At 43.2% G+C, this 144,179-nt stretch overlaps 3 protein-coding genes across 4 annotated transcripts; 2 read left to right on the forward strand and 1 right to left on the reverse strand.

Annotated features, from left to right (window-relative positions):
- Nucleotides 1–28,448: 28,448 nt before the first annotated feature.
- Nucleotides 28,449–32,764, forward strand: LOC139281527 (G-protein coupled receptor 61-like). The gene is made up of 4 exons (XM_070901696.1): nucleotides 28,449–29,629; nucleotides 31,221–31,267; nucleotides 31,385–31,441; nucleotides 32,604–32,764. The coding sequence occupies exons 1-4, from the start codon at nucleotides 28,449–28,451 to the stop codon at nucleotides 32,762–32,764; spliced, it is 1,446 nt and encodes a 481-aa protein (XP_070757797.1).
- A 1,874-nt stretch (nucleotides 32,765–34,638) lies between these two features.
- Nucleotides 34,639–94,720, reverse strand: rpap3 (RNA polymerase II associated protein 3). 2 transcript variants are annotated; one of them, XM_070900255.1, is made up of 16 exons: nucleotides 94,527–94,720; nucleotides 92,326–92,466; nucleotides 91,289–91,390; nucleotides 87,592–87,719; nucleotides 85,023–85,144; nucleotides 84,719–84,789; nucleotides 80,267–80,362; nucleotides 79,454–79,581; nucleotides 77,998–78,119; nucleotides 77,019–77,089; nucleotides 75,379–75,486; nucleotides 51,051–51,304; nucleotides 43,645–43,846; nucleotides 41,425–41,522; nucleotides 36,832–36,932; nucleotides 34,639–35,337 (listed from the first exon to the last, which is right to left on the reverse strand). In XM_070900255.1, exons 1-16 carry the CDS (start codon nucleotides 94,686–94,688, stop codon nucleotides 35,252–35,254), a joined length of 1,992 nt encoding a protein of 663 aa, XP_070756356.1. In that variant the 5' UTR covers nucleotides 94,689–94,720; the 3' UTR covers nucleotides 34,639–35,251. The 2 variants fall into 2 exon arrangements, with proteins under 2 accessions (XP_070756356.1, XP_070756355.1); XM_070900254.1 differs by having other exon boundaries at nucleotides 80,246–80,362.
- A 4,370-nt stretch (nucleotides 94,721–99,090) lies between these two features.
- atp23 (ATP23 metallopeptidase and ATP synthase assembly factor homolog) lies at nucleotides 99,091–112,237 on the forward strand. The gene is made up of 6 exons (XM_070901599.1): nucleotides 99,091–99,322; nucleotides 103,465–103,510; nucleotides 105,289–105,370; nucleotides 107,899–108,036; nucleotides 110,209–110,292; nucleotides 111,840–112,237. Exons 1-6 carry the CDS (start codon nucleotides 99,172–99,174, stop codon nucleotides 112,041–112,043), a joined length of 705 nt encoding a protein of 234 aa, XP_070757700.1. The 5' UTR covers nucleotides 99,091–99,171; the 3' UTR covers nucleotides 112,044–112,237.
- Nucleotides 112,238–144,179: the final 31,942 nt, after the last annotated feature.

A 144,179-nucleotide genomic window follows, 5' to 3' on the forward strand; every position in this document is an offset into this window, starting at 1 on the left:
AACATGCCATTTGCTTTCTTAACCGCCTGCTGTACCTGCATGCCAACCTTCAATGACTGATGTACCATGACACCCAGGTCTCGTTGCACCTCTCCTTTTCCTAATCTGTCACCATTCAGATAATAGTCTGTCTCTCTGTTTTTACCACCAAAGTGGATAACCTCACATTTATCCACATTATACTTCATCTGCCATGCATTTGCCCACTCACCTAACCTATTCAAGTCGCTCTGCAGCCTCATAGCATTCTCCTCGCAGCTCACACTGCCACCCAACTTAGTGTCATCCGCAAATTTGGAGATACTACATTTAATCCCCTCGTCTAAATCATTAATGTACAGTGTAAACAGCTGGGGCCCCAGCACAGAACCTTGCGGTACCCCACTAGTCACTGCCTGCCATTCTGAAAAGTCCCCATTTACTCCTACTCTTTGCTTCCTGTCTGACAACCAGTTCTCAATCCATGTCAGCACACTACCCCCAATCCCATGTGCTTTAACTTTGCACATTAATCTCTTGTGTGGGACCTTGTCGAAAGCCTTCTGAAAGTCCAAATATACCACATCAACTGGTTCTCCCTTGTCCACTCTACTGGAAACATCCTCAAAAAATTCCAGAAGATTTGTCAAGCATGATTTCCCTTTCACAAATCCATGCTGACTTGGACCTATCATGTCACCTCTTTCCAAATGCACTGCTATGACATCCTTAATAATTGATTCCATCATTTTACCCACGACCGATGTCAGGCTGACCGGTCTATAATTCCCTGTTTTCTCTCTCCCTCCTATTTTAAAAAGTGGGGTTACATTGGCTACCCTCCACTCCATAGGAACTGATCCAGAGTCAATGGAATGTTGGAAAATGACTGTCAATGCATCCGCTATTTCCAAGGCCACCTCCTTAAGTACTCTGGGATGCAGTCCATCAGGCCCTGGGGATGTATCGGCCTTCAATCCCATCAAATTCCCCAACACAATTTCCCGACTAATAAGGATTTCCCTCAGTTCCTCCTCCTTACTAGACCCTCCGACCCCTTAGGATTTTAATCCTAAAAAACGAGTGGATAGGTTCAGTTGGGAAGTTAAAGAGTTAAACATAGAAAAATAGGTGCAGGAGTAGGCCATTCAGCCCTTCGAGCCTGCATCGCCATTCAATAAGATCATGGCTGATCATTCCTTCAATACCCCTTTACTGCTTTCTCTCCATGCCGCTTGCTCCCCTTAACCGTAAGAGCCATATCTAACTCCCTCTTGAATATATCCAATGAACTGGCATCAACAACTCTCTATGGTAGGGAATTTCACAGGTTAACAAATCTCTGAGTGAAGAAGTTTCTCCTCATCTCAGTCCTAAATGGCCTACCCATTATCCTGAGACTATGTCCCCTGGTTCTGGACTTCCCCAACATCGGGACCATTCTTCCCGCATCTAACCTGTCCAGTCCCGTCAGAATCTTATATGTTTCTATGAGATCCCATCTCATCCTTCTAAACTCTAGTGAATACAGGCCCAGTTGATCGAGAGTCTCCTCATATGACAGCCCAGCCATCCCTGGAATCAGTCTGGTGAACCTTCGCTGCACTCCCTCAATAGCAAGAACATCCTTCCTCAGACTAGGAGACCAAAACTGAACACAATATTCCAGGTGAGGCCTCACTAAGGCCCTGTACAACTGCAGTAAGACCTCCCTGCTTCTATAGTCAAATCCCCTAGCTATGAAGGCCAACATACCATTTGCCTTCTTCACCGCCTTCTGTACCTGCGTGCCCACTTTCAGTGACTGATGAACCATGACACCCAGGTCTCATTGCACCTCCCCTTTTCCTAGTCTGCCACCATTCAGATAATATTCTGCCTTCGTGTTTTTGCCCCCAAAATGGATAACCTCACATTTATCCACATTATACTGCATCTGCCATACATTTGCCCACTCACCTAACCTGTCCAAGTCACCCTGCAGCCTCTTAGCGTCCTCCTCACAGCTCACACCACCACCCAGTTTAGTGTCATCTGCAAATTTGGAGATATTACACTCTATTCCTTCATCCAAATCGTTAATGTATATTGTAAAGAGCTGGGGTCCCAGCACTGAGCCCTGCGGCACACCACTAGTCACTGCCTGCCATTTTGAAAAGGACCCGTTTATCCCGACCCTCTGCTTCCTGTCTGCCAATCAGTTCCCTATCCACGTCAGTATATTACCCCAAATACCATGTGCTTTGACTTTGCACAACAATCTTTTGTGCGGACCTTGTCAAAAGCCTTCTGAAAGTCCAAATACACCACATCCACTGGTTCTCCCTTGTCCACTCTGCTAGTTACATCCTCAAAAAATTCCAGAAGATTCGTCAAGCATGATTTCCTTTTCATAAATCCATGCTGACTTGATCCGATCCTGTCACCGCTTTCCAAATGCGCTGCTATTTCGTCCTTCATGATCGATTCCAACATTTTCCCCACTACTGATGTCAAGCTAACCGGTCGATAATTACCCGTTTTCTCTCTCCCTCCTTTTTTAAAAATTGGTGTTACATTAGCTACCCTCCAGTCCATGGGAACTGATTCAGAGTCGATAGACTGTTGGAAAATGATCACCAATGCATCCACTATTTCTAGCGCCACTTCCTTGAGCACTTGGGATGCAGACTATCAGGCCCCAGGGTTTATCGGCCTTCAATCCCATCAATTTCCCTAACACGATTTCCCGCCTAATAAGGATATCCTTCAGTTCCTCCTTCTCATTAGACCCACTGTCCCCTAGTACCTTCAGAAGATTATTTGTATCTTCCTTTGTGAAAACAGAACCAAAGTATTTAGGTGAAATTATAATGGGGAACAAAGAAATGGCAGAACAATTGGGAACCATTTCTTTGTTCCCCATTATAATTTCACCTAAATCCGACTGCAAGGGCCTACGTTTGTCTTTACTAATCTTTTACTCTTCACATATTTATAGAAGCTTTTGCAGTCAGTTTTTATATTCCCTGCAAGCTTCCTCTCGTACTCTATTTTCCCCCTCTTAATTAAACCCTTAGTCCTCCTCTGTTAAATTCTAAATTTCTCCCAGACCTCAGGTTTTTTGTTTTTTCTAGCCAATTTATATGCCTCTTCCTTGGCTTTAACACTTTCCTTAATTTCCTTTGTTAGCCATGGTTGAGCCACCTTCCCAGTTTTATTTTTACTCCAGACAGGGATGTACATTTGCTGAAGTTCATCCATGTGATCTTTAAATGTTTGCCATTGCTTATCCACCATCAACCCTTTTAGTATCGTTTGCCAGCCTATTCTAGCCAATTCACACCTCATACCGTCGAAGTTATCTTTCCTTAAGTTCAGGACCCTAGTTTCGAATTAACTTTGTCACTCTCCATCTTAATAAGGAATTCTACCATATTATGGTCACTTTTCCCCAAGGGGCCTCGCACAACAAGATTGCTAATTAGTCCCTTCTCATTACACATCACCCAGTCTAGGATGGCCAGCCCTCTGGTTGGTTCCTCAACATATTGGTCTAGAAAACCATCCCTAATACACTCCAGGAAATCCTCCTCCACCGCATTGCTACCAGTTAGGTTCGCCCAATCAATGTGTAGATTAAAGTCGCCCATGATTACTGCTGTACCTTTATTGCACACATCCCTTATTTCTTGCTTGATGCTGTCTCCAACCTCACTACTATTATTTAGTGGTCTATACACAACAACCACTAGCGTTTTCAGCCCTTTGGTATTCCGCAGCTCCACCCATACCAATTCCACATCATCCAGGCTAATGTCCTTCCTTACAATTGCATTGATTTCATCTTTAAACAGCAACGCCACCCCGCCTCCTTTTCCTTTCTGACTATCCTTCCTAAATGCTGAATACCCTTGGATGTTGAGTTCCCAGCCTTGGTCCCCCTGGAGCCATGTCTCCGTGATGCCAATCATCCACCTTATTCCGAATACTCCTCGCATTGAGGCACAGAGCCTTCAGGCTTGTTTTTTTAACACACTTTGCCCCTTTAGAATTTTGCTGTAATGTGGTCCTTTTTGTTTTTTGCCTTAGGTTTCTCTGCCCTCCACTTTTACTATTCTCCTTTCTATATTTTGCTTCTGCCTCCTTTTTATTTCCCTCTGTCTCCCTGCATAGGTTCCCATCCCCCTGCCATATTAGTTTAACTCCTCCCCAACAGCACTAGCAAACACTCCCCCTTGGATATTGGTTCCGGTCCTGCCCAGGTGCAGACCGTCCGGCTTCTACTGGTCCCACCTCCCCCAGAACCAGTTCCAATATCCCAGGAATTTGAATCGCTCCCTTCTGCACCACTCCTCAAGCCACGTATTCATCTGAGCTATCCTGCGGTTCTTGCTCTGACTAGCACGTGGCACTGGTAGCAATCCTGAGATTGCTAGTTTGAGGTCCTACTTTTTAATTTAGCTCCTAGCTCCCTAAATTCGCCTTGTAGGACCTCATCCCATTTTTTACCTATGTCATTGGTACCTATATGCACCACGACGACTGGCTTTTCACCCTCCCTTTTGAGAATGTCCTGCACCCGCTCCGAGACATCCTTGACCCTTACACCAGGGAGGCAACATACCATCCTGGAGTCTCGGTTTCGGCCATAGAAACGCCTATCTATTCCCCTTACAATTGAATCCCCTGTCACTATCGCTCTCCCACTCTTTTTCCTGCCCTCCTGTGTAGCAGAACCAGCCACGGTGCCATGAACTTGGCTGCTGCTGCTCCCCCCTGATGAGTTATCCCCCTCAACAGTACTCAAAGTGGTATATCTGTTTTGCAGGGGGATGACCGCAGGGGATCCCTGCACTACCTTCCTTGCACTGCTCTTCCTGTTGGTCTTCCATTCCCTATCTGGCTGTGTACCCTTTACCTGCGGTAAGACCAACTCACTAAACGTGCTATTCACGTCATTCTCAGCATCGTGCATGCTCCAGAGTGAATCCACCCGCAGCTCCAGTTCCGCAACGCGGTCCGTCAGGAGCTGGAGGCGGATACACTTTCCGCACACGTAGTCGTCAGGGACACCGGAGGCGTCCCTGATTTCCCACATGGTACAGGAGGAGCATAACACGTGTCCGAGCTCTCCTGCCATGACTTAACCCTTAGATACACTTAAATTGGCAACAATAGTGCTAAAAGTTACTCACTGATATAGAAGAGAAAAAAGAAAAACTACTCACCAATCACCAGCCAATCACTTACCCCCTTGGCTGTGACGTCACCTTTCTATTTCTTTCTACTTCTTTTTTGCCCTCTCCCTATAGCTGCACAGGCACACCTTTATAGGCCTCTCGCCGACCCCGGACTCACGTCTCTCCGATACACCTCCCGACTGCTGCCGCGTTGGGCCTTTATAGGCCTCTCGCCGACCCCGGACTCACGTCTCTCCGACACACCTCCCGACTGCTGCCACGTTGGGCCTTTATAGGCCTCTCGCCGACCCCGGACTCACGCCTCTCCGATACACCTCCCGACTGCTGCCGCGTTGGGCCTTTATAGGCCTCTCACCGACCCCGGACTCACGTCTCTCCGACACACCTCCCGACTGCCGCCGCGTTGGGCCTTTATAGGCCTCTCGCCGGCCCCGGACTCACGCCTCTCCGATACACCTCCAGACTGCCGCCACGTTGGGCCTTTATAGGCCTCTCACCGACCCCGGACTCACGTCTCTCCGACACACCTCCCGACTGCCGCCGCGTTGGGCCTTTATAGGCCTCTCGCCGGCCCCGGACTCACGCCTCTCCGATACACCTCCAGACTGCCGCCACGTTGGGCCTTTATAGGCCTCTCACCGACCCCGGACTCACGTCTCTCCGACACACCTCCCGACTGCCGCCACGTTGGGCCTTTATAGGCCTCTCGCCGACCCCGGACTCACATCTCTCCGACACACCTCCCGACTGCCGCCACGTTGGGCCTTTATAGGCCTCTCGCCGACCCCGGACTCACGCCTCTCCGATACACCTCCAGACTGCCGCCACGTTGGGCCTTTATAGGCCTCTCACCGACCCCGGACTCACGTCTCTCCGACACACCTCCCGACTGCCGCCACGTTGGGCCTTTATAGGCCTCTCACCGACCCTAGACTCACGCCTCTCCATGCACCTCCCGACTGCTGCTGCGTTGGGCCTTTATAGGCCTCTCACCGACCCTAGACTCACGCCTCTCGCCGACGCTGAATCACAACCCAAACCCGGCCAGTTCCGGTTTTAACGGAGGCAGGACGGAGGGCGGGCAGCCAAGCCACTCATAGGAGGTGGGTCGCCAATATAAATATTATAATGAGGCTGGCGTACCTCATGGTGATTGACCAGTTCAAATGTAACTCTGGCTGGTCAGGTTTCCCGGGACTCGAGCAACCCGCCGGCTAAAGTAAGGTGAGGGCTGCTGAAATCAGGACTTTCATGTCTTTCCACTTACTTGCTAGACCCAGCGTCCCTGCCTCACCCACTCACCCCCCACCACCGCCCCCCCCCCCCCCCAGACAATCGGATAATCCCTCGACGCTTCCGATCTCCCACCGACCTCCCCCGCCATCCCCGGGACCTCTGATCCACTCCCCAGCCCCGATCACCTTCCCGACCCTGAACCTCCAGCCACGATCCTCCTCCGGTCTCCAACTACCCAGCCCCCGATCCTCACTCCTCTCCGAGGCCAAGTGCCGCAGGCCTACCTGCCCGACAGCCCACCAGCCTCTCCAACCAGCCAGCGGGAAACAGTGCTTTGAAATGCTAATCAGACCCTGCCGTTAAATTCCATACCCCTGGCCCCCACTCCCTACCTGCCTCCAAATTAAAATTCTGGCCATGGTCTCTCCATTTGAAATAGAAGTTGAAATCAATAATGATTCTGAGCAGCTATCATCGCAACAGATCCCCTTTAGTCATTTTTCATTTAAGTAAATTGGTCAATTCCTTGAGGCTAAGTGTAATACTGTAATGTTCTAACTTTTTAATTTAAATTGTAAATTAAAGGTAAATTTAAAATAATTATCCTACACAGTGATTGCTTTATATCATTTAGGCCCATCTGGTGCATAGAGGCTTCTACACTGTGTCGTCCCAGTGACTCTGAGGATAACTGCACTCACCTGTGGTACTGGACCACATAACTCAGGAAAGCTTAATTCCTAGTCTGCGTTGCTGAGCTCAGCAGAGGTGGTTCTGAGGACACTACGGCTGACTTCAATGCCCCTGGCCACAGGAGTGGAAAACATCAACAAGTGGTCCTGAGCTGACCATTATCCAGTAACTCTTGCTGTTTTTTGATTATGCCTCCCTGAAACACTTCTACTTTGAAACATGTTGTTATTGTGTGAAGACGGTAGACAAACCGTTTTTTACGTATTTTGATAAACATTTACTTGTGCTTTTTATTTTTACAATGTACCTATCCCTTACATACGAACATAAGAAATAGGAGTAAGAGTAGGCCATTTGGCCCTTTGTTCCTGCTCCACCATTCAATAAGATCGTGGCTGATCCAATCTTGGCCTCAACTACACTTTCCTGCCTATTCCCCATAAGCTTTGACTGCCCCTGGAGTTCAAAAATCTTTCTATCTGCACCTTAAATATATTCAATGACCCCGCCTCCACAGCTCTCTGGGGCAAAGAATTCCACAGATTTATGACCCTCTGAGAGAAGAAATTCCTCCTCATCTCCATTTTAAATGGGTGACCCCTTATTTTGAAACTATGCCCCCTAGTTCTCGGTTCCCCCATGAGGGAAAACATCCTCTCTGCATCTACCCTGTCAATCCCCCTTAGACTCTTATATGTTTCAATAAGATCACTTCTCATTCTTCTAAACTTCAATGAGTATAGATAGGCCCAACCTGCTCAACCTTTCTTCATAAGACAGCCCCTTCATCTCAAGAATCAACCTCGTGAACTTTCTCTGAACTGCCTCCAATGCCGGTATATCCCTACATCCCTATATCCAGGCCAGGTCCAAGACCACCCCAACCTCTGTCGTCGAGCTACAGTACGCGGACGACGCCTGCGTCTACGCACATAGAGGCTGAACTCCAGGAAATAGTCGACGTATTTACTGAGGCGTATGAAAGCATGGGCCTTACGCTAAACATCCGTAAAACAAAGGTCCTCCACCAGCCTGTCCTCGCCGCACAGCACTGACCCCAGTCATCAAGATCCATGGCGCGGTCCTGGACAACGTAGACCATTTTCCATATCTCGGGAGCCTCTTATCAACAAGGGCAGGCATTGACGACGAGATCCAACACTGCCTCCAGTGCACCAGTGCAGCCTTCAGCTGCCTGAGGAAAAGGGTGTTTGAAGACGAGGACCTCAAAACCGCCACCAAGCTCATGGTCTACAGGGCTGTAGTAATAGCCACCCTTCTATATAGCTCAGAGACATGGACCATGTACAGCAGACACATCAAGTCACTGGAGAGATATCACCAACAATGTCTCTGCAAGATCCCCTGGGAGGACAGGCGCACCAACATCAGCGTCCTCGTCCAGGCCAACATCCCCAGCATTGAAGCACTGACCACACTTGATCAGCTCTGCTGGGCAGGCCACATTGTTCACATGCCTGACACAAGGCTCCCAAAGCAAACGCTCTACTCGGAACTCCTTCACGGCAAATGAGCCAAAGGTGGGCAGAGGAAACATTACAAGGACACCCTCAAAGCCTCCCTGATAAAGTGCGACATCCCCACTGACACCTGGGAGTCCCTGGCCAAAGACCACCCTAAGTGGAGGAATTGCATCCGAGAAGGCGCTGAGAACCTCAAGTCTCATCACCGAGGGCATGCAGAAAACAAGCGCAGGCAGCGGAAAGAGCACGCGGCAAACTAGTCCCACCCACCCCTTCCCTCAATGACTATCTGCCCAACCTGTGACAGAGTCTGTGATTCTCGTATTGGTCTGTTCAACCACCTAAGAACTCATTTTAAGAGCAGAAGCAAGTCCTCCACGATTCTGAGGGACTGCCTATGATGATCCCTACATGAATTCGGAACTGCTGGATAGTCAAACTTTCCTTAATTTGCAACTGCTGAGTTATATTGTGATTGTTTACATCTCAATACTTTTGGAATAAGTATTTGTCATAAAGACTTCCTTATGGAACTTACGTTGCAAAATCAGTTTTGACCTGTAGGTGGCTTTATTTTCAGTCTGACTCCAGCTACAGGTTCAGTGCAGCAGTTGATGCTGAGCTGTTATTGAATCCTATGTACACTTGCACCTCATCATTCTGAAGTTCAGTCCGCTATCATCTGTTTTTCGCCTGGCGACAAAGGTTAAAATTACATCCATGGTCTTTCAGGCAGGCTTTGAGAGTAATTATGTTATGTTTTTCCTGTAGACTTCAAAGATAAAGAATGAAGTTTGGATCATTTTTTGAGGTAAGTTTTGACAGCAAAAGTATTTTAAGAGATTTTTTTTACAGAAAGAGATGTAAAAACAGCGAAAAGGCAGACAGACAGAGGAAAACAGTGAGGCAAAGAGATAGAGGTAGAGAGAGAGAGGTAGGCAAAAAGAAAGTCAAAGAAAGACAGCAATAGACAGACAGTAGGTGAGTGAGGCAGGCAAAGAGGAAGAGAGACAGAGATAGTATTTGGGTAAATGAGGGAAAGAGAGACAAAGAGAAATGGATAGAGACTGCAAGCGAAATACATCATTTGCAGAGTACAGGCACAAAAGAGAGAAAGAAATACAGAGGAGAAAGAAATGGTGCGAGATGTACTGAAGAGAAGAGATATAATCAGGAGATTTACATAAAGGGAAAGTAAGGGAGTGTCTACGACATTCCCGATTTTAATCAGCAGCATATTTTTTAAATCTTCATGTTCTGCCTCTTTTAGCCTCAATCCAGCATTGAAGCAGGACTCTAGCTGGTTCCTCTAACAGCTGGTCATACAGTTGACAAGTGCTCATCTCACTGTCACTCTTTACAATTAGGTTTTGAACTAAATTACCAGTAATCTTCCCACTGCTTGAGCAGCTAGAACCAGCTTACAGTTAGGGCATTGGCTAGTAAGGTTATCTGGAGCTGAGACAGAAACACACATAGCTCTCATTAACAGTCTACCCCTCCACGTCCTATTAGCAAGTCAGGCTGGCCACAGAACTATCAACAACAGCCTGTAGTTCCATGGATATACCTGGCACATGAATCACATCACTGAATATGCCACAGAGGATCAAATTGGTTCCGATTTCTTATCACCAAAATGCCATCTTGGAACTAAAGAGTCTTCATGTACCTTCCCCTAAAAGGATAGTTATCAGATGGTCCTTAGACAGTTGTTAAATGCAGGTTAGAGCTTCCCTTAGGGTAGACAGAAGGTGCCGCGGTAGATCTCCTTGACCAGCATGACGAGAAAGAAAGACTTGCATTTATACAGCGCCTTTCAAGACCATCGGATGTCTGAAAGTGCTTTACAGCCAATGAAGTACTTTTGGCGTGTAGCCACTGTTGTAATGTAGGAAATGCTACAGCCAATTTGATAATGGCCAGAATATTTGTTTGTTTTAGTTATGGTGAGGGATAAATATTGGCCAGGGCACCGGGAGAACTCTTCTTCAAAATAGTGCCATGGGATCTTTTACGTGCACCTGAGAGAGCAGACAGGGCCTCGGTTTAATGTCTCATCCAAAGGACGGCACCTCTGACAGTGCTGCACTCCTTCAGCACTGCACTGGAGTGTCAGCCTAGATTTATGTTTTCAAGTGTCTAGAGTGGGACTTGAACCTTCTGACTCAGAGGCGAGTATGCTACCCACTGAGCCACAGCTGATCAGCAGCACAATATATCCTAAAGTGTGTCAGGGCATTGGCATCGTCCTTCTGAACATAGCATGGATGGGCACAAACCATACGCCATCAAATGGTGGCCCCACCAGTTAATGGTGCCGAGCTTCTGCAGCACTTGCTTGTCCCTTTACAAACAAATAAGATTAGGCACTGAACCCTGGATATGTGTGTATGTAAAGCTTTCCAGGAGCTATTGACCAAAGCCTCAGTGTTTCCTCATCAGTTATATCACAAATATCTTCAATATGGTGCGAAGACCTTGTGTTCCTCGCCATCTGGAAATCTATGAATATCCTTCCAGCTTAATAATTATCAATTTATTTTGCTACCTAAATCTTTTTATAGCTTTTTTTAAAAGCTAAGGTATGTCATTGCTACCATAGAAACCAAACGCGATCTCTCCCTGTATGGAATAAAATAGCTGCGCAATTTTACAATATTTATCATAATCACTCAAAATTGCTCATATTAAGCTCAGTATATTGGAGGTTTATGCTTGATATTATTTTGGAAAAACTTGCAACCAGGTATGGTATATTTATGTTCCTTTATAAAGTCTTTGGCAGGGATTTGTGGACAAATTGGGACTAGCTTATTGAAGCTATCTGAAGCATCGCTGTTCTATTATACATTTATAATCTCCATATTTTCTATTCATCTGCTGCTACTTTCAGCGGAACTATAGAAAGACTTAGTTTGACGACAGAGGATGGGACGGTCTTGGATCTAGCCTGGAGGCGCCGAAGGTTGAACAGGTTCCCACTGGTTCTATAGTTTAGTTCCACTCCAGCAGGGAGCTTGTTGAGCGTGAGGTGGAGCATTGCAGTGAGGTAAATCGAGAAGCGCATTGGTGCGATGAGGCAGCCCTGCTTGATCCCGGTCGTGGATTGGGTCTGTGGTGGTTCCGTTGGCCAGGATCACAGTTTGCATGTCGTCGTGGAGCAGGCAGAGGATGGTGACAAACTTTTAGTTTGACACCTGGGAATCCCTGGCTAAAGAGCGCCCTAAGTGGAGGAAGAGCATCTGGGAGGGCGCTGAGCACCTCAAGTCTCGTCGCCGAGAGCATGCAGAAAACAAGCGCAGGCAGCGGAAGGAGTGTGCAGCAAACCAGACTCCCCACCCACCCTTTCCTTCAACCACTGTCTGTCCCACCTGTGACAGAGACTGTAATTCCCGTATTGGACTGTACAGTCACCTGAGAACTCACTTTTATCGTGGAACCAAGTCTTCCTTGATTTCGAGGGACTGCCTATGATGATGATGAGAAAGACTTGCATTTATAAAGCACCTTTCAAATCCACTGGATGTCCCAAAATGCTGTACAGCCAATGAAGTATTTTTGAAGAGTAGTCACTGTTGTAATGTAGGAAATAGTAAGCCAACTTACACACACCAGGCTCCTACAAACAGCAATATCATGACCAAATAATCTGTTTTAGATGTTGATTGAGGGATAAATATTGGCTTAAACCCCAGGGATAACTCCCCTGCTCTTCTTCAAAGTAGTGCCGTGGGATCTTTTACATCCACCTGAGAGGGCAGATGGGACTTCGATTTAATGTCTCATCCTTAGAATGGCACCTCTGACAGTACAGCACTCCCTCACTGGAGTGTCAGCCTAGATTTTTGTGCTCAAGTGTCTAGAGTGCTCTGAAGTTTGATGATAAATCAATGCTGGCAAAGGAGAATTGAGTTGAGTAGAAACAGCATGGTATAGTGCATCTGCAACAGAAAGGACTTGCCTTTATATAGCGCCTTTCATGACCTGGGACATCCCAAAGTGCATGAAACACAAAAAGTTAGTATGCAAGTACAGCAAATAATCAGGAAGGCAAATGGAATATTGGCCTTTATTGCAAGGGAGATGGAGTATAAAAGCAGATAAGTCTTGCTATAACTGTACAGGTTACTGCTGGTGCCATGTGCTAATGAGTATAAGAATAGAAGGATAGAGAGGATGAACACGTGGCTGGAAAGTTGGTGTAGGAGGGAGGGCTTTAAATTCTTGAGGCATTGGGACCACTTCTGGGGGAGATGGGACCTGTACAAACTGGACTGGTTGCACCTCAACAGCGCCGGGACCAATATCCTCGTGGGGAGTTTTGCTAGTGCTGTTGGGGAGAGTTTAAACTAGCTTGGCAGGGGGATGGGAACCTGAGAACAAATTCAAAAGGGAAGGAAGTAAAGCAGAAATTGGATAGCAAGAATCCAGAAAGCGAATCTGTAAGACAGAGGAAACAAGGAGGTCTTCCTGTGCTGAATGGTATATACTTTAATGTAAGGAGTATAATGAATAAGACAGATGAGCTAAGAGCACAGGAAGGCACTTGGGAGTATGAAATTATAGTCATTACAGAAACATGGCTGAAAGAAGGGCAGGTTTGGCAGATCAATATTCCTAGCTACAGGCTTTTTAGACAAGATAGAGGGGGGGTGGAGTAAAAAAGGGGGGAGGGGTTGCAGTACTGATTAAAGAAACTATTACAGCGGTGAGGGATGAGATGTTAGAGGGATCATCAAATGAGGCCATATGGGTCGAATTGAAAAATAAAAAAGGGGTGATCACACTGCTGGGCGTGTATTATAGACCCCCAAACAGTGGGAGGAAGATAGAGGAGCAAATATGTAGGCAAATTGCTGTGAAGTCCAAAAACCATAGGGTAGTAATAGTAGGGGATTTTAACTATCCAAATATTGATTGGGATAAATTTAGTGTGAAACATAGAAACATAGAAAATAGGTGCAGGAGTAGGCCATTCGGCCCTTCTAGCCTGCACCGCCATTCAATGAGTTCATGGCTGAACATTCAACTTCAGTACCCCATTCCTGCTTTCTCGCCATACCCCTTGATCCCCCTAGTAGTAAGGACCTCATCTAACTCCTTTTTGAATATATTTAGTGAATTGGCCTCAACAACTTTCTGTGGTAGAGAATTCCACAGGTTCACCACTCTCTGGGTGAAGAAGTTCCTCCGCATCTCGGTCCTAAATGGCTTACCCCTTATCCTTAGACTGTGACCTCTGGTTCTGGACTTCCCCAACATTGGGAACATTCTTCCTGCATCTAACCTGTCTAACCCCGTCAGAATTTTAAATGTTTCTATGCGGTCCCCTCTCATTCTTCTGAACTCCAGTGAATACAAGCCCAGTTGATCCAGTCTTTCTTGATAGGTCAGTCCCGCCATCTCGGGAATCAGTCTGGTGAACCTTCGCTGCACTCCCTCAATAGCAAGAATGTCCTTCCTCAGGTTAGGAGACCAAAACTGTACACAATACTCCAGGTGTGGCCTCACCAATGCCCTGTACAACTGTAGCAACAGCTCCCTGCCCCTGTACTCAAATCCCCTTGCTATGAAGGCCAACATGCCATTTGCTTTCTTAACCGCCTGCTGTACCTGCATGCCAACCTTCAATGACTGATGTACCATGACACCCAGGTCTCTTTGCACCTCCCCTTTTCCTAATCTGTCACCATTCAGATAATAGTCTGTCTCTCTGTTTTTACCACCAAAGTGGATAACCTCACATTTATCCACATTATACTTCATCTGCCATGCATTTGCCCACTCACCTAACCTATCCAAGTCGCTCTGCAGCCTCACAGCATCCTCCTCGCAGCTCACACTGCCACCCAACTTAGTGTCATCCGCAAATTTGGAGATACTACATTTAATCCCCTCATCTAAATCATTAATGTACAGTGTAAACAGCTGGGGCCCCAGCACAGAACCTTGCGGTACCCCACTAGTCACTGCCTGCCATTCTGAAAAGTACCCATTTACTCCTACTCTTTGCTTCTCAATCCATGTCAGTACACTACCCCCAATCCCATGTGCTCTAACTTTGCACATCAATCTCTTGTGTGGGACCTTGTCGAACGCCTTCTGAAAGTCCAAATATACCACATCAACTGGTTCTCCCTTATCCACTCTACTGGAAACATCCTCAAAAAATTCCAGAAGATTTGTCAAGCATGATTTCCCTTTCACAAATCCATGCTGACTTGGACCTATCATGTCACCTCTTTCCAAATGCACTGCTATGACATCCTTAATAATTGATTCCATCATTTTACCCACTACCGATGTCAGTCAGGCTGACCGGTCTATAATTCCCTGTTTTCTCTCTCCCTTTTTTAAAAAGTGGGGTTACATTGGCTACCCTCCACTCCATAGGAACTGATCCAGAGTCAATGGAATGTTGGAAAATGACTGTCAACGCATCCACTATTTCCAAGGCCACCTCCTTAAGTACTCTGGGATGCAGTCCATCAGGCCCTGGGGATTTATCGGCCTTCAATCCCATCAATTTCCCCAACACAATTTCCCGACTAATAAGGATTTCCCTCAGTTCCTCCTCCTTACTAGACCCCCCGACCCCTTTTATAACCGGAAGGTTGTTCGTGTCCTCCTTCGTGAATACCGAACCAAATTACTTGTTCAATTGGTCCGCCATTTCTTTGTTCTCCGTTATGACTTCCCCTGATTCTGACTGCAGCGGACCTATGTTTGTCTTTACTAATCTTTTTCTCTTTACATATCTATAGAAACTTTTGCAATCCGTCTTAATGTTCCCTGCAAGCTTCTTCTCATACTCCATTTTCCCTGCCCTAATCAAACCCTTTGTCCTCCTCTGCTGAGTTCTAAATTTCTCCCAGTCCCCAGGTTCGCTGCTATTTCTGGCCAATTTGTATGCCACTTCCTTGGCTTTAATACTATCCCTGATTTCCCTTGATAGCCACGTTTGAGCCACCTTACCTTTTTTATTTTTATGCCAGACAGGAATGTACAATTGTTGTAGTTCATCCATGCGGTCTCTAAATGTCTGCCATTGCCCATCCACAGTCAACCCCTTCAGTATCATTCGCCAATCCATCCCAGCCAATTCACGCCTCATACCTTCAAAGTTACCCTTCTTTAAGTTCTGGACCATGGTCTCTGAATTAACTGTTTCATTCTCCATCCCAATGCAGAATTCCACCATATTATGGTCACTCTTCCGCAAGGGGCCTCGCACAACGAGATTGCTAATTAATCCTCTCTCATTACATAACACCCAGTCTAAGATGGCCTCCCCCCTAGTTGGTTCCTCGACATATTGGTCTAAAAAACCATCCCTTATGCACTCCAGAAAATCCTCCTCCACCGTATTGCTTCCAGTTTGGTTAGCCCAATCTATGTGCATATTAAAGTCACCCATTATAACTGCTGCACCTTTATTGCACGCACCCCTAATTTCATGTTTGATGCCCTCCCCAACATCACTACTACTGTTTGGAGGTCTGTACACAACTCCCACTAACGTTTTTTGCCCTTTGGTGTTCTGCAGCTCTACCCATATAGATTCCACATCATCCAAGCTAATGTCCTTCCTAACTATTGCCTTAATCTCCTCCTTAACCAGCAATGCTACCGCACCTCCTTTTCCTTTTATTCTATCCTTCCTGAATGTTGAATACCCCTGGATGTTGAGTTCCCAGCCCTGATCATCCTGGAGCCACGTCTCCGTAATCCCAATCACATCATATTTGTTAACATCTATTTGCACAGTTAATTCATCCATCTTATTGTGGATACTCCTTGCATTAAGACACAAAGCCTTTAGGCTTGTTTTTTTAACACCCTCTGTCCTTTTAGAATTTTGCTGTACAATGGCCCTTTTTGTTCTTTGCCTTGGGTTTCTCTGCCCTCCACTTTTCCTCATCTCCTTTCTGTCTTTTGTTTTTGCCTCCTTTTTGTTTCCCTCTATTTCCCTGCATTGGTTCCCATCCCCCTGCCATATTAGTTTAACTCCTCCCCAACAGCACTAGCAAACACTCCCCCGAGGACATTGGTTCCGATTCTGCCCAGGTGCAGACCGTCCGGATTGTACTGGTCCCACCTCCCCCAGAACCGGTTCCAATGCCCCAGGAATTTGAATCCCTCCCTGCTGCACCATTGCTCAAGCCACGTATTCATCTGAGCTATCCTGCGATTCCTACTCTGACTAGCACGTGGCACTGGTAGCAATCCCGAGATTACTACTTTTGAGGTCCTACTTTTTAATTTAGCTCCTAGCTCCTTAAATTCATTTCATAGGAACTCATCCCTTTTTTTACCTATGTCATTGGTACCAACGTGCACCACGACAACTGGCTGTTCTCCCTCCCTTTTTAGAATGTCCTGCACCCGCTCCGAGACATCCTTGACCCTTGCACCAGGGAGGCAACATACCATCCTGGAGTGTCGGTTGCGGCCGCAGAAACGCCTATCTATTCCCCTTACAATTGAATCCCCTATCACTATCGCTCGCCCACTCTTTTTCCTGCCCTCCTGTGCAACAGAGCCAGCCACGGTGCCATGAACTTGGCTGCTGCTGCCCGCTCCTGATGAGTCATCCCCCTCAACAGCACTCAAAGCAGTGTATCTGTTTTGCAGTGGGATGACCACAGGGGACCCCTGCACTACCTTCCTTGCACTACTCTTCCTGCTGGTCTTCCATTCCCTCGCTGGCTGTGGACCCTTCTCCTGCGGTAAGACCAACTCGCTACACGTGATACTCACGTCATTCTCAGCATCGTGGATGCTCCAGAGTGAATCCACCTTCAGCTCCAACTCCGCAACGCGGACCGTCAGTAGCCGGAGGTGGACACACTTCCCGCACATGTAGTCGTCAGAGACACTGGTGTTGTCCCCGTGTTCCCACATGGTACAGGAGGTGAAGGGTACAGAGGGTGCGGAATTCTGGAAATGCATTCAAGAGAACTTTTTTAGTCAGTATGTAGCAAACCCAACACGAGAGGGGGCGGTATTGGATTTCGTTTTGGGGAATAAAGCTGGGCAGGTTGAAGGGGTATTAGTGGGAGAGCACTTGGGTGCCAGTGACCATATTTCAGTCAGATTCAAGTTGGTTATGGATAAGGACAAGGATAGGCCTGGAATAAAAGTGCCGAATTGGGGAAAAGCTAATTTTGCTAAGTTAAGGAGTGATTTAGCCATAGTGGACTGGAAACAGCTACTTGTGGGTAAATCCATGTCAGAACAGTGGGAGGCATTTAAGGAGGAGATCCGGAAGGCTCAGGCCAAATATGTGCCCTTAAAGAAAAAGGCTGGGAAAAATAATTCTAGAGCTCCCTGAATGTCTAGGGACTTACAGGAGAGGATTAAGAAAAAAAGGGATGCTTATATACCATATACCAACAGCTAAATACTACAGAATCTTTAGAGGAATATAGAAAGTTAAGAGGCAAAATTAAGAAGGATATTCGGAATGTTAAGAGACAGCACGAGAAATTATTGACCAGTAAAATTGAGGAAAACCCTAAGATGTTCTATAAATATATTAAGAGTAAGAGTGTAACTAAAGAAAGGGTAGGGCCTATTAGAGTCCATGAGGGTAATCTTTGTGTGCAGGCGGGAGATGTTGGTAAGATTCTTAATAAATACTTTGCATCTGTTTTCACAAAAAAAAGAGGCAATGCAGATACTGCTATCGAGGAGGAGTGTGATATTCTGGATGAAATAAATATAGTGAGAGAGGAAGTATTAAGGGGTTTCGCAGCTTTGAAAGTAGATAAGTCCCCAGGCCCGGATGAAATGCATTCCAGGCTGTTGAGCAAAGTAAAAGAGGAAATGGCAGAGGTCATGACCATCATTTTCCAGTCCTCTTTGGGTCTGGGCATGGTGCCAGAGGATTGGAGGACTGCTAATGTTGTACCCTTGTTTAAGAAGGGAGAAAGGGATAGGCCGAGTAATTACAGGTCTGTCAGCCTAACCTCAGTGGTGGGAAAATTATTGGAAAAAGTCCTGAAAGTCAGGATAAAACTACATTTAGAAAGGCAAGTATTAATTAGGGACAGTCAGCACAGGTTTGTTAAGGGAAGATCATGTTTGACTAACCTGATTGAATTTTTTGAGGAGGTAACCAAGAGGGTTGATGAGGGTAGTGCATACAATGTAGTATATGAACTTTAGCAAAGCTTTTGATAAGGTCCCGCATGGTAAACTGGTCATGAAGGTTAAAGCCCATGGGATCCAGGGCAAAGTGGCAAGTTGGATCCAAAATTGGCTTGGAGGTAGGAAGCAAAGGCTAATGATTGATGGATGTTTTTGTGACTGGAAGGATGTTTCGAGTGGGGTTCCGCAGGGCTCACTACTGGGTCCCTTGCTTTTAGTGGTAAATATCAATGATTTAGATTTGAATATAGGGAGTATGATTAAGAAGTTTGCAGACGAAACTAAAATTGACATGTCGGTTAATAATGAAGAGGAAAGTCATGGGCTGCAGGAGGATATCAATCTACTAGTCAGGTGGGCAGAGCAGTGGCAAATGGAATTTAAATCAGAGACGTGTGAGATGATGCACTTTGGGAGGGCTAATAAGGAAAGGGTATACACATTAAGCGGTCATACTCTTAATAGTGTAGATGAACAAAGGGACCTTGGAGTGCTTGTCCACATATCCCTGAAAGTAGCAGGCCAGGTGGATAAGGTGGTTAAGAAGGCATACGAAATGCTTGCCTTTATTGGCCGAGGCATAGAATATCAGAGCAGGGAGGTTATGCTTAAATTGTATAATACTTTGGTTAGGTCACAGCTGGAGTACTGCGTGCAGTTCTGGTCACCGTATTATAGGAAGGATGTGATTGCACTAGAGAGGGTGCAGAGATTTACTAGGATGCTGCCTGGAATGGAGAATCTTAGTTATGAGGACAGATTGGATAGGCTGGATTTGTTCTCATTGGAACAGAGGAGTTTGAGAGGAGACCTCACTGAGGTGTACAAAATATTGAGGGGCCTGGACATAGTGGATAGTCAGGGCTTATTTCCATTGGTGGAAGGGTCTATTACGAGGGGCATAGAAACATAGAAACATAGAAACATAGAAAATAGGTGCAGCAGCAGGCCATTCAGCCCTTCTAGCCTGCACCGCCATTCAATGAGTTCATGGCTGAACATGAAACTTCAGTACCCCCTTCCTGCTTTCTCGCCATAACCCTTGATCCCCCGAGTAGTAAGGACTTCATCTAACTCCCTTTTGAATATATTTAGTGAATTGGCCTCAACTACTTTCTGTGGTAGAGAATTCCACAGGTTCACCACTCTCTGGGTGAAGAAGTTTCTCCTCATCTCGGTCCTAAATGGCTTATCCCTTATCCTCAGACTGTGACCCCTGGTTCTGGACTTCCCCAACATTGGGAACATTCTTCCTGCATCTAACCTGTCTAAACCCGTCAGAATTTTAAATGTTTCCATGAGGTCCCCTCTCATTCTTCTGAACTCCAGTGAATACAAGCCCAGTTGATCCAGTCTTTCTTGATAGGTCAGTCCCGCCATCCCGGGAATCAGGCTGGTGAATCTTCGCTGCACTCCCTCAATAGCAAGAATGTCCTTCCTCAAGTTAGGAGACCAAAACTGTACACAATACTCCAGGTGTGGCCTCACCAAGGCCCTGTACAACTGTAGCAACACCTCCCTGCCCCTGTATTCAAATCCCCTCGCTATGAAGGCCAACATGCCATTTGCTTTCTTAACCGCCTGCTGTACCTGCATGCTAATCTTCAATGACTGATGTACCATGACACATAGGTCTCGTTGCACCTTCCCTTTTCCTAATCTGTCACCATTCAGATAATAGTCTGTCTCTCTGTTTTTACCACCAAAGTGGATAACCTCACATTTATCGACATTATACTTCATCTGCCATGCATTTGCCCACTCACCTAACCTATCCAAGTCACTCTGCAGCCTAATAGCATCCTCCTCGCAGCTCACACTGCCACCCAACTTAGTGTCACCCGCAAATTTGGAGATACTGCATTTAATCCCCTCGTCTAAATCATTAATGTACAATGTAAACAGCTGGGGCCCCAGCACAGAACCTTGCGGCACCCCACTAGTCACTGCCTGCCATTCTGAAAAGTACCCGTTTACTCCTACTCTTTGCTTCCTGTCTGACAACCAGTTCTCAATCCATGTCAGCACACTACCCCCAATCCCATGTGCTTTAACTTTGCACATTAATCTCTTGTGTGGGACCTTGTCGAAAGCCTTCTGAAAGTCCAAATATACCACATCAACTGGTTCTCCTTTGTCCACTTTACTGGAAACATCCTCAAAAAATTCCAGAAGATTTGTCAAGCATGATTTCCCTTTCACAAATCCATGCTGACTTGGACCTATCATGTCACCATTTTCCAGATGCACTGCTATGACATCCTTAATAATTGATTCCATCATTTTACCCACTACTGAGGTCAGGCTGACCGGTCTATAATTTCCTGTTTTCTCTCTCCCTCCTTTTTTAAAAAGTGGGGTTACATTGGCTACCCTCCACTCCATAGGAACTGATCCAAGGCCACCTCCTTAAGTACTCTGGGATGCAGTCCATCAGGCCCTGGGGATTTATCGGCCTTCAATCCCATCAATTTCCCCAACACAATTTCCCGACTAATAAAGATTTCCCTCAGTTCACCCTCTGACCCCTTTTATATCCGGAAGGTTGTTTGTATCCTCCTTAGTACTTGTTCAATTTACTGCCATTTCTTTGTTCCCCGTTATGACTTCCCCTGATTCTGACTGCAGAGGACCTACGTTTGTCTTTACTAACCTTTTACTCTTTACATACCTATAGAAACTTTTGCAATCCGCCTTAATGTTCCCTGCAAGCTTCTTCTCGTACTCCATTTTCCCTGCCCTAATCAAACCCTTTGTCCTCCTCTGCTGAGTTCTAAATTTCTCCCAGTCCCCAGGTTCGCTGCTATTTCTGGCCAATTTGTATGCCACTTCCTTGGCTTTAATACTATCCCTGATTTCCCTAGATAGCCACGGTTGAGCCACCTTCCCTTTTTTATTTTTACGCCAGACAGGAATGTACAATTGTTGTAATTCATCCATGCGGTCTCTAAATGTCTGCCATTGCCCATCCACAGTCAACCCCCTAAGTATCATTCGCCAATCTATCCTAGCCAATTCACGCCTCATACCTTCAAAGTTACCCTTCTTTAAGTTCTGGACCATGGTCTCTGAATTTATTGTTTCATTCTCCATCCTAATGCAGAATTCCACCATATTATGGTCACTCTTCCCCAAGGGGCCTCGCACAATGAGATTGCTAATTAATCCTCTCTCATTACACAACACCCAGTCTAAGATGGCCTCCCCCCTAGTTGGTTCCTCAACATATTGGTCTAGAAAACCATCCCTTATGCACTCCAGGAAATCCTCCTCCACCGTATTGCTTCCAGTTTGGCAAGCCCAATCTATGTGCATATTAAAGTCACCCATTATAACTGCTACACCTTTATTGCATGCACCCCTAATTTCCTGTTTGATGCCCTCCCCAACATCCCTTTTACTGTTTGGAGGTCTGTACACAACTCCTACTAACGTTTTTTGCCCTTTGGTGTTCTGCAGCTCTACCCATATAGATTCCACATCATCCAAGCTAATGTCTTTCCTAACTATTGCATTAATCTCCTCTTTAACCAGCAATGCTACCGCACCTCCTTTTCCTTTTATTCTATCCTTCCTGAATGTTGAATACCCCTGGATGTTGAGTTCCCAGCCCTGATCATCCTGGAGCCACGTCTCCGTAATCCCAATCACATCATATTTGTTAACATCTATTTGCACAATTAATTCATCCACCTTATTGCGGATACTCCTTGCATTAAGACACAAAGCCTTCAGGCTTGTTTTTTTAACACCCTTTGTCCTTTTAGAATTTTGCTGTACAGTGGCCCTTTTTGTTCTTTGCCTTGGGTTTCTCTGCCCTCCACTTTTCCTCATCTCCTTTCTGTCTTTTGCTTTTGCCTCCTTTTTGTTTCCCTCTGTCTCCCTGCATTGGTTCCCATCCCCCTGCCATATTAGTTTAAATCCTCCCCAACAGCACTAGCAAACACTCCCCCTAGGACATTGGTTCCGGTCCTGCCCAGGTGCAGACCATCCGGTTTGTACTGGTCCCACCTCCCCCAGAACCGGTCCCAATGCCTCAGGAATTTGAATCCCTCCCTGCTGCACCACTGCTCAAGCCACGTATTCATCTGCGCTATCCTGCAATTCCTACTCTGACTATCACGTGGCACTGGTAGCAATCCCGAGATTACTACTTTTGAGGTCCTACTTTTTAATTTAGCTCCTAGCTCCTTAAATTCTTTTCGTAGGACCTCATCCCTTTTTTTACCTATGTCGTTGGTACCAATGTGCACCACGACAACTGGCTGTTCTCCCTCCCATTTCAGAATGTCCTGCACCCGCTCCGAGACATCCTTGACCCTTGCACCAGGGAGGCAACATACCATCCTGGAGTCTCGGTTGCGGCCGCAGAAATGCCTATCTATTCCCCTCACCATTGAATCCCCTATCACTATTGCTGTCCCACTCTTTTTCCTGCCCTCCTGATCACCTGGATAGTTTTAAGGTGGTTGCTGGAAGGTTTTAGAGGGGATTTGAGAGGGGTCTTCTTCATGCAGAGGGTGGTAGGGATCTGGGACTTGCTGCCTGGAAGAGTGGTGGATGCAGAAACCTTCACCACTTTTAAGAGATGGTTGGATGGGCACTTAAAGAGCTGGTAATTGGGATTAGACTGGATGACCTTTTGTTGGACGGCGCAGATATAATAGTAAGTACTGCAGGGAATAGAATACAGCCAGGGTGATCTCCTGGACCAATTTTGATCACCTGGATGGTTCGGAGAAGAATTTTCCAAGATTTTTTCTCCCAAAATTGGCCTGGGTTTTTATCTGGTTTTTGCCTCTCCCAGGAGATCACATGGCTCCGGTTGGGGTGGAGTGTAGAATGCTTCAGTATAAGGGGTGTCGCAGTTGTGTGAGGTGGACTGGCTGGGCTGGGTGCTCTTTGCCTTTCCGTCATTGTTCATAGGTTTATATGTAACCTTTAGGGCTGCTGACCAAGGATTGTGCGGCTCTTTGTCAGCCGGCGTGGGCACAATGGGCCGAAATGGCCTCCTTCTGCGCTGTAAATTTCTATGTTTCCATGTTTCTATGTATTGGTGAGGCTACACCTAGAGTACTGCATACAGTTTTGGTCTCCATACTTGAGAAAGGATATACTTGCATTGGAAGCAGTTCAGAGAAGGTTCAGTAGGTTGATTCCGGAGATGAGGGGTTTGACTTAGGTTGAATAGATTGGGCCTATACGCATTAGAGTTCAGAAGAATGAGTGGTGATCTTATCGAAACGAAAAAGATAATGAGAATACTCGACAAGGTGGATGCAGTGAGGATATTTCCACTCATAGGGGAATCTAGAACTAGGGGACATAGTATCAGAATAAGGGGCTGCACATTTAAAACTGAGTTGAGGAGGAATTTCTTCGCTCAGAGGGTTGTAAATCTGTGGAATTTTCTGCCCCAGAGAGCTGTGGAGGCTGGATCATTGAATATATTTAAGGCGGAGATAGACAGATTTTTAAGCGATAAGCGAATAAAGAGTTACGGAGAGCGGGCAGTGAGGTGGAGCTAAATCCATGATTAGATCAGCCATGATATAATTAAATGGCGGAGCAGGCTCGAGGGGCCAAATGGCCTATTCCTGTTCCTATTTCTTATGATCTTATGTTCAAAGATCATTTAAAGTCAATTAAGTACTTTTGAAGTGTCGTTACTGTTGTAATACAAGCAAATGTGGCAGCCAATTTGCAAACAGCAAGGTCCCACAAACAGCAATGAGATAATGACCAGATTAAGGGCCCAAGTTTCCACATCATTTGCGCCTGATTTTTAGGAGCAACTGGTGGAGAACGGACTATCTTAGAAATCGCAATTCTCCACATTTTTTTTTGTGCAGTTCTAGTCAGGTAGAACAGTTCTACTTTGGAACAGAATTTTTTCTTCAAAAGGGGGCATGTCCGGCCACTGACGCCTGATTTGAAAGTTTCCACAGTGAAAACGTACTCCAAACTAAAGTAGAATGGAGCAAGTGAAGATTTTTGTAGAACTGAAAAAACCTGTTCTACACATTAAAAAATCAGGCGCAGGTTACAAATTAGGCGTCCAGAACGAGGTGGTGGGGGGGAAGGGAAGTCATTAAATTCTATAATAAATCCTTATTTATACTTATACAAATATTATACAAATAAATCCAACCTGAATAAACATTTATAAGCAAAGAAAAGATTAAATAAACCATCTTCCTACCTGTGTGAAAGTGCTTCAGGCAGGCCTTTCGGGACCGAAGGCTGAACGAGCCGGCCCGAGAAGGCCCGTCCCCAGCACCAGATTTACAGGTAGGTGGCATTGGGTTGGGTCGGGTCAGGGAGGTTCGGTTCGGGTCGGGGGGGAGGGAGAGGGGGAGAGGGAGGGGGGGGAGAGGGAGAGAGGGAGGGGGGGAGAGGGAGAGAGGGAGGGGGGGAGAGAGGGGGGGAGGGAGGGGTAGAGAGAGAGAGGGGGAGGGAGTGGGAGGGGGGAGGGGGAGAGAGTGAGAGGGGGGGAGGGGGGGAGAGAGAGAGAGGGGGGGAGGGGGGAGAGAGAGAGAGGGAGGGAGGGAGAGAGGGGGGGAGGGAGGGGTGGGGAGGGAGTGGGAGGGGGGGAGGGGGAGAGAGAGAGAGGGGGGGAGGGGGGGGGAGAGAGAGAGAGGAGGGGAGGGGGGAGAGAGAGAGAGGGGGGGAGGGAGGGAGGAGGTCAGGTCGGATCCAGTCCGGGAGCGGGAGTCGGGTCGGGTCAGGTCCAGTGTGGGGGGGGGGGTCGGGTCGGGTCGGGTCGGGGGGCAGGAGCGCGGGTCGGGTTGGGTCCAGTCGGGGGGGCGGGGAGCGGGAACAGGAGCGCAGGTCGGGTCGGGTCCAGTCGGAGGGGCGGGGGGCGGGGAGCGGGAACAGGAGCGCGGGTCGGGTCGGGTCGGGTCAGTCGGGGGGGGGAGGCGGGGACGCAGGTGTCGGGTCTGGTCCGGAGGCAGGGGGGGCGGGGAGCGGGTGTCGGGTCTGGTCCGGAGGCAGGGGGAGGGGGCGGGTGTCGGGTCTGGTCCGGAGGCAGAGGGGGGGGGAGCAGGTGTCGGGTCTGGTCCGGAGGCAGGGGGGTGCAGGGAGCGAGTGTCTGGTCTGGTCGGGGGGGGGGAGCAGGAGCTGGCCGTGGGAGGAGCCTTATTCACGCAGCCCCAGTGAGGCCATTCGGCCAGGGCTAGGGGCTGCGTGCTTCGGGCCCCTCCCACACAGTTCAGCGCCTGGAGCTACTGCACTTGCGTGCCGACTGTAGCGCGCATGTGCAGAGGTCCCGGCACTGTCTTCAGCGCAGGGACCTGGCTCCGCCCCCCCACAGCTCGTGCTGGCTGCGCCGAGGGCCAGAGGACCTGCAGGTAGGTGGAGAATACCGAGGATTTTTTTAGGCGCACTTTGTGGCACGAAAAACGGGCGTCCAGGTCGGGCCTGCGCCGTTCTAGGCGTGTGTGGAAACTTGGGCCCAATGTTTTTTTTAGTAATGTTGGTTGAGGGATAAATACTGGCCAGGACACCAGCAAAACTCACGTGCTCTTCTTGGAAATAGTGTCATGGGATCTTTTGCATTCACCTGAGGGGGCAGACTGGTACCCAATTTAACATCTCCTCCAAAAGACTGTGTAGCACTCCCTCAGTACTGCACTAAAGTGTTTGCCTGGATTATGTGCTCACACCTATATAGCTTGAACCCATAACCTCTGACTCAGAGGCGTGTGCTACCACTAAGCCAAGGTTGACAGAAGACTAACATGTTTTATGTCAGTTGCGGCTTAGTTAATAGCATTCTTGTCTCTTAGTCAGAATGTTGTGGGTTCATGTTCTGGAGACTTGCTAACACTCTAGGGTAGTATTGAGGGAGTGCTGTACTGTTGGAGATGTTAAACCAAGGCTCTGTCTGCTCTCTCAGGTGGCCGTTAAAGATCCCATGGCACTATTTTGAAGAAGAGCAGGGGAGTTATCACTGGTTTCCTGACCAATATTTATCCCTCAATCAACATCAACTTAAAAACAGATTATCTGGTCATTATCATATTGTTGTTTGTGGGAGCTTGTTGTGTGCAAATTGGCTGCCGTGTTTCCTACATTACATCAGTGACTGTGCTTCATTGGCTGTAAAGCACTTTGGGACATCCTGAGGTTTGAAAGGTGCTATATAAATGCAAGTCCTTTTTAAACCACTGACTCAAGAGGCGAGAGTCACAAGACTGATAGAAAGGAAAATTGTTCTGGCCTGCAAAATAGAGCAAAAATACTGAAAGATGTTGGAAATCTGAAACAAGCAGAGAAAATGCAGGAAACACTCAATAGGTCCGGCCGCTTCTGTGGAGGGAGCAGAGGGATTACGTTTTGGGTACAGACAATAGGTATTTGCTTTCCATTTAGATCACAAATCAGATACATCAATAATATATTTGATAGGTATTCCTCAATTTATCCTTATTTTATGAGTTAGAACATAATTATTTTTAAAGTGACAAACATTTGGAGATGACGTTAACCGTGACCACTTTGTTTTTGGTTAGCAAGGCAAGTAATGCGGCAATGCGAAAGTTTACAGTTTCAGAAGCTGAACAAAAGTTCAGACATAAGCAATGGGGAGGCTGAATTTTAGCATTGTGTGAAATCAAAAGTTGCGTTCAAAAGACCATTAAAAAGGCGCTGGCCCGGAATTTACGCTCAGCGGCGAAGCGAAGACGTTCGGCCACGGGCCCCGGTATGCTTCGCACAAAGGTCTCGCAATCCCTGTGGCGAGAAGTTCGAGTTTTCCGCCGCGCAATTGAAATCGGCCACGTATAGTAGGGATCCCATAGTGCGAGCTGCTGTGATGCCAGTGCGCCGTCATCAGGACCGTGAATTCCCGACCTTTGTGTCAGAGCTCTGTATCCCCTTTGGCAGCTGACTCAAAATCACTCCTGCAAGTTTAAGTGTCAGTGGACAGGCACTCGGCACTGACACAAAGGGCTGCAGTGTAAATGCTGACTAACCAAATCACAACCCAAAAATACAATTGTACACATGAAACATCTTTACGTCATTTTTGCTAACAAAGTACAATACCCTAAATTAAATCCTCTTATATAGCTAGTTCACAGTTGAATATAATTATTGCTAACTCAAGGAGGCGACTGAATCAGTGTACCTTATCCGGAATTCGCCTCGCTCCGGTTTAACCTGCTCGCCCCGCACTGTTAGAAGTTCAGGGGAAGTGTGTCGGTTATCTGCAGTGGGACCTTTCGGATGCATTGATCGCAAGGAAGTTTCACATATTTTTATTTCAGATATACTGTCGCACGGTGCCGCTGTGAAGGCGGCGCTTGCAATTGACATTTAGAAATTGAACGCTCGCAATGAACATGTTTGCCCGAGAACTCGAGTCAGTGAGGATTGCAGAGAATTGGGGAATAATAGAAAGTGCGCCTTCATTCTTTTTTTAAAAGATATATTATGGAAGTACATCTTGTCTCGGGGTAAAGCCAGGGTCTGCTGGGGGGCGGTGTGATCTCCCCGCTCCCATTCATGTTGGACTTGGGTTAAGGTGAATCTGGGAGGTGGATTCCCCTCCCTTACCTCTCGAGCATGCATGACGTGGGCCAATGGGTAAAGAGCTCGATTGCTGTTTGGGAGGCAGGGACATTCATTCAATGCCGGTTTGAGGCAGCAGGGGAGTGGCTCCAGAGATGATCGCAGCTGCCTCGTGGATCTCCTCGGGAACCTCGCTGGGGAGATGGACGGTCAAGGCTGGGGCAGTGAGCGCCCGCTGAACCTGAGCCAGGGCGGTGCAGCCCTCTCTCAGCGGCTGGGCGTGTGGAGCCTTGGCCAGTCGCTGGCTCTGGTGCTGATGGTGCTCCTCACCGGGCTGGGCATCGCCGGCAACCTGGGGGTGATCGCCGTGATCCTGAAGACCCCGCCGCTCAAGAAGTTCCTTTTCGTCCTGCACCTGTGCTTGGTGGACCTGCTGTCCGCCCTCATCCTCATGCCCCTGGGCATGGTGTCCAGCGCTGGTCTGCTGGCCGGCGGCACCGCCCTGTGCCGGACCTACAGGTCCCTGGCCATCTGCCTGAGCGGCGTCTCCGTCCTCACCACGGCGGCCATCAATGTCGAGCGCTACTACTACATCGTGCACCCGCTGAGATACGAGGTGAAGATGACCATGGGGCTGGCCGCCTCCGCCCTGTTGCTGATCTGGAGCCAGGGCACCCTCGCCTCCCTGATGCCGCTGCTGGCCGGCACTTCCCAGCCCAGGAACTCCAGCCGCCGCTGCTCCCTGCACTGGGGCACCGGAGCCCAGGGCAAAGCCTTCGCCCTTCTCTTCAGCCTCTTCTGCTTCTTGGTGCCGGCGCTGCTGATCTTCTCGGTCTACTGCAGCGTCTTCAGGGTGGCCAGGGTCGCCGCCCTCCAGCCCTCCTGGGCAGCAGCGCCCGGGCAGCGACATGGGACCACCAGGGCGAGAAGGTCCAGGACCCCAAGGCACTCCCCGGCCAGGAGGCTGGGAGGAGGGAAGGCTGCGGCCACCCTGTTGGTCATAGGAGGCCAGTTCCTCGCTTGCTGGCTCCCCTACTTTGCGTATCACCTTCACGCCGCGATGAACAGCAAGGCAGTGTCCGCCACCTGGGAGACGGTGGTCACCTGGCTCGCCTATTCCTCGTTCACCCTCAACCCGTTCTTCTACGGCTGCCTCAATCGCCAGATCAGGGCCGAGCTCCTCCTCGGGTGGCCCAGATGCTTCCTGAGACAACCTGAGGACGACCGGCTGGGGCTCTCCAGCCACGAGGGCTCGGCGGAGGAGAACTTCCTGCAGTTCCTGCAGAGAACCACTTGCTCGGCGGACAGGAGCAGCCCCCAGGCGACCAGCCCCGGCCACCAAAGCGCGCAGAGCCTCCGCATCCCCGGCCAGATCCCCGAGGACAACCCCGGGCCCTCCCTGCCAGAGAAAGCCGCCAGCCTCTACACCAGTCACCAAAGTCACCGGGGCCAGGGGGACGCGAAGGACCACAGCGGGAGACGGGGCCAGCCCTCGCTCACCCTCCCATCGACCGAAGGCAGATGATGAGGGTCCACCACAACCTGCAGGAGGTCCACCACATCCTCGATTTGGTCCTGCTCCCATTGATGTGCAGCCACCTGGATGACACTGAAAGCTGACCGCACTAGGAAGGACTTGCAATGTTGAAAGAGCCAAATCTGCGGGAAATCTGAAATACAATCAGAAAATGCTGGAGATGCTCTTCAGGTCAGGCAGCATCTGTGGAGAGAGAAACAAGATTAACGTTTCAGTTTGATGACCCTTCGCGACCTCAGGATGCTCCAAAGCTCTTTACAGTCAATGAAGTACTTTTTAATGAGCAGTCGCTATTGTAATGTACCGAGACACAGGAAAATAGATTTTTTTTTTAATTATTTAACAAGTATTGACATGAATACTGTACTGGCGGAGCAGGCTCGAGGGACCAAATGGTCTACTTCTCCTATTTCTTATGTAAACAACCAGATTGGAATATCATTTGATTAAAAGTAGTTTCGGACCCTGGTTTCCTGCTCCTGCCCAGCAAATGCATATTTGCTTTGGAGGCAGCTCAGAGAAGGTTCACGAGGTTGATTCCAGAGATAAGAGGGTTGACTTAAGAGTAAAGGTTGAGTAGGTTGGGTCTCTACTCAATGGAATTCAGAAGAATGAGAGGTGATCTTATCGAAACATATAAGATTATGAGGAGGCTTGACAAGGTGGATGCAGAGAGAATATTGCCACTGATGGGGGAGACTAAAACTTGAGGGCATGATCTTAGAATAAGGGGCCGCCCATTTAAAAGAGAGATGAGGAGAAATTTCTTCTCTGAGGGTTGTAAATCTGTGGAATCCGCTGCCTCAGAGAGCTGTGGAAGCTGGGACATTGAATAAATTTAAGACAGAAATAGAGTTTCTTAAACGATAAAGGGTTATGGGGAGCGGGTGGGGAAGTGGAGCTGAGTCCATAATCAGATCAGCCATGATCTTATTGAATGGCGGAGCAGGCTTGAGGGGCCATATGGCCTACTCCTGTTCCTATTTCTTATGTTCTTATATCAATGGAGCACTGGCCGCTCATTTAAAAAAGTCATTTTCGAGATAGCAACTGCTTTAAATATGATTGATATTGAGATTAACTATCTGAGTTAAAAACACACTGTACTACAGCGATTAAGTAACCCGGGAGGGGTCAGAGGGGACCTCATTATTTTTACCCAGCCCTCGGGATGACTTTGGAACAAACTTTGATTTTGGAAGTAGGTGGTGTGGAAGTGCTTTACTAATCCCTCTGTTCCGGGTAATGAAGTGTCTATCTCACCAGGTTGTAACAGTAGTCGCTTAGTTGTAACATGAGCTATGTACGGAGCAGTTTGTGATTCAATATCAGAATGAAAATCACAAGTGATTACACCGTGTCCTTATTCCTTTCATTGTCGGCTCGTATTTTGATTCATGGTTCGTTGTAAATTTATGCTTTCAGCACTGACAACTGTACACCTCAGTTCCAACAACACCAACTTAGGAACGTTGCACTTTTCTGTAAATGTCAAATTAAAATTTTAATTAATCGAATTTGCATTCTCGGTTTGATTTGGTCCTTTCAAGACTGAAATATGGGTTCCTTAACCGCATTGGGCTCATTTTCTGTTGTCACAGGTTACCATTATGAAAAGTGTAACTGTGGTAAAACAATTATCGTTGTGGTTTTCCAGTGTAAGAACACTGAACTCAGTTTTAATAGGGAGGGGGAGTCGACAGCGCACTGTGTATACACTTGACTTGCATTCATATAGCGCCTTTCATGACCAACAGAAATCCAAAACCACTTTACAACCAACAATGTATTTTTGAAGTGTAGTCACTGTTGTAATGTAGGAAACCCAGCAGCCAATTTTCACACAGCAAGCTCCCACAGACAGCAATGTGATAATGACAAGTTAATTTTTTTTAGTAATGTTGATTGAGGGATCACTATTGGCCAGGACATCAGGGGTAACTTCCGTCCTCTTCAAAATAATGCCATGGGATCTTTTATGTCCACCTGCGAGCGTGGACAGGACCTCGGTTTAACGGCTCACCCGAAAGACAGCACCTCCGACAGTACAGCACTCCATCAGCACTGCACTGGAGTGTCAGCCTAGATTTTTGTGCTCTAGTCCCTGAAGTGGGACTTGAACTCACAACCTTCTGACTCAGAGGGGAGTTTGCTACCCATTGAGCTGCAGCTGACACTAATCCAAGGAAATGATCAGTTGCTTACATTGGCCACTTTAAAGGCTTCAAGTCTACAAAAATATGAAATGAACCAGAAATTCTTCAATACAAGTAGATACACAATAAAGAAACTGGTATGCACTTAAAATCGATTTTTAATTTTCTATTCAGTCACAGGATGTAGACGTTGCCAGAAAAGTCAGCATTTAATGCTTATCCCCAAATTGTCCTCGAGAAGGTATCGGTGAGTTGTGTTCTTGAATACAAATGAGTGGCTTGCTAGGTCATTTCAGAGGGCAGTTAAGAGTCAACCACATTGCTGAGGGTCTGGAGTCACATATAGGCCAGACCAGGTAAGGACAGATTTCCTTCCCTAAAGGACATTAGTGAAGCAGATGGGTTTTTACAACAATTTTCATGGTCACCATTACTGACACTAGCTTTTTATTCTAGATTTATTTAAATAACTGGAGTTAATTTCCAACATGCCGTGGTGGGATTTGAACTAATTTCTCCAATTAGTCCAGGCTTCTGGATTACTCGTCTAGTAACAGCCACTACGCTGACAAAGAGTCATCGACCCGAAACATTAACTCAGCTTTCTCTCAGCAGATGCTGCCTGACCTGCTGAGATTTCCGGTATTTTTTGTTTTTATTCCAGATTCCAGCATCCTCAGTATTTTGTTTTTGTACTATGCTACCCTACCTCTATTAATCAATGTCACAGTCACTCAATGTATTATCTATCGATCAGATATTGAGCTGAATATTTCTTGGTGCTTGCAACATCAATGTCCAGCACAGAGTGTATTTGGCACATGAATTAGAATCAGTTAGCTGCTTACTTACTTATGAACCTTAATATTGTGGTATCACACATTATAATCAATTAAGTGGATACTCAGAAGAAAACTTCTAGCTTCAGGCAGCTCATAGTTTAAATGGACTCAAACTGAGTACATAGCCCTTACAGACATCTGCCCAGACTACTGAAATCAGGTATGGAGATAGGATTTACAACTTGACTCCAAAAATCGCATTCTGAAGTCAAGACCAGCAGCTCAATACTATCTACAGGGGTATGACTGACCTTCACCCTTGGATTATGGTCACTACTGAGCAGAAAGAATAGACTTCAATAGCCAAATAATAATGCATGAAAATGGCAGCTGCCATCAATCACCTCAGCAGTTCCTGCTGGCATCTGTCTTTCCACAAGAGAAATTGTGTTTTAGTGCAGGGTCTGAAAACTGCTTGATAAAAGGAAGGTTGCTGCCTGGGACCATTTGCTTGCAATGTCATGCCTTCTGTCCATTTACATCTGTCCATTTACATTCATATATGGTATGAAATTCAAATTCTGATCAACACTACTCTGGAGAACGTTGCCTCTTCTGATTTACATAATTTCATGAAGAATACTCGAGGATCTCCTTTGCATAAAGTAAATCTCAATTGTAAAGAAAACTGTGCTTCTGCTGCAAGGGTAAACAAGTTTAACACTTAGCTTGTTGGTGTTGGCAGTTACTAATCGATCAGAATGGTTTAGTTTCTCCAACTTAGTGAACATCATTGCATTTGACTCCTGCAGCTCCCATAAAACTCAAAGAATTACGTAAACTAATAAAGAGCATGCAGAAATCAAGTGCAGACAGCAAAAGGAGCGTGCGGCAAGCCAGACTCCCTGCCCACCCTTTCCTTCAATCACTGTCTGTCCCACCTGTGACAGACTGTGGTTCTTCATGCTAAGTGTGGAAGCAAGTCTTCCTCGATTCCGAGGGACTGTCAATGATGATGATGATGGGTAAAATGTTTGGATGACTGGAGTTAGGGAGTTATTCCTTCTAGTTGCTTAGAAATACCCATACTTCAGTATGTGGTTATTTTTAAAGGAAATTGTTAAGTTTAAAATACTAATATTGAAGCTTCTGTTTTAGAAATACTTTAGTTTGTTCACAGGATTCTGGAACAGATTCGGTCCTACTAGCAACTGTGGCAAGATTTTAGCTATTGTAGTGATTCGGACATTCATGAGTATTTTACTTTAATACCGCCAAATGATTTCCCATTAATAGTGCATGATTATTTAAAATCCTCTTGAAGTGGAATATTTGGTAAGGCTGCCATCGTGTTTTATCCTGGAGCATTCTTTCAGTCTCCACAATTGTCTCTGGGAATTGTTAGGTCATTGTAGCAGTTAATACAGTACACTGGTACTGTACATACATTATTACTGCATGGAATTGTTAAAAAGTAATTATTTTCAACTAGTTCAAAAGCCTTTTACAGCTGATCTAATGGAGCAAAAGCTATTACAAAGGAATGGAAAATAGAATATGCATCAAGTACATTAAACAGTTATTCTGCTTAGTGCTTGTACATTTCAAATTCACATTTAGCATATAATTCATAGGCAGTCCCTTGGGATCGAGGAAGACTTGCTTTCACTCTTAGCATGAGTTCTTAGGTGGCTGTACAGTCCAATACGAGAACCATAGTTTCACCCACAGGTGGGACAGGTAGTCTTTGAGGGAAAGAGTGGGCAGGGAGTCTGGTTTGCCGCACGCTCCTTCCGCTGCCATATAATGCAGCCTAACTGGTCAACAATGCTCGGTAACAAATCTCTCACATTGGCATACTTCCTGCACATTTGTTTTTTTTCTTTACTTGCTTCAAATAATTGACAGGAGACCTGATATTAGACAAAAGTTCTTGAAGAATAGTTTATTAGCAACTGTTTTAAATAAGTCTCAAATACTTTGAAATGCCCAAGATGAGATCACACATAAATCTGTACATGGAAACCTAACAAATGAAACAGAAAAAAAAAATCGAAATTGGATTGAATTTGCCATGGAAAAACAAAATCAAGAAAAAAAAAATCAAGAATGATAATTCCTTTCAACAGAAAAAAAAAAGTGGCTCAGTGGCTCAAGTAGTCAATAATCCTATCTTCAATCAGTTCCCTCAAGTCCCTTGGACAGTCTCAACTGGGCTGGAGATTGAAGATAAATGTGGCTAACACGCCAAAAAACCTATCTCCTGATGGCTGCTCAATGTAGCGATAAAATAAAACTGTAAAGCCCAAATGATCCATCCTTGGTCTGCTGAGAAAGGAGATTGACCAGGGAAGTACAGATCAGGAGAAATATTGCGTACACACATCGGACAACTTTATACGAAAATAGTTGCTATTGAGGGAAATAAATTACAAAAAGACAGTTTAGGCAATTTGGGTAAATCAAAAGGACTTGTACAAGATACAAATTTTGCCCTTTATGGTACTTATTTCTAGGCTAAAGGGATGTTTCAAACACTGTATCTGCTCTTCAATGCTTTAAGTGATCCTTCTTCAACACCAGATTTCTGCAGATGATCAAATAAGTCTTTTACAACTGGAAAAAGGAATCAGAAGTGGAAGTAAAAAATTAATCTTTTCTTTTATATTGACAATTATTAAGCACTGGCTCAGCTTATGCTCAATCAGAAATAACACAAGGGACAAAATCTATTACAGCATATGAACTAGTGTAATTGATTAAAACATGTGGTTATAACATTTTGATCACTTAGAATACACTGCCTTCAATTACAGAAAATGTCCCACGGCACTTAAAAAAAAAACACATTCTCGGGATGTGGGCATCGCTAGCGAGACCGGCATTTATTGCCCATCTCTAGTTGCCCTCGAGAACAAACATTACTAAAGGACATTAGTGAACCAGTTGCGTTTTACGACAATTCGACAGTTCCACAGTCACTTTTACTGATGCCAGCTTTATGCATCTAGATTTTTAAAACTGAATTCAAATTCTAAAACGACCAGTGGGATTTGAACTCATGTTTTCTGGATTACTAGCCCAGTAACATAACCACTACACCGCTGTACCCGTCACAAAGGCGGAAAAGGTAAAATAGATAATTAAACAAAAAAGAAAAAATGAGGAGGGGTGACCAAAGCTTGGCCAGAGATCACACTTGATCCTGACTGCAACGATGCTTCGATTCGAGGGAATTTCTACCAATGCCTTTGACTTGTCTACCAATTAATGGGATAATGCCGTTATGGGGAATTTAAATGGCTTCATGATGAACACTTTGTGTAAAAACAGAACACAGGAAATAATCATGGCAAGACAAGGCATAATACAGGATCCAGAGAGCTAAAGTCATTTTCCAGTTAAGCGATTAGAATTATTTCTAATGTATGGAGAACAAATGAAGAAGTTAAATTATTGCTTTAAGGCTTCACTTACACAGTACTACCAATCTCAAATCAGCTGGGTAGAGCACAGGTTAAACTCTATAGACTGTACCTTGTTGCTACTCATACTGTCACAAGTAGAGAGCATTGTACATGGGCACAGATATAGCACAGGTGAGAGCATCTGCTTTTTCATGACTTTACAAAGTTTACAAGGTGGCCAGTGGGCACGAGTATTTCTTAAAGCTAATGTCACACCATTCTGGAGCCATGTTCCACACTGCTTGATTTTAGCACATTCCAGTTAAAATCTAAAAGAACTGCCATTTTCAGTTCAAGTGAGTGGTCTAAATAAAAGGATAGGTGGACAAAACCAAAGTAATTTTCCTGTTTTAATGAGCCTCCCCATTTTTACCTTTTTTTTAATAAAAAGGTGAGCAGTTGATCTCTGTCCCCTCCCAAGCTCTGACGAGACTCTTCTGTAATGATAAGCTTGGAGATGTTAAAGACCAGGGTGGCTGTGGGGAAACGCCTCACCTCCGTGTGGCCATACTTCAAGGGAGATGCCAAGATAAGCAGCGCATTGTGCAGAGAGCTGTAATTGTAGTCAGTTCATCATATACTAGTACATCAACTGAATCACAATAATTGCTTCTTAAACTGTAGTTGGTTAACTATAGCTTACCTTTTCTTTCAAATTCCGACATAAACATCACAGCCATATCAAATCGTTTTACATTTGATAAGTTCCTTAGGACATCTAGAATTAGGGAAGGTTCTTCAAACCTATAAGATGCAATGTAAGAGGAAAAAGGTTTTCCCAATTTGATTCAGCGCTGTGATTACTTTGAACCTCAGAAGGCCGTGGTAACATTTCTACATTGAATTAAAATTATTCAGTGAATTTAAAAAAGCATTCCATGATGTCACCAGAATGGTGCTAGAAATCAAGTGCAGTTCCTGTATTATTTATTATTTTCAACAGTTGTAAAATTGATTCAGTCCATCACAATTTCTGGCAGTTGCACTTAATTTACATTGTGATGCATTAAGTCACTAAAACTTGTCTTTCCTTTGGCTAAGGAATAGGGCCCTTAGAAACCAACAAAGTGTCTTGTGTGGCTACGGCCAATATTCTGATTTAATAGCCACAATATATATATATTTTTAATTTAAAATTGTAATTGGCATTCCAAATGTTTGATGAAAGGCCTTAGGATCATTATTTTGGTCATGGGTATTAAGGATATGAAGATTCTATTGTGAGCAAAACTTGGAAAAATAAATGAAAAATTGTAGATCAATATGGAATCTATACATATTTAATGGGATACACTGCAAAAGAATAAAGGCCCAAGTTTCGGGCCGCGCCGAGAACGGCGCACCCCCGACCTGGGCGCCCGTTTTTCGCGCCACAAAGTGCGCCTGAAAAAAACTTCCAGATTCTCCGGCTCCCTGCAGGTCCTCTGGCCCTCGGCGCGGTGCAACACAAGCTGTAGGGGACGGAGCCAGGTCCCTGCGCTGAAAACAGTGCCGGGACCTCTGCACATGCGCGCTACAGTGGGCGCGCAAGTGCAGTAGCTCCAGGCGCCCAAAACTGTGTGGGAGGGGCCTGAAGCACGCAGCCCCTAGCCCTGGCCGAATGGCCTCACTGGGGCTGCGTGCATAAGGCTGCCTCCCACGCCCAGCTCCTGCTTCCTCCGGACCCGACCCAACTTGACTCCCGCTCCCCCCCCGACCGACCTCCCCCCCCCCGCCACCTACCTGTCAGTCCGGCAGGTCTAAACTCGAAGTCTTGGGCCCAGCGGGCCCGTTCACTCTCTCTCTCTCTCTCTCTTCCTCTCTCTTCCCTTCTCTCACCCCCCCCTCCTCCCAACCCCCCTCCTCACCCCCCTCCTCCCTTCCTCCTCCCTCCCTTCTCTCACCCCCCCCCTCCTCCCTCCCTCTCTTCTCACCCCCCCTCCTCCCTCTCTCCCTTCTCTCACCCCCCCTCCTCCCTCTCTCCCTTCTCTCACCCCCCCCTCCTCACTCCCTTCCTCCCTCCCTCCCCTCACTCCCTTCCTCCCTTCTATTCCCCCCCTCCTTTCTTACCCCCCCCGCCTCCTTTCTCTTCCCCCCTCTCCTTCCTCCCTTCTAACCCCTCCTCCCTCCCTTCTAACCCCCCCTCCCTGCCTTCTCAACCCCCCCTCCCTTCCTTCTCAACCCCCTCCCCCACTTGTCACCCCCCTCCCCACCCACCCCCTCTTCCCCACTCCACCACCCCTCCTCCCCCCCTCGCTGTCAGAAACACAGACACTGACAGACAGAGAGTGAGAAACACACACAGACAGACAGAGAGATGGAGACACTGACAGAGACACACTGGGGGGGGGGGGGGGGGGGCATCTCAGCACGCTGTTGGAGGACTCCCGGTGCTGCAGTCGGTAAGTAGAAAATGTTTTATTTATTGATTTAAAAAAATATATATTTATTAATTTTTTTTTATTGGTTTATTGGTTGATTTATTGATGTTTTTATCATTTATTATTGATGATGGCTCTTTATTTGTAAAACTGAAGTGTTTAATGTTTGTAAACTTCCCTTTAAACCCCCCTCCCCCCATTCCCTACGCCTGATTTGTAACCTATGCCTGATTTTCTAAAGTGTAGACAAGGTTTTTTTGAGCGTACAAAAATCTTCACTTACTCCATTCTAAGTTAGTTTGGAGTAAGTTTTCACTGCCGAAACTTTGAAAACTGGCCAGACACGCCCCCTTTTGAAAAAAAAATTCTGTTCCAAAGTGAAACTGTTCTAACTGACTAGAACTGGAGCAAACTAAATGCCGAGAATTTGAATTTCTAAGATACTCCGTTCTACACCAGTTGCTCCAAAAAATCAGGAGCAACTGAGGCTGAAACTTGGGCCCTAAAAGTGGGCTTTTCAAAATATGATGTTGCACCAGAACCTCTGATTACCTGCCATCTCTATTATTCACCAGAATTTGGGCAAGATAAAGCCAAATTTGAACAAGATTTCTGTAAAATACCATATCTCAGGAATATCTCGATACCAACTTCAGGAAAAATTTCTATTGCAAAAGTGTGGCATTTCCATTTTTCACACCAACTATTCTTGTGGTCTCTCTCTCTCTCTGGAATGATACTGCCAATGTCATTCTATATTAGCAATTGTGTTATGCAAGCTTTTGTCCTTTGCAGGATGGCTAAATAGCAGATCACAAGAACAAAGCAACAATTATTACCTGGAAATGATCATTCCTAAAACTATAAGCAGTTTTTTAAAGTTACTTTTTATGGTCTTAACGGCCCTCATTGCCCAAGGACTAGAATAGTCCCATAAACTGAATTTTCCACTCATTAGATTGAGGCTTATTAAGCATAAAAATAAAATGTGCGCCGACTTGGACATTCTGAATCATGGAATAACTTGGCACCAAATAGAATAAAAAAGCCATGATTATTACCAACTGATAGGTGGAACAAGTGCGGTGAGAAATGTACATATAACTTATGTTTAATTAGAAGAGTTATACCACGATCATAATTAAGGTTTTTAAAATCACATTTTGATTTCAGACCTTTATGGCCTGGCTGAAATGTCGTCCATCATTTTCAGTCACTGTGGCTCAACTTTATTAAAGAAAAATTCCATAAAAAGACCATAAAAAGTAATCTTTAAAAATGACAATTCCTAAAACTATAAGCAATTTTTTAAAATCAAATCTATTTGTTTTCAAATAAATCTTCCAGAAAACCACAGCTCTTTTCTGTCCTGCATTACAACTTTCCTCTCGTCATTGAAAGTGCTCTGCCTCAACTCCTTTAAAAATCTTTGCAAATGTATATTAAAGTTTTGCATTTAGTAGGTACTTTCTGTAACTATTTCCCCATCGTAGTTTGCTGATAAATGCCTATTGTTATAAAACTGCTGTCTCCCAACTTAGCCAGACTAATGCCACGGACGATCTGGTCAAAAACATCACGTACACAGTTAATGACCAACTGACAAGACTGTGGTGTTAAAAATATAGGAATGCCTATATAGAGTTGGGTTGCATATGCTTACTGATTATTCAGTGACAAGAATTCCAATAGCTGGAATGCACACTTCAGGAACTAACCAAGCGTCTACAGTGAAGTTCAAGAAAGCACCCGCTAACTCAAAATAAATGGCTAAGTGGGCTCTTGAAAATGCCTTCTTTGATTTAACTGCTGCATTTAACAAAGCAGTTATTAACCAAAACTCACATCAAAATTATCCATCCAGTTTGTGACAGAAAAGTTTGACGTCATCATTGAAGTGTTTATATTTTCAGCTTCAGTAGCACAAAAAATTTGCGTATGAAAGGATACTGAAGCACCCAGTTTTGCTTCTGCTACAAGATCTTTGCAACCCTAATGCTGTCCCAATTAACATTTCCACCCAGTAAATGTATTTTTAAACTGTGCATTTTAAGTCTGTTGAATATTACTTTACCAAACAAAGGCAAGATATATTGTGACCATTAAACTGGATTATACCATCACATTTTGAACCAGCTGGACCAGCACCAGTTCACAGTAAAGTCAGTGCCTACTGGTAACATGTCACGGAGCTCTAATCAGTATGCGACTAATTTTAAAACGTTGTGCGCGCTGGTTGGATACTGCCGAGGAACTGCTTGGGCACTCGTAAAACCAGGTGTGAACCCCAAGTGCTGCAAGACCAGCTCCTAGAGTGGCATTATACCAGCATACTGGGAAGTCAGTTGCAACCCAAGTTACGATGCTGCTTTTGTATCAATATCCATAGGAAGCTGCTTTGTAACCCAATGTTGTTTCATGTTTTGGGCAATAAAATACCAATTCATGATAAATATAGGCCCTTAAAGAACCAATTCTGGTTAGTGCAGAGTAAGTGGATCGATTTATATTATCTTGCAGCAGGAAAGATTTGAAAAGCTGCAAATATTTAGTGAGCCATAAGAATGAACTACAAGAAATTGCATTTATATAGCACCTTTAACTTAGAAAATTGCCCCAAGGAGTGTTATTAAAAGGCATAAATAAAAATGGATGGTGACCAAAAGCTTGGTCAAAGTGGTGGATTTTAACAAGGAGAGGGAGGCAATATTCTATTCAGTGGAAAAGCTAAATATTCAGATGAATCGTGCAAATTCAGTGCATTTCCTGACAATACTTGTGCCTTCGGTAGCATGCGGTTTATGAGTCACCGTCATTCAATCTAACTACACTAAACTATTCTGACTGGGTAAACTGTAACCTTAAATGTGTCTTACCTGATGTATGCACTATGAAGGATTCTTAATATGTGATTCAAAATGTCAGGTTCCAAAGACTTTTGAAATAGTTGTGGATAAAAAGAGGGCTCAATTTGCTATAAAAAAAAAGAAAATACATCAAAATATTGCACTGGACAGAAAGTGAACATTTATATCAGCTCTAAAACTAATTCTTCTGCTGGAATCTGTTGAAGTTCAGGTTTAACTTTTAAAAAGGAACTTCGCAACTTCCCTGATAGTTCCAAAAGTTTATCTCGTGAGCAGCTCAGTTATACAGACCAAGGTGGTCCAAGATTCAATCTGAGATCCCTTGTTAGGGAGGAGGAAGCCACGGCTCCTGCTTCGGATTGCTATTCAACAACCACTCCTGGAAGTGCACATGGTGGATGTGAAGTGAGTGCTGTGATGGGGCCTACACTTTCCCCACCCGCTTCTCCGCCCCCTCGCCCCCGGCTGTTCGTGGCCAATGTTCACCAGCAAGGCTCACATACAAATTTTACTTTGTGTACCTAGATATCTGAAATGCCATGCACGGAAATCTATCACACACAGATAGTAGCCATAGTAATAAATAGCAACTATCGTCCATGGAACTATATCCTGCAAGGACTCAATGGATTAAAAACAGTATGAAGGGGCAAAAATAAATAGAACTTGCTGATTAGTCATTCAGGAAACAAAATCTTTACATCTAAATACATGGTCTAGTTCCTTCAACCCATTCAGGCAAAGCAAAGTTCTTATTCATAACAGAACAGGTTATAAAGTTCATTTTCAACATGAACTAATTAAAAGTTACATTGAATAATTAAGCACACAATTATCGAATACACGATTATTAAGTTTGATCCTTAAAACCAAAATAAAAAACACGCAGAGAAAAAATACAAAAGAAAAAACTGGGATTGGGAGGGGGTTAAGGAGCAGTTGGAGAGAAGTTTTTGAGAGGCTTCTAAAAGCAGAATGGTAGGCGACAACATGGAGATGTTGGAAGAAAGATTTCCAGATGGCTGAGTTATTGCAGATAAAGGTGTAGCCACTGATTACAAAGCACGGAAACAGAAAGACTGCTGTGAGGAGCACAGGGCGTGTGCAGCTGTAGGAAATTGATGAGGCCGGCTAGGGCAAGACTATGGAGGAATTTGATGGCAAGGATGAGGACTTTACAAGTCTGGGGCACAGGGAGCTAGGCGAGGATGACCTTGGCGTGGTTAAGGACACACGTTAAGTGTTTTTGTTTTTGAAATGAACTCTTCTAGGAAATGATTAAGGGAAACTTTCAAGCTCTGAACAAAACTACAGACTCGCTGTATTTGTCAACCAGAACGGATTCTGGACGATCCACAAATTTCCATGAAGGTTTTAATCCCACTAACCCAAAAACAGCAAACTGCCAATACTGGAATGAGTTTAAATGATATATGAGCACATGCATATTATGTTAGTCCTCACTGCCAGTAGCAGTTCCATATGGCAGCCTGAAATTTATACAAATTTAACATGGGACACACCACCGAACATACATATCAGGAAGCAGCATACCTAATCTACATGTTTCCTATGTAGTCAAACACTAAAATCTTTAATGGTCACTATTACAATAAAAATTACACAAAAACACAATAAAAAATAAAAAAATAAAAATTGGTGAAAGGTTGTGGAACAGTCAATTAGTACATTATGCTGGTCAGCAACTGAAGTTTTACACATAAAATATAAACAATTAACTACAAGCTGAAAAATTAGAAATTTTCACAGGGATGGCAGCTATTTCAGTTCCACTGCCAGCTCTGCACTACAGCCACCTAGTCCACTTTTTCCACACCTCTTAATTTATTTTTCTTCAAGTGTTTATATCTAACTCCCTCATAAACTTGATGGATGAATTAGCTTCAACCGCCATTTGTGGTAATGCATTCCAAAAACCTCGGTTTAAAAAATAACTGTCACTGTATGCTTTCAGTACTAATCCTAAATTTGTGTCCTATTGTTGCTGACTGATTACATTCATTAGTCAATCTTTCACTGTTTACCTTTGCAAATCCTTTTGTAATTTTTTTTTGTACTTCTGAAAGGGCGCCCTTAGTCTCCTCTGCCACAGATCATCTTTACAAATCCAGACAAATTTCTTACTACTGAAAGACATTTTACATTTGAAATGGGCATACAAAAATAATGTTTCTCAAACAGATGTGGATTAAATGCTGCTAGATTTACCTTTAAATATTTATGCACCAGCTCTGGATAATTTTTCAGTTTGCGGAGGTCTGCTTCAAGCTGAAAGGAGTTGGCAGGAGCAAGAGGGACAATCACAGAGTGGGAAAACAAAGTGGCTTCAGCTTTCCTTGTTTCTGCCGAGCTCTCTACAGCAGTAACTTCAGCTGTAACTGGTTGCTTATCTGGCACATCAGCATGTCCGCTGAAAAAGGAATGACAGTTTTATTAATTAAAACTGCTTGGAAATCAATACAATCTATTATACATACATAAGCTATCAATTAAAACCATACTACTAGGTTTTCATACCACTCAACTTAGTTTATCATACTAAATATTTCAAAATAATTAAAAGACGATATTCACTATTAGATCTCCTCTACAAAGAAAAGCCAGATGTGTTCAGTGCCCTATGTAGGTGAGCGTCAAAGATACAAGGACAGAATAGACAATGATAGGTTAGCACACTATCTGTTCTAAGGAAAGAGGGGAGGAAAATATTAGCCGATCTGATGCTAGTCTACACAATTCTTTTGTTTTTGTTCTGGAAGAGAGGTTGGTAGCCACCGCTTGATGAGTCATTTTAAGTCACAGTATAAATAGATTTTTAACATTTCTTTCCAACCAACTCAACATGCAGCATCAGAGTGGCAGCAGAGATTCAGGTCATGACCCCCTGCTCAGTAAGTTCCTAACCGCAATGTGATGAAGAGGGGGAAAGAAAAGAGCATGTAAAAATAGGAGCCACCCTCCTTTACATTCAAAGCCTTCTAATGCTGGTCAGAAAGGTGCATTGGTAGATTGCAGCGATAGGCTCCTGGCTACCCTCTCAACAGACAACGGTACAGTTGTAATTCAAAAAGAGATGAGGAAAAGATAACCGAGAAAAAAATTAAATTGAAACAACAGAACTACAAGATTCTGATGCTTAGATAAATTTTTCAAATATATTTTTCTTTATACCTTCACATTCCTGTGTATCTGCTATTGGTATACTAAAAGTGCAAAAATTCGACAAGTGCGACAGACAAGGGTTTATGTTCCGAATGCATGCTTGCAGGAGCAGTCCTTATTGCAGAGCACGAGAGAAATATCTGCATAAAGCCTAAAAATTAACAAGCACAAATGCAACAAGAAGATGCCATTCGAAAGTATGCACAGCAGCCCATTCACCAAGATGTGATTCAGACATCATTGGCTTGCTTTTGACAGGCACGATGACAAAGTCTCCTGATTTCTGCTCAGGCAAAGATAGCTGCTCTGCCCCAACAACTTGGCATGGAAAGCTTCAAGGCCACCAATGGGTGGATGTGGAAAACTATCTGACATCTGCAGTAAAGCAGATGCCATGGGCCTAGAAGGTGTCTGATAGAAGGGAATACCCCTTCTTTCACTTGCCGACAGGCCTTTTCTGGAATGTGCTGCCAAACAGGGTTTTGACTTCTCTGGAGAGATACAAGAGAGTGTGACAAGGTAAGCAAGGGGAGAATAATGCTAATATGTGCAAAGACGGACAGCAATGAGAAGGTCAACCCTTCATCATAATCAGCAAGTCAAGATTTCAGTTCAAGAAACAGCTTCCTGTGCATTACAATGGAAATGGCAGCCTGGATGACTTCAGTCCCTTTCGAAGTCTTGGTGAAGCATGGTGCAACGACATGTACGCAAAAGTGAACGGAATTCTTTCTGCTGTATTGTACATTGTGAAGATAGATTATTTCTGAACACTTTTTAATTAAAGAATAAATGTTCAACTAATGGTTACTGCAATACCACATGAAAACATACAACAATCAATCAGATAGAACCAAATCCCTTTTAAAGCTACACTTGTGGTAAGTATGGTTGATGGTGTATCTGGAAAGAAGTAAGTGTCATTGGAGTCGTTTTGTTAAAAATCAACTTTCATGATATTAATTTCCTAGTAGCAGGCAAGCCTCGTGTAGTTGGAAGACTGCGTTCATGTTAAGTAATGGATACTCAAAGCAATATTCAAAAGATATAGCTTAGGGTTCACATCCATTTAAAATAGAACTATAGTTTCTGAAGTAATTAGCATCAACAAAAACTTCAAAAGGAAACTATTTCAGTAATGGATCTGCTAAAATTAATTTAATTAGATAGCTGAGCTAATTTATGTAAATAACTCCTTCAAACACCGTTTCCAAGGGAACTTAACAATGATATACTGACCCTTCCATTGCAAATGCACAAATAACTCCATTTAAGACTGCATGATTTTTGGTTCAAAATCCATTAATACGGGAAAGAGAGAGTTGGTAAGAGATCCGTTGTACGGTATTCAAAAGTAAACAAAAAAATATCAATTTACCAAGGCCTTTAACAAGAAAGCTAAAAATAGAACTTGATATTAGCTTATATAGTGCTGTGCCAAAAGAAAGTGTCTTATAATAAAAAAATATATCTGCTGCTAAACATACAAGCAGCTCCCACTACTTCTGATTGCAAACACTAGTAAGGATATAGACAAAATTAAGATATTTAGTTCTTGTGTGCGAGTAGATTCTACAGTAAAAGTTGCAGAGATTGAACTGGCTGAAAAGGAAGAAAAAAAGAAAGAAAAGGTGGATGAAATTCTGATATATGCAATTACAGGTGCAACGTCGAGAATCTGCAGTTCCGGAATCCGGACCAATTGGTGGCAGGGTCATCCGGAATCCGTAAAATGTTCCGGAATGCAGACCCGACAACCCTGCTGACCTCGGGGGCCCCGCCACTGCCCGACCTTGGGCCTCGCCTCACCGCCGTTCCCTTCCCTCGGGGCGACCCCCTCCTCCTCGACGGGGCCCACCCGATGACCTCCTCCTCCTCCTCTTCCTCCATGGCGGGGCCCATCCAACAAACACTTCCACCTCCTTGGCGGCAGGGCCCGCCCGGCGACCTCCTCCTCGGCGGGGCTTGACGGCCCGAACAGCTCCTAGACGTGAATCTCCCCCCACCACCCCGCCCTGCCCTTTGATGTTCCAAAATCCAGAAATACCCAAACCTGGGCTCGTGTAGTTTCCGGATTAGTGACGTCAGAAAGCAAATCAAAAGTCTGGAAAAGCCCGGAATCTGGAATTTTTCAGATAAAATTCTGACGGGATTGGACAGGTTAGATGCAGGAAGAATATTCCCGATGTTGGGGAAGTCCAGAACCAGGGGTCACAGTCTAAGGATAAGGGGTAAGCCATTTAGGACCGAAATGAGGAGAAACTTCTTCACTCAGAGTTGTGACCAGATGGAATTCTCTACCACAGAAAGTTGTTCAGGCCAGTTCGTTAGATATATTCAAAAGGTAGTTAGATGTGGCCCTTATGGCTAAAGGGATCAAGGGGTATGGAGAGAAAGCAGGAATGGGGTACTGAAGTTGTATGATCAGCCATGATATTGAATGGTGGTGCAGGCTCAAAGGGCTGAATGGCCTACTCCTGCACCTATTTTCTATGTTTCTATGTTTGAGGTACCTGTTGTGTATTTCTAGCATTTTCTGTTTTTATTCATAATGCACAAATGATCTTGGTTGGTTCGTATTTCATTTCTGTCGAGATATCTTGTGACCCCTAGAGAATGGTGCAATAATCAAGCTTTTGGAACCAGTGTGGTTCAAAAGCAAAGTGACATAAGTATTTGTATATGTCGTTGGAAAGAAGGGTTTTGTACATAGGTTTTCTCCAAGAAACTCTTCTCCTGTCTTTTAATTTCACACATCCCTTCTTCCCCGAGAGGATGCATAGGCAGGCGACTTTCTCCTGGGCTGATGGGTGTTCTGTAGCCAACCATTAGGAACTGTGTACTCATTTTCCTAATGATTCCCTGACCCCATCCCAGGCTCAATCCTCCTTGTGGAAATTTTCAGAATCTCACTAGGTTGCACAGTGGACACAGGCAATTGTGGCTTTACAGATGTATAGGAACAGGAGTAGGTCATTTAACCCCTCGAGCCAGTTCTGCCATTCAATGGGATCATGGTTGATCTGTGCCCTAACTCCATATATTTATTTAAATGAACCAGAATCCTGAGTGTGCAGCAACACACTACACTACCAGATTAATATCAGGCTGGTTCAGCAGGGTAGCATACTCGCCTCTGTCTGTGTTCAAAAGTTGAGAGTTGAAACTCCACCAGGTCTTGTGCCCATAATTGAGGCTGAGACTCGAGTCCCATCCTGAGGGAATGGCACATTGGTAGAGGTACCGTGTTTCAGATGAGACAAAGTCCCATCTGCCTGTTCCAGTGGTTGAGGTGGATGTTAAAATATCCATGACCATATTTAGAGAAGAGCAGTGTGTTCTCCCAGTCACCTGGTCAACACTTCTCCCTCAACCAACATCTCCAAAACACATCAACTGGTTATTCAGCTTGTTTGCGAGACCTTCTATGTAAATTGGCTGCTGTATTTGCTTGTAAAAACAAAAAAAAAAAAGGTCAGTGGATATGAAGCAGTTTGGAATGTCTTGATGTGGTACGGTGGAACATGAACAAGTGTTTTCTTCTTAAATGAGTCATTTAAAAAAGGAAGCGGAAAAGATAAAACAATTACAGGTGCAGCGCCTAAAATCCAGTTTGGGTATTTCTGGGTTTTAGAACGTCAAAGGGCGGGGCGGGGGTGGGGGTGGGGGGAGGTGGCTGTTCAGGCCATCCGGCCCCACCGAGGTGGTCGTCGGGCGGGCCCCGCCGTAGAGGAAGAGGAGGAGGAGGTCGTCGGGCGGACCCCGCCGCTGAGGAGGAGGAGGAGGAGATCGGGTGGACCCCGACGAGGAGGAGGGGGTCACCCCGAGGTAAGGGAACGGCGGTGAGGCGAGGCCCGAGGTCAGGCAGTGGCGGGGGCCCCCCCGAGGTCAGCAGGGTTGTCGGGTCTGCATTCCGGCACATTTTACGGATTCCGGGTGACCATGCCACCGATCAGTCCGGATTCCGGAACATTCCAGATTACAGAACTGCAGATTCTCGACGCTGCACCTGTAATCGCATGTTTCAGGATTTCATCTGCCTTTTCTTTCATTTTTCTTCCTTTTCAGCCAGTTCAATCTCTGCAACTTTTACTGTAGACTTTGTCTCATCTGAAACACGGTACCTCTACCAATGTGCCATTCCCTCAGGATGGGACACAACTCTCAGCCTCAATTATGGGCACAAGACCTGGTGGAGTTTCAACTCTCAACTTTTGAACACAGACAGAGGCGAGTATGCTACCCTGCTGAACCAGCCTGATATTAATCTGGTAGTGTAGTGTGTTGCTGCACACTCAGGATTCTGGTTCATTTAAATAAATATATGGAGTTAGGGCACAGATCAACCATGATCCCATTGAATGGCAGAACTGGCTCGAAGGGTTAAATGACCTACTCCTGTTCTTATACATCTGTTAAAGTCACAATTGCCTGTGTCTACTGTGCTACCTAGCGAGATTCTGAAAATTTCCACAAGGAGGATTGAGCCTGGGATGGGGTCAGGGGATCATTAGGAATATGGGTACACAGTTCCTAATGGTTGGCTACAGAACACCCATCAGCCCAGGAGAAAGTCGTCTGCCTATGCACCCTCTTGGAGAAGAAAGGATATGTGAGATTAAAAGACAGGAGAAGAGTTTCTTGGAGAAAAGCTATGTACAAAACCCTTCTTTCTAACGACATAGTACAAATACTTATGTCACTTTGCTTTTGAACCACACTGGTTCCAAAAGCTTGGTTATTGCACCATTTTCTAGGGGTCACAAGATATCCTGACAGAAATGAAATACGAACCAACCAAGGTAATTTATACATTATGAATAAAAACAGAAAATGCTGGAAATACACAACAGGTACCTCAAACATAGAAAATAGGTGCAGGAGTAGGCCATTCGGCCCTTTGAGCCTGCACCACCATTCAATATCATGGCTGATCATGCAACTTCAGTACCCCATTCCTGCTTTCTCTCCATATCCCTTGATCCCTTTAGCCGTAAGGGCCACATCTAACTCCCTTTTTAATATATCTAACGAACTGGTCTGAACAACTTTCTGTGGTAGAGAATTCCACATGGTCACAACTCTGAATGAAGAAGTTTCTCCTCATTTTGGTCCTAAATGGCTTACCCCTTATCCTTAGACTGTGACCCCTGGTTCTGGACTTCCCCAACATCGGGAACATTCTTCCTGCATCTAACCTGTCCAATCCCGTCAGAATTTTAACTGAAAAATTATACATTTTTATTTTGCAAATGAGATCCTGCATCAGAACTTAAAAGGCAGGCAGGTAAAGCAGTTTCTTTTTTATCAGTTTATGTCTGAGATGGGTAGCAGTTTTGAGAGGTACTGGAAACCAAGACATCGAGACTACACAATTCAGTATCCAAAAAAATTGTATAAATGATTGATGAATTAAAAGCAAACTCACTGAAAAATCATTTACCGGCAGCATTATTTTTAACAATATGCAACTACGCACAATAATATTTTCATTCACGGTCCAAACAACTCTTGTTGTCATTTGCTTAAATCAACTTACAACATTGTACAAAAATTTAACAATGCACATTTGGTAATTAAAAAAAATACATTTCATTCAATCTGTTGACATTAAAATGACAGCAAGACCTAAAACCATGTAGGAAGTTGAGCTAGAAATTCTATCAGTGTGTCTTTACAGAAAAACTGAATTCCCTACAAGGAACGCTTTTGATTTGGTTTACTCACTCTAGGGACAGCCATCCTTTCAAAGTTCAAGAACCAAAAAAGAAATTGCGCCCTGACAAAGAGGCACAGGGTTTAAATACAAGGTTTATATGTTTGCGTGAAGTGTCAACCTAGATTATGCATTCAAGTATCTCCAGTGGGACCTGAATCCACTCAGGGGTTTTTGACTGAGGCGAGAGTGCTACCACTGAGCCACTTGCTTTATAGATTATCAGAACCACACTATTAGATGAAACCTCAGGTTTGCTTTTTAAAAAATAGCTTGCATCATTTCTCAGAAAGCACAGTGAGTTGGTGTAGTGTGTACTGAACCACACATACCAATATTATGGGCCAGAGTCTACAGTGAGTTCGCTGATTTCAGCCAGGATTATCATGTAGTTGCAGTGGGTGCTTTAATATGTGAGCTCAGCATCTCCAAATTGGAAAGGGAGTGGGGAGGGAAAAAAAGACTACTCATGATCCTGTCATTTTTGCTGGGGAAGCACACATGGGCATCTAAGTACAAAGTCTGGTTCAGCTATGATAGTTATCACAGCCAAATACCCTCTCAACACTCACTATCTAGGGCTCATGACACACGAAGAATGGCCACTTGAATGAGGAACTGGGGAAAGAGTGAGTCCAGTACCTAGTGAACTTAACCCTAGCAGAAGTTGCGGTCTTTAAATAAAGACTTTAAAAATAACGTATTGAAGTTTTGTTTGTAGTAAAGGCCAACATACCTTTTGCTGGAAATTAATGGAAAGCCCCCACTTTCTTCAATTTTAAGTATTTTGGCACTGGGCGCTTCAGCAACTGCCACAGAGGAGTCACCATAGGCCGTTATTTCCTGAATCTTATTGGACTCTTCTGCAGGTGGCAATACAGATGATCGCTTCGCTGCAAGATCTGAGGGGAAAGAGACTGCAGCTACCTTCGTCTGAATTGTGGTCATTTTATCTCCAACTTCTTCAATGGCAACTCTTATTAGGGGTTTCTTGAAAAGAACATATATAAAAAAAACATTAAGACCAATTAAATGTATGGTATTATGACAAAATTTGGTTAATCAAGAATTTAACCCAAACATAGAATGAAAATTATTTCCCCCACAATTACAAAGGGAAAGATTTTTTCCTCACACTGTATTGATACAAGATGCTTAGGTTATCAGCAAAAAAGTCCAACCCCTCGTTATCTTAGAAACATAGAAAATAGGTGCAGGAGTAGGCCATTCGACCCTTCACCACCATTCAATCAGATCATGGCTGATCATTCCCTCAGTATCCCTTTCCTACTTTCTCTCCATACCCCTTGATCCCCTTAGCCGTAAGGGCCATATCTAACTCCCTCTTGAATATATCCAATGAACTGGCATCAACAACTCTCTGCGGCAGGGAATTCCACAGGTTAACAACTCTCTGAGTGAAGAAGTTTCTCCTCATCTCAGTCCTAAATGGCCTACCCCTTATACTAAGACTGTGTCCCCTGGTTCTGGACTTCCCCAACATCGTGAACATGGTACCCGCATCTAACCTGTCCCATCCCGTCAGAATGTTATATGTTTCTATGAGATCCCCTCTCATCCTTCTAAACTCCAGTGTATAAAGGCCCAGTTGATCCAGTCTCTCCTCATATGTCAGTCCTGCCAGCTCGGGAATCAGTCTGGTGAACCTTCGCTGCATTCCCTCAATAGCAAGAACGTCCTTCCTCAGATTAGGAGACCAAAACTGAACACAATATTCCAGGTGAGGCCTCACCAAGGCCCTGTACAACTGCAGTAAGACCTCCCTGCTCCTATACTCAAATCCCCTAGCTATGAAGGCCAACATACCATTTGCCTTCTTCACCGCCTGCTCTTAATTATACAGTCCAATATTTCGGAAGAACAAACTTTTCAGAAAGTTAAAATAGACAGCAATCAGAATTAACTTCAACCACCAACTAAATTACATCAAGAAATTCTAATTTATACATTTCTGGTTTAAATTGGTGGTTTAAGTCTCCAACAAGCCACTGGTTACATCCTCCTTTAAACTCTCAGGACAATAAATTTTAGTGTTTCAGAAACCACCTACTCCAGATATGTTCTAAAGTAGTGAAAATAAATTTTAATTAAAATAACAATCCACATGTTACAAACTACAAACTTCTCATCAATCTCCTTACTCAGCAACACTTTAATTATATTTGAATGAAACAAATATATTTTACCATCAGATGACAGTAATTTTTATTGATGGCTCTATAAAAAATCTCTACGCAAAACAGTCTCTGGGCAGCATAATAAGGTGCCCTGGTTTGCACTCGTACAATATCGAGTGTTCAGGTAGACTTTCCAGCAGGTTTAGCGAAAGGCCTTAGTGATTTCACAAACCAGAATGAATTACACAATGTTCTGAAGCACAATAAAATCAAAAGCATTTGAATAGACATTTTCTGTGATTAATATAATGCCACTGACTTCCAAATCGAATATAAATGAATTGTCTGTGCCGATGTAAAAAAAATATATCTTCTGCAACAGCAAACTGTAAATCAAAAACATTAGAAAATCTGCAGAAAGTACCACTTTATATCAGGTTTATCCCTTTCATGTTGTTTAGCTAGCGGACTGTGATAGTCCTGGTGTTAACTTCAAGGTCCTTGCTCTGATCCCAATTATCCTACAAGACAACTTGGAATGTTGTGATTCATGTCTTGACATTCTCTTATGGCTTTCATTTGTTACCATACCTCTGCATCCATATCGCTCTCGCTTTCTCTTCCCCCCCCCCCCCCCTCCCACCCTCAGACCGTCTGTCCTCATTAACTACCACTGCATCCCCATTTCCAACCTCTCTTTCCAAAGTTCTTACACATCTTGTCACCTTCCAGGTCTGTGCCCATCTCTCCTGAAACTCAGTTTCAATCCCTCCAATCTACCCCTCCCACACCACCAAAGTGGTTATCACCAAAATTACAAATGACATTCTCTGTTACTGTGACCGTGGTGTATTATCTCTTCTCAATCTCTCTGCAACCGTTGACGTGGTCGCTCATATCATTCTCTTTCAATGACTTGTCTCCATTGTCCAGCTCAGTGGGACTGCTCTTGCCTGATCCCACTCTTATCTTTCTGATGGCAGACATAGTATCATTGTCAAGCACTTGTCACTCCAGCAACGTCATCCTATATACCTTTAAGGATGCATCTTTGCTCCCTCCTCTTCATGCTGCCTGTAGCAACATGGGGTCAGCTTCCACATGTACTCTGATGACACTCAGATCTACTTTTCAATAACCCTCTACTGTCTCTCTGTGCTGTCAGAGTACTCATCAGATATTGAGTCTTTGGTCATCCCAATGTCCTCCAGCTCAAACACTGGGATGACCAAAGGCACAAACTCTGTCTTCACGCACCAACTCCATCACCCCCCCCACTGGCTCAGGCTAAACCAGACTGTTAACAACCGTGGCATCCTATTCAACCCTATATCCTCTCCATCCCAAAGACCACCTCCCAATGTTCCCACTAAACTGTATGTTCGTGAAGTGGTCTGGAGGTCCCGTGCAGCCCACTCACCAGCTTTTACATGGGAGAAAATCTGATTGAGCCCTCAGCCAATTAAATGGACTGCACACAAAAAAAGAGGGAACATTGCTACCTCCATAACATTGCTTGCCTTTTATTGCCTACGAACATCACCTCTGGACTTGATTTCTCCAGTGTCCTACTCGGTAGCATCCATCCTTCACCTTGCATAAATTTGAACACCTAGCCAATGCCTTACACATCACTCCTGTACAATGTCCCACTTGTCCATCACTTTCATTATTGCTAACCTATGCTAGCTCCCTGTCCCCCAACACATTAAATCATCATTATCGTCTTCAAAATTCTCCACAGCTTTGCATCAGCCTACCTCTGCAACCTCCACTTGCCTTACATCTCTTCCTTTTGGACTTCTGGTTCTAGCCTTTTATGCATCATATCAATCACCCTTTCCCTTTGCTCAACCACTGATGGCAAAGCTTGCAGCCAAACTGCTTACTCTTGAACTCCATCGTTAAACTTCTCCACTTCGCTACTTCTTTCGCCAATTTCCGAAAATCTATCTTTTTAACAAAGCTTTCAGTCACATCTCCTAATTTCTCTTCCCTCGCCAACTAAATTTAGGCTTCCGATGAACCAGCTCTCAACATCCTTTTGTAAGTCCTTTGCTGCATCCTCTGCTCTCCTGATTTTAGTTAACACCCTTGAACAAGCTGCTAGGAGAGCAAGAGTGAAATGGGAAAGAGACATTCTCAAACTGTCCTTATTTCCCAGTGGGAGATTGCAGGACACAAAGACCGATACCTCAACAGTGTGGGGGAAATCTAACTTCCACCCATTACTCCGAACCACAGAATTTCTGGTTCCATGGAAGGAAAAACAACACGCAACTTGGGCCTTCCCTCAATACATGGACCTTTGATTTATCTAAATGTAAAGAGACGTACAACACACTAAAAATGTGCTTACTGACAGAAACAGGGTTAAAGTATATCCATCTAGTACAGAAAATTGGATGGAAAGTAAATCACTGGTGTACCACATGTAGCTTTTGGCACTCAAAAGGACGACTTACTGAAAATGAAAGACTTCCTTGACATTTAGCAAATACACAAAAATAATTAAATATGAAGGGCTAATTATGAGCCTATATTTAGATGTCCAATTAATTTGTGCTTTCTACTAGAATTGTCAAGCGATTTAAAAAAATGAAACAATTAATTTCACAATTAAAAATGTTACTCACTGAAGGAAGGAAGGGAAGAAAGGATGAAACAACAATTTGAATTTATAGAACGTCTTTCATGACCCCAGGACGTCCCAAAGCGTTTTACAACCAATTAAATACTTTTGAAGTGCAGTGACTTGCAGGAAATGTGGGAGCCAATTAGTGCACAGCAAGCTCCCACGAACAGCAATGGAATAAATGACCAGATTATCTGTTTTGGGTATTGGTTGAAGGATAGATGTTGGCCAGGACACCAGGGAGAACAAATAAGTGTTGTGGGATCTTTTACGCCACTCAAAATGGCAGGTGAGGCCTCAGTTTAATGCCTCATCTGAAAGACGGCGCCTCCAACAGTGCAGTGCTCCCTCAGTACTGCACAAAAGTGTCAGACTAGATTATGTGCTCAAAGTCTCTGGAGTGGGACTTACAGAATCATAGAATAGTACAGCACAGAAGGAGATCTTTCAGCCCATCAAGTCCGCGCCGGTTCTTCGAAAAGAGCAATCCGGTCAGTCCCATTCTTCTGCTCTTCCCCCAGATCCCTACAATTTTTTCTCCTTGAAGTATTTATCCAATTCCCTTTTGAAGGTGATTACTGAATCTGTATCCACCACCCTATCAGGCAATGCAATCCAAATCCTAACCACTCGTCGCGTAAAAATGTTTTTCCTCCCGTCGACTTTGGTTCTTTTGCCAATCACCTTGAATCAGTGCCGCCTTGTTATATATGCTTCAGCCACTGGAAACTGTTTCTCTTTATTTACTCTATCTATACCCTTCATGATTTTAAACACCTCTATGAACTCTTCTCTTAGCCATCTCTGCTCCAAGGAGAACAGCCCCAGCCTCGCTAGTCTATCCACACAAATGTATTCCCTCATCCCCGGAACCATTCTCGTAAATCTCTTCTGGACCCTCTCCCAACCCTTTATGTGCTTCCTAAGGTGTGGTGCCCAGAATTAGACAAAATACTCCAGCTGGGACCGAACTAGTTGAACCTACAACCTCTGACTCAAGGAGAGAGTGTTACCACTGAGCCAAGGCTGACATCTTAGTTTTGGTTTCAATCACATATTTAATTGATAGATCTGCTAATGGGGTTAAACATCTAGAGCAGAAAAAGAAAACAAGGAAGAGGCTGATTGTATCTTGGGATACTCAAAGCAGGCACCAAGACCTTTGCCTCTATTTCACTATGATATACTCTAAACGACGTTAGAGATCTCTCCACCTCCATCTTTTGCTAAAAGCTGCACAATAAAATAGCTTTAGACTGTTGCCAGCAAGGAATGTGGATGTTCTGTACCATGACCAGTACAAACCGGACGGTCTGAACCTGGGCAGGACCGGAACCAATGTCCTAGTGTTTGCTAGTGCTGTTGGGGAGGGGTTAAACTAATATGGCAGGGGGATGGGAAACTATGCAGGGAGACAGAGGGAAGTAGAATGGGGACAGAAACAAAAGATAGAAAGAAAAGTAAAAGTGGAGGGCAGAGAAACCCAAGGCAAAAAGTAAAAAGGGCCAAATTAAAGCAAAATTCTAAAGGGGCAAAGTGTGTTAAAAAGACAAGCCTGAAGGTTCTGTGCCTCAATGCGAGGGGTATTCGGAATAAGATGGAGGAATTAACTACGCAGATAGCAGTTAATGGGTATGATGTAATTGGCATCATGGAGACATGGCTCCAGGGTGACCAAGGCTTGGAACTCAACATCCAGGGGTATTCAACATTTAGGAAGGATAGACAGAATGGAAAAGGAGGTGGGGTGGCGTTGCTGGTTAAAGAGGAAATTAATGCAATAGTAAGGAAGGGCATTAGCTTGGATGATGTGGAATCAGTATGGGTGGAGCTACGGAATACCAAAGGGCAGAAAACGCTAGTGGGAGTTGTGTACAGACCACCAAACAGTAGTAGAGAGGTTGGGGACAGCAAACAAGAAATTAGGGTTGCGTGCAAGGTACAGCAGTTATCATGGGCGACTTTAATCTACATATTGATTGGGCTAACCAAACAGGTAGCAATGTGGTGGAGGAGGATTTCCTGGGGTATATTTGCTATGGTTTTCTAAACCAATATGTCGAGGAACCAACTAGAGGGCTGGCCATCCTAGACTGGGTGATGCGTAATGAGAAAGGACTAATTAGCAATTTTGTTGTGCGAGGCCCCTTGGGGAAGAGTGACCATAATATGGTAGAGTCCTTTATTAAGATGGAGAGTGACACAGTTAATTCAGAGACTAGGGTCCTGAACTTAAGGAAAGGTAACTTCGATGACATGAGATGTGAATTAGCTAGTATAGATTGGCGAGTGATACTTAAAGGGTTGACGGTGGATAGGCAATGGCAAACATTTAAAGATCACATCGATGAACTTCAACAATTGTACATCCCTGACTGGAGTAAAAATAAAACGGGGAAGGCGACTCAACCGTGGCTAACAAGGGAAATTAAGGATAGTGTTAAATCCAAGAAAATCCATCCTAAAAATCATGGTTTAAAAACTAGTATTAAAACACTCTACCTAAACGCATGCAGCATTCGAAATAAAAGTAAATGAGTTGACGGCACAAATCATTACAAATGGGTATGATTTGGTGGCCATTACAGAAACGTGGTTGCAGGGTGGCCAAGACTGAGAATTAAACATACAGGGGTATCTGACAATTTGGAAGGATAGACAAGAAGGGAAAGGAGGTGGGGTAGCTCTGTTAATAAAGGATGATATCAGGGCAGTTGTGAGAGATGATATTGGCTCGAATGAACAAAATGTTGAATCATTGTGGGTGGAGATTAGAGATAGTAAGGGGAAAAAGTCACCGGTGGGCGTAGTTTATAGGCCCCCAAATAATAACTTCACGGTGGGGCGGGCAATAATCAAGGGAATAATAGAGGCATGTGAAAAGGGAACGGCAGTAATCATGGGGGATTTTAACCTACATATCGATTGGTCAAATCAAATCGCACGGGTTAGCCTCGAGGAGGAATTCATAGAATGCATGCGGGATTGTTTCTTAGAACAGTACGTTACAGAACCTACAGGGGAGCAAGCTATCTTAGATCTGGTCCTGTGTAATGAGACAGGAATAATAAACGATCTCCTAATAAAAGATCCTCTCGGAATGAGTGATCACAGTATGGTTGAATTTGTAATACAGATTGAGGGTGAGGAAGTAGTGTCTCAAACGAGCGTACTATGCTTAAACAAAGGGGACTACAGTAGGATGAGGGCAGAGTTAGCTAAAGTAGACTGGAAACACAGACTAAACGGTGGCACAATTGAGGAACAGTGGAGGACTTTAAAGGAGCTCTTTCATAGTGCTCAACAAAAATATATTCCAGTGAAAAAGTAGGGCGGTAAGAGAAGGGATAACCAGCCGTGGATAACCAAGGAAATAAAGGAGAGTATCAAATTAAAAACCAATGCGTATCAGATGGCCAAGGTTAGTGGGAAACTAGAAGATTGGGAAAATTTTAAACGACAGCAAAGAATGACTAAGAAAGCAATAAAGAAAGGAAAGATAGATTACGAAAGTAAACTTGTGCGAAACATAAAAACAGATAGTAAAAGCTTTTACCGATATATAAAACGGAAGAGATTGACAAAAGTAAATGTTGGTCCCTTAGAAGATGAGAAGGGGGATTTAATAATGGGAAATGTGGAAATGGCTGAGACCTTAAACAATTATTTTGCTTCGGTATTCACAGTGGAAGACACAAAAACCATGCCAAAAATTGCTGGTCACGGGAATGGAGGACCTTGAGACAATCACCATCACTAGGGAGGTAGTGCTGGACAGGCTAATGGGATTCAAGGTAGACAAGTCCCCTGGTCCTGATGAAATGCATCCCACGGTATTAAAAGAGATGGCGGAAGTTATAGCAGATGCATTTGTTATAATCTACCAAAATTCTCTGGACTCTGGGGAAGTACCAGCGGATTGGAAAGCAGCTAATGTAACGCCTCTGTTTAAAAAAGTGGGCAGACAAAAGGCAGGTAACTACAGGCCGGTTAGTTTAACATCTGTAGTGGGGAAAATGCTTGAAGCTATCATTAAGGAAGGAATAGCAGGACATCTAGATAGGAATAGTGCAATCAAGCAGACGCAACATGGATTCGTGAAGGGGAAATCATGTTTAACTAATTTACTGGAATTCTTTGAGGATATAACGAGCATGGTGGATAGAGATGTACCAATGGATGTGGTGTATTTAGATTTCCAAAAGGCATTCGATAAGGTGCCACACAAAAGGTTACTGCAGAAGATAAAGGTACGCGGAGTCAAAGGAAATGTATTAGCATGGATCGAGAAATGGCTGGTTAACAGAAAGCAGAGTCAGGATAAATGGGTCCTTTTCGGGTTGGAAATCGGTGGTTAGTGGTGTGCCACAGGGATCGGTGCTGGGACCACAACTGTTTACAATATACATAGATGACCTGGAAGAGGGGACAGAGTATAGTGTAACAAAATTTGGAGATGACACAAAGATTAGTGGGAAAGCGGGTTGTGTAGAGAGGCTGCAAAGAGATTTAGATAGGTTAAGCGAATGGGCTAAGGTTTGGCAGATGGAATAGACAAGATAGAGGCAGAGAGGTTGTTTCCACTGGTCGGGGGGACTAGAACTAGGGGGCACAGCCTCAAAATACGGGGCAGCCAATTTAAAACCGAGTTGAGAAGGAATTTCTTCTCCCAGAGGGTTGTGAATCTGTGGAATTCTCTGCCCAAGGAAGCAGTTGCGGCTAGCTCATTGAATGTATTCAAGTCACAGATAGATAGATTTTTAACCAAGGGTATTAAGGGTTACGGGGAGCGGGCGGGTAAGTGGAGCTGAGTCCACGGCCAGATCAGCCATGATCTTGTTGAATGGCGGGGCAGGATCGAGGGGCTAGATGGCCTACTCCTGTTCCTAATTCTTATGTTCTTATGTTCTTATGTATGAATGCAATGTTGGAAAATGTGAGGTCATCCAACTTGGGAAAAAAAAACAGTAAAAGGGAACATTATTTGAATGGGGAGAAATTACAACATGCTGCGGTGCAGAGGGACCTGGGGGTCCTTGTGCACGAATCCCAAAAAGTTAGTTTGCAGGTGCAGCAGGTAATCAGGAACGCGAATGGAATGTTGGCCTTCATTGCGAGAGGGATGGAGTACAAAAGCAGAGAGGTCCTGCTGCAACTGTACAGGGTATTGGTGAGGCCGCACCTGGAGTACTGCGTGCAGTTTTGGTCACCTTACTTAAGGAAGGATATACTAGCCTTGGAGGGGGTACAGAGACGATTCACTAGGCTGATTCCGGAGATGAGGGGGTTACCTTATGATGATAGATTGCGTAGACTGGGTCTTTATTCGTTGGAGTTCAGAAGGATGAGGGGTGATCTTATAGAAACATTTAAAATAATGAAAGGGATAGACAAGATAGAGGCAGAGAGGTTGTTTCCACTGGTCGGGGAGATTAGAACTAGGGGGCATAGCCTCAAAATACAGGGGAGACAATTTAAAACCGAGTTGAAAAGGAATTTCTTCTCCCAGAGGGTTGTGAATCTGTGGAATTCTCTGCCCAAGGAAGCAGTTGAGGCTAGCTCATTGAATGTATTCAAATCACAGATAGATAGATTTTTAACCAATAAGGGAATTAAGGGTTATGGGGAGCGGACGAGTAAGTGGAGCTGAGTCCACGGCCAGATCAGCCATGATCTTTTTGAATGGCGGAGCAGGCTCGAGGGGCTAGATGGCCTACTCCTGTTCCTAATTCTTATGTTCTTATGAAGAGGCATATAAATTGGCCAGAAAAAGCAGCAAACCTAAGGACTGGGAGAATTTTGTAATACAGCAGAAGAGGACAAAGGGTTTAATTGGGAGGGGGAAAAGAAGAGTACGAGAGGAAGCTTGCTGGCAACATAAAAACTGACTGCAAAAGCTTCTATAGATATGTGAAGAGAAAAAGATTAGTGAAAACAAACGTAGGTCCCTTGCAGTCAGATTCAGGTGAATTTATAATGGGGAACAAAGAAATGGCGGACCAGTTAAACAAATACTTTGGTTCTGTTTTCACGAAGCAAGACACAAATAACCTTCCGGAAATACTAGGGGACCGAGGGTCTAATGAGAAGGAGGAACTGAAGGTAATCCTCATTCGGCGGGACATTGTGTTCGGGAAATTGATGGGATTGAAGGCCGATAAATCCCCAGGACCTGATAGTCTGCATCCCAGAGTGCTTAAAGAAATAACCCTTGAAATACTGGATGCATTGGTGATTATTTGCCAACAGTCTATCGACTCTGGATCTGTTCCTATGGACTGGAGGGTAACTAATGTAACACACTTTTTAAGAAAGGAGGGAGAGAGAAAACGGATAATTATAGACCGATTAGCGTGACATCAGTAGTGGGGAAAATGTTGGAATCAATTATTAAAGATGAAATAGCAGCACATTTGGAAAGCAGTGACAGGATCGATCCAAGTCAGCATGGATTTATGAAAGGGAAATCTTGCTTGACAAATCTTCTAGAATTTTTTGAGGATGTAACTGGTAGAGGGGACAAGGGAGAACCAGTGGATGTGGTGTATTTCGACTTTCAAAAGGCTTTTGACAAGGTCCTACACAAGAGATCGGTGTGTAAAATTAAAGCACATGGTATTGGGGTAATATACTGACGTGGATAGAGAACTGGTTGGCAGACAGGAAACGGAGAGTCGGGATAAATGGGTCCTTTTCAGAATGGCAGGCAGTGACTAGTGGGGTACTGCAGGACTCAGTGCTAGGACCCCAGCTATCTACAATATACATTAATGATTTGGATGAGGGAATTGAGTGTAATATCTCCAAGTTTTCAGATGACACTAAACTGGCTGGCGGTGTGAGCTGTGAGGAGGACGCTAAAAGGCTGCAGGGTGACTTGGACAGGTTAAGTGAGTGGGCAAATGCATGGCAGATGCAGTATAATGTGGATAAATGTGTGGTTATCCACTTTGGTGGCAAAAACATGAAGGCAGAATATTATCTGAATGACGGCAGATTAGGAAAAGGAGGTGCAGCGAGACCTGGGTGTCATGGTACATCAGTCATTGAAAGTTGGCATGCAGGTACAGTAGGCGGTGAAGGCAGCAAATGGTATGTTGGCCTTCATAGCTAGGGGATTTGAGTAGAGGAGCAGAGAGGTCTTACTGCAGTTGTACAGGGCATTAGTGACGCTTCACCTGGAATATTGTGTTCAGTTTTGGTCTCCTAATCTGAGGAAGGACATTCTTGCTATTGAGGGAGTGCAGCGAAGGTTCACCAGACTGATTCCCGGGTTGGCAGGACTGACATATGAGGAGAGACTGGATCGACTGGGCCTGTATTCACTGGAGTTTAGAAGGATGAGGGGGGATCTCACAGAAACATATAAAATTCTGACGGGACTGGACAGGTTCGATGCAGGAAGAATGTTCTCGATGTTGGGGAAGTCCAGAGCCAGAGGACATAGTCTAAGGATAAGGGCTAAGCCATTTAGGACTGAGATGAGGAGAAACTTCTTCACTCAGAGTTGTTAACCTGTGGAATTCCCTACTGCAGAGAGTTGTTGATGCCAGTTCATTGGATATATTCAAGAGGGAGTTAGATGTGGCCCTTACGGCTAAGGGGATCAAAGGGTATGGAGAGAAAGCTGGAAAGTGGTAGAGGTGAATGATCAGCCATGATCTTATTGAATGGTGGTGCAGGCTCGAAGGGCCTACTCCTGCACCTATTTTCTATGTTTCTATGACTGTGCCAGTCAAATATAAATTAAAATGCAAGTTTTCTTCCAGTTCATTAACATTTAATTATATATAAATCAAGGCAGTCAACTGATCACACAGTTAATTTCAACGATTAACGCGCCTTAACAAAAATGAATCTCCAAAAAAGTAAACGCATGAATGGCAGAAGTTAACTGCGATTAATTGGCAGTCCGATCAATGGGCTTAATTTTCCGCAAAGCATTTTTTTGGGCGTTACGCCCGATTTTTTGGGGCCTATGTACGCCAAAAAAAAATATTCTAAGTTTTCCCCGTTGGTTTTCTTTATTTTGGCGTAGCATCAGGCACAGCATTGGAAGGTAGGTAGCGCAGGGGTCCCCTACGGTCATCTCCCTCCAAAACAGATAACACTGTGTTGGGTACTGTTGGGGGAGATGACTCATCAGGGGAAGGCAGCAGCAGCAGCCAAGTTTATGGCACCATGGGTGGCTCTGCTGCACAGGAGGGCAGGAAAAAGAGTGGGAGAGCGATAGTGATAGGGGATTCTATTGTAAGTGAACAGATAGGCGATTCTGCGGCTGCAAACAAGACTCCAGGATGGTACGTTGTCTCCCTGGTACAAGGGTCAAGGATGTCTCGGAGCGGCTGCAGCGGATTCTGGAGGGGGAGGGGGAACAGCCAGCTGTCATGGTGCATATAGCTACCAATGATATAGGTAAAAAAACAGGATGAGATGCTACAAGCTGAATTTAGAGAGCTGGGAGTTAAATTAAAAAGTAGGACCTCAATGGTAGTAATCTCAGGATTGCTACCAGTGCCATGTGCTAGTCAGAGTAGGAATTGCAAGATAGTTCAGATGAATATGTGGCTTGAGGAATGGTGCAAGGAGGAGGGATTCAGATTCCTGGAACCGGTTCTGGGGGAGCTGGGACCAGTACAAACTGGATGGTCTGCACCTGGGCAGGATCGGAACCAATGTCCTAGGCGGAGTGTTTGCTAGTGCTGTTGGGGAGGGGTTAAACGAATATGGCAGGGGCATGGGAATCTATGTAGGGAGGCAAAGGGAAGTAAAAAGGGGGCAGAAGCAAAAGGTAGGGAGGAGAAAAGCAAGAGTGGAGGGCAGAGAAATCAAGAGCAAAAATCAAAAAGGGCCACATTACAACACAATTCTAAAAGAATAAAGAGTGTTAAAAAAAGTAAGCCTGAAGGCTCTGAGTCTCAATGCGAGGAGCATTCGTAATAAGGTGGACAAATTAACTGTGCAGATAGCTGTTAACGGGTATGATGTAATTGGGATTACGGAGACATGGCTCCAGGATAACCAAGGCTGGGAACTCAACATCCGGGGGTATTCAATATTCAGGAAGGAAAAGGAGGTGGAATAGCGTTAATGGTTAGAGGTGGTTATCGCAATAGTAAGGAAGGACATTAGCTTGGATGATGTGGAATCTATACGGGTAGAGCTGTGAAACACCAAAGGGCAGAAAACATTAGTGGGAGTTGTGTAGAGACCACCAAACAGTAGTAGGGAGGTTGGGGATGGCATCAAACAGAAAATTAGGGACACGTGCAATAAGGGTAGAGCAGTTATCATGGGTGACTTTAACCTACATATTGATTGGGCTAACCAAACTGGTAGCAATACTGTGGAGGAGGATTTCTTGGCGTGTATAAGGGATGGTTTTCTAGACCAATATATCGAGGAACCAACTAGAGAGCAGGCCATCCTAGACTAGGTCTTGTGTAACGAGAGGGGATTAATTAGTAATCTGGTCGTGTGTGATCATAATATGGTAGAATTCTTCATTAAGATGGAGCAACACAGTTAAGTCAGAGACTAGGGTCCTGAACTTAAAGAAAGGAACCTTCGATGGTGTGAGACGTGATTTGGCTAGGACAGACTGGCGAATGATACTTAAAGGGTTGCCGGTGGATAAGCAATGGCAGACATTTAAAGATCACATGGATGAATTACAACAATTGTACATCCCTGTCTGGAGTAAAAATAAAACAGGAAAGGTGACTCAACTGTGGCTAACAAAGGAAATTAGGGATAGTGTTAAATCCAAGGAAGAGGCATATAAATTGGCCAGAAAAAGCAGCAGACCTGAGGACTGGGAGAAATTTAGAATTCAGCAGAGGAGGACTAAAGGTTTAATTTGGAGGGGAGGAAATAGAGTATGAGAGTAAGCTTACAGGGAACCATAAAAACTGACTGCAAAAGCTTCTATAGATATGTGAAGAGAAAAAGATTAGAGAAGACTAATGTAGGTCCCTTGCAGTCAGAATCAGGTAAATTCATAATGGAGAACAAGGAAATGGCAGACCAATTGAACAAATACTTTGGTTCTGTCTTCACTAACGAAGACACGAATAACCTCCCGAAAATACTAGGGGACCGACGGTCTAGCGAGAAGGAGAAACTGAGGGAAATCCTTATTAGTCAGGAAATGGTGTTGGGGAAACTGATGGGACTGAAGGCCGATAAATCCCCAGGGCCTGATAGTCTGCATCACAGAGTACTTAAGGAAGTGGCCCTAGAAATCGTAGATGCATTGGTGGTCATTTTCCAAAATTCCATGGACTCTGGATCAGTACCTATGTATTGGAGGGAGCTAATGTAACCCCACTTTTAAAAAAAGGAAGGAGAGAGAAAACAGGGAAGTATAGATGGTTAGCCTGACATCGGTGGTGGGGAAAATGCTGGAATCAATTATTAAAGATGTAATAGCAGCGCATTTGGAAAGCAGTGACAGGATCGGTCCAAGTCAGCATGGATTTATGAAAGGGGAATCAAGCTTGACAAATCTTCGCGTTTTGTGAGGATGTAACTAGTAGAGTGGATAAAGGAAAACCAGTGGATGTGGTGTATTTGGACTTTCAAAAGGCTTTTGACAAGGTCCCACACAAGAGATTAGTATGCGAAATTAAGGCGCATGGTATTGGGGTAATGTATTGACATGGATAGAGAACTGGTTGGCAGACAGGAAGCAAAGAGTGGGAATAAACAGGTACTTTTCAGAATGGCAGGCAGTGACTAGTGGGGTACTGTAAGGTTCAGTGCTGAGACCCCAGCTATTTACAATATAATGATTTGGACAAAGGAATTGAATGTAATTTCTCCAAGTTTGCAGATGACACTAAGCTGGGTGGCAGTGTGAGCTGTGAGGAGGATGCTAAGAGGCTGCAGGGTGACGGACAGGTTAGGTGAATGGGCAAATGCATGGATAATGTGGATAAATGTGAGGTTATCCATTTTATTGGCAAAAGCAGGAAGGCAGATTATCTGAATGGTGTCAGATTAGTAAAAGGGGAGGTGCAACGAGACCTGGGTGGCATCGTACATCAGTCACTGAAGGTAGGCATGCAGGTACAGCAGGCAGTAAAGATAGCAAATGGCATGCTGGCCTTAATAGTGAGAGGATTTGAGTTTCAGAGGAGGGAGGTCTTACTACAGTTGTACAGGGCCTTGGTGAGACCACACCTTGAGTATTGTGTGCAGTTTTGACCTCCTAATCTGAGGAAGGACGTGCTTGCTATTGAGGGAGTGCAGCGAAGGTTCACCAGACTAATTGCCAGGATGGCAGGACTGACATATGAAGAAAGACTGAATCGGCTAGGCTTATACTCACTGGAATTTAGAAGAATGAGAGGGGACCTCATAGAAACGTTTAAAATTCTGACGGGTTTGGACAGGTTGGATGCAGGAAGAATGTTCCCAATGTTGGGGAAGTCCAGAACCAGGGGTCACAGTCTAAGGATAAGGGGTAAGCCATTTTGGACTGAGATGAGTAGAAGCGTTTTCATCCAGAGAGTGGTGAACCTGTGGAATTCTCTACCACAGAAAGTAGTTGAGGCCAATTCACTAAATATATTCAAAAGGGAGTTAGATGAAGTCCTTACTACTCGGGGGATCAAGGGGTATGGCGTGAAAGCAGGAAGTGGGTACTGAAGTTTCATGTTCAGCCATGAACTCATTGAATGGCGGTGCAGGCTAGAAGGGCTGAATGGCCTGCTCCTGCACCTATTTTCTATGTTTCTATGAATGGCAGTACAGGTTCGAACTGCCGAATGGCCTGCTCCTCCACCTATTTTCTATGTTTCTATGTGACCCAACCTTTATTTTTGGGGGTGGAGCCTTGATCTGCGCCAAAAAGATCGGGCTGCCATGGTAACCAGGGACACAATGTGAGCTGAGGCTGCAAAGTGAAGCATACAGCCAACTCCCAACACATTAAAAGAATTGAACACATAGCAGCAACTTACCTCCAACCCCGCCTGAAGGGCTTGGCGGTTTCTCTCTCTTGACCTAAAAAACTCGTAACTAACCAAGTTACACTAGTGTAAATTGATTAGGAAACAGTGATTTTTCAACTGAGGCCAAAAAGAGCAGCTTGCTCCAAAAAAAAACAGCGCAAATCACGGGAAAATGGAGCCCAAAAATCCAAAAACCAGTGCCTAATGTAAGCATTTCCAATTCACATATTAGAATAGTGCATACACAAGAAAATTATAGGACAAGAAATGAGTACTGCCATCATAACGCATCCATCTAGCATCAACTCTCCCATTTTAAACATCTCTAATCTTTGTCTCCACTGCTTGGCAGGCTTACCAAAAATCCGAGTAGAGTCATTGGGGACGAAATGGCCCCTTTTTATAGACCCGTTAGGTGCTAATGATTTATCACCCGGGTGCGGCCAGCGGAAGTGACCCACCCGGAACTGCCCCGGGATGCTGCGGGCGAAAACGGGTTTGCGCTGCGCCTCTTACTTTTCGCCCCGGGTGGGGGCGCACACGGCGATGCCATTGCCATGCGCGCTGACCCCTTATCGCCTCGACCCCTTTGCGCCTAGTGAGGGAAACTGCTCTGCAGGACGAGAGATTGGCGTGGGGTGATGCCAATGACGGCTTTGCGGGTTGCGAAGGTGTCGTGGCTGGGGCACCCTGGCTTCCTTTAAAGGTGAGGGCCTTTCGCCGCGGCCGTCATCTTTTTTAGTTCAGCCACCAACATGCAGCAGCCCAGTCAAAACCCTCCCTGATGGCCTAGTGGGTGTCAGGAAAGCGGCTGCAGCGACCCTCCCCGCTAACTGCCCCGTGGAGGCAAATCACGCCTCCGATATTGCCCTTCATTCATTTTTTTTTTTTAAACAAAGATCCCAATTCCACAACATTTAGTGACCCATCTCGCCGGGTGCTAAATATTCATTTAATTCAAATTGTGCGCCCCGAACGGGACGCAGGGCAATTTCACCCCCATCGTTTATAAATTTACTGTTACCAATTTAAATGTCATCTTATCCTATCTCCTTCGCTTAGTTTAAAATATTCTAGGTTTACATTAATCTATACCGTTCAGTATTCTGTGCATCCGTGTGGCCTGCCTCAACCACCGTCTTTCTAGATTGCAAAGCTAGAGCTTCTTTAAATTTTCCTCATAGCCCAGTTTTTTTTTTACAATTGCGATTAATCTTGACCCTTTTCTCTGCACTCGCTCCAATGCATGCATGGTTTATCTTTTCAGCTTGCTAAAAAGAACAGGGTGGCACGTTCAATCTATGTTAGCTGAAGAAAATCAGGACTTGATATAAAATTAAAATACTGCAGAAGCTGGAAATCTGAAATAAAAACAAATAAAAATCTGAAAGAAAATGCTGTGAATATTCAACAGGTGAGGCAGCACCTTTGGAGAGAGAGAAACAGAGTTAACGTCTCAGTTCGAGGATCTTTTGTCAGAATTAGAAAAAGTTAGAGATGTCTAACTTTTTCCAGTTCTGACAAAAAGTCATTGACTCTGTTTCTCACTCTACAGATGCTGCGTGACCTGCTGAGCATTTCCAGCATATTGTTTTTTTCCGGGACTTATTGATGCTGTCTACACAAGGTATTGAGTTTGAGAAACACTCAAGCCATTCAGACCTGTTGTACTTTTAACACCGATTCTTTTTTCCACCAATTTATTGAAAAGTAAAAACGCTGAACAGATCTGCCTCAGTTTGAATCACTGTTGATTCACGGTAAAATGCAATGCATGTTGTTTTAAATTTCTCTAATGACATTTTTTTAATCCTTTAATTCTTCAGTTTCTTCATCCCTCATGATAGATTTTTGATTCCAGAAATGCCAATTGCCCTTCAGTATGTCACTCAAGTTACTATTCTTCCTGGAGGGTATGAGTAGCAAGTATTGGTTTGGTTATTTAATGAGTCACCAGCACAGCATAGCCAAGCACAACCCTGTCCTTACCAGGTGCCTGCTTACATATTTTTCAGCAGAGAGCAGTATTCTGGAGTGGGAATCCCAGCTCAGAGATGTACCCTACACCTCAGCAGCAAAGCGCTTTAAGTTTGCATGGTTCAAATCAATTACTGCCGCTTGCCCTTTATAAATGTCAGCTGAATTTCTACAAATCACACAGTAGAGCTTAAAAGAAAAAAAAACATTTCTCAACTCTTCCCTATCATTGCCAAAGTGCTGTAACAGCAGTATTACAACAAAGGTATTTAAGAAAACTGCAAGGTCTGGAACAATCTGTTCATCTGCAAGGACATCTACAGTAAAATTGCAGCAACCAGCAGCAATGCAAATGTTCCACATTAGTCAATTTTAACAAGTGTTCTTTCAGTCAGTTCTATGAAGATTAGTTCTATGGCTTTTAACAATCAATATGATTAAGGGCCATGCAGCTTGGTTTGTAGCAACTTGGATACAAGATAGTTCAACTATAAGATGCCAGAATGGGAAGTAGATTTTCATCGCTGTGTGAAGGCTCCTAGAATGCAGCTGTGGAACAATGCCAGTGCTGTCACGTGAACTTTAGCTTTTAGTGATGCCACAGCGGAAAACAAGATTACGAAGGAACTTTAAAATTTAAGCAATAGCAGACAATAATCATCAAGACTAAAGATGCACAATATTGATTTCACTGAATCCATTTTTATTTGCTGGAGTAATGAAGATCAAAGGCTTTTGGCTTTCACATTGAAAGAGACCACATAGCAAGATGAAAGACACTCTTCTGGCATTTCACCACCACAAAAGAACAGCGCGATTCCAATTACTTCAGTCAAAGAGATGCTCTGCAAAAACCTCTAACCTAGAAGCGCAAACGCAATGTACACAAATAAATTGAATTTTTTATCTATGGATTGGCAAATCAACTGTTGCAGCTCAATTTCTTACTGCAGCAATGGATCTGTTAGTCCCAGGGGAGAAATCCCTGGGTTCCATTCACTGATGGTCCATCTGTTGTCCCCAGCTGCATCTCATGTTGGACATGTTTTGCTTCGTGTTGGAACTAAATTCTGTGCTCCAGGTGGGAATTTCTGGTCTTGTGATGAATCAGGAATTCTCACCTGCAGCAGAGAGTCCAACCTGGAAAGATGCAGCATCAGACAAAGCTGCACCCATAAACAGACCACCAGGAAGTAGAGTTGATGTTTCTGTTCAGCTGTGCGGCTGCGCAGTGAACTGCAGGTCCCGTGCAGGCCGCTCAACGGCATTGTAATGGAAAAACCGTGCATGCCCAGTAATTTGAATGGCTGTGCACCTACAAAAAAAGTGGGAACATTGGTAAAGTATCTATGAACTTTGTGGTGGAAGTGGGCAAGTTGCAGAGTGCACCTCTGAAGTCAGGAGGGGAAGGAGAAAAAAAGAGAAATGGGAGAAAAAGAGAGCGAGAGAGAGAGAGAGAGGTGTTGGCAAAGTGTGCATTTTTGGGAACTGCAAGGTGAGGATTGGAAGGAGAGCATATTTGTGAACTGGAGGGAGGGCGGGGTGGGGGAAGAGAATGCCTTTGAAGAACAATGGCCACTAAGGTAGCTTTTGGGGATGTGGGAGGGGGTCGGAACTAGACAGGAAAAATGCCTCCATGAAAGTTGGAGGCAAACATCTCGGTGAAAGGAAAAATTGTTGAGGTGGTTTTTGGGCAAGTGATGGATGGTCTGTTGAATACAGAAAAATCCAAATGTTTTAGATTTTTAATTTTTTTTTTAAAAGTAGTAGGAAAGTATAAATTATGGGGCCCAAGTTTCTACATGATTTGCGCCTGATTTTTAGGAGCAACTGGTGGAGAACGGACTATCTTAGAAATCGCAATTCTCCACATTTTTTTTTCTGCAGTTCTAGTGAGGTAGAACAGTTCTACTATGGAACAGAATTTTTTCTTCAAAAGGGGGCGTGTCCGGCCACTGACGCCTGATTTCAAAGTTTCCACAGTGAAAACGTACTCCAAACTAAAGTAGAATGGAGCAAGTGAAGATTTTTGTAGAACTGAAAAAACCTGTTCTACACATTAAAAAAATCAGACGCAGGTTACAAATTAGGCGTCCAGAACGAGGTGGGGGGGGAAGGGAAGTCATTAAATTCTACAATCAATCCTTATTTATACTTCTACAAATATTATACAAATAAATCCAACCTGAATAAACATTTATAAGCAAAGAAAAGATTAAATAAACCATCTTCCTACCTGTGTGAAAGTGCTTTAGCCATCGTTCGTTGCCGCGGGGGTTGGGGAAGGAAACCGCCGTTTGTTGCCGCAGAGGGGAGGGAGGGGAAGGAGACAGCGGTTTGTTGCCACGGAGGGGAGGGAGGGGAAGGAGACAGCGGTTTGTTGCCGCGGAGGGGAAGGAGACAGCGGTTTGTTGCTGCCGCGGAGGGGGGGGAGGGAGGGGAAGGAGACAGCGGTTTGTTGCCGCAGAGGGGAGGGAGGGGAAGGAGACAGCGGTTTGTTGCCGCCGCAGAGGGGAGGGAGGGGAAGGAGACAGCGGTTTGTTGCCGCCGCGGAGGGGAGGGAGGGGAAGGAGACAGCGGTTTGTTGCCGTGGAGGGTGGGGAGGGGAAGGAGACAGTGATAAGGGTAGCCTCAGTGCTGATGGCAAAGTGCTTTTATTAAAAAATGTTCAAAAATTAAACAGCTACAAAGAACTACAAAAATGGCCGAGTGCCAATGTTTCCTTCACACTGCGCGTGCGCGAACGCCCCAACACGCATGCGCAGCGTTGCCGGCAGGAAAAAAATTAATTTAAATAGTACCCGCCCCTTCCCACTTACAAAATCGGCGCGAGTGTAGGCTCCGCCCCCCCTGGGCACCGCGCCAAACAGACAAGGAGCTGCAAAGCGCTCGAGAATAGCGCGTTTTTTTTCTGGCGCCGTTTTAGGCGCGAAAAACGGGTGCCCAGCTCGGAGGGGCGCCTGTTTTTTATCCTGTGGAAACTTGGGCCGATGAAGTTTAAAAAAAACATTTGAAATGTAAAAATGATCCATACCCTACAAATGCACAGTTAATGTAGAATCGACAATTTCAACAAGTGTGCACAATTCTAACTCCACTGCTCAGGCTCAAGTGATCAGCCGATTAGAAGAACAATGGAATCCACCCAAGATATCTTTCACACACAAGCAACACAAATAATTGCAATGGTAGATCTTGGGATAAAGCATGGAATTCAAGTGTGCCAAAGTTAGTTACTGCTTGTTTTGAAGTAGCAGTGGGAGGAGGGAAAAAATATTTTAATTAGTGATCAAAAGGCTGCTGGAAACTAATTAAACACAACGATTATGTATTCTTTTCTATTTCTAACTGGCATTGCAACACACTCAAAAATAATTTATATATCTCAACTTTTGTCTGCTTGCAGCAAATAAAACCCTAGTTTTGTACTTCAAGAACATTACAAAAAAACTGCTAAGATAAAAGGTACATCATGAAGGACAATTAAAAAACAAATCTTTTGATGTACTGCAGGAACACATTTTTTTTTGTCTTTGAAGAGAAATAATTGCACTGTGAACCAAAACCCATTGTGTATTGAGGAATTACTGAAAGCAAATCCCCACTCTAAACCTTTCTACTGATTTGTAAGTGACCTACAAATGTCAGGGTGTAACTTAGGCACTGCTGCAACACGGACTGTGCTAGCTGGCTGCTCTGTGTAATCACATTTTCACAGCAGTAGCAGACCATAAAAGGTAGGAATTAAGAGAATATTTGGCAGACTTTTACATCTCTGTTCAATCATGGTCAATTTCATCTCTCTTCTGAGTCAGTGCCAACTCGATTTTGTTCCCCATCTTACTCAAATAGCCACCCATTTTACATTATTTTAAATTGCTTTAAACAAATCAGTGATTGTGCTGCACAACATTCCATTCTCAAAGTTTAGATTAAAAAGTCAGATCCCTTTGTTCTGGTCAAATAACTTAAATCATCTCTATCCAACTAATTTATTCATTAGGTTATTAAATATTTTAAATACATCTTTCTTCTTAAATATTTGAATCATGCCTGCAACCAAATAGTTCTGAGGGTTAGCACATTACCTTTTTATTTCAAGCATCTGCCTACAAATGCGGTGCACACTGATGGTGGGGGGGGGGGGGGGGCGGAGGGGGTGAATACTTCCTCTCTGCCAAGTGCAAGAGTTGTAGGTGAAAAGAATTGAGGCAGGGTCAATCTTATGGATGTAAATGCACAGCACAGAACAGGGTAGAATCCTGCACTTATGAAGTGCTTATATCCTGGTCTTAGTTTAGTTTAGATCACGGGAAGTAGCATTCTAGCGTTTACATTGCTAAATCTGGTTTCTTATTCTAGTGGCAGAATCATAGGCACCAAAATTTTAATGGACTTCATATGCTGTTGATCATTACAAGTCAGATGATATGCTGTTTTAGGGCAGAAATGTTATATTATGCAATGCACAATATTATATTATACTAGTAAGATGAAGATGTGTCCTTGAATAGCAAAAATGTATTCAAGGGGAAGCTAAAGAAAAATAAGACTTGGTTTTATATAGTGCCTTTCACGACCACTGGACGTCTCAAAGCGCCTTACAATGTAGTACTTTTGGAGTGTAGTCACTATTGTAAGGTAGGAAAGGAATAGAAGAATATGTTGACAAGCTTAGATGAAGAGTGGTGGGAGGAGGCTCATGTGGAGCATAAACACCGCCATGGCCTGTTTGTGTTGTAAATACTTTGTAATACTTCAACGCCACAAAATCTAATTAGCTTCTGATAGTTTAATTGTTGTGTCGCCAGGGAACGGTGTCGGCTGGAAGGTGCTAGTCAGTTTCAGTCGTAGTGGAGAAGTGATGCCATTTAAAAACGGTTACAGATGCAAAACAAAGTGACATTTGGAGCTTTACAACTGAGGTTTCAGATTTTAAGTATTTTATACTAGTTCTGGTTTATAAAGTCCACATTATACCGTGAAATACGGAGTGCATTATTCTGCTGCCAAGATGTCCCTTTTAAGGCCATAAAGTCCCAATCCTGCCAAAGTGAGGTAAAAGTTTAAGTGCTCTTCAGGCTCCAGGTTATGAAATTTCTTTTAAATTATGATTGGTAATGGCATTCAGAAGTTAAGACATATTCTGGCTCCCGAGTCAAGTGACTGTCTGTTTTCTCCTGAGTCAAGTGACGGCCTGTGTTTGAAATGTGACAGATATATCATGGCGAGATACCAGGTCCTATTGATGTCTAACATGAAACTGTGATGGGATGGGAAATGCGAGTCAGACATACCGTGTTTATAATATTACTGGCAAATTTCCGATTGGGTTACTCACAGCAAGTAAGAGGAAGTGTTCTATTTGTTCCTGGACAATACACCATGTAAAGTGTAGGTATGTGTCCAATTAAAACTTCAATTAAGTAAACATGGGGTTCAAATAGAGATAAACTAAAAGGCTGTAAACATCCTGACTATGGTATTTTGTTTTCTTGACAGATTCATTATATCTTGGCTGTAAAGCGTTTTGAGACGTCCGGTGGTTGTGAAAGGCGCTATATAAATCCAAGTCTTTCTTTCTTTTACTTTCTATGAAGTATGATACCAAAAGTTTGATGAGAGACTTGATGTGTCAGAACTGTAACAGACCAAAAATGCACACTAGGCTACATAAAATAAATTGGAGTATTTCTTGCATCCCATCAAGTGCAATAAAACCAACACGCTTATGATCTCAAATGACTATGAAGAGTTGAAAAGAGATTACTTCATTACTTAGACATCAATAGGAGCTGGTATCTCGCCATGGTATAATTTAAAGAAGAATATTGAACAAAATCTAAGTGTGAGATTGGGCAAGATTCCAGGAAGGGTTGCTGACATTTTCCAATATAGCATCTCTAAACCAAATGTCAATTTTTTTTTTAAAAAGACAAAACATGCTAAAGAAAACCCTAAGTGGAACCCTGTTTTATTGTCTTTACTTACTGAATATATTCCAATAATTCTATCAGAAAGGGTAATGCTAAGCTTTTTGGTTATATAGGCAAGGGAACTTTCTGACTACAGCACTTGATAATGTTACTTGAGATTCCATCCAATAATGATCAATGCTAGTTCTTGATCTATAATTTTCAGTAATTTTACTTCGACTTGCTCTACATGTTGTTTGTGGATGTTTTGTACTTATTTCTAAAATTGGAAATAAAAAATGTTAGTCAATTTAAAAAGGGGTCAAGTTGAGGAGACATCGAAGTTGGTCCATGTACACTCATAATTCCTGCATATACAAACCACAATCAACTAGTAAGCATGAACACCTTTGATACTAAACTTTGATGGTTCAAAACTTACAGTAGATCTTAGATGGGGTGGTTTATCAATTGGTTTGATTAGTCTCCGACCTTCCTCTTTGTTTTCTGAAGATTTCTGATGTGTTGTGGCCACTTGCAAAGCCAATTCCTTAAACACGAGGTGACAAACATTTGAAATTCACCATACAAAATCAGTTAGGTTTTTATAACAATCCGACAATTTTCATGGACCTTTTCTAGTGCTGGCTCACAATTTATCAGATTCATTGAATTCATTTTCACAACTTGCCACGCTGGGATTCTCAACCCTCTAGGTCGCTATTCCAGCACGATTACCGCTAGGCTATTGCACAATTATTGTGTCATTTATAGAACTCCAGTCTTTATTTGTAATTTTGCCTCTCCCACCCTACCTCACATGTTCCTGTACAATTTCAAAAACAAAAAGTTAAACCAAATAAAGCATTTAATGAAAGGCTTAATCAATGTGCAGCAACCTCTCAACCTACCAACCTGAAATTCAAGGACAATTACCCTTGCTATGCTCAAACAATCTCGTCTTTTAATTTATGTGTTTCTGATGAGTTTGATGCATGGTTATAATTTTCACAAATGAAGAGAATTTCCATCTGCTTATTATGCTTAATTTTTCTCCTCCCACCACTCCCCAACCCTTAAATTCTAATTGAGCATCTTATGCTATTTTGGTGAAATAGTTTAAACCTTGTATTGCTGCTTATGGCTCAGCCGCATGCACTCCCCAGGCAGCTAATAATGACCCGTAATTTGCGGTCAGCGGCAAAGCGACGGCGATTGCTGTGGACCTTGAAGAAAGCTGCCCACAGTGATCTTGCGATCTCTGTAAAGAGAACTTTGGCTTCTTCGACGCGCAATTGATTGTAGCGCTGTGAAAAGGGGATTCCTAGTATAGTGCAGCAGTGACATCATCAAGTTGTCTAAGCAGCCAATCACACTGAAGAATTCTCAGGCGGAAAATAAAATGTTACTTGCACTGATTATCTGCACTTTTAAAAAAAAAGTTAGAGAGCGAAATAAAGATTGGGACACACACATGGGGTTAAGGTAGAAACTGATATGAAGTAACTTTTATCTTAATGGAGAAATTTGACATTCCACGAATATAAAATTAGTTTTTCAGGACCAGAATGGTTGTTTAACAGTCAATACACTGATAAAACCCCAGTTACACCTATTTAAAACAAGGCTCAACAATATTTAACAGCAATATTAGCACAGAAAAGCTTAAGTTTATTAGTTCCTCTGATTTCCTGCTATGGGGGGGGGGGGGGGGTCCATAGCACAGCCTGTGTTAGAGCAGTGAATGACGCAGCAAATTCAGGATTTCCATGATTAGTTGTGCACGCGCTAATTCCTGAAGTTGTGCTCAGTTTCAGAGGGGCAATGACAGCGAACGCTGACAGCTCGCCATCATTATCCACTGGAAAATCCAGGCCGTGAAAACATGGACAGGAGCGATAGATTTCTTGTAAATAAAACTCAAGTTATATAGTGCCCGATATGTCCAATAGATTCTTAAACGTCTTATTATTCTTTGCCCCTGATTTTACTTTAGCAGGTGCAGATTTCTAAAATGCTCTTAAGTGGTTTCATTCTCCCATTTAATCTCAACACAAGATAACTGAATAATTCCATATTTACCTTGTTTATTTTTCCAAGTTCAGTTAAAGCTTGTTTGTTTCCTGGTTCCAACATCAGCAGCATTTCAAAATCTAACAGAATAATTAAAAAGGCAAAACAAAAAACTGTCAAAATGACCAATGTTTAACAAAGTCGAGGGTGTAATTTTCTTTGTTCGCTTAGGTCAGTGAAGAAGCCAGCACAAGTATAAACCACTTGGTTCACGCACAAACATTTGCTCCAATATTCGTGAACAGAATAAAATAGACCCCATTAAGCAAAACGTTACTCAAAATGGCTACCAAATTTGCATGAAACACTGCTTCAGACTAGAATATCAAACAAAAAAAAATAAAAAAATAGATTTATGGATTTAACAAGAGATCACCACTGAAGATTATGCTTGCATTGGGCTGAATAGAATAAACAATGGTCATAAAACATGGCCCACAGAAAAGATTATATTTCAGTTCTATTATGAATGAGCTATCATCATGGATTTACAATCATATGTTGATTGTCTTAAGATTATTTCATGAAGTGCCCAGGCAGTTTAGAAGGAACACATTTACAAAGTATTAACATTAGTGGAGAGCCAAAGGGACATTGAGCTCTTAAAAATGTAATCAGCATTTAGACATTTGTAAGATGAGCTCTGTGCATGTATTGTTCCGCATATGCGGCAGTCTTCTTAGACTATATTTGACAGCTGAGAGCAGGGAAGTGTAAAAAGCCACCGTCAGCCTCCATTACTCTCAAAATCATACCAGTGAGGGACAGGTGCAGTATGACAACGTTAATTTCAAAGTGCTTCTCCTCTCCCCCCCCCCCCCATGAGTATTATCCCACCCCTCCACCCAAAATATAAAATACAACACTACCTGTTAGGTTTCTGTTCAAGATAATAATCAAATAAAGTTACAAATGCCACATGATTTTCTCCAACAACAATTTTTTAATTTTTTTTAATTCTGTTCGGCTAGCTTTGTACCAAACTCACCTTCTTTCGCTTCCTTCATCTTCCCAAGGCACATCTGGGCAGTTGCCCTTCGTGCGAATGCTTTGGAGTAAGTATCATCCAGTGAGATTGCTTGGCTACAGTCAGCTTCTGCCTCTGCAAATCTAAAATATTTAGAACTGGCTCAGAACAATCAACAATTGGTTCTGAGAACACATTACATATGCCAAGATATTCAATTTCAGTATTTAGCATATTCCATTCCAACATTTTGTATGTTTATAGATTTAAAGTCTCCTTCACTTTCCAAGTCGCAATTTATTGCCACGTTTTAAGAAGCAGGGAAGTTAATTATAATAGAATTGAACAAAACTACCATTTTAAACTACCATCTCGTGGCCCCTAAAACATAGGACAAGCTAGATTTCAAACTATGGCTTGTTACAATGGATAACTACAAAGGTGCATATTTTGTGACTAATGTCAGCTGTGCCTCAGTGGGTAGCACCCTCGCCTCTGAGTCAGAAGGTTGTGGGTTCAAGTCCCACTCCAGGGACTTGAGCACATAAACCTAGGCTGAAGGAGTGCTGCACTGTCAGAGGTGCCGTCTTTCGGATGAAACGTTAAACCGAGGTCCTGTCTACTCTCTCAAATGGATGTAAAAAATCCCATGGAACTATTTCAAAGAGCAGGGGAGTTATCCCCGGTGTCCTGGGCCAATATTTATCCCTCAATCAACATAACAAAAAAAACTCATATCATCACTGCTGTTTGTGGGAGCTTGCTGTGCACAAATTACATTGGCTGCCACGTTCCCTACACTTCAAAAAAAGTACTTCATTGGCTGTAAAGCGCTTTGAGACATCCGGTGCACTATATAAATCCAAGTCTTTCTTTTAAAATCTGTCTTGCTTGGAACAAAGATTGTCCAAATTTTGGAATTCCAAATCAGAACTAGAGTAAATCAGGCCCAGTTGAGGGGGCAGAACTCGTGTCAGTGCTGACTGAGCATGACACTAAACACGGTTTCCCTTCCACATCCTTCCCCAAACCACCGATTCCAATTGCAACTTATACAAAGAAAAACAAATAGTCTCAAGCTATGTACATGTATTACCCGGTTAAAGAACTACCTACTAATAAATAACCATTCAGAATTTGACTAGGTTACAGTACCCAGGCATCAATAAACTATAATATTGCAATTTAGAAAGCCATGGCCTGAATTGTTGCCAACACCGGTCATATAATGCTATTGTACTTAAAGATCAGCAGCTAATACAGATTCATTTGAAAATACTTTATGTTCAATTAAAACATTGTTATTAAATTCACCAGTTATCAAATGGTTTCAACTATGTGATTATAAAGCTTCACATGGAATATTAAATATTGAACACTTATACTGAAATATTGAATGATTTAATTTAATTAAATTTAATTTGATACATACATTATTAATTTCAGTAAGATCTTACACCTCCAAAACAAAACTTACTTTTCAAGCTTAAGATAAGCCATGGCCCGGTTAGCTGGTAAAAGTGCGTTGGTGCCATCTGCTGCCATCCCTCTGGTATAGCATTCAATTGCTTCTAAATACTTTCCTTGCTTAAAGTACTCGTTACCCTGTAATGAAATTATTACGTTTCTAAAAACTGAAAGCTATAATATTTATAAGACCAATTTCTAAGAGTGGCAATGGACAGAATATACATCAGATCAAAAATTGTAGGATTGTTATCACTACCTACAGATGCTGTTAAATGCTATAATTCTGCCAGGGCTTTCCTAGAACATGACTCATGCCACTGGTGGACAAAGACCCCATGCTATAATTTGGACAGAGTCTATGGACACATTGAGGGTAGATTAGTAGACCTGGATTACAAAGGCATTTGTGATCAATGTTCCCTTTAAGCTGCGCAATTGCGCAGTGCTCTGCAGCTCACTGGCTATTAAATAGGAAAATCCGTGCATGCGCAGTATTTTGAATGGGCCACGCATTCACAAACAAATTAAAGGAAAAAAACATTGCTTGTGATGTGTTTTAAATTGTTGTCAGCCTGAAGCCAGCACAATTATTTGATTTCTTCACCAGTACAGATTCAGCACTCATGAGTCAATGTTTTTCACTGGACATCAGAGGTCTAACTGCAGCCAGCTAACTAAACGACAACAAAATGAAGCATAACCCAGGCCTTATAGTTGCCTGACCCGTTAGTCCCAGCCATATTTGCATCTTATTCTGACCGGCATTTTAAACCCTTTTAGTCATTGGGCACAAACGTACTAAGTCTTTCTCAAAAATTGCCTGCTGTTTTGCTTGTGTTTCAGTCAGTTTCTTTTCTTCATTGGCATCCATTTCTTCACTTTTATCTGATTGATTATGTTGTTCCAAAGCTAGAGCCTGGCAAGAAAGACAAGTACATTTATCAAATTGCATAAGGCCGCCATAGGGTAAATCCACTCATCCCATGCTCTCTGCATGCTTGTGCTTGCTCCAAACTACTTACAATCTATATTAATGACTTGGATGATGGGACCGAGTGTAATGTAGCCAAATTTACTGATGATACAAAGATAGTTGGAAAAGCAAGTTGTGTGGAAGACGCAAAGAGTCTGCAAAGGGATATAGATAGACCAAGTGAGTGGGCAAAACATTGGCAGATGGAGTATATGGTGGGAAAATGTGAGATTATCCACTTTGGTAGGAAAAATAAAAAAGCTATTATTTAAATGGGGAGAGATTACAAAATGCTGCAGTACAGAGGGATCTTGGGGTCCTTGTACATGAAACACAAAGTTAGCATGCAGGTACAGCATGTAATTTAGAAGGCAAATGGAATGTTGGCCTTTATTGCAAGAGGGATGGAGTATAAAAGTAGGGAAGTCCTGCTCCAACTGTATAGGGCATTGGTGAGACCACACCTGGAGTACTGCGTACAGTTTTGATCTCCTTATTTAAGGGGGGGATGTACTTGCATTAGAGGCAGTTCAGAGGTTTACCTGGTTGATCGCCGAGATGAAGAGGTTGTCATATGAAGAACGGTTAAACAGGTTGGGCCTATACTCATTGGAGTTTAGAAGATAGAGGTGATCTTATTGAAACATATAAGATTCTGAGGGGGATTGACAGGGTAGATGCAGAGAGGATGTTTCCCCTTCTGGGGGAATCTAGAACTAGGGGGCATAGTTTCAGAATAAGGGGTCGCCCATTTAAAACAGAAATGAGGAAGAATTTCTTCTCTCAAAGAGTCGTGAATCTTTGGAATTCTCTACCCCAGAGAAGTGTGGAGGCTGGGTCATTGAATATATTTAAAAGGTGGAGATAGACAGTTTTTTGAACAATAAGGGAGTCAAGGGTTATGGGGAGAGGGCAGGGAAGTGTTAAGGCCAAGATCAGATATGATCTTATTGAATGGTGGAGCAGGCTCGAGGGACCAGATAGCCTACTCCTGCTCCTATTTCTTATGTCCTTAAACTGGTATCAGTGAATTTACCCTTGTACTTATTTTCTAATTTAAATCTAGGCTGTATTTTTCCACAAAAAAACAAAATCACATTCTTCTGCACCCTTTGGTAACCTGTGCAGCACACACCCATTCTCTGACTGGAAGCAGGCAGGAGGTCTGGGAGGCCTCAGAGAAGTGTGCACGGTGGTGTGTTGAATGCTTCCTAGGGGAAGCATCACAACTCAAAGACAATCTAGCTAATGCCACTGGATCAAGAACCTAGCTCTGTCAAGTCCGTGTGGTGACTGGTCTGCAACGGCCACCCCACATTAAAAGAATCCATGCACAGGCATCTTCCACCCTTCAATATGTAGCTCGGGACCTGGAATGTCGGGTCTCATTGAAACACCTGTGAACTCATCCCTTTTTGGTGTGGAAGCGGATCATCCTCGATACGAGGGACTGTCTAATACTAGCTAAGCAGAACTACCCTTCTTGATCTACCCCAACTTTAAAAGAATCTGCACACACTTTTTAATATTAGCAAATGTACACGTTGTAAATCCGCACAATGGGAGGAAAAGAGGAAGATTCAAACTGGGACAGCCAACTCTATTAAAACTGTCAAGAGGGAAGGAGGACAGTTGAGAAAGCCGAGCTGGTGCTGGTCACAATGGTCATCAGCCTCTTCCCCCGTCATATTTATGAAAGCACTTTACAATATAAGAAATTGTACTTATCCCACAGGCGTTAAGTGACCCTAAATACTCTGACAAACTTTTCTTTTTAATTTCGTTCTTGGGATGTGGGCAAAACTGACAAGATTCCAATGTCGGAGAGAAAGTGATGGTGTGCCGCCTTCTTCAAAGACTGAGTGGCTTGCCAGGCCCCTTCAGGTGGCATTAAAGGCCAACCATGTAGTATCGAACTGAACTCCTATATATGCCAGACCAAATCAGAGTTCCTTGCTCCCTTCCCTGAAGGACAATAGTGAGCTCATTTGGTTTTTACAAAATTCTCACATCAGCCCATAAATGACCAGATTTATTGAATTCAATTTCACAGTTTGCCTTGGTGGAATTGAACTCATGACCCTTGGGTTGCTAGTCCAATCTCAACCATTATATTAGCATAACCTTACCAACACACTTGGGTAAACAGCAAGGTATGCACTTGGGACAATATAAAAGGTGATTACCCATGATCTCTACTACCTAGAAGGGCAAGGGCAGCAGATGCATGGGAACACCACCACCTGCAAATTCCCCTCCAAGTCACACACCATAATGACTTAGAAATATAAGACATTCCTTCATCATCGCTGGGTGAAAATCCAGCAAGTCACTCAGTTGTACCAAACCGCTACAAAGTAGTATCACCACATGGACTGCAGTGGTTCAAGGCCACCATCCTTTCAAGGGCAATTAGGGATGGGCAATAAATGAAGGCCTTGCCAGCGACACCCACATCCCAGCAACAAATTTTTTAATAAGTACTACAGGTACACACCTTTACAACACCATCTCATCATTGCAGCTTGAGGGTTAGTAGCTTACCAGTGTAACCCGATAATGTTATTCAGTATATATAAATCTAGGTCCTCAAGGTCACTTGAGGCAACCTTTAAAATGCTTTCTTAAGTTCCTCAAGTGGGGAACTTTCAGTGGGTAAAAGCAGCATGCAGTGTAGCACCAAACTATGGAGACCAGATAAAAAGTTCAATTTTCAGCCTTTGCCAGATTATCTAATCTCAGCCAGGAAAACAGCAGGAGTGCTGTGAAATGGCTTCAGTATCCGAGGTTAGGGAGGAAATAAAATGGACTCCCTTAATATTCCCTGCAAGCTATGCTTTGTTCTGCGCGGCCTATTTCTTTTAGTGCACGGTTCCTTTAAATTTCTCGCATGCACGGCAATGTTCCCTGTAATTTTTGGGGGGCTGCGTGGCCCATTCAAAAATCCATGCGCGTGCAGTTTTTGCATTTAAAAGCCAGTGAGCCAGCTGCACAGGTCTTCTAGAGTGCTGCACAGCCACATGGCTTAAAGTGAACAGTGATGTGAGGCATTTAGAATGGAAAAGCCGGTGAGTGGCCAGCACGGGACCTTTCCCATTATGATCTCCATCCAAATCACCATTCAGCTACCTCTCTTTAACAACTGTGCACGTAGATGTCAGGTAATTGTTTTGGATTGGGCTCAGCTGACAGTCTTCATGCTCAGGTTATGTAAGAAAATGCTTCAGTGCAAAAGGAAAGTAATGTGCCCAATAAATAAAGGGAAAAAAACTTTCAAGTATAAATTTATCAGAATATCCATATAGACACTGTTGTATTCAGAGAGCTGCTGTCCATCAGTGTGACATGCAAAGTGGCACCAATGCATTTGTTTAGTCTCTTCAGAGAATGTTCAGGTATACAACAAAACCTAGGGAATGCAGCAACTCAAGCCCCTCCGGCATTGTCATTCTGAATCTAAATCATTAATGCAAATTTAAAATCACAACTTGGGTTCCTGGAGTATTGCATTCAGTCCATTCCCCACCCCACCATAACTCCTTTAAGCACCTACTTGAACAGGCTGGGTCTCTTTTCTCTTGAAAAAAAGGCTGACGGGTGGCCAAATAGGCATCTTAGAAAAATTCTGAAAGGTTTTGACAGAGTGGATACAGAGAGAATGGTTCCATGTGGGGAACAGCATAACTAGAGGCCATCAATATAGGACAGTCACCAAGAAATCAAAGAAACTTCTTTACCCAAAGAGTGGTGAGAATGTGGAACTCTTTACCACGGAGCGGTTGAAGCAAATAGTATAGATGCATTTAAGGGAAGGCTAGACAAGCATATGAGGGAAAAGGGCATAGAGGTTTATGCTGAGAGTTAGATGAGGAAGGATGGGAGGAGGCTCGAGTGGAGCATAAACACCGGCAAGGACTGGTTGGGCCGAATGGTGTTTCTGTGCCGTATATCCTATGTAACCCTACTGGTTTATCTATCCTTCGGGCAATTGCTTATCCATTCCTAGGTGCTGTTTCGAATCCCCACAACTTTTAAGCTTAACTAGCAGAACTTCACCATATGCTTTAAAACCGCATGTGAAAGCCCCTCTCGACAGGACGACAGATGCACTTTTACAAATATATCAACTATCATTTTCCACAACTGTAATGTTCTTCTGTTTAGTGATGCTCACAAAAATAAATTGTGATTTTGTTAAAGGTTTTACTGAAATGCTATAAATCTGAATTGGGGAAAAAAAATTTACACAATGCCTTTCAAACGTGGGCAGAATATTTGAACTAATGAATTAAATTTTACCTCATTTACTTTTCTGAGTTCATTGCACGCTTCAAAGTTTTCCGCATCCAAGTTTAACGCCATTTCAAAATCTGAAGTTAGAGGAAAATAAATGAAGTCAATAGAAACCGAAAAATACAATATTGAAGGCTGGACATCTTTTTAAAAAGTATGACAAATTGAAAATTCAAATCGATTTATTTTTTTAATTTTTTTTTAAAGACAGGAAGCAAGGGGTACTCCAATCCTCAAAGGATTAAATTATCAATAGAATCAGGAAGAGCTTTATTAGATTTGTTCATCGAATTTGTTTAAAATGACTAACCTTCTTTGGCACCCTGAAAGTTTTTCAGTTTAAAACGAGCAGCGCCTCTTCGAAGGTAAGCTTTCAAGAATGAATTGTCCAGTGCAATGGCCAAATTGCAATCTGATTCTGCAACAGCGTATCTACATCAGAAACAGACTAGTTACGCCACAGGTCATTCCACAATTTATGTTTCTATGCAATTGGCCAAGTCTGAACCAGACTGTTCGCAACCTTGGTGTCATATCTGACCCGAGATGAGTGTCTGACCATATATCCACGCCATCACTAAGACAGCCTATTTCCACCTCCGTAACATCACCAGTCTCCGCCCCTGCCTCCGCTCATCTGCTGCTGAAACCCTCATCCCTGCCTTTATCACCGCTAGACTTGAATATTCCAATGCACTCCTGACCAGCCTCCCACATTCTACCCTGCATAAACGTGAGATCATCCAAAACTCTGCTGCCCGAGCCTACTCATACCCAATCCCATTCACCAATCACCCGTGTTCGGTGACCAACATTGGCTCCCAGTTAAGCACGCCTCAATTTTTAAATTCTCATCCTGGTTTTCAAATCCCTCCATGGCCTCACCCCACCTATCTCTAATCTCCTCCAGCCCTAAAAACTATCTCTAATCTCCTCTGGCCCGGCAACCCTTAGAGATGTCTGCGCTCCTCCAATTCTGGCCTCTTAGCATCCCCGATTTTATTTGCTCCATCACTGGCAGCCACGCCTTCAGCTGTCTGGGTCCCAAGCTCTGGAATTCCCTCCCTAAACCTCTCTGCCTCGCTACCTCTCTTTCCTCCTTTAAGACACTCCTTAAAACCTCTCTTTGACCAAGCTTCTGGTCATCTGCACTAATATCACCTTCTGCGACTCGGTGTCAAATTTGGGACGTTTTACGATGTTGATGGCACTATATAAATACAAGCTGTTGTTGTTGTTGTTGATTAAAAAGGTCAAAAAACAAATGGGGCATGTGGTGCTACTGCTCCCAAGTGTCACCACACTGCAGCATGCTCAATTCCCTATACAGCAAGTTACTAATCTCAGTCACAAAATTAATAAGAGCAGAGCATGGAGCAGAAGTACCTCAACAGGAAGGTAAAGGGAAGGACACGTCATGCTATGTGCCATAGCAGCCTGTAAATCAACAACATTTGCAGAGTCCTTGAAGCAGGTTAATGGAGTGGTGTGACGTGGGGAGATATAGGAAATTGGGGGGGGGGAGAGAAACAAATACCAAGCAAAACACATGAACTTAAATTCACAAATCGAGGGAAGGGAAAGCACATTTAGCTCAAAAAGAAAAAAGCATCCTTGATATTATCTGGACCAACAACTGACAAAGTAACTACATGCATCTATGCAGCGCTTTAATATTTCAGAGGTGAAAATAAACATTAAGCAGTAGCAGAAGTCTACATTAATTGAAAAGAATGCTTTACAAATGTGGGCAGAATTTTTGAATGACTAATTCCTGCCTTATTTACTTTTCTGAGTTAATTAATTGCTTCAAAAGGAGATAAGTGAAAGCATGCTTGAAAAGATCATTTTTCAACATGTATTAAAAAGGTTGGGAGAGAGGTGGCCAGGCAGAGGGATTCTAGTCTGTTTGGTGCCAAGACAATTGAAGGCTTTGACAGCAAATATGAAAATGAAGGAGGGAGAAATGCCAAAAGCTGAGACTAAACACTACATAGGCCTGGAGGAGGCTTGGTGGGAGGAGGTTGTGGAGGGATTTGTTAACAAACACAAGAATTTTAAATGGAGTGTGTTGGGAAATGTGGATCAAATAGAGCTCAACAAGGGCAAAGGTGATGGAAGCTGGAATTACTCCAGGGAAGAGTTTTGGACAAGTTAAAATTGATGTAGCTTGCAGCTGGACAGTCAGGCATGGCGAACATTGAAGTCAAGTCTGGAGGCAACAAAGGCTTGGATGTGGGTTTCACTAAAGTAAGCCAGAGATGCAGGCAGACAAGATTGCAAGACCTCTATGCTTTAATATTCAAGTAAGCACTCTTGGAAGAGAAGGATTTCAATATTAGGGTTCCATGCATACTTTCTATAGTTCCATATATTACTTCTTCGGCAGTACCCCAGAGCCGAGGATGACTTGCTTTCACAGTAAAATGAGTTCTAAGGTGACTGATAAGACCAATGCGGGATGTACAGTCTCTGGCACAGGAGGAGCAGGCAGTGGTTGGAGGGACAGGTGGATGGGGTGCTTGATTTATCGTGCACTCCTTCCGCTTTTTATGCTTGGGAATACTGTCCCGGACACAGAATCTTAATCAACACTAAGGACTTATATATAACTACATTGGAAAATGTAATTGTATGGTTTGTAGAGGTTTGTATGAACTATAAAGTACCAAGATCGGTTTTGGAATGAGAATGTATTTCCAAGTGTACATTATAGCCAAACTAATTATGAACTGAGCTGCAAAAAACAAATAGCATATTCTACTTGTACTTTAAGAATAGAACTGTTTCATGGGATCACCACATGGAATACAAAACAATTCTTTATAAAATAAATTAAATCCCTTCTTAGAGGTTCATACTTTCATTGCTATACTTACTTTTTCTTTTTTAAGAAAGTTGATGCACGATTTGTAGGAAAGACCGGATTATATGGATCCAGTGTCATGGCTCTAGTGTAACATTCTATTGCTTCATCATATTTCCCTTCTTTGAAGTAATTATTACCCTGTTGTGAACAAAGACAAGTAGATTCATCAGGTCCCATTTCTTCTGCTCTGGCAAGCAAGTGTTTGATCCAGATGCGAACCGATAGGAGGACAACAAAGGGACACCATCTCCACATGCGAGGTTGTGGCCAGCCTGATTGAAGTATTTATTCACATCAAGGTGCTAACTACAACATAGAACTGATGCTTTTTTTGTTGTTAACTTCTAACACCAAAGGAATCAGTTGAGACTGTTTTGCAGTGTCAGAAAATACAAGATGGATGTGATAGGAAAAGTTCTGGGCGATTTAGGGGTATCACAGTTTGAAACACAATTCAGTCCCTGATGGCGTACTTATGTTTCCCCAACATATTTCTAATGACACAATATTACATACTGTGTCAGTATAAATGCATTGGGACTGAAATTTTATGTTAAACGATGCTAGATATAGGCAATAATAATCTACAATATATTAAAAATGGTGAGTGGTCTCAAGATTCTGCTCCTGTAAGTGGTGCTGTGAATGTAATACATGATTCATTTAGTGTAATGGGCAGAATGTCCTGACCAATATTTATCCCTCAATCAACATCACTAAAAAACAGTTTGTCTGGTTATCACATTGCTGTTTGTAGGACCTTGCAAATTGGCTACCGTGTTTCCTACATTACAACAGCGACTACGCTTTAAAAAAAAATACTTAATTGGCTGTAACTGCCGTAGGAGGTCCTGCGATCATGAAAGGCACTATTGCAAGTATTTATTTTCTTTGGCATAGACTGCAACTTAATGAACACTGAGTTATCCCAATTAAAAGCATTTTGCAAAATGTTTTGGGAAGTTCTCCCCTCCCCGATGACCAAGAACTGGAGAGAGCCCTAGCAAAAATCACAGGCAATGCAACACCCATTACAAGTAATGCTGGTAGGAACAATACTAGTCTCGCCCCACCCTCACTCCAACTGAAAATCTTAAGTGTTAAAGATTATCCACTGTCAGATTACTCTAGCTGTGGCAAATCACCTGACTGGAAAAATCCTGGTCAGGTGACCAGGCTGTTAAGAGAAGCAAAAGAGGAAGCAGAGGCTCTGACCATCATTTTCCAATCCTCTCTGGCTACAGGTGTGGTGCCAGAGGACTGCTAATGTTGTACCTTTGTTTAAAAAGGGAAAAAGGGATAGACTGAGCAATTCCAGTAGGCCTAACCCCTGTGGTGGGAAAATTATTGGAAAAATATTCTGAGGATAAATTTTCATTTGGAAAGATAAGAATTAATCAAAGAAAGTTAGCATGGATTTGTTAAGGGAAGGTTGTGTCTGACTAAATTGATTGAATTTTTTGAAGAGGTAACGAGGAGGGTTGATGAGGGTAGTGCGCTTGATGTAGTGTGTATGGATTTTAGCAAAGCTTTTGATAAGGTCCTACATGGCAGATTGGTCACGAAAGTAATAGCCCATGGGATACAAAGCAAAGTGGCAAATTGGATTCAAAATTGGCTCAAAGGCAGGAAGCAAAGGGTAATGGTTGATGGGTGTTTTTGTGACTGGAAGGCTGTATCCAGTGAGGTTCCGCAGGGCTCAATGCTAGGTCCCCAGCTTTTTGTGGTATATATCAATGACTTGGACTTAAATGTTGGGGTAGGATTAAGAAGTTTGCAGATGACACTAAAATAGGCTGTGTGGTTGATAATGAAAAAGAAAGCCGCGGAAGATATCAATGTACTGCAGGTGGACAGAATAGTGGCAAATTGAATTCAATCCAGTTAAGTGCGAGGTAATGCATCTGGGGAAGTCTAACAAGGCAAGGGAATACACATTAAATAGTTATATACTAAAAAGTGTAGATGCCTGAAGGTAGCAGGCCAGGTAGATAAGGCATATGGAATACTTGCCTTTATTAGTCGAGGTATGGAATACAAGAGCAAGGAGATTATGCTTGAACTGTATAAAACACTAATTAGGCCGCAGCTGCAGTATTGCGTGCAGTTCTGATCACCACATTACATGAAAGATGTGATTGCACTGGAAAGAATGCAGAGGAGATTTACAAGAATGTTGCCTGGACTGGAGAATTTGGGTTATGAGGAAAGATTGCAGATGCTGGGTCTGTTTTCTTTGGAACAGAGGAGGCTGAGGAGAGACCTGATTGAGGTGTATAAAATTATCAGGAGGTGGAACTCACTGAAAGGGTGGTAAAGGCAGAAACTCTCATTGCATTTAAAAAGTACTTGGATATCTACTACAGGGCTATGGACCAAGAGCTGGAAAGTGGGATTAGGCTGGATAGCTCTTGGTCGGCCGGCATGACACAATGGGCCAAAATGGCCTCTTTCCGTGCTGTAAATTTCTATGATTCAGTGGATCCAGCTCCAGTCTTGGCTCAGAGATAGCACTTCGCCTCTCAAAAGGTTGTGGGTTCAAGTCCCAATCAGCAACTTAAGCACATAATCTAGACTGGCACTTCAGTGCAATACTGAGAGATTGCTGCACTGTCGGTGGTGCCATCTTTCAGATGAGTTGTTAAACTGACGTATTGTCTGCCCTCTCGGGTAGATTTAAAAGATCTCATGGACCTATTTTGAAGAGCAGGACTGTTTTCTCTGGTGTCCTGGCAGACATCACTAACAGAAACTGATTCCCGTTGCTGTTTGTGGGACTTTGCTGTGTGCGGGACTTTGCTGTGTGCAAATTGGCTGCTGCATTTCCCTACATTACAACAGTGACGACACTTCTAAAGTACTTCGTTGGGTGTAAAGCGCATTGGGACTTCTCGAGGTCGTGAAAGCCGCTATATAAATGCAAGTTCTTTGTTTCTTCCTTCTTTCTAGCTGACTACAGTTATTTTCAGGAATAAGCAGATTTTCAATACTAGGATCACACAGCCCGTGTGTGTAGATCAAAAGTTGAGTACTAGTTTGTCTTGTAAGGTTGAGTATCATATTAGCATCTGAGATTGCAAAGAACGACTAGCAACTGACTGGCGACAGATCTGCCCAGCAAATCTTTCCTGACATATTAGGGATAAATCGGCAATCAGATACTTCCACAGAGGAACAGGACTTGCAATGAGCACAGGTTGGGACAGTGCAAGCGTGCAAGTCTGCAATTTCTCTCTATTTCCTAACCGGTGCTCCCTGTGTGCCCCACTTCGTATTGTGTTTCTGTAGGCATATTTACTTCTTATTTTTAAATTATGATGTTGGCCAGGACACCAGAGAAAACAGTCCTGCTCTTCAAAATTGCTCCATGAGATCTTTTAAATCTACCCGAGAAGGCAGACAATACAACGATCTTTTTTGTAGGAGGTCTTGTTGATATTCCACCCACGAGACACATTGTTTTAAAAGTGACAAAGTACCTGCAGCAAATGTAAATTGCATTCACTGTTTTTAAAACCAATGGACTAAACATCACTGATTCGTAATCCTGATCACAATAAGCTTGAAACTGTCCCTACCAATTGAAACATTTTGAAGCAATGAAAAGCAAACATGCTTGATATCACAGATGACATTCATCCAGCAGAACTTCCATGTCTCCCCACCAGGTGCTCACATGTGGTTGTCTAGAGATCTTTGTAACATACCTTTCCTTTCTCAGCAAGAGATTTCTCTACATCTAGTTCCTCGTCTTCTGTGTCAGGCTCTGGAGTGCTGTCATTTTTATCTAGTTCTTCCAGTATTTTGTCCTAATTCAAAAGAAGAAATGCAAGATTAATGTAATTCCCAAGTGCGATTAATAGTTGACCCTTCACCTTATTCTGACAGTTTTTCAAATTAAAACTGAAGTTGACAAATATCAAATATTAATCGCTTTATAGCAAGGTAATTGACAACTACAATATAGTTTAAAAACAAAACTCAGTACAAATATATCACCAGTCTGTGGGTATCTGGTATTTTATCATCCAAGAAATCGATGCATAAAAGGCATCATATATGGTGCGGCGCTGACTTATTGGGTCAGGATAATCTCAAAGTTGATCCTTGGCACAGGTTAAGCTAGCTTCTGCCAAGGAAGCTGCAGGGGCACATCTGAGCTCAACAGTCCAGGATTGAGGGACATGGAGAATGAGGAAGAAAATAAAAGAATCACATCAAAGTTCCCATTCTGTCAATGGAGAGGTACTTTAGGAATGGTACCATCTCAGTGACAGATACTGCTTTCGTCTAATGTAGTTGTCTGTCATTCACTCTCTGGACTCGGAAATCTAAAGGGATGGGCAGGGTTAAAATCCCAAAGACCCTGCTCACTAATGTACAGCAGTGCATGTGGAGCTGCTCCCGTGCAGCTCCACGGACCATCTCATGCAGAAGAGTTACAGCTAGACTAGACCAGCTTTAGTATTAGAAACGCATCATATTTTGTTATTTTTGTATCCAGGGCAGAAGTTAAAGGTTCTGTAAAAAAATTAGTCCTAGCTACTGTTTATTTATTCAATAACATTTGTTTTACAGCCTAAACCAGTCTCAAAAGTGGACTGCTACGTAACATATTGCATTCGGACAGTAAATGGACCATCTCCATGAACGGGTTTGCAAAACAGTGGAAGCATTTGGCAAACACAGTAAATGTAAATTATACTGAAGTTACATCACTGTCGAAAATAAACTGAAAACTTACCACATCAAATTTTTCCCAAGATTTATAGTCACAAGATTTTATTCTGGTTGCTTGCTTTTCTTCGTTCTTTCTATTGTTCCTAGATACAGTCTTTTTATTTATCTTTTTCTTATAATCTCGATTTCTTATCGGGGGTAAAGTCTGTAAATGTTAAAAAGTACAAAGTCACATTTAATCAAATACACATTCTCTACTAATGCTACATGTTTTATGCTGATACAAACACATTTTGATTTCACATTGATATAAATGACAATGTAACTCAGGTGTGAAACAATTCTTAAAGCTTTTTGAGAGCAAACAATTTCATCTGCTATTTATCAAAATGTTAAATGTAACCAGTCTTTGGATACCAGTGAACAAACCCCACTTCACCTGACCTAACACAGAAGCACAACATGGCTCAACTCTCCCAGATCTGGATGTCTCCAAGGAGGCACCTTCAATAATGGCATCTGATCACAGAAAGTTAGTACAAAGTGAATTTCCCATAGAAGGTATCAACGAGGCTGTAAGTAGGGCGATTTGCAGCTTCTAAAGGTAGAAGTGTACAGCCAAACAGGGTGGGGTTGTTTTCTCTGGAACAGAAGAGGCTGAGGGGAGGCTTAATTGAGGTGTATACAATTTTGAGGGGCCTAGATAGCGTGGAGAGGAAGCACCTATTTCTCTCAGCAGAAAGCTCAATGGCCAGCGGCTAAATATTTAAAGTAATTGGCAAAAGGGTTAGAGGAGAGTGGAGGAGAAATTTTTCATCCAGAGGGTGGTGTGCATCTGGAACTCACTGCCTGAAACTCTCATTGAATTTAAAAAGTATTTGGATATGCACTAGAAGTGTCGTAGCCTGCAGGGCTACAGACCAAGAGCAGAAAAGTGGGATTAGGCTGGAAAGCTCTTTTGCGGCCGGCAGATACAATGAACCGAATGGCCTCCTTCTGTACTGTAAATTTCTATGATTTAAAAGCAGGGGAGATTTCCCCAGTGTCCTGGCCAATCCTTCAACCAACATTACTTAAGAAACAGTTGCGTGTTGTTCCATTTGAACAACAATGATGTCGGGAAAAGCAGCTTATCCATGAACGCACCGAAAATACCTGGGTGTCAGCCTGGACAAGACTCTCACCTATTGGCCACATCTCACCAACGTCAGCCCATCAGTAAAGACCAGAACAACCTGGTCCAGAAACTGACTGGAACATCATGGGGGAGCATAGGGACTGAAGCACAAAAATCAATGCTGACACTCTAGTGTAGTACTAAGGGAGTGCTGCACTGTCGCAGGTGCCGTCTTTCAAATGAGACTTTAAACTGAGGTCCCATCTGCTCTCAAGTGGACGTAAAAGATCCCATGGCACTATTTCGAAGAGCAGGGGAGTTATCTTGGTGCGATGGAGCAGGAAGCCCAGACTCAGGGGAATGGTTCACTGGTGTGATGGAGCAGGAAGCCCAGACCCAGGGGACCTGTTCACTGGTGTGATGGAGCAGACCAGGCCCCCATGGACCTGTTCACTGGTGCGATGGAGCAGGGAGCCCAGGCTCCCAGGGATATAGCCTATACAGCACAGAAACAGGCCAGTTGGCCCAACCATGCGCATTGCACCCCAAAAAACAGCTTTTGTGAGGCCTCGCGGGGTCCGTGTGCACTTTGTACGGACCCGGCAAGGTCGGAATTTTCAGCCCAATTGGTTTTTAGTGGCATTGATGGAGGGATAAATATTGGCCAGGACACCAGGAATAACTGCCCATACTCGTCTTCAAAATAGTGGCATGGGATCTTTGGAGAGAGCAGACGGGGCCTCGGTTTAACATCTCATCCGAAAGACGGCACCTCCAACAGTGCAGCACTCCCTCAGCACGACACTGGAGTGTCAGGCTGGATCTGTGTGCCCATCTTCTGACTGAGAGGCGAGAGCGCTGCCCACTGAGCCACAGCTCCTTAATGAACAGTTCAAAACTTGTAATAAAAACAGTCAGCGGGTCAGCAGAGAAATAGTCAACGTTTCAGGTCGGTGGCCCTTCTTCAGAACAAGTTGAAAACTTGCGCCAAGTCGCTGTGAATATTCAGACTGTGAAGCAGGCGTTGCTTCACATGCACATCGCCGCGTTATTAAACAGAGTGACACAATTTCGGAGTGCCGCCTGCGCTGTGCCGCCGCTTGGCCCAGGCCAGGACGCGGCGGTAGAATTCCGCACTCACTACGCACCGAGGCTGCGGCCGGCGCCTGGCCGCCCTGCCGCCGAAGGTCGTCGTCCTTCTTCTTGATGTCCTTCTCCCAGCCGTCCAGCTCCCTCATGAAATCCCGCAACTCCTCGGTGTGGTGCCGCACCTGCAGCTGCAGCTCCAGCGACTTGTTCACTCCCGACATGGCGGCGACTAACCGGAACCTCCAGCGCCCCTCTCCCCCGGCCCCCGGCCTGCCCAGCGCCTCGCCGGAAACACGTCACGCCGTCCGGCCTCCCCTGCCATCTTAGTGCAGGAAAGGGCTTGGGCTTCAGCAGCTTGGATATCACCTGGAGCACCGGTCGGCCCCGCCATCTTGGTGCAGGAAAGGGCTTCGCTCTCAGCAGGTTGGCTATCACCTGGAGCACTGCTTGTGCCATCCACACTTAATCATTCCAAAGCTGGTCTCTGGCGTATTGAATCAAGAGTAAGATTCATACCACGAGCTGAAGATTTATAGCATGGCAGATCTGTATCTTAACTCCATCCACCCCCCTTTAGTCCATAACCCTTACCTAACATCATCATTATAGGCAGTCCCTCCAAGCGAGGATGACTTGCTTCCATGCCAAAAAGGGATGAGTTCACAGGTGTTTCAATGAAGGACCTAATATTCCAGATCCCGAACTACATCGTGAAGGATGGAAGATGCCTGTGCTTGGATTTTTTTAACGTGTGGTGACCGTTACACACCTGCCACCACAAGTGCTTGACAGAGCTAGGTCGTGGTCCAGTGGCAAGGATTGCCTAGCACAAATCTATCAATCTCACTTTTGACATTTTCAATTGATCTAGCCTGGAGCAAGGTTTTCGAGGGAACAGAGTTCCAAATTGCCAGACTAGCTCAAGTGCTCTTGCTGGCTGGACCAGCCGAATGCCTTTCTACTGTGCTGTAACTATATAATTCTATAAAATGAGCCAAAGAGAGAGTCGAGATCAAGAATCATTGTGGTTAAAAACAAAAAATGCTAGAAATACTCAGTAGATCAGGCAGCATCTGTTCAGAGATAAATCTTTCTCTCTCCACAGATGCTGCCTGACCTACTGAGTATTTCTAGCATTTTCTGATTTTATTTCAGATTTCCAGCCTCTGCAATATTTTGCTTTTGTAATAGGATAGTGGTTATGTTACTGGACTAGTAATGCAGAGGGCTGGACTAATAATCCAGGCATGTGAGTTCAAATCAAGATCAGGTTAAGATCATCGTTCATACCTTGAGCATATGCTCAACTTCAAAGTCATGATCTTCCCCAATCCCACACAACATAAAAAAAGATTCATTTTTGCCCCCACCCCCGCCCCCCTACATGAGTACCAGTCGTTGCTCACTTGTTGAAGCTTCACAAGATTATGAAGTAAAACCTTTGTCACCAAGGGGTACGGTAGCATAGTGGTTATATTACTGGACTAGTAATCCAGAGGTCGAGAGACATGAATTCAAATCTCACCATAGCAGCTGTGGAATATGAATTCATTTAATTGAATAAAAAGCTTGTAATGGGGAAACTACTCAATTGTCATAAAAAACCCTTCTAGTTCACTAATATACATTCGAGAAGGAATGTTGCCATTGTTACCTGACTTGGCCTATATGTGACTCCATACCACAGCAATGTGGTTGACTCTTAAGTGGCCTAGCAAGCCACTCAGTTGTATCAAACTGCTACAAGAAACAGTAAAAAGAATAAAGCAAAACACATCCCAGGAACAATTTTTTAAAAAATTAGAGCTAGGCTTTTCAAGGGTGATGCGAGGAAACAGTCCTTCGCACAAAGAGTAGTGGAAATCTGGAACTCTCCTTGAAAATCTTGGATCAGGTTAGGTCAATAGAAAATGTCAAAACTGTGATATATAGATTTCTGTTAGGCAAGAGTATTAAGGGTTATGCAACCAAGGTGGGTAGATGGAGTTAAGATGCAGATCAGCCATGATCTAATTGAATGACGGAACATGCTTGAGGGGCTGAATGGCCTACTCCTGTTCCTATAAGAGATTGCAGATTCCTTAAAAACATGTTATTAAGGTGTTAGTCGATTTATCCTAGATGTCAATTTCTAACATTTTATACATGGTTACATCTATATATAATTTAAAAGTACTTATATCAGGAGTGTTCATGCTTTTTGCTTTTTTTGTGGGGCCTACAGTTGCTACCACTGAGCCTCTGGAACTGTCTATAAAGTGAAATGTTTGCATTACTTTGCATATCATAGAATGATACAGCACAGAAGGAGGCCATTTGGCTCATCCTGTCTGTGTCTGTTCCATGTTGCTGATACTAACAGATGTTTGTTTAGCTGTAAACCAGCAGTGGTGCAGTAGCAATTTAAAAAGTGGACATACTGTACACCTTGCAAAAGTTCTTTCCCTAGGGAGTATCTCGGTGTCTAGGGCATGCATCCCTTCCCCCTTGTGATTTTGGAGTATTACATCTCTGCAGGGCAAAATTTAGCAATTGGTTGAAATAAGGTCTTGTATGTTACAGCACCAATCAAATATGCAATTCACTAAACATGAACAATTTTGGGCATCTCATTAGAAGAAGAATCATCATCATCATAGGCAGTCCCTCGAAATCGAGGAAGACTTACTTCCACTCTAAAGGTGAGTTCTCAGGTGACTGAACAATCCAATACGGGAATTACAGTCTCTGTCACAGGTGGGACAGAGAGTCATTGGAGGAAAGGGTGGATTTGGAGTCTGGTTTGCCACACGCTCCTTCCGCTGCCTGCACTTGTTTTCTGCATGCTCTCGGCGATGAGACTCGAGGTGCTCAGCGCCCTCTCGGATACTCTTCCTCCACTTAGGGCATTACTTTGCATACCATAAAATGATGCAGCACAATTAGTTATATAAGGATATATAACTAATGAATAAAGTACATTGTATTTCCCCCCCCACACACACAAGGTTGAGAGATGATCTAATCAAGATGTTTAAAATTATAAATTAATTCCATAGCATAGATTCAGATAAACTATTTCCTCTGGTGCAGAACAAGGGGGCATGCTCTTATTAAAACCTATTAACAAAACAGATAATCTGGTCATTATCACTTTGCTGTTTGTGGGAGTTTGCTGTGTGCAAATTGGCTGCCACATTTCCCACATTACAACTGTTACTACACTCCAAAGTATTTCATTGGCTGTAAAGCGCTTTGAAATATCCAGTGGTCATGAAAGGCATGATATAAGTGCTTGTCTTTCTTTCTTTTCTTATTTTCAAGAATGAAGTTGATAGATTTTTGTTAGCTAAAGGTATCAAGGCATATGTGTAAAAAGAGCAGTTGAAAAGTGGCTGGAGTGTTCCCCAGATTAGGGGGCACTTGATTTAATGTTTATTTGTCTCCCCCCAAAAGAGTTGAGGTACATATGGTTTGTTGGCTGCAGGCTGGTTTGCTGGCTGTAGTTTGGTTGGCTCCACCGGTACGCTCGCGGCCTTCCGCGAGAGGTGGACGCCGGAGGGACTGGAGTGCATCATCACCCCCGGCAACCAAATTTTAATTTGATTTTATGTTTTAAAGTTTAATTTGTTTTAATTGCCGGGTTTTAGTGTCCCCCTCCCCTTTTATAGGGGGCACTTGTAAATTATGTTTTTAGAGCCCAAAAAAAAACAACAAAATATATTTTAAAAAAAACAAAAAAAAGGGCCTTGCGAAATGTTTGGAGTGTCCCCCAGATCGGGGGTCACTTGACCTAATGTTTATTTGTCTCCTCTGAAAGAGTTGTAGTTTGGTTGGCTGGCTGGTGCCTGATTATGGATGGTGTCTGGTTCCTATTGATTGATAGCTGGCTGAACTTCCTGATCTGTAAGGTTCAGCTGCTCACTAGGTAAATTCACTTAGCCACCAAGAGAGTGTATACATATAATTGTTCAATATTTTATTATGTTTTTGTACATCATTGCGTAATAAGGCAACTCCAAAACGCAGGAAAATGCACAATGTCAAAAATCACAACTTTCAGCGGAGGGAGGGATGCATTTCAAAGACACCGAGACACTCCGTAGGGAAAGTGAGTCATGGCCAATATTTATCCCTCAATCAACATCACTAAAACAGATTATCTGGTCATTATCACATTGCTGTTCGTGGGAGCTTGCTGTGCGCGAATTGGCTGCCGCGTTTCCTACATTACAACAGTGATTACACTCCAAAAGTACTTCATTGGCTGTAAAGCGCTTTGGGACATTGGTGTTGGAATGCGCTATATAAATCCAAGTCTTTCTAGAAAAGGGGCGTCAGAGTCATGTCTGATAAATGGTTTTGAAAAAACGATCTTCCTGGAAGTCTCCTGCTATCCCAGCATGCCCCGCTGAGCACGTCATCCTGAAACCGGTCTATCTCACCTCAAGGGTGACGTCTCGGACACGCATGCGCATTGGGTAAACGTCCAATTTGAAAATACCGTTTTTTTTGGTAAAGAAAACTTCTTTTCAAAAATATATCATTTTGAGCCGCCGGGCCGGGTATAATAAATGAAATATATCGATGTAGTTTTTGTTTCAATTTTGGAGCAGTTTGACCTTTCACCCTTCAATGGCAGCGCACTGCTCAACCTCCGCGGAGCGTTTGTCGGTGAATCCCATTCAATAATATAAAATATATATATAAAAGCCGCCGCTCTCGATGGATAAAGGCCGGGACCAGGAGGAGGATTACGGCTACGATTTGTTTCCTCAGCACCAGACGGGGCAGCCGAGGAAAGGACTGCTGATGAAAAGCCTCTTAACGTTCAACCACAAGTGCCAGGTGATGCTGAAGATGGCCTTGGATACCAGTGAGTGGCTCAGGATCACACAGGACATACAGCCACTCGGCCCAACCAGCCCATGCCACCCATTTAAAACTGAGAGGAGGAGGAATTTCTTCTCTCAGATCTGTGGAATTCTCTGCCCCAGAGAACTGGCAGCTGGGTCATTGAATATATTTAAGGTGGAGATAGACAGATTTTTTTGAGCGATTAAGGGTTATGGGGAGCAGGTAGGGAAGTGGAGTTACGTCCAGTATCAGATCAGCCATGATCTTATTGAATGGTGGAGCAGGCTCGAGGGGCCAAATGGCCTACCCCTGCTCCTATTTCTTATGTTCTTATGCTCCACTCCAGCCTCCTCCCGTCTTTCCTCATTTAAATCTATCAGCATAACTGGGGGCATTGATTTAACATAGGAGGTTTACAGGGGATTTGAGGGGAAATTTCTTCATCCAGAGGGTGGTGGGGGTCTGGAACTCACTGCCTGAAAGGGTGGTAGAGGCAGAAACCCTCACCGCATTCAAAAAGTGGATGTGCACTTGAAGTGCAGTAACCACGGGGCTACGGACCAAGAGCTGGAAAGTGGGATTCGGCTGGATGACTCTTGGTCGGCCGGCACGGACACGATGGGCCGAAATAGCCTCCTTCCATGCTGTAAATTTCTATGATTTCTAACCATCTATTCCCTTCTCCCTCAAATGCTTGTCTAGCCTCCCCTTAAATGCATCTATACTATTTGCTTCAACCACTCCCTGTGGTAACGAATTCCATATTCTCACCACTCTCAGTAGCTTCCTGGACCAACAATTAAAACAAATCTTACATAGAATATACAGCACAGAAACAGGCCATTAGGCCCAACCAGTCCATGCTGGCGTTTATGCTTCACTTGAGCCTCCTTCCTCATCTAACTATCAGCATAACCATCTATTCCCTTCTCCCTCAAATGCTTGTCTAGCCTCCCCTTAAATGCATCTATACTATTTGCTTCAACCACTACCTGTGGTAAGAGTTCCACATTCTCACCACTATCTGAGTAAAGAAGTTTCTTCTGAATTGCCTATTGGATTTCTTGGTGACTATCATATTAATGGCCTCTATTTTTGCTCTTCCTCACATGGAAACCCTCTCTCTGTGTTTACTCTATCAAAATCTTGCATAATTTTAAAGACCTCTATTGGGTCACCCCTCAGCCTTCTCTTTTCAAGAGAAAAAGAGACCCAGCTCTGTGTGTGCCAGCTCATTCCACCCTGGAGACACTTGACAGCCTTTCTGTTTATACCAACAACACATCAGTAAACTTGCTCCTTTAAAGGTCCACTGTCACTATACTTTGTCCTTAAAAGGAGGTGGAAGCCAATTCAATCGTGACTTTTAAAAGGGAATTGGATAAGTACCTGAAGGGAGAAAAAATGTAGGGCTACGGGGAGAGGGTGGGGGGGGAGTGGGACTGGCTGAAGTGCTCTTGCAGAGAGCCGCCATGAGCTCGACGGACCGAATGGCCTCCTGTGCTGTAATCATTTTGTGATTCTAAGTCTCCTCCCATTCCATCTACTTCATCTCAGCCTTTCAGCATATCTTTCTATTCCTTTTTCTCTTATGTACTCGACTAGTTAGTGACAACGGCGGGTTCTAAACTTGCAAAGAATATGCAGTACAGAAACAGGCCATTCGGCCCAACTTGTCCGTGATGGTGTTTATACTCCGCACGAGTCTCATCCAATGTTCTCCCTAAATTTTTAATTTGGATGCATGGTCCCTTTGACGGGCTGTGTGGCCCATTCAAAGTTCCGCGCGAGCCGGTCCTGGGCTGCATGGGACAGGACGGTAGCTGTGCAGCCACACAACCTAGATGGAACGTTGGTCTTATCCCATTCTATCTACCTCATCAAAGCCTTTCAGCATGTCTTTATTCCCCTTTCTCTCATGTACTGATCTAGTCTCATTTTGAAAGCATCTGTGTTATTTGTCTCAACCACTTCCTGTGGAAGTGAGTTCCACATTCTAACCACTCTGAGTAAATAAATCTCCCTATGGCATTTATTATAAACTGTCTTGTATTTATGGTCCCGCTAAGCACTAATTCTAACCCGAATCCCAACCCCTACTCTGGAATCACTGACCCTTACTAGCAATGTTCCCTGTAATTTTGTTTGGTGCCGCGTGGCCCCTTTAATGCAGGCCATTCGAAATACCGCACATTCACGGTTTTTCACATTGAAAAGCCAGCTACGTGGGGTCCCTGAAGTGCTACGCAGCTTCCAGGGAACATTGCTTACTAGTAACCTTAACACCACATCACAGGTTGACTGTAGCGGTTTATGACCTTGGCACCAACCCGTAGTCCTAATGTTAACCCTAATCTTGGCCACTGACCCCAAATCACAGACCCTAACCCCAAATCCTAAACCTTAACATCAAATCACGCATTGTCAATAGTTAATGGCGATGTTGGCGATTAAGCAGATCGACTGCGGTGTCAATAGTCACTCTGTTTAAAAAAAAATTAGAGTGTTTCAAAGAAATTGTGATTGTCCTGAATCAGGTTGTTTAGTCCTGTTTTATCAACGATGGTTTAAATTCAGATCGCTGGAGAAATAGACTTGTAGGAGTCACTGAGCACATAACTAGAAGTGGAATGAATGCATACGATTGAGTTGCTTGATCATTAACTCTCCATGGATTCATGATTATTTGCATATGGCAGTAAGACTTTGTGATGAATACTTGCCAACTCGTTTGCAATTTTATTATGTTAAATTGCTCTAAAAATGCTTTATATGATGAATTATTTTGAAGTGCAGTTAAATTGCTGCAACTGCTTTGAGATGAATGACCAGTTAATCTGTTTTGGGGGCTGTTGCCTGAGGGAGATTTATTGCAAGGACACCAGATGACTCCCTGTGTTTAAATAGTTGCACAGGATCTTTAATGTTCCACTTCAACTACTGGCACAGGCAGAATGGGACCTCGGCTTAACATTGTATTCAAAGGGCCTCCAATAGTGCACTTAGCACCTCCACAAGTACCTGCAGTTGAGCCAGCCACATTCTAGGAAAATTATGGGATGGGCCAAGCCTGCTTTGAGATGCTTGTGATATTACGACGGCAAACAATGTCAAGGTATGGCCATCTACATGATCCTACCCATTCCTGAGACTTGTTTTCCCTGCAAAATAAATCTTACATAGAATATACGGCACAGAAACAGGCCATTCGGCCCAACCAGTCCATGCCGGCATTTATGCCCCACTCGAGCCTCCTTCCTCATCTAACTATCAGCATAACCCTCTATTCCCTTCTCCCTCATATGCGTATCTAGCTTTGCCTTAAATGTATCTATACTATTCGCCACAATAACTCCCTGTGGTAGCAAGTTCCATATTCTCACCACTCTCTGGTTAAGCAGTTTCTTCTGAATTCCTTATTGGATTTCTTGGTGACAATCTTCTATTGCTGGCCTCTAGTTTTGCTCTTCCCACAATTGGAAACACACTCTGTCCACTCGATCAAAATCTTTCATAATTTTAAAGGCCTTTATTACGTCACCCCTCAACCTTCCCTTTTCAAGTCTGTTAATCCTTTCCTGATACAACCTATGCCTCTGAGTCAGATGGTTGTGGGTTCAAGCCCCACTCCAGAGACCTGAGCACATAATCCAAACAGATGCTGTCTTTCGGAAGAGACGTTAAACCGACGGCCCATCTGCCCTCTCGGGTGGATGTAAATGATCCCACTGCACTACTTTGAAGAAGAGCCGTGGAGTTAATCCCGGTGTCCTGCCCAATATTTATCCCTCAATCAACATAACATAAAAAACAGATTATCTGGTCATTATCACATTGCTGTTTGTGGGAGCTTGCTGTGCTCAAATTGGCTGTAAAGCACTTTGAGACATCGGTGGTCGTGAAAGGCGCTAGATAAATCCAAGTCTTTTTTAATCCTTGGCTATCTCAACGTCATCCAAAGAATACTTATGTTGCCGATTTTCTCTTAGGTAGTATAAAATTTGCATGCATTAAATGCCATAATTTGTTCAACTCATTTTGTAGTTCCCAAGTTGTCTTTTTAGAATCAACTACAAGTTTGATCAATTTGTGTCAAGTTTCTGAATCCAAATGAATGGTCAGTTTGTATACACGTTCATCATTGCAATCTGATTTCTGCAGATCCGTTTGCCAAACTTCTCATCGATGCCATGAAAAGTTCAGGATGGTAAGTTTAAACTTCTAATTGAAGCTGCTTTTTAGCATTTCTCAAACTCTTGTTTGTCTACATTATTCTAAACTCGTACTGAAATTTGCATTTTAACTATCGGTTATGACTATTAAGTTGATTCCATTGCACGGAATTGCAAAGGGACGGGAGTGCAGATTAACTGTAAGATGCATACCATCAAATATGACTCGTATGGCAAAAGTACTTGTTGGGGTAAAAGGAAGACTTCTCGTCCTCGAGGTGGACTCCCTGATATAAGGAGTCGAGACCTGCCCTCTGTATAGCGACCATGGATTCACTCAGACGAAAACTTCGGTTCACCGATTTATTATTCGAACATGCTCGTGAAATGGCAGTTGTCAGCTCCTGATTACTCTGGAGGATCCCTTAACCATTCTCCCGTCTGAGCAGAAACTGCTTTGTTTTAATTACTGTGAATCTGGAAAGCAGCTGGTAGCGGCATTTTAGAGGATCAGTGGCTGGCCATCTGCATGGCCCATGTGTGCTTCATACTACCTTATTCAACCCTGTCATTCTGTGTATATGTTACAGGGGGCCATCATCTGCACAAACAGTTGGTACTGTCTTTCTTATTCAGACTATACATGTTTATACTTTCCCTTGTTCCTTTTTAATGATAAAAATCCTCTTTTTAAAAAAAGAACATAGACTGTTGATACAATATGTATAATATTCACCCAGAAAATCCATTTAGGTTGTAGCCCTGAACAGGAATTCCTTGCTCTGAAGAAAGCCTACACCGTATATTAATCCAGATCCCCAGAATGTTGTCACTATTCCTCCACAGACATAGTAAATCTTTAGATGGCTGTAATAAAAACAGAACATGCTGGAAACACTCAGCAGGTCAGGCAGCATCTGCGGAGAGAAAGAGAGTTTCAGGTCAATGACCTTTCGTCAGAACTGAAAGAAGTTGAAAATAAACAACTTTTAAGCAAATACAGAGCCAGAGAAAAGGGGGGTGGGGACATGAAAAGAACAAAGAGGAACATCTGTGAGGGTGGAGGGCAGAAGTGATTAAATGACAAAAGAAAAGAAAGACTTGCATTTATATAGCACCTTTCATGACTACCGAACGTCTCAAAGCGTTTTACAGCCAACGAAGTCGTTTTGGAGTGTAGTCACTGTTATAATGTGGGAAACGCGCAACAGCAAAGTGATAATGACCAGATAATCTGTTTTTGTTATGTTGATTGAGGGATAAATATTGGCCAGGACACCGGGGATAACTCCCCTGCTCTTCTTCGAAATAGTGCTGTGGGATCTTTTACGTCCACCTGAGAGGGCAAACAGGGCCTCGGTTTAATATCTCATCTGAAAGATGGCACCTCCAACAGTGCAGCACTCCCTCAACACTACACTGGAGTGTCAGTCTAGATTTATGTGTTCAAGTCTCTGGAGTGGGACTTGAACCCATAACCTTCTGACTCAGAGGCAAATGGATGATGGTGAAGGCGAAAGGGAGTGTTAATGCGACAATTAAAGAAACATAAGATTGATCTGGAGGAGCTGCAAATGGTTACGTAGAATAGCTGCCCCCCCGTCCCTTACCCCATCTATACATGCTTAAAAAGCTGTCCCAGTTCTGACGAAAAGTCATCGACCTGAAACGTTAACTCTCTCTCTGACCTGCTGAGTATTTCCAGCATTTCTGTTTTTGTTTCAGATTTCCAGCATCTGCAGTATTTTGCTTTTGCTTTAGATGACTACAGCAAGAGCAGCCAAATGATATTTACAATATTTTGTGTCTTCAGCACTGTTTATAAGGATCGTCACTTTGCCTGCGAAGACTGTGATGCATCGGTCAGTGGAGGCTTTGATGCTGAAATATCACAGGTGAGTAATGTACCTAATATCATAGTATGATACAGCACAGAAGAAGGCCATTCGGCTCATCGTGCCTGTGCCGGCTCTTTACAAGAGCTCGCCAGTTAGTCCCACTCCCCTGCTCTTTCCCCATAGCCCTGTAATTTTTTTCCCTTCAGGTATTTATCCAATTTTCTTTTAAATGTTACTATTGAATCTGCTTCTATGACCCTTTCAGGCATTGCATTCCAGATCACAACTCGCTGCATAAAATAACTGTTTCTTCACATCGCCTCTACTTTTGCTAATCACCTTAAATCTGTGTCCTCTGGTTACCGACCCTTCTGCTGCTGGAAGCAGTTTCTTCTTATTTACTCTATCAAAACCGTTCATGATTTTGAAAACCTCTACCAAACTTTCTCTTAACCATTTCCAGACCAGTACACGTTCAAGTTAAAATAAATGTCGCGTCTAAATAAAACGAAGAAAAAAAATAACACTAGAAAAAAGGATTTCACTAGTGTGAGAAAAAAGTCTTGAAATTGCAATGTTTGGTGTAAGAACATAAATACGAGCAGGAGTAGGCCATTCGGCCCCTCGAGCCTGCTCCGCCATTCAATAAGGTCATGGTTGATCTCTGCAGCAGAGCTTGGTCTCCAGTCGTCTTGGTTAACCCTTGCCACTGGATCAAGACCTAGCTCTGTCAAGCCTGTGTGGTGGCTGGTGTGCAACGGCCACCCCACATTAAAAGAATCCATGCACAGGCATCTTCCATCCTTCAGTATGTAGTTCGGGACCTAGAATGTCAGGTCCCTCATTGAAACACCTGTGAACTCATCCCATTTTGGTGTAGAAGCAAGTCATCCTCGATACGAGGGACTTCCTAATACTAATAGGCTGTTCTTCTACCTCAACTCCACTTTCCTGCACCATCCCCATATCCCTTGTTTACCTTAATATCCAAACATCTATCAATCTCTGTCTTGAATATACTCAACGCCTGAGCATCCACAGCTCTCTAGGGTTGAGAATTCCAAAGATTCACCACCTGAGTGAAGAAATTTCTCCTCATCTCAGTTCTATATGGCCGACCCCTTATTCTGAAACTGACCCCTGGTTCCATACTCCCTAGCCAGGGGAAACATCCTCCCTGCATCTACCCTGTCTAGCCCTGTAAGAATTTTGTATGTTTTGTATTGGTGTAAGCTGGTTAATGCCATATTTTATAATAGCAAAGGAATTTCATACAAATGCATGAAGATACTGTAATTTCAAATCAAAGTAAATAAGTGCTAAATCTTTATTTGCGTTATTTGCAACATTGAATTCCTCCACCTCCTTGCTGATTTACATGTAAAAGATTGCAAATACTCCCACCTCCTTGCTGATTTTCTACATAAAAACTAAAAAAAATTATAGGAAAATAAAAAAAAATACACCTAGCTTTATATTCCTCCCGTGATTTTTGTTTCTTTAATTAAACACAGAATCATAGAATTTACAGCACAGAAACAGGCCATCAAGCAATGTTCCCTGTAAGCTGTGCTTTGTTCTGCGGGGATGTTACTTTTAATCCATGGTCCCTTTAAGTTTCTGCGTATATGCAATTTTTACAATGAGGAAGCCAGTAAATGGCCTGCACGGGTCCTTTCCCAGTGCTGAGCACAACATTGCCATCAACCCAACTATTCTATGCTCCACACGAGCCTCCTCCCACCCTACTTCACCTAACCCTCTCAGCATGTCCTTCTATTCCTTTCTCTCTCATGTACTTACCTAGCTTTCCCTTAAATGCATCATGTTAACAACCGTGAAGTTAATGATAATAATTGACAATAAATGTGTGACATGAGCATGGAAGGAAAACATCAAAAATGTACAGCTTTAACAAATCAGTTTGTTTCTCGTGTTAATTATTTTAAAACTTAAGAAGTGGCTGTCCTGATTTGCATACAGTACCTGAACTTGTAGCATCATCTGATGTTCTTCTCCTTCCTTTGCCCTCAATTCTGTCACGGTGGTTCTAGAATGCACCAGCATGTTTCATGGTGATGTCGGCAATGCAGAGAATCAACTGCTTCAGCCCTCATGAGGTGGAATAATCAGTGTCATTATTGGTAGATGAGTCACTTTTGCTCTTGTCCATACTGTGCCAATTTAAGCGCTTTCACAGACTTTTCTCCTGACTTGATGAACTCACTTAAAGAATGCAGGCTTTTAATGCATGCTGCTAGCTAGTCTGCCTAATTGATTATTAAAATATGCCTGCAGATCTTCTTATGTAATAACTTCATTTCATATAAACTGAAAACATTGTAACTTACATTGGTTTTGTACCCAAGTAACCTTGAAGCTTCTGCCTCATTATGTTACACTTTTTTCACATTTTTGAAGCACAGTAATGCATTGTCATGAATAACGTTTTAAAAGTACTGGATGTTGTACACCCTGTACCAGAGAGAAACTTTTTAGCTATAATAATTGACCACGTTATCACGCCATTTCGCAGTACAGTTGAAGACTTTCTATCATGTCTTTCATGTGTTTTTGAATTCAAGATTGTTCTATGCCAGAATAATATCCACCAGCAACGGCACATGAACCGGGTCGTGACCCATGAGTTAGTACATATGTTTGATCACTGCCGTGCACATGTGGATTGGTTTCACAATATAAAGCACCTGGCCTGCTCGGAGGTAAGATTACCCTGTGGGAGGGGAGGGTAAAAATCTCGGTATGGTAGCTATTCTGAATGGTATCTAATTACATCTGGATTTATCTCGAAGTTTATTTTTCTTTTGTTTTTGAAATCCACAATTTGTAACACTCCCATTTTCTCAGAAGAACAGTGAAGCGGGTGTGCTCTAATGTTATTCGCTAAGGACATATCTGCTGCCTGGCATTGGTTTCGGTATTTTTAATTTATTCATTCATGGGATGTGGGCATTGCTGGCAAGGTCAGCATTTATTGCTCATTCCTAATTGCCCTTGAGGAGGTGCTGGTGAGCTGCCTTCGTGAACCGCTGCAATCCGTGTGATGAAGATACTCCCACAGTGCTATTAGAGAGGGAGTTCCAGAATTTTGACCCAGCGACGATGAAGGAATGGTGATATACTTCCAAGTCAGGATGGTGCGTGACTTGGAGGGGAACTTGCAGGTGATGTTGTTCCCATGCGCCTGCTGCCCTTGTCCTTCCAGGTGGTAGAGGTCATGGGTTTGGGAGGTGCTGCCGAAGAAGCCTTGGTGAGTTGCTGCAGTGCATCTTGTAGATGGTACACACTGCAGCCAGGAGGCGCCGGTGGTGGAGGGAGTGAATGGTTTTTAAAGTGGTGCAAGCTTTCTTTCTGTATTATTTACGATACGTAGGGGCTGGTTGTCATCTGCTGTCATAAATCAGTCCTCAGTGGTTAAGAATTTGTTGCTAATCTGGCCAGAATTTTCTCCATCATGGCCTCCATTGGGGATCGGAGCCTCTGCATCCTCTTCCAAAACAAGGGATGTAAACCTCTATTCATAGATGTTGGTGTGAGTGTGGTGTAGCCAGACTTGCCTGGCATCTATTCAATAGGCCTGTTCCTAATTCTTCCAAAATCTCAGATATTTAGGGATTCTTTGCACGTCTTCTGTTAACTGGACCATGAGCAAACCATAAAAGTATGCAGTACAGAAGGAGACCATTCATCTCAGCATGTCCAGAGTAATCCAAAATAACCCCACTAATCTCTCTTCATAGCCCTGTATCTTCCTCTGTTTTAAATATTTATCCAATTTTCCCTTAAAATATGGCATGGAGTCCGCCTCAGCTACTAGTCTAGGTCCTCTGGTTTACTAGTTCAGTAACATAACTATGATGCTACCCTTCCCCCTTTATGTTGGCAGGACCATACAATTGGATTCAAAAATAAATGAAACATTATTGGGAATGGGATGTTTTTCTACATCATAAATGCAATTTGTTGTTGAGATGTTTATATCCAGATATCTCTTTCCTGACTGCCCTTAGGAAGATTGTGTCCTGGAGTTGTGTTGTGATCTGTCAATTGAAAGTCACAAAGTCTAACTGAGCCAAACAGAAATCTGAACATCTGCCTGCTCAACTGGTCCCAGTGGGAGAAATACTATAAAGTAGCACATCCTGAGGTTAATTAGAGTCTAATTACTATTGGTTAGGAAAGATTGTTTTAAATAAAATGTGACGTATCAATGCCACCCATCCTCCAGATACTGAAAGAAAGACTTGCGTTTATATAGCGCCTTTCACGACCACCGGACGTCTCAAAGTGCTTTACAGCCAATGAAACACTTTTGGAGTGTAGTCACTGTTGTAATGTAGGAAGCACGGCAGCCAACTTGCGCACAGCAAGCTCCCACAAACAGCAATGTGATAGTGACCAGATAATGTTATGTTGATTGAGGGATAAATATTAAGCAGGATACCAGAGATAACTGCCCTGCTCTTCTTCGAAATAGTGCCATGGGATCTTTTACGTCCACCTGAGAGGGAAGACGGGGCCTCGGTTTAATGTCTCATCCGAAAGTCGGCACCTCCGACAGTGCAGCACTCCCTCAGCAAAAGGGTCATTAGTTTCCCAATTCTGTAGATTGGCGGCTACTTATAATTTCCAGCCTCTTCTTTCTTGTTCAGAGGACAGAATACCAAATCAGACGAAGCCAGTGAGAAAGAACTTGCTCTTCATTTAAAAAAAAAGTTACTTGTTCATTGCTACCTGCTGATTTGCGGCTGTTTTCTGAGTATATATGCACCGAGCAGGTGCATGTGTGGTTTTTGAGGAATGACAGTCATGCTAGATGCTACACTTCTATTATGTTGCGAGGTATACTGATTGACCTTTTACATTTTCAACAGATTCGAGCTGCTAATCTCAGTGGCGAATGTACCTTCGTGAATGAATTGAGCAGATTCCATTTTGGTCTAAAACAACACCATCAAGTGAGTACGAAAATACTGTACAACATTTCGCACGTATGCCAGGAATTCCATCAGGGATTTTCCCGATTGCCCACCGTAACTTTGGCAGCAATCCCATTTACACATCTGCCTGGGGTTTCCACTGATCTTCTGTCCAAGTTATGGCGGCCAATTGGGAAAATCCCCATGGAGATTCCTGGCGATGATATTTAGACCGAATCCTCGGTGTCTAGCTTTTAAAGGTGTATACACTCGATGATGAGACAATTGCAAGAGGTTAAAGGTGTTTATACTTCCCCTTATAAACATCGTACTCTAAATGTAACTCTATTCAACAGCTACAGTTAGAATGCTCTGTTTATTCTACCATATGTATTTAGCCTTGGCAAGAGGGATGAAAAACACATATCAAATTTTTTTTCATCATTTGGTTACAATGTTTAATGGTTGATCCATGCTTAACAAGGTGAGTAAGGATTAGACTGTTTTGTGCCATTGTATAGTATTGTGGGAAAACTAAATATGTATTGCATTAAACCTGTATTTTTTTAAAAAATTGGTGGCACATTATTGTGAATATATTATAGCCTGATCAGGAAAGGGGTCTCATAAGAACATAAATTAGGAGCAGGAGTAGGCCTTTCGACCCCTCGAGCCTGCTCCACCATTCAATGACTGATCTACCTCAACTCCACTTTCCTGCACTATCCCCATATCCCTTGATTCCCTTAATATCCAAACATTTATCTATCTCTGTCTTGAATATACTCAAAGACTGAGCCTCCACAGCCCTCTGGGGTAGAGAATTCCAAAGATTAACCACCCTCTGAGTGAAGAAGTTTCTCCTCATCTCAGTCCTAAATGGCCGACCCCTTATTCTGAAACTCTGACCCCTGGTTCTAGACTCCCCAGCCAGAGGAAACATCCTCCCTACATCTACCCTGTCGAGCCCTGTAAGAATTGTGTATGTTTCAATGAGATCACCTCTCATTTTTCCAAACTCTCGAAGATAGGCATAGTCCACTCAATCTCTCTTCATAGGACAATCCCCCCAACCCAGTGGGAATCAGTCTGGTGAATCTTCATTGCACTCCCTCAATGGACAGGTATATTCTTCCTTAGATAAGGAGACCAAAACTGTACATAATGCTCCAGGTGTCGAGTAGAGACTGGGTACTTGCTCTCTCCGATGGAGAGAAGGATGTCCAGTTCATCGCCATTGGCCACTCTTGCACTCCTCCGAGTGACGGGCAGAAAAGCAACGTGTGTGCAGGCTAATTCCTCCTGGCCAAGCTGTGGCGGAATGGGCACGAATCTGCAATCATTACAGTTGTGTAACTTGCAATGTGCTGGGTAGGAGGGAGTGCGTATCCACAAACTTTTAATTTGTTTAAAGTGATGAGATATCTTCTAAAAATAATATACCGAACACTCCGTTTAGTCTCTACGAAAAGGGATTCAGTCCACCTTTTTGCTTGTGCATAGTATTTCACGTGCACTGAGCTATGTAATTGTGCTGTTTATTCGGAATAAGGCTCCGACATTAACCTGTGCTTTTTTTCACCCAGAAATGCGTGCGTGAGCGAGCCAGTCGTTCCATACTGGCTGTTCGCAAAGTCAGTCAAGAAATTGCAGAGAAAGCTGTTGATGATGTTTTTGATATCTGCTTTAATGACCACGAACCTTTTGGGAGAATTCCACACAGTAAGAAGGACGCAAAATATGCCCATCGGGACTTTCAGAACCGGAATCGATATTACTCGAATCTTTGAGAAGATGTCAGACCTACTAGTAAATTAATTTGTAATAAAATCCTCCGAACATTATTACACAAGCCATAGTTGCTAAAATCAATTATTGTTGTGTTTTACAAATGAGAAAATTTCCCTGAATACTTGTTTAGTCAACTTGTTAATAGAAATAAGCAAAATATTTGAATTTGACTGGATTTAAATCCTCTTTGTTTTGACCTTGTCAAATTTTAATGTTAGTTTCGCTAAAGTAGTTCCACTTTGTGGTGTTCATTTCCCAGTTTTACATATACTTACTATAATTACCATGAAATAATCTAAATTGTGCTAGATAAATTAAATAGAGTAATCTAATTGAAAGTAACTTCAAAGGACATGCATTGTTTAAAGTGCCAATCCAAGCAAACTGATATTTGCTTATTCTTGTTACTAGTATAAGCTTAAATCGTAATTATATTATCCCTTTTAAAAGTCAAAGCACGGCTCTCTGACAGCTCAATGAGTAAACGTATCACAAGGTGTCCGTACAGCGAAGTAAAGTCCTGGGTTTGGTTCCCCGGGCTGGGGATTAACTGCAATGGGCATGCAGCACTTCATACGAGTCCTGAAGTTGGTCAGGGTTTTCACTCCTGCTTGCTTCCATGCCAAGCGTGTGGACCTGGGTGGGATTGGTAAAGGTGAAAAAAGAAACCTCGCTTGGATGTGATGCCGCACAACGTTAAATAGCCTGTCAGCACTCCGTGTCTAGGCTCACCAAAGAAGAATGTCAATTTCCACAAGACACCAAAGGGTTGCCGATGTCCATGAAGAACACTCCAGCTGTCTTTAAGAGAGGAAGACTAGGCCGAGAAAGGAAAAAGTAAACCAGTGCAACAACTTGCATGACGTTATTTTTGGTTTAAATCGTGAATAGGACCCTGGGGACATAGCACTAACTTGGAGGGAGCAACTACTCACCCCCCTCACCCCATATTAATATTGTCAATTGCTGGCTGGCAGCCTATTTGCCCATATTTTAAGTTAAATCTGCACATTCTTCTACATTATGTAAAGCTGGAAAAATGTAAATAATTTAACTGCAAAAAGGAAGGGTGCTAAATGAGTGCTGAAAACCAATGGTAACAAACATTGAACAATCAAGCCTCAAACCAAAACATATCACTGAAGGCTAGAATTAACTGGCAGAACTTTTGACTTGTATAATTTTGACTTGTATTTTCCTCTCTTCTGTTTGTGTGCATTCAAGGGTTACAATAAGCCAAGGATTTCTGAGCTGAGATATTTGATCCCAAATGGCAGTGTGATAACTGCAGAATTCTGGCATAGCTCAAGCAGGAGAATTTATTTCATTCATCAACTTTGATGTGACTGCAGATAGATAGAATAAACTAGTTATAAATAACAAAAGTCAAAATTTCCAGCAATCATCTGCCCAAACCAATTTAAAACCGAGTTGAGAAGGAATTTCTTCTCCCAGAGGGTTGTGAATCTGTGGATTTCTCTGCCCAAGGAAGCAGTTGAGGCTAGCTCATTGAATGTTTTTAAGTCAAAGATAGATAGATTTTTAACCAATAAGGGTTATGGGGAGCAGGCGGGTAAGTGGAGCTGAGTCCACGGCCAGATTAGCCATGATCTTGTTGGGTGGCGGAGCAGGCTCGAGGGGCTAGATGGCCTACTCCTGTTCCTAATTCTTATGTTCTTATGCTCTTATTAATGTTGGGGAAGTCCAGATCCAGGGGTCACAGTCTAAGGATAAGGGATAAGCCATTTAGGACCGAGATGAGGAGAAACTTCTTCACCCAGAGAGTGGTGAACCTGTGGAATTCTCTACCACAGAAAGTTGTTGAGGCTAATTCACTAAATATATTCAAAAAGGAGTTAGATGTAGTCCTTACTACTAGGGGGATCAAGGGGTATGGCGAGAAAGCAGGAATGGGGTACTGAAGTTGCATGTTCAGCCATGAATTCATTGAATGGCGGTGCAGGCTCGAAGGGCCGAATGGCCTACTCCTGCACCTATTTTCTATGTTTCTATGTTTCTAAACATGGACAAGCAAGTTGCCAAGTATTTACTACAAGTCTGCTGTATGAGAAGTTATATGTATTGGTAACATATATGACCAAGCACATGTACGATTCAAATAAATACAGCAATATTAAAGTGCATTTTCCAATTACATGTATTGATCGATTGCTGTACCATGCAATTAGGCTACCTGTATATATATCTACAAGATTGTAAGTGGCTATTTAAAATGTTAGACATGTCAAGCGTGTAACTTCATAACTAATATTCTTTGACCTTTATGTAGCCATGATTGATAGATTTGCATACATGTGGTCGATTTTCTGGTAATTCTATTTCACTTTTACTGTTGGACAGGAGAGAAAAGCAGTTTAATTTATTTTAATGTAAACATGACCACTTCAACTATAAAACTCCATTCCATGTGTGCTGTTCTGTTTAATTCTCTTTTTGGGTTCCTAGTTTTTTTTAATAAATATTGTTTTTGGTATTTATCTTTTCTAATGACACAGGTAGCAGCATAGAGAGGCCATTATCATTGTATCTGCCATATATGTAGAAAAGTATAGTGATTCAGAAATGAACTGCCTTGCAGTTACCCTTTGGGACCAGGATCAGATCATCATTCATACCTTGAGGCTATGCTCAACGTGTAACTGAGAATAATCACTGAAAAATTGACTCCTTTAGAGATTTGATGCATTTAAAAGTCATTATCGTCCCCAGTTCCACACAACATAAAAAGAACATCAATTCCCTCCCACCCCTTCAGATATCACTACCAGTCGTTGCTCACTTGTTGACAAAAGTTTTGCTTGGTGAAGCTTCATAAGATTCTGGAGTAAAAGCTTTGTCATCAAGGGGTACGGTAGTATAGTGGTTATGGTAGCATGCTGGATTAATAATCCAGAGGCCTAGACTAATGATCTGGAGACATGAGTTCCCCACACCATGGCAGCTGGGGAATTTAAATCCAGTTAACCTGAAATAAAAAGCTTCGGTATTGGTAATGGTGACTATGAACCTACTGGATTGTCGTAAAAACCCATCCGGTTCGCTAATGTCCTTTAGGGAAGGAAATCTGCCGTCCTTGCCCAGTCTGGCCTAAAAGTGATTTGGCCCTCTGAAATGGCCTAGCAATCCACTCAGTTGTGTAAGGCTGCTCACCATCACATTCTCAAGGGCAGTTAGGGATCAGCAATAAATGCTGGCCTTGTCAGCAACGCCCAAAATCCCATGAATTAATTTTTTTAAAGTGAACAATAATTGGTGTTGATGACTGGGTGAGGAACTCAGGATTTATATATCTCCACAGTCAAGAGGTAGGATGTGGGTTTGCAGCCACAATCCACTACAATGCTGATTCACTGATTTCAAACATATTGCTGTTGTGAGTTGCGTCATCAAGGTGATGGGGAGTTTGCACTGCTCTGGGCCATTCTCAACAGTTCCTGAAGACTGGTGTTAATGGAAACCTAGGAGCCAATTGTTTTTCTCCCTCTTGGCAGCAGTTGGTGCATGGGAGGCATGTAAGGGGTTAAAAAAAGAGGTCAAAGAAATAGATCTTATACTGTGCAGGTCACCCTTGTCGCGCAATGGGTAAATGTTCTGTTAGAAATGTTAATTTGCTTTGTTTCCTGGTTTAATTAAAAGACCTGATAGCTTCCTTTGATCGTAAAACAATTTTGTCTGATGATGTAAATTGCTAACGGCCACATTAATATAAATAGCTGTGCTATCCTGTATTCTGGGAAAAAAAGATGATTTTTTCATTTTGAAATTCATATTTGTCTTTGTGTTTTATATTTGCTTTATACGTCTGGTGTCTCATAACTCTTTAATTGTAAATAAATTGTATTAAAAAATTAGCACATTTAGCCTGAATATCTCATCTGTGTTTTTATATCCACCTATTTGAAGGGAGTGCAATAGTGTAGTACAAGGCTACATTTAGTCCAGTGAGAAGATTACTACAATCCTTGGGGTTCAGAAACAGTTCTTAAAATCATTGAGTGTTCCTTAATTTGAAAAAAGGAACAGAGGGTTATGTTGATAGATTTAGATGAGGAAAGACGGGAGGAGGCTCGAGTGGAGCATAAACGCCGGCATGGACTAGTTAGGTCGAATAGCCTGTTTCTGTGCCATATATCCTATGTAATCCTTGAAATTGTAATGAGTACTGTGATTATTCCAGGCAGGAACATCCCAAGTTGGATCTTCATTTATATAGTTAGCCAATCCAACAGAGATGGCCATCAGGACTCTGCATTTAACCCCCTTTGGCAACCTCCAGTAGTTTCCCCATTCTCCCAAACTTTTTGATTTCAAAATCATCTTCCTCATCTATAAATCCTTGCAAGGCTTCACTCTATTCTTACTTTGCAATCTCCTCTACTTTTTATCTCGCTCATACCCCCTGCAATTCTAAGTGTGGATTATTGTGTGTTACCCACTTGCTCCCGTGCCCTCATCCCTATGGTTCATCATCAGAGGCAGAGTCGTCAGCCAATGTTAATACGGATTCTTTTTCCCTCAATCTGTTTCAGCGAATACACTGACGCGAACACCTTACCTTTTCTGTAAAGGACCTTTATTTAAGATTCTCCGACCGGGACTTGTCAAGACAAAGGAACACTCTCAATCAGAGCCTGTTTACCTTCCTCTGGACAAGCCCCTTTTCAGCGCGAAACAACAACAGTTATACATTTTCAAAACAGAACACATTTGATTAGCACTTGGTCTATCCAATCCCTTTCTGCCTCCCCCCCGAGTACGTCCAATGGCAGGCAAGAAAGTCTCCCAATTAGGGCTGGTGTCAGGGTCAGGTTAGTTATAGCTTCGCTACACTGTCTTCCCTTATCAGTAAATAACCTAATTAGTTTCCCTTCCTCCTTATCAGTAAAAGCCATTACTTTTCTCCTATCTACGATTGCTTTCTTTCTTTGTGCCGCCTTGCGTCTTTCTCATGACCCGTGTTTAACCTCAACCTCAACTCTTGGTAACCCCTTTTTTTTTGTCGATTCTGCAGTTGTCTGCATCTTGACATTTCTTTAGCTATTTTCCCATGATTCCCTATCTCCATCCTTTTGCCACATTATCCATCTACCACATTCGCAACCCTTCTTTACACATTCTCACCATCACACCTCCGATCCCTTGAGCTCACTTCCCAAACCCCTTTGTCTCTCCCCACCTTCAAAAGCCTGCTCAAAATTGACTTCCTCTTTGGCAACTTTCCCTTACACTTCTAGCAATTCCAGATTACTTCATGAAGCACAAGACTGAAGATCAGATTTAAGAATGCTAAAGGCTTTCATTTACACATACATCTGCTTCTATAAACGTTTGCTGTATTTAGTGGTGTATAGTGGCTTGTGATGTGAATCTTTCAACGAGTGAGGTAACAGTGTAAATCGTAAGCAATGAAGTTTTGAGTAGGTCATGATCATCTATAAAATTAAAATAAAAACAATTTAGTCTTCTATACTAATGGGTCTATGGCATTGCTCACAGTAAATCAGACTGCTGTTTTATAAGGACAAGAATGCCATACTGTGTAATGTTTAATGTTATTTGGCTGCCACTAAAGTGGAACAATGTCCCTGTAAGACACAATGGCCTGGATTTTGCTGTGGTAATAATGTTGAAACTGTTAGCGTTTTCTGTTATTACCCTTCTGAAACTGACTGTAACTACAGTATTTAGCATATAGAAACATAGAAAATAGGTGCAGGAGTAGGCCATTCGGCCCTTCGAGCCTGCATCGCCATTCAATGAGTTCATGGCTGAACATGTAACTTCAGTACCCCATTCCTGCTTTCTCGCCATACCCCTTAATCCCCCTAGTCATAAGGACTACACCTAACTCCTTTTTGAATATATTTAGTGAATTGACCTCAACAACTTTCTGTGGTAGAGAATTCCACAGGTTCACCACGCTCTGGGTGAAGAAGTTTCTTGGTCCTAAATGGCTTACCCCTTATCCTTAGACTGTGACCCCTCGTTCTGGACTTCCCCAACATTGGGAACATTCTTCCTGCATCTAACCTGTCTAAACCCGTCAGAATTTTAAACGTTTCTATGAGATCCCCTCTCATTCTTCTGTGCACATAAATGCTAAAATCCTGAAGTTGTGGTCAGTTATTCCCTGCTCTACCACAGGTTATATGCTGTGGTACTCCCCAGAGCCGGCAATCACTGAAACCACTTCAACTGACAAAAAACTCCCTTTTTCCATTATAATATCGCCGTTAAAAAACCCATAAAAAGTTAAAACCTCGTTCAACGAGGCTTAACTGGGTTTTTAACGAAGTCCAGAACCAGGGGTCACAGTCTAAGGATAAGGGGTAAGCCATTTAGGACCGAGATAAGGAGAAACTTCTTCACCCAGAGAGTGGTGAACCTGTGGAATTCTCTACCACAGAAAGTAGTTGAGGCCAATTCACTAAATATATTCAAAAGGGAGTTAGATGAAGTCCTTACTACTCGGGGGATCAAGGGGTATGGCGTGAAAGCAGGAAGGGGGTACTGAAGTTTCATGTTCAGCCATGAACTCATTGAATGGCGGTGCAGGCTAGAAGGGCTGAATGGCCTGCTCCTGCACCTATTTTCTATGTTTCTATGTTCTGAGTAATAACTACTGCTGAACAACCATTCTAGCCCTGAAAAAACAATTTTATATTTGTGGAATGTCAAATTTCAACATTATGATAAAAAAATTACTAGATTTGAAAAAAATAATAAATATTTTTTTGAATTAATTTGTTTATGATGTTTTAGCTTCTACCTTAACCCCATGTGTATGCTCCAATCTTTATTTTGCTCTCTGTTTAAAAAAAAAAATGTAAAAGTGAATGATAAATGCTGCTTTTTATGTCCTGGTTTGCTGTCTGTAAGAATTCTTCAATGTGATTGGCTGCTTATCCAGCTAGATGACATCACTGCTGCTGGACGCTGGAGATTCCCGATAGACAATCAAATTAATATCGAGAAAGCTAAAGTTTTTGCCACAGAGATCACAATCTTTGTGGGCAGATTTTTTTCGAGGTCAGTGGCAATCGGTGTTGCTTCGCCGCTGACTGCAAATTTCAGGCCAGTGTCTAATTGTAGGTCAGAGTTTAATTCTTTAATCAGAGAACTTTGCAGCTTGGAAAGTACTTATAAGTTTCAGTCTACAGGTAAGAAGTAATCAGCATTAATTAACTGACGTTACGTGTGTTTGCTAAGGTTAAGCAGAGCGTACAGACATTCTGGCTCCAGTATCAGTAATGTTTCTGTTCTATATATTGCAAATGATTGGCTATCTTTCCCTTTTTTTAAATTTTGTGTGAAACATAAAGAACATTTCATAAAGACAGGTGTAACAGACAAAATGTATTAGAATAACGTGATATATACATGTATATTAGTCGATCTCCCATGACATTGCATGGAGGGGTCAAGACCAAATGCAATATTTTGGTCAAGTCGAGTTAGAGAGTGAGGAATGATTGGATCCAGATGGGAGGAGGAGGGAGGGATGAAGACACAAGGAGAGTGGCGAGGGAGGAGGAGAAGAGTAGGTAAAAAGAAGGAGGGTGGAGAGAAGAAGGAGAGAGGCCAGAAAGGAGTGTGAGGGGAAGGTGGATGGGAGAGGGAGAATGAAATGGGAAAAGGAGCAGGAGCAGGCATAGGAACATAAGTAGGCCATTCAGCTCCTGGAGCTTGTTTTGCCATTCATTTGCATCATGGCTGACCCATCTCCTAACTGTGTCCACCAATCTTGGCTCCATATCCCTTGGTGATCGATCTCATATTTAAAATTGTTAATTGAGCTAGCTTTTTGTAGGAAAGAGTTCACACTTCTACTACCCTTTGTGTGAAGAAATGTTTCCTAAATTCTGCCTTGAATGGCCTGGCTCTGATTTTAAGGTGATATCCTCTTGCTCTGGACTTCACCACCAGCGGAAAAAAGTTTCTCTCCATCTGCTCTATCAATTCCTTTGAACATCGTAAAAGCAAATCACTCCTTAACCTATATTCCGTGGAATATAAGCCTTGTTTATGTAATTTCTCCTCATAACTTAAACCTTGGAGCCCTGGTAACATTATGGTGAACCTGCACTGCACTCCTTACTAAGATACGGTGCCCAGAACTATGCATAGTAATCCAGAGATGGTTTAACCAGGGCTTTGTATAGCTGAAGCAAAACTTTCTCCCCATTATATTCTAGTCCTATAGTTATAAATGATAACATTGCATTAGCCTTTTTGATTATTTTTTAGACTTGACCACTACATTTTAGTGATCAGTTTTCATAGACCCCTAGATCCCTTTGGATCTCCACTGTTCTTAGCTTTTCACCATTTAAAAAAATACTCTTGATCAATGCTTTTTTGCTCCAAAATGGATGACCTCACACTTACCTGTGTTGAAATCGATCTGCCACACTTTTGCCCACTCATTTAATCTTGCAATGTCTCTCTATAATTTTATGCTCCCATCTACACTACTTACTATGCCACCAATCTTTGTGTCATCAGCAAACTTGGAAATGTAGCTCTCCATTATGTTATCTAAGTCATTAATAATAGTGAATAGTTCAGGCTCCAGCACAAATTCTTGTGGGGTCCCACTAATGAATTCCTTCTACTTCAAGTACGTATCCATTAGTCTACTCTGTCTTCTACCGTCTAACCAATCTCCAAACCAGGCCAATAATTTGCCTTCAATTCCATGAGCTTTAATTTTAGCTAACAGTCTCTTATATGGAACTGTATCGAATGCCTTCTGGAAGTCCATATAAACTTCATCCGTAGACATTCTACCATTCAGTACTTTAGTTACTTCCTCAAAAATATTTAATTAGATTAGACATGACCTACCCTTTACAAATCCACGTTGGCTCTCGCTGATCAGGGGGTGGAGGAAAGACAAAGAGAGGACATTGATATTTCATCATCATCATAGGCATTCCCTCAGAATCGAGGAAGACTTGCTTCCACTCTTAGAATGAGTCCTTAGCTAGCTGAACAGTCCAATACGAGAGCCACAGTCCCTGTCACAGGTGGGACAGATAGTCATTGAGGGAAAGGGAGGGTGGGACAGATTTGCCGCATGCTCTTTCTGCTGCCTGCGCTTGATTTCTGCATGCTCTGTGATGAGACTCAAGGTGCTCAGCACCCTCCCGGATGCAGTTCCTCCACTTAGGGCGGTCTTTGACCAGGGACTCCCAGGTGTCGGTGGGGATGTCGCATTTTATCAGGGAGGCTTTGAGGGTGTCCTTGTAACGTTTCCTCTACCCACCTTTGGCTCGTTTGCCGTGAAGGAGTTCCGAGTAGAGCACATGCTTTGGGAGGCTCGTGTCTGCCACGGTTCGATTACCTGCTCTGTAGTGGGGCGGGGAGAAGGATGCAGTTATTGTTTATTCCCAGGCACTGACTTTCTACTGAGTGGGTGGTGTTGGGTGGGCTGAATGGCATACTCCCTGACTCTCCCCCAACAATGGAAAAGAAATCGAGTGGAGTGTAAATCTGGCGGCCGATTCGCTATTGCCCATTTCAATCTACCGGGCAAAACAATGTACCAGTGGAGGTCTTTGCATCTGTCATATGTGACAGGCATTTAACACTGTAAATGCCAATCGTAGCGTGACCTAAAGATGCAACATGTATGCAGGTAAATGTTGACACCTTTAAAATGCGTTTTCTTATTAACAAAGCATGACTTAGGAGTTTCCAATGTAGTTTGACAAAGAATGTTGTGACCCACTCAGCAATTTTAATACACAGAGGGAGATCAAACATTGAATGTATTATATTTTGTCCATCTAACTTAGTAACAGTGACAGCTATGGTTCAGTTGGTAACACTCTCGCCTCTGAGTCACAAGGTTGTGAATTCACGTCCCATTCCAGAGACTCGAGCACAAAAACCTAGGCTGACACTCCAGTGCAGTGCTGAGGGAGTGCTGCAATGTCGGAGGTGCCATCTTTCTGATAAGACGTTAAACCGAGGCCCTGTATTCTCTCAGATGGACGTAAATGTTCCCCTGGCACTATTTTGAAGAAGAGCAGGGGAGTTATCCCCCGATGTCCTAACCAATATTTATCTTTCAATCAACATCACAAAAACAGATTATCTGGTCATTATCACATTACTGTCTGTGGGAGCTTGCTGTGCGCAAATTGCTTCCCACTTTTCCTACATTAGAACATTAACTACACTTCAAAGAAAGATACTATATAAATGAAAGTCTTTCTTTCTTAGGATGTCATATTTCAGGCATTACACCAGTCTATGCAAATTTATGTATCCATTTATGCATGATTGGCTCAAATTTCATAGTGATTAAAGTAATAAAGCACAATTGAACAGATAAGGAGTATACCAATCGGAAGTAGGAAAAGCAGGTTTATAAATGTCCAATGGAAAATTGCTAACTTTACATGAAAATTACCAAATAACAATCGGCAGTCAGCAAAACCTAGCAATAAAAAAAGCCAAAAGCAATTAATGAGTCACGCCAAGAAAAGCTGCCATCTTGAATTCTCACTGAGGTAAGAAACAGTACAGGAAATAAGATTTCTAATGCAATAAAAGTGTAAATAATTACATTCACAAGAACATTATTAAAATACCTAGATAAAGTAGAAATTTCTGCGTTCAGAATGCCTCTAGTATTTTCCAATGCAAACCTCTGTTTATCTGAGCAGCCAGATTCTTGTGTTTATGAGGGTTCCCTGATAGAGTATTCAAACAGGCTCATTTAGACAGGCTTTGAAAATTCACAGACCTCCAAGTCAAAGCTACTACGTGCTGCTCAGCATGTTGCATTAACTCATCAATCAACTTGACATTTTCGGACCTTGGGTAGCGAGCCAATAAAATGTTAAAAGACTTTCAATTGAGCCAATAAGGTCAAAGAAGGTGAGTTCTTTTCTGTAAATTGATCCATGTATAAAGTACAGCCATTTTGACCATGTGTCTCAGTAAGACAAAGAAACTGGCAATCAGCCAGCAGTTTGTTGCTCTCTGCCAGTATTAAAAAGTTAAAACTACCATCGGAGTTCGTATTTCATTGGAAATTAAGAGATCTAACAATTTTGGCGCTGCGAACAGGATTGCTGAGGAAAGAAACTGAATTTTGGACATCAGACCTACATTTTGAGGTAAGGATTCCTCTTTTTAAAAAAAAGTTCTCGGTCAAAAGTCTAAATTCGCCTCCTTCTACGCGATTCCGAAAGCCTCCGGTTTGCGAACCCTCCGGTTGGTAGTCGGCTCGAGGTCCTATAGACGTCTAAACTTCAGCGGTGTGTTAGTTAATTAATCACCGACCTATTGATCGGCTAGCAGGCCTACGACTCGAGACCCCAGTAAAGAACTTAGTAAAGAAATGGCAGCAGGAGACAAGAACAAAGAATTGCCTACAACTGTTAAAGGTGGGCAGGCACCACCTCAAGTTTCACTAAATTTAATTCTCGAACATTTGAAAGAATACATAGAGCAACAATTCAACTTATCTAAAACCTGTATTAAGATCGAACAAAAGTACGGAACCTCCAAAGGACAATGGTCCTTGGACGAGATTAAAAGGGTCTGGGGAAAAACGACCCGTATGAAAAATAAAGAGCGAACTAGATGGTCCCTAGCGGTTATGGGCCAGATTCGAAACGGAATGAAATTATAATGCGTTCCGAACATGATCGAGAACTGACCAGTACAAAGGATCAATTGCAAGCTGTTTGTGCGCAGCTGCGACAAAAAAAGCTTGAACTTAAAAAGCTGAAAGCGGAAGGTAAAGATCTTAAAGGTGAAATTAAAGAATGGAAAAAATCATTTGGTCAAGAGACAGTAATAGGAAAAGGAAAATGTATTGATCAATTCCCAGGGTACCCATGTTTGGATAAATTAAAAGCGCAAACCCGAAGACACGACCGAGGAATAGATACAGTTTCTGAATCCACCGACAATACAGTGTCGGAGGATGATGAAGAATTAGGGGTGCGCTTTGCCCCGTTTAAAAAAAGACGAGTTGTAGTCAAATCAGAAGAGACTGCGGATGAGGGCGGAACCAAAAAAACAAAGAGAAGGGTGTATGCAGAATACTTAGTTTATGCTCCGGCAGACCCAGAGAAAATTGATAAATGTTCCAATGAATTGCCCAATCCAAAGAAAGGGGGAGTAAAAACGTGGGACCAATTGGACCGCTTAAGAAATATATATCAACTTCATCCCTGGGATGGAGTGCAAATTTTGAGCATAATGGTGCCAAAAACACAGGGAAGAAAATTGCACGACAAGGTAGAAGAAGCTTTGGGGCAGAATGAGCAAGAATTAGACGCAGGATGGGAAGCGATTAAACACTGGCTGCAAGCCTTCAGTCCAGCTAAGACAGACTGGTGAAAAATTGCAGCCTGCCAACAGAAAGGAACAGAGGAGGTCCTGGAGTATGACGAGCGGTTTAGATGCACGTGGCTAGAACATTCGGGTATGAATAATACGGATGAGGAAATGGATGAACAAGCGTTTGGACCCCTGAAAGCAGCTTTCATGGCAGGTCTAAAGCCAGAACTGTCCAAAATGCTTAAGGTAGTGTTACCGGACTGGGAAGGTAGAGGAACTACCTTTGCAGCATTGGTGGATCGATGTAACCAATTAGATCGGGATATGGGAGCTAAAGTTCGAGCTGTACAGGCTATGGGATGGAAATCCCAGGATTCCGATAAACAGTCATTAGGAAAATTACCCGGAAAATGTCATTATTGTGGGAAAGAAGGTCACTGGGCCAAGACGTGCAGGGCAAAACAGCAAGGTCATGGCTGGGGAAGAGGACGCAGCCAGGGATACAGTTCAGCCAACAAGCCAGGCTTGTCACAAAATAACGACCTCATAGAAGCATTTAAGCGACTAACAGAAGGAGTTACTTGGGATAGCAAAAAACGATTATAGCCCACCCTGGCCCCCCTCCTCGCACTAATACAACAGAGAGGAGATGGGATACATATAACTGTGAGGGTGGGCGATAAGGATGTGGACTGTCTTTTAGACACAGGGGCGGAATCACCCCTAAAATATGGAGACTTTTTGTCATTGGATGGTAGGGCACGTACAGCCTATGGAGTTGGAGGCCATAAAATGGAAATTAAAAGGACAACACCGGTACTTATAGGCTGGGTCCACATGAACTAACCACGCCGGTCTGGATAGGCCCAGTAGATCAACCCCTTTTGGGAATGGACGTTCTAATCCAAGTAGATTCATCGTTGCATTTTGAGGATGGTCGGGTGACATGGTCAATTAGAACTTTGAAGAAAGAAGAATTGAATGAACACCATGGCCCCAGGCACTACCAATAGTGCTATGTAGCATTAGGGCAACCCCGAACAAAACTACAGGTCTAAGCCCATTTGAAATTATAACAGGAAGACCCATGTCGCTGCCAGGAACTATCGATTTACGGAAAGCTGATGTTCACTTAATGAGTGACACTTTGTTATCATACTGTCAGAACTTAACCAATGCTATTAGTTCTGTTTCCCGACAGGTATCGGCAGCTTGGGGTAATCCACCCGAAGGAGGACACAACATCATCCCGGGAGTCTGGGTGTATGTGAAAAAGTTGCATAAAGAACCTTTGGGTGCCAAGTGGGAGGGACCTTATCAAGTGTTATTGACCACCCAGGCAGTTGTTAAAGTCCAAGGAAAGAAAGCCTGGATCCACGCTTCACACGTTAAATGAGCACCCGTAACTGAAGCTGAAATCTAATAAGGACAATTACTTTTTGCGAAAATGTATAAATGTACTGATTGTAGGTATTCTAGGCATAGGCCTACTTCTTACTAGCTGACCCTCTGCACCAAAGAAATAGTAGAGTACCAAGGGAATTACATGTAAATACCTTTTACTTTTATATTGTTTGTTTATGTTTATGATTAAATGTTGTTGCGACCAGGCGGCTGTAGCTGCTGTCCTGCAGGTGAGACACCTTGCAGGTCCCAGCAGACCGTCTGTACATGGCACAGGGTTTGTTATGCTTAAGGAAAGGTTGTTTACTGGTTGAACTAAGATATTGATTTGGATTAAATGAGAATAAGGTTAATTAACCGATTAAAACCAGACTTCCATTGTGGCCACGATGGAACTCGGGTTGGTGTAAATTTGTGTGGAAGCTACTAGTTCGGACATGTGGTGAAACACATCAACAAATTTTGGAAGGAAACTCTATTAACATGTATGAAATTATTTTGTAGAATGTTTAACCAGTGATACCTGAAGTTTTATGATTCAGTTTGTGAAAGAATCAAAGGGGGGATTGATAGAGTATTCAATCAGGCTCATTTAGACAGGCTTTGAAAATTCACAGACTCCCAAGTCAAAGCTACTACGTGCTGCTCAGCATGTTGCATTAACTCATCAATCAACTTGACATTTTCGGACCTTGGGTAGCGAGCCAATAAAACGTTAAAAGACTTTCAATTGAGCCAATAAGGTCAAAGAAGGTGAGTTCTTTTCTGTAAATTGATCCAGGTATAAAGTACAGCCATTTTGACCATGTTTCTCGGTAAGACAAAGAAACTGGCAATCAGCCAGCAGTTTGTTGCTCTCTGCCAGTATTAAAAAGTTAAAACTACCATCGGAGTTCGTATTTCATTGGAAATTAAGAGATCTAACAATTTCCCAAATCCATCATTCTTAGCTAAAGAGACTAAAGAAGGTAGAAAACCTTAGCTCCCTGTATACCTTTGCATCTATAGCTCAAATGTTTTTATAAATATGCGATTACCAGCAAGAATTGCTATTCAGAGATTTGTAAATTTAAGTTAATCATACAGTAGAGCTTGCTCAGAAGTAAAAACCCATTTTATAATCACTCCAGGAATGCTGGATAATTTGTATATCCTGGCTTGAAGGCTGAAAAGTAATTTAGCCTGCAATGTTCGAAGCAAGGCTGCAGAGGGAGCTTTAATGCCACTATGTTCACGGAAGAAGATGCAATTCTATTCACACTGCCTAGCTTCAGCACCTACGGTAACCACTTAATTCGGTCGTCTAAATGAAAAACCTGCCTTGGGAGTAAATAAAACTTTATTCAGCAACATATCATAAACCTCACATATACTTGCCCACAGTAAATACAATGCTACTTCACACCGAACTAAATGCAGTGACCTTAAATCATAGAATCATAGCAATCTACAGCAGGCTATTTGTGCCTGTGCTGGCTCTTTGAAAGAGCAGTCGTACTTTGTCTCACACCCCGGCTTTTTGCCCATAACCCTGTAAGTTCCTCATCCTCAAGCACCTGTCCAACTCCCTATTAAAAATATTGATGGCGTCAGCTTCCACCACCTTTTCAGGTGGAGCGTTCCAGATCCCAACTCTCTGATTGAAAACATTTCTCCTCTTCTCCCATCTAGATCAACACCTTTCTTTTTCTTTGTGGTGTCATGTAATGACAAAACAAAATTTTTATTTTACTTTGCTCAAAATAAATATCCACTTCAGGCTCCATATTCCAGACCATTGCCTGCCTTATTTCAGTTTCTTTCTTAACTCTCCTCCCAAAGGCCTTTTCTTTTCTTCCTCTTGTGTGTCGCAGTTCACGAATTCTGTTTTGACTTTAAAGGCACTTTATAAATAGATATTATTATTATAAATGGTTCATGATAAGCCATTTTTCCATGTTTTATAAAAAAAAACATTGTGCTCTGTCCTTTCAGTAGTTAGGAAGGCTGAATTTGGTTTGAATTTTTTTTTAAATCACAACCTCTTACAGCCATTCTGCTCCAAAAATCCCACCTTGTTTCTTTTACTTGGGATGAAACCCTATTTCTTAGAGCAGAAAAGATTGAGAGATTTGATATAGGGGTTCAAAATCATGAGAGGTCTGGACAGAGTATGTAGAGGGATATACTGTTTTGGATACTGTTGGGGGAGATGACTTACCAGGGGAAGGCACCAGCAGCCAGGTTCATGGCACCATGGGTGGCTCTGCTGCACAGAAGGGCGGGAAAAAGAGTGGGAGAGCTATAGTAATAGGGGACTCTATTGTAAGGGGAATAGATAGGAGTTTCTGCGGCTGCACCAAGACTCCAGGATGGTATGTTGCCTCCCTGGTGCAAGGATCAAGGATGTCTCGGAGCGGCTGCAGAGCATTCTGGAGAGGGAGGGTGAACAGCCTGTTGTTGTGGTACATGTAGGTACCAACGATATAAGTAAGAAGCGGGAAGAGGTCCTACAAGCTGAATTTAGGGAGCTAGGAGTTAAATTAAAAAGTAGGACCCCAAAGGTAGTAATCTCTGGATTGCTACCAGTGCCACGTGCTAATCAGAGTAGAGGGAGCAGGATAGTTAGAATAAATACGTGGCTTGAGCAGTGGTGCAAGAGGGAGGGATTCAAAATCCTGGGACATTGGAACCAGTTCTGGGGGAAGTGGGACCTGTACAAAAGGGACGGTTTGCACTTGGGCAGGACTGGAACTGATGTCCTGAGGGTAACATTTGCTAATGCAGTTCGGGAGTGTTTAACCTAATATGGCAGTGAGACGGGGCGAAGTAATATGGAGTCAGAAACAGATGGTAGAAAGGTAAAAAGCAACAGTGGAAGGCCGAGTAAACAAAAGCAAGAAACAAAAAGGGCCACACTACATCATAATTCTAAAAGGACAAAGGGTGTTAAAAAAACAAGCCTGAAGGCTTTGTGTCTTAATGCAAGGAGTATCCGTAATAAGGTGGATGAATAGATGGAGTCCTTACTACTAGGGGAATCAAGGGGTATGGTGAGAAAGCAGGAATGGGGTACTGAAGTTGCATGTTCAGCCATGAACTCATTGAATGGCGGTGCAGGCTAGAAGGGCCGAATGGCCTACTCCTGCACCTATTTTCTATGTTTCTATGTTTCTAATTAACTGTGCAAATAGATGTTAACAGATATGATGTGATTGGGATTACAGAGACGTGGCTCCAGGATGATCAGGGCTGGGAACTCAACATCCAAGGGTATTCAACATTCAGGAAGGATAGAATAAAAGGAAAAGGAGGTGGGGTAGCATTGCTGGTTAAAGAGGAGATTAATGCAATAGTTAGGAAGGACATTCGCTTGGATGATGTGGAATCTATATGGGTAGAGCTGCAGAACATCAAAGGGCAAAAAATGTTAGTGGGAGTTGTGTAAAGACCTCCAAACAGTAGTAGTGATGTTGGGGAGGGCATCAAACAGGAAATTAGGGGTGCATGCAATAAAGGTGCAGCAGTTATCATGGGTGACTTTAATATGCATATAGATTGGGCTAACCAAACTGGAAGCAATACGGTGGAGGAGGATTTCCTGGAGTGCATAAGGGATGGTTTTCCAGACCAATATGTCGAGGAACCAACTAGTGGGGAGGCCATCTTAGACTGGGTGTTGTGTAATGAGAGAGAATTAATTAGCAATCTCATTGTGCGAGGCCCCTTGGGGAAGAGTGAACATAATATGGTGGAATTCTACATTAGGATGGAGAATGAAACAGTTAATTCAGAGACCATGGTCCAGAACTTAAAGAAGGCTAACATTGAAGGTATGAGGCGTGAATTGTCTAGGATAGATTGGCGAATGATACTTAGGGGTTGACAGTGGATGAGCAATGGCAGACATTTAGAGACCGCATGGATGATGTACAACAATTGTACATCGCTGTCTAACGTAAAAATAAAAAAGGGAAGGTGGCTCAACCATGGCTATCAAGGGAAATCAGGGATAGTATTAAAGCCAAGGAAGTGGCATAAAAATTGTCCAGAAATAGCAGCGAACCCGGGGGCTGGGAGAAATTTAGAACTCAGCAGAGGAGGACAAAGGATTTGATTAGAGCAGGGAAAATAGAGTACGAGAGGAAGCTTGCAGGGAACATTAAGACGGACTGCAAAAGCTTCTATAGATATGTAAAGAGAAAAAGGTTTGTAAAGACAAACATAGGTCCCCTGCAGTCAGAATCAGGGGAAGTCATAACGGGGAACAAAGAAATGGTAGACCAATTGAACGTACTTTGGTTCGGTATTCACTAAGGAGAACACAAACAATCTTCCGGATATAAAAGAGGTCAGAGGGTCTAGTAAGAAGGAGGAACTGAGGGAAATCCTTATTAGTCGGGAAATTGTGTTGGGGAAATTGATGGGATTGAAGGCCGATAAATCCCCAGGGCCTGATGGTCTGTATCCCAGAGTACTTAAGGAGGTGGCCTTGGAAATAGCGGATGAATTGACAGTCATTTTTCAACATTCCATAGACTCCGGATCAGTTCCTATAGAGTGGAGGGTAGCCAATGTAACCCCACTTTTTAAAAAAGGAGGGAGAGAGAAAACAGGGAATTACAGGCAATGTCAGCCTGACATTGGTAGTGGGTAAAATGATGGAATCAATTATTAAGGATGTCATAGCAGCGCATTTGGAAAGAGGTGACATGATAGGTCCAAGTCAGCATGGATTTGTGAAAGGGAAATCATGCTTGACAAATCTTCTGGAATTTTTTGAGGATGTTTCCAGTAGAGTGGACAAGCGAGAACCAGTTGATGTGGTGTATTTGGACTTTCAGAAGGCTTTCGACAAGGTTCCACACAAGAGATTAATGTGCAAAGTTAAAGCACATGGGATTGGGGGTAGTGTGCTGACATGGATTGAGAACTGGTTGTCAGACAGGAAGCAAAGAGTAGGAGTAAATGGGTACTTTTCAGAATGGCAGGCAGTGACTAGTGGGGTACCGCAAGGTTCTGTGCTGGGGCCCCAGCTGTTTACATTGTACATTAATGATTTAGACGAGGGGATTAAATGTAGTATCTCCAAATTTGTGGATGACATGAAGTTGGGTGGCAGTGTGAGCTGCGAGGAGGATGCTATGAAGCTGCAGAGTGACTTGGATAGGTTAGGTGAGTGGGCAAATGCATGGCAGATGAAGTATAATGTGGATAAATGTGAAGTTATCCACTTTGGTGGTAAAAACAGAGAGACAGACTATTATCTGAATGGTGACAGATTAGGAAAAGGGGAGGTGCAACGAGACCTGGGTGTCATGGTACATCAGTCATTGAAGGTTGGCATGCAGGTACAGCAGGCGGTTAAGAAAGCAAATGGCATGTTGGCCTTCATAGCGAGGGGATTTGAGTACAGGGACAGGGGGGTGTTACTACAGTTGTACAGGGCCTTGGTGAGGCCACACCTGGAGTATTGTGTACAGTTTTGGTTTCCTAACTTGAGGAAGGACATTCTTGCTATTGAGGGAGTGCAGCGAAGGTTCACCAGACTGATTCCTGAGATGGCGGGACTGACATATCAAGAAAGGCTGGATCAACTGGGCTTGTATTCACTGGAGTTTAGAAGAATGAGAGGGGATCTCATAGAAACGTTTAAAATTCTGATGGGTTTAGACAGGTTAAATGCAGGAAGAATGTTCCCAATGTTGGGGAAGTCCAGAACCAGGGGTCACAGTCTAAGGATAAGGGGAAAGCCATTTAGGACCGAGATGAGGAGAAACTTCTTCACCCAGAGAGTGGTGAACCTGTGGAATTCTCTGCCACAGAAAGTTGTTGAGGCCAATTCACTAAATATATTCAAAAAGGAGTTAGCTGTAGTCCTTACTACTAGGGGGATCAAGGGGTATGGCGAGAAAGCAGGAATGGGGTACTGAAGTTGCATGTTCAGCCATGAATTCATTGAATGGCGGTGCAGGCTCGAAGGGCCGAATGGCCTACTCCTGCACCTATTTTCTATGTTTCTATGTTTCTATGAAACTGTTCCCATTGGCAGAAGAGTTGAGAACCAGAGAACACAGATTCAAAATGATGCAAAAGAATGAAAGGCGACAGGAGGAAAAACTTTTTGATGCAGCGAGTGGTTAGGATCTGGAATGCACTGCCTGAAAGAGTGGTGGAGGCAATTCAATCATGGCTTTCAAAAGAGATTTGGATAAGTACCTGAAGGAGAAAAAAATCTGCAGGGCTGCAGGGAAAGGGCGGTGGAGTGGGACTGGCTGAGGTGCTCTTGGAGAGAGCTGGCACAGGCTCGATGGGCCGAATGGCCTCCTTCTTTGTTGTAACCATTCTATAATTCTACGATTCTATTCAGTGCCTCAAGGGAGTCAAGGGTTATGGTGAGCGGGCAGGAAAGTGGAGTTGAAGCTAAGATCAGATCAGCCATACAAAAGCAAAATACTGCGGATGTGGATCAGATCAGCCAGGATCTTACTGAATGGTGGAGCAGGCTCGAGGGGTCAAATGGCCTACTCCTGCTTCTATTTCTTATGTTCTTATGGAACATATATGTCTGTGTTCCGTAGCAGTGCAGGTGTTGCTGCAACAGCCCTGTACGTTAATATGGAGCTGTGGTGGCTCATTCACATCTGACCCTGGTTTAGTCAGAAAAAGCACAGCTTTACATTTTCATCTGCCAAAACCTGTGACTTCAGTAGCTGTAATGTCAGGCCTCGCACAGCCAGGAAGCTCCCACCAGTCAGCAACTAGTACATTCAACTCTTGTTAAATACTGACACGGACACTGGAGTTTACATGTGAATCCAACGCTCCTATTCCTTCTGGGTCTTGCAACCAGCTGCTTTATACTGATTTCACAAGCTGACATTATAAAAAAACAAAAGCGTGTTACATGCCTGCATCTCCTATCCTACAATAATAGTCTTTTGATCTTTGCTTTGTCCGCTGCATGTTTACTGACTTAAAAAAAAACCCACCACCAAACGCCCAAGAAAATATTACTCTTTTAAAAAAGAAAAAGAACTACTGTCTCGATTTAATTTTTCTCTGGATTTTTGTCAGCCGGTTGAAAGGGTTAGACGCAGGAAAGTGGAGATAGTAGGGCACTGAGCAGCTTGCTTTTAGACCTGCAGGACTCGGCTGTCAAATCCACACTGTGGCCTCAATAATTGGATCATGCTGTGCTTGTTTTACGCAAAGGGTCTGCTATGCCGGGTGATGTATGCGTGCTTATTCAATGCTAGAAGTGCACCTCTCGCCATTTTATTTTATTCATTCAAGGGATGTGGGTGTCACTGGCAAGGTCAGCATTTACTGCCCATCCCTAATTGCCCCTTTCTTGAAACGCTGCAGTCTGTGTGGTGAAGGTACTCCCACAGTGCTGTTCGGGAGGGAGTTCCAGGATTTTGACCCAGCTCCGACGAAAGAATGGTGATATAGTTCCAAGTCAGGATGGTGTGTGACTTGGAGGGGAATGTGGAGGTGGTGGTGTTCCCATGTGGCTGCTGCCCTTGTCCTTCTTGGTGGTGGAGATTCCGGGTTTGGGAGGTGCTGTCGAAGAAGCCTTGGCCAGTTGCAGCAGTGCATCTTGTAGATAGTACGCACTGCAGCTATGGTACACCAGTGGTGGAGGGAGTGAATATTTAAGGTGATGGGTGGGGTGACAATCTAGCCATATTGATTAAGGCTCCTTTGTAAGTGTCCAGGGCATGTGTCTGCTAGGCCTATTGCATATGCAAATCGGATACTCAACGCCTGTTTCAGAACCCTTTGCAAAATTGGTCTGTGAATGACACACAATGCGGTTTATTTCTTCAGGCGCTTAGCTGCAAACCTTAATGGGACTGCTGGAAGCTAACACCTGAAAGCTATGTTTTAATGTTTTCCTTCTACCTTATTATGGAACCAGGGAGAGCTGGAGTGTTCTTCCTAGCTCCACAGGGGCCGATGTTTTTTTTAATGCATCCTCTAAACTACATCAGGTTCCACTTCCACATCTGTACCCTCTAGTTTCCTTGTGCTCAATATCTCATCACGTGTTGATTCCTCATCTACTCTCTCTGTACCCCTCTCAAGTGGGTGTCAGTGGGCTGCTGAATGCAAGGAAGTGGGTGAATGATGAGGTAGTGAGTAGTTGCCATGAAGTAAAGGAACTGTAAGGTCTTGGTCATCAGCAATGTTCTCTCTGGTTGCAACCTCTGGAGGAGAGAATCGTACTGTTAACTTTGGTGTGCTTGAGCAGCATTCTTTCTTAGGCAGCTGCTATATCGAAGCCTTATGAGGAAAGCAATAGTTAGTGAAGAGATTCAAGAATACATAGAAGCATTATAAACCCACTGAAAGCACAAAGACTCTCATACATATCTCCATTTGTGATTGCCTGGCAGGAGTGGACCCGCCAGTTTAAATTATTCCTGTTATTTCTTCTTTTTGTGGTGTTACCTGCTGGATGTTGGAACATCTTCTTCCAGTAGTCCCATGTTCCCCAGCGTTGTGTTCTATCTTCTCCTGAAGGAGAAATGCACAATGTTAATTGGCTGCTGCTATCTCCAGATCCTGCAGTCCCAATTAGCCAGTATTCGTGGAATGCACGGTAGTAATGGCAGCTGTCAATGAGCAAGAACCCAGGCTGTGAGACTTAAGTCTACTAGCATGTATTACAAGATATGAGACACTTCACACGAATGTTGTCAAGTGAATTTGCTTGTTACAACAACAACATGTATTTATGTAACACCTTTAACGTAGTTAAACATCCCAAGGCACTTCACAGGAGTATACAATATACATTAATGATTTGGATGATGGACTTGAGTGTAATATCTCCAAGTTTGCAGATGACACTAAACTGGGTGGCGGTGTGAGCTGTGAGGATGACGCTAAGAGGCTGCAGGGTGATTTGGACAGATTAGGTGAGTGGGCAAATACATGGCAGATGCAGTATAATGTGGACAAATGTGAGGTTATCCACTTTGGGGGCAAAAACACAAAGGCAGAATATTATCTGAATGGTGGCAGATTAGGAAAAGGGAACATGCAGCGAGACCTGGGTGTCATGATTCATCAGTCATTGAAGGTTGGCATGCAGGTACAGCAGGTGGTGAAGAAGGCAAATAGTATGTTGGCCTTTATAGCAAGGGGATTTGAATATAGGAGCAGGGAAGTCTTACTGCAGTTGTACAGGGTGAGGCCCCACCTGGAATATTGTGTTCAGTTTTGGTCTCCTAATCTGAGGATGGACGTTCTTGTTATTGAGGGAGTGCAGCGAAGGTTCACCAGACTGATTCCTGGGATGGCGGGACTGACATGACGAGAGACTGGATCGACTGGGCCTGTATTCACTGGAGTTTAGAAGGATGAGAGGGGATCTTGTAGAAACATATAAAATTCTGACGGGACTGGACAGGTTAGATGCAGGAAGAATGTTCCCGATGTTGGGGAAGTGCAGAACCAGGGGACATAGTCTTAGGATAAGGGGTAAGCCACTTAGGATGGAGATGAGGAGGAACAACTTCACTCAGAGTTTTTAAGCTATGGAATTCCCTACCGCAGAGAGTTGTTGGTGCCAGTTCATTGGATATATTCAAGAGGGAATTAGATATGGCCCTTGCGGCTAAAGGGATCAAGGGGTATGGAGAGAAAGCAGGAACGGGGTACTGAAGGAATGATCAGCCATGATCTTATTGAATGGTGGTGCTGGCTCGAAGGGCCGGATGGCCTACTCCTGCACCTATTTTCTATGTTTCTATGTTTCTATGTATCATATGATAAAAATTTGACACCAAACCGCATAAATAGAAATTAGAGCAGGTGGCCAAAAGCTTGGTCAAAGATTTATGTTTTAAGGAGCGTCTTGAAGGAGGAAAGAGAGGCAGAGAGGTTTAGGGAGGGAATTTCAGAGCTTAGGACCCAGACTGGTGCCATGAAAATTGGGGATGCGCAAGAGACCAGAATTGGAGGAGCACAGAGATTTCGGCGGGTTGGAGGAGGTTACAAAGATAAGTAGGGGCAAGGCCACGGAGTGAATTGAAAACAATGACGAGAATTTTTACATTGGGCCATTGCTGGAACAGGAAGCCAATGTAGGTGAGCGAGCAGAGTGGTGATGGGCAAAGGGGACTTGGTGTGAGCGAGGAATCAGGCAACAGTACAACATGCTGCTATTTGCTGTATTGCCTACATATGGTTTTGTAACAGAAGAGCATATGGTTCATTGTGACCACTATGTCTCACCTCTTAGGTTCATAAATGCTATTGTGATACCATTTAATAGGTATTAAATAGCCTTCTTAGAGCTTGTGGAAAGTAACCTTTTGTAAAGTAGATGCAAGTCTCTGCAGCAGGAAGTATTGAGCAACAGTACAGACTCAGCACTGCTTGGTTATGTGTGTACTGGAACACGTAATTGTGTTGAACCACTGAAGCAGAAATTGACTATTAACAACTGGGAATATTACATAAACTGCAAAAACCCGACCATTATTATCATCTGAATTGTTAGGATATATGCATCCGCTAAAACAGTGTGGTAAACCTGGAAATACCTCACTTAATATGACATGGTTTATGTTGTGCGCAATCTTGGATGGTTTTCAGCTCCTTACACATTTTCTTTCTCAAGCTCAAACATAATATCAATGCTGCAAGTAGCAAAGATCAGTATCGGGGCGGAAAAAATCTCAAAAACATTTTCCAAATGGATAAAGAAAGAAACAAAGAAGGTTTAAAGAACATTTTTTCTTCAGGAGGTTTGGAGCTTTAAAAAAAAAGAAAATGGGAGTGCATGGGCTGCAAATGTATCAGGAATGTTGGAGATAAATACAATTTGAATGTGTTTCACTCCGGTCCGTCTGCATGTGAGAGGGTGATGGCATTGTGTCTGTAAGTGAATATGCTGGATAACATGGGACCAGAAAAATCCACCTGTTCTTTTGTAAAGAGACAATGCAGAACTCTAAAGTAATGAATATGGTTCTGAATCATAAATACGATTGAGTTTTCCCATAGCTCGTTTTCAGGTTTTGTGAATTTTGATATGTGGGGCTGCATGGGTTTAAGGATTAATGGATAATTGGAAATATACTAGTTGTAATTGAAAATAGAAAGCTTGATTGAAGGATGAAATTTCAATTATAAGTACAGCCATGATTGATATTTGATCACACCTTGAACGTGATGACATTTCTAGTATCTTTTTATTTGTACCTTTCTCCAAAAATGCTGTGGTATTTACATAGTCCCCTCTACTGTGTTTAAGTTTAATATAGGATCCGAATATTGTTTTGACATCGCCGTGCTTGCCCCTTAGTCAAGCTTTGCTATTAGTAATAAGCAATTACAACTCAGTACTCCAATGAGGGTTAGCTGAATTAAACCAATAGGGAACATAATTGATGCCAGACAAATCTTGACTCCTTCAATATTTCTGCCTCTTTCTAACTGGAACCTACTGTCCAACTGCACATCCTGAAGATGTAATTCAAAAACAATACATGATATTATGGGAAGAAGGCTCAAAGCAGCCAAACAACAGTAACTTGTATTTATATAGCACCTTTAATGTCGTAAAACGGTCCAAGGCGTTTCACTGGCGCGCTATCGAACAAAACTTGACACTGAGCCACATAAGGAGATATTAGGGCAGGTGGTCAAAAGCTTAGTCAAAGAGGAAGAGGTGTCTTAAAGGAGGAAAGAGAGGTAGAGAGGCAGAGAGGTTTAGGGAGGAAATTCCAGAGCTAGGGCCTTGGCAGTTGAAGGAACAGCCACCAATGGTTGAGCGATTAAAATCAGGGATGCACAAGAGGCCAGAATTAGAGTAATGCCTATAACTCTGAGGCTTGTGGGTCTGGAGGAGCTAACAGAGATAGAGAGCTGTGAGGCCATGGAAGGATTTGAAAACAAAGATGAGAATTTTAAAATCGAGCCACTACTTAACTGTAGGTGAGCGAGAACAGGGCACGGGCAGCAGAGTTTTGGATGACCTCAAGTTTACGGAGGGTAGAACGTGAGAGGCCAGTCAGGAGTGCTTTGGAATAGTCAAGTCTGGAGGTAACAATGCCACAGGATTTTGCATCATCTTTAGTGGACTCCATTTTGGCATCCAAAAATTAAGCTATTGTGATCATCACACACTCACCGGATAGATTATGATAACCCAACTACGTATTTTCTTTGCAACAATTTGTTTTATTTGGCAATAAAAGTTTAGGTGAACCATTTCAAGATGCATATAGCTGGGAATATCGATTCAGAAGGATGCACCCTAAGGGACATTGGTCCTGGAGATAAGCCCTAGCATCAAGTTATGTTCCCTCCTTTATTCATCCAATGCTATACTAATGTACATGTAGGATAAATGAGGAAACTAGTTTGTAATAACCTTTATGACAATCTTCTTCATTCTTCCAATAAAATGTGTAGTTTTCACCTATATACAACTATTTTGTTTGCTCAAATGCGGAGTGCTCAGATATTATTTAACTTGAATATTAATTGTATCCTTGTACAACCCTAGTCTATCCTGCAACTGAGAAGCTTATGTGCAGCATAGGAATGAACATGGAATGAACAGGATTCCATGAGGCTACAGATAGCAGTTAAAACAATGTTGACATATGATTAACCATCCCCTCCCCCTCCTCCCCTGGATTGGACAACAAATATCTCTGCATATATGTGGAAGGTAAATTAAATGGCAATCGAATCTGATATTCATAACAATTAGTAGTCTTTTCCCATATTTGATTTTTATTTGTCCTCCCCCAAAGGTGGTGGCTCATAAGAACATAAGAACTAGGAGCAGGAGTAGGCCATTTGGCCCCTCAAGCTTGCTCCACCATTCAATAAGATCATGGCTGATCTTCTACCTCAACTCCACTTTCCCACACTATTCCCATATCCCTTGATTCCCTTTGTATCCAAAAATCTATTGATATCTGTCTTGAATATAATCAACAACTAAGCATCCACACCTCTCGGTTAGAGAATTCCAAAGATTCACAACCCTTTGAGTGAAGACATTTCTCCTAATTTCAGTCCTAAATGGCCAACCTCTCATGTACAATTGAGGAACAGTGGAGGACTTTTAAGGAGCTCTTTCATAGTGCGCAACAAAAATATATTCCAGTGAAAAAGAAGGGCGGTAAGAGAAGGGATAACCAGCCGTGGATAACCAAGGAAATAAAGGAGAGTATCAAATCAAAGACCAATGCGTATAAGGTGGCCAAGGTTAGTGGGAAACTAGAGGATTGGGAAAATTTTAAACAACAGCAAAGAATGACTAAAAAAGCAATAAAGAAAGGAAAGATAGATTTCGAAGGTAAACTTACGCAAAACATAAAAACAGATAGTAAAAGCTTTTACAGATATATAAAACGGAAAAGAGTGACTAAAGTAAATGTTGGTCCCCTAGAAGATGAGAAGGGGGGTTTAATAATGGGAAATGTAGAAATGGCTGAGACCTTAAACAATTATTTTGCTTCAGTCTTCACAGTGGAAGACACAAAAACCATGCCAAAAATTGCTGGTCACGGGAATGTGGGATGGGAGGACCTTGAGACAATCACTATCACTAGGGGGTAGTGCTGGACAGGCCATTGGGACTCAAGGTAGACAAGTCCCCTGGTCCTGATGAAATGCATCCCAGGGTATTAAAAGAGATGGCAGAAGTTATAGCAGATGCATTCGTTATAATCTACCAAAATTCTCTGGACTCTGGGGAGGTACCAGCGGATTGGAAAGCAGCTAATGTAATGCCTCTGTTTAAAAAAGAGGACAGACAAAAGGCAGGTAACTATAGGCTGGTTAGTTTAACATCTGTAGTGGGGAAAATGCTTGAAACTATCATTTAGGAAGAAATAGCGGGACATCTAGATAGGAATAGTGCAATCAAGCAGATGCAGCATGGATTCATGAAGGGGAAATCATGTTTAACTAATTTACTAGAATTCTTTGAGGATATAACGAGCATGGTGGATAGAGATGTACCGATGGATGTGGTGTATTTAGATTTCCAAAAGGCATTCGATAAGGTGCCACACAAAAGGTTACTGCAGAAGATAGAGGTACGCGAAGTCAGAGGAAATGTATTAGCATGGATAGAGAATTGGCTGGCTAACAGAAAGCAGAGAGTCGGGATAAATGGGTCCTTTTCGGGTTGAAAATCGGTGGTTAGTGGTGTGCCACAGGGATCGGTGCTGGGACCACAACTGTTTACAATATACATAGATGACCTGGAAGAGGGGACAGAGTGTAGTGTAACAAAATTTGCAGATGACACAAAGATTAGTGGGAAAGCGGGTTGTGTAGAGGACACAGAGAGGCTGCAAAGAGATTTGGATAGATTAAGCGAATGGGCGAAGGTTTGGCAGATGGAATACAATGTTGGAAAATGTGAGGTCATCCACATTGGGAAAAAAAACAGTAAAAGGGAATATTATTTGAATGGGGAGAAATTACAACATGCTGAGATGCAGAGGGACCTGGGGGTCCTTGTGCATGAATCCCAAAAAGTTAGTTTGCAGTTGCAGCAGGTAATCAGGAAGGCGAATGGAATGTTGGCCTTCATTGCAAGAGGAATGGAGTACAAAAGCAGGGAGGTCCTGCTGCAACTGTATAGGGCATTGGTAAGGCCGCACCTGGAGTACTGCGTGCAGTTTTGGTCACCTTACTTAAGGAAGGATATACTGGCTTTGGAGGGGGTACAGAGACGATTCACTAGGCTGACTCCGGAGATGAGGGGGTTACCTTATGATGATAGATTGAGTAGACTGGGTCTTTACTTGTTAGAGTTCAGAAGGATGAGGGGTGATCTTCTAGAAACATTTAAAATCATGAAAGGGATAGCCAAGATCGAGGCAGAGAGGTTGTTTCCACTGGTAGAGGAGACTAGAACTAGGGGGCACAGCCTCAAAATATGGGGGAGCCAATTTAAAACCGAGAAGGAATTTCTTCTCCCAGAGGGTTGTGAATCTGTGGAATTCTCTGCCCAAGGAAGCAGTTGAGGCTAGCTCATTGAATGTATTCAAGTCACAGATAGATAGATTTTTAACCAATAAGAGAATTAAGGGTTACGGGGAGAGGGCGGGTAAGTGGAGCTGAGTCCATGATCAGATCAGCCATGATCTTATTGAATGGCGGAGCAGGCTCGAGGGGCTAGATGGCCTACTCCTGTTCCTAATTCTTATGTTCTTATGTTCTTATTCTGAGACTGTGACCCCCTAGTTCGAGACCCCCCAGTCAGGGGAAACATCCTTCCTGCATCTATCCTTTAAGAATTGTGTATGTTTCAATGAGATCACCTCTCATTCTTCTAAACTCTAGAAAATATAGGCCTAGTGTATTCAATCTCTCTTCATAGGACAATCCCCTCATCCCAGGAATCAGTCTAGAGAATCTTTGTTGCACTCTTAAGACAAATATATCTTTTCTTAGATAAGGAGACCAAAACTGTACACAGTACGCCAGTACTTCAGAACTCATATCGGGGTACAGTTTCACAAATGGTAAGGGTCTTCTAAGCATCCAAGTGCCATTCTAAATGTGTGGTTGGCAATGGCACATTTGATCCTGTGGACCAGCACAGCCAGTCCTGATCCTTTCCTCAGCTGGCATCCACACCTTGGTAGAAGTCACTGGATAGCGATCAGGAGTAGGAACTCTGACCTCTGTGTTATCCCAGTCCTTAGCCTTGTGATACACAGTCTAATAATAGTGGTCTCAGGGTCATCCAGGCTGACTAACTTAATTCAGAGCAGAGGATGAACTTGAGACCTCCCTTGTCTGTTTGATAGGCAATATATTTATCCACTGAGCCCTTGACTGACCCTTGTTTTATTCATTCACTAGATGTGGGCGTCACTCGCAAGGCCATCATTTATTGTCCATCCCTAATCGCCCTCGAGAAGGTGGGTTGTTGAGAGTCAACCACATTGCTGTTGGTCTGGAGTCACATCTAGGCTAGACCAGGTAAGGATGGCAGGTTAAAGGCCATTAGTGAACCAGATGGGTTTTTACAACAATCCAGTAGTTTCATGGTCACCATTATTGATACTATTTTTTTATTCCAGATTTATTCAATTAACTGAATTTAAATTCCCCATCTGCCTTAGTGGGATTTGAACTCAAGTCTCCAGATCATTATTCCAGGCCCTTGAATTACCAGTCAAGTAATATAACCACTATACTACCATACTCCCTGTAATAATAAAAACAAAATATTATAGTTGACAAGTTTGAAAAATGTACAAAATACTTGACTTTTCACTTTTAAATGATTCTAACAATACTCCACTCAAATGTGTTCCATTATATTTTATTTAATTTTTTCAGGAGAAAATGTATTGGGCTAGACCCTCCACTTTTTTTGCATGCTTAACGCCCACATAACGCCCATTTTACCGATGAAATGACATATAACGCCCAGATAGCGCACAATTAGCCACAAAATGGAAACTGACAAGCATTTTTCAGAAACTTATCGCTGAGCGTTACTTTCCCCATGTGCTTAATGGCGGGAAAAAATAATACCGCCCGCCCACTTTTTTTGGGCGGAATCATCAGAATTGTCAGTTCGTTGGATATATTCAAGAGGGAGTTAGATATGGCCTTTACGACTAAAGGGATCAAGGGGTATGGCGAGAAAGCAGGAAAGGGGTACTGAGGTGAATGATCAGCCATGATCTTATTGAATGGTAGTGCAGGCTCGAAGGGCCGAATGGCCTACTCCTGCACCTATTTTCTATGTTTCTAAGTTTCTATGAATGGGCGAAACCAACACCCGTAATATCGCCCAGCGTTACTTTCCGCACTGATTTAACGCCAAGATTCAATAATACTGCCCACTTTTTTTTGTAGTAAAGAGTATATTTATCGAAACTAGTGGCCATGAGATCGCCCAGCGTCACTTACACCACTTCGGACACATATGGCCCACAATATCGCTTGCCCAAAAAATCGCCCAGAAAAAGTGGAACTAACCGGAACTAATCACAGCGTTATGGACACCATGTTCTACATCACAAGTCACATCCTTTAAAAGGCTGCTGTCCTTCAACCTTGGGGGAGTTGGGATGTACTCTGGAGGTTGTTGGAGTTGATGTGAACATCTGTACAAATATCTTGACCATACTGTGACCGATTGGAATTGAATAGGTGTCTTCGTCAGGACAATCATTGTTTGTGATCAATCGGTGGAAAACAGAGAGCTACTGCAATGGGGCCTGTCCTTTCTCATCCTCTCTTGATGACCAGTTATATGTAGCAGACTCAAGATCGCCGAAGGTACGCTCCACAGCAATATGTGCCCAAAGTAAGACATGACAGACTGATGAGGAGGACGAGACCTTACAACCCCCGCAAGTACGGGGAGAAGCAGTCTTACCTTGACTTGCCTGATACCACCTGCGCTTCCAAAAAAGGTTATCACTGAGGTATGCCAGCTGATAAGGGGAGATCTGCAGCCTACCAGCACCATCAGTACTGCACTGTCTGTCGAGGTCAAAGGCACCGCGGCACGGTCATTCTTTGCCTCGGGTTCTTTTCAGGCCACAGCTGACGACATTTGCGGACTGTCTCAGCATTCCACACATCGCTGCATTAGACAGGTCACTGAAGCCCTGTACGCATGCAGGAGGGACTTGATCAGTTTCCCTATGACCAGGGAGGCACAGAGTGAGAGGGCTCTAGGATTCTCCAGAATTGCAAACTTCCCCAATGTGCAGGAAGCAATAGACTGTACACACATCGCAATGCAAGCACCTTTTCAGGATGCAGAGGTTTTCAGGAACTGCAAGGGATTCCACTCCCTGAATGTGCAACTCATTGTCGACCACCAGAAAATTATATTGGCAGTGAATGCTCAATTTCCGGGCAGCATCCATGATGCTCACATTCTGTGTGAGAGCATTGTATCTGACTTTTTAAACAATCAACTACAAGGTCAATGCTGGATGCTTGGTGACAAAGGATATGGCCTCTCCATCTGGCTGATGAATCCCTGCATGATACCCACACCGAAGCCGAGAGGCGATACAATGAGAGCCACAGAGCCACTCGCAATATCGTGGAGAAAACCATTGGAGTGCTTAAGCAGCGCTTTAGATGCCTGGACCACTCAGGAGGCGGGCTCCAATAGCAGGTAGCTCAAGTCATGGTGGTGTACTCCATGTTGCACAACTTGGCTATCAGGAGGGGACAAGAATTGCCTGATGAGTCTGATAGTCCACCTCACCAGAGAGAGGAAGATGAAGATGAGGAGGTGGATGCTGACATCGGCCCAGACAATCAGGTTGATGCTGAAGCCATGCCCCTGCTCCTCTGTAGACTGCATGAAAGGGCCCGTGGTGGCATGATAGCAGCAAGAGCCTTACATCAGGAGCTCATCAATGGTCGCTTTGCCTGAAAGAACATTG

This window comes from Pristiophorus japonicus, chromosome 15 (genome assembly GCF_044704955.1).
Source record: "Pristiophorus japonicus isolate sPriJap1 chromosome 15, sPriJap1.hap1, whole genome shotgun sequence".
Classification (NCBI taxonomy): domain Eukaryota; kingdom Metazoa; phylum Chordata; class Chondrichthyes; family Pristiophoridae; genus Pristiophorus; species Pristiophorus japonicus.

Excerpts from the sequence above, each read along its gene's own strand:
- LOC139281527 (XM_070901696.1), top strand. The coding sequence starts at position 28,449 with ATGGACGGTCAAGGCTGGGGCAGTGAGCGCCCGCTGAACCTGAGCCAG. Across the intron at positions 29,630-31,220 it reads CCCGGCCAGATCCCCGAGGA|TACACCTCAGTTCCAACAAC; the intron begins CAACCCCGGGCC and ends CACTGACAACTG. Across the intron at positions 31,442-32,603 it reads TATCGTTGTGGTTTTCCAGT|ATTCCAGCATCCTCAGTATT; the intron begins GTAAGAACACTG and ends TTTTTATTCCAG.
- rpap3 (XM_070900254.1), bottom strand. The coding sequence starts at position 94,688 with ATGTCGGGAGTGAACAAGTCGCTGGAGCTGCAGCTGCAGGTGCGGCAC. Across the intron at positions 79,582-80,245 it reads CAATTTTTGAGAAAGACTTA|GGTAACGAGTACTTTAAGCA; the intron begins GTACGTTTGTGC and ends ATTTCATTACAG. Across the intron at positions 36,933-41,424 it reads CTTCATAGTGCATACATCAG|GTTTGAAGAACCTTCCCTAA; the intron begins GTAAGACACATT and ends TGCATCTTATAG.
- atp23 (XM_070901599.1), top strand. The coding sequence starts at position 99,172 with ATGGATAAAGGCCGGGACCAGGAGGAGGATTACGGCTACGATTTGTTT. Across the intron at positions 103,511-105,288 it reads GCCATGAAAAGTTCAGGATG|CACTGTTTATAAGGATCGTC; the intron begins GTAAGTTTAAAC and ends TTGTGTCTTCAG. Across the intron at positions 110,293-111,839 it reads GTCTAAAACAACACCATCAA|AAATGCGTGCGTGAGCGAGC; the intron begins GTGAGTACGAAA and ends TTTTTCACCCAG.